General features: G+C 38.6%; 1 protein-coding gene across 3 annotated transcripts; it reads left to right on the top strand.

The window, feature by feature from the left end:
* The first annotated feature begins 42,177 nt into the window (after positions 1–42,177).
* On the top strand, positions 42,178–139,505 carry Pals2 (protein associated with LIN7 2, MAGUK p55 family member). Of its 3 annotated transcripts, none has more exons than XM_085691085.2 (13): positions 42,178–42,327; positions 87,412–87,530; positions 96,654–96,806; positions 100,223–100,375; positions 101,000–101,227; positions 111,547–111,588; positions 113,011–113,142; positions 114,894–114,993; positions 115,299–115,367; positions 117,796–117,957; positions 134,065–134,267; positions 134,631–134,759; positions 135,807–139,505. In XM_085691085.2, the coding sequence occupies exons 2-13, from the start codon at positions 87,414–87,416 to the stop codon at positions 135,981–135,983; spliced, it is 1,665 nt and encodes a 554-aa protein (XP_085547211.1). In that variant the 5' UTR covers positions 42,178–42,327; positions 87,412–87,413; the 3' UTR covers positions 135,984–139,505. The 3 variants fall into 3 exon arrangements, with proteins under 3 accessions (XP_085547211.1, XP_085547207.1, XP_085547208.1); XM_085691081.2 differs by lacking the exon at positions 42,178–42,327 and adding an exon at positions 42,726–42,747; XM_085691082.2 differs by lacking the exons at positions 42,178–42,327; positions 111,547–111,588.
* The last annotated feature ends 4,674 nt before the right edge of the window (positions 139,506–144,179 follow it).

Here is a 144,179-nt window from a genome sequence, read left to right as displayed (position 1 = left end):
AGAGTGCACACTGGGGCTGATTTGCCTTTCACCGCAGGCTGAGGTCTGATGGGAAGAGAGACACTGGTCAACCAGTTGGATATGATTTTCCATGGCTCCACAGAAAAGGATGAATCTATTCACTGAACTAGAAATTCTCAGGTACCAAAAAGGGTAGGACCTTTGATCTTACACCTATATACTTACACAGTAAGCACACTAGAAATGTTTAGGAAATGTTTTAAATATATTTACTGTTTACTATAAATATATAAATATTTATGTAAGTAAACTACACATATCTTTATATAAAGTAACAGTTTTATTGAGATATAATTCACACACTAGCAAATTTATCCATTTAATGCATATAAACCACGAGTTCTTAGTATGTTTTGGAGATCAGTCCTCTGTCTGATGTGGGTTTAGTGAAGATCTTTTACCATTCTGAAAACTGTCATATTGTCTTATTGACTATGTCCTTTGCTTTACAGAAGCTTCTCAGTTTCAGGAGGTCCCATGTGTTAATTATTACTCTCGGTGTCTGTGCTACCGGGCAATACTTAGGAAGTGGTCTCCTCTGCCAACGTGCTCGAGTGTATTTCACACTTACTCTTCTATAAGGTTCAGTTTGGTTGGTTTAATATTGAGGTCTTTGATCCATTTGGACTTGAGTTTTGCGAATGGTGGTAGATATGGACCTATTTTCATCCTTCTACATGTTGATACCCAGTTATGCCAGCACCATTTGTTGAATATGCTTTCTTTTTTCCATTTTATATTCCTTGTTTTTTTTTTTTTTTTTTGGTCAAAAATCAGGTGTTTGTAGCTGTGCGGATTGATATTTGGGTCTTTGATTAGGTTCCATTGGTCCTCCTGTCTGTTTTTATGTCAATACCAGGCAGTTACCAGTACTGTAGCTCTGTAAAAGAGTTCGAAGTCAGGAATCGTGATTCCTATAGAAGTTCCTTTATTGTACGGGATTGTTTTGGCTATCCTGGGTTTTTTGCTTTTCCATATAAAGTTGAGTACCATTCTTCTCAGGTCTGTAAAGAATTTTGCTGTGATTTTGATGGGCATTGCATTGAATCTTTAGATTGCTTTTGGTAAGATTGCCATTTAATATGTTAATTCTACCAAAGAGCATGGGGGATCTTTCCATTTTCTGGTGGTTTCTTCAATTTCTTTCTTCAAAGATTTAAAGTTCTTGTCATACAAGTCTTCCACTTGTTTGGTTAGAGTTATTCCAAGATATTTTATGCTATTTGTGACTATTGTTAAGGGTGATGTTTCTCTGATTTCTTTCTCAGCCTATTTATCATCTGTGTACAGGAGGGCTACTGATTTTTTTGAGTTAATCTCCTATCCTGCTACATTACTGAAGGTGTTTATGAGTTGTAGGAGTTCCTTGGTAGAATTTTGGGGTCAGTTGTGCAAACTATCATATCATCAACAAATAGTGAGAGTTTGGCTTCTTTTCCGATTTGTCTCCCTTTGATCTCCTTTTGTTGTCCTATTGATCTAGCTAGGACCTCAAGAACTATATTGAATAGATATGGAGAGAGTGGACAACCTTGTCTTGTTCCTGATTTCAGTAGGATCGCTTTGAGTTTCTCTCCATTTAGTTTGATGTTGGCTTGCTGTATATTGCCTTAATTATGTTTAGGTGTGTTCCTTGTATCCCTGCTTTCTCCAAAACCTTTATCATGAAGGGAGGTTGTATTTTGTCAAAAATTTTTCAGCATATAATGAGATGATCATGTGGAATCTTTTTTTCAATTTGTTTATATGTTGGATTACATTTACAAATTTTCATATGTTGAACCATCCCTGTATCTGTAAGATGAAGTCTATTTAATTATGGTGGATGATTTTTCTGATGTGTTCTTGGATTCGGTTTGCCAATATTTTATTGAGTATTTTTGCATCAATATTTATGAAAGAGATTTGTCTGTAATTCTCTTTCTTAGTAATGTCTTTGTGTCATTTGGGTATCAGGGTAATTGTAGCCTTATAAAAAGAATTTGGCAATGTTCCTTCTGTTTCTATTGTGTGGAACAATTTGAGGAGTATTGATAGTAGTTCTTCTTTGAAAATCTTGTAGAAGTCTGCGCTGAAACCATCTGGTCCTGGGCTTTTTTGGGGGGGGAGACTTTTGATGACTGTTTCTATTTCTTTAGTAGTCATAGGTCTATTTAATTTGCTTATCTGGTCTTGATTTAATTTTGGTAAGTGATATTTATCCAGAAAGTTGTTCATTTCCTTTAAGTTTTCCAGTTTTGTGGAGTACAGGTTTTCGAACCTGATGATTCTCTGGATTTACTCCATGTCTGTTGTTATATTCCCCTTTTCATTTCTGATTTTGTTTGTTTGGATATTCTCTCTCTGCCTTTTTATTAGCTCGAATAAAGGTTTGTCTATTTTGTTTATTTTCTCCAAGAACCAACTCCTTGCCTCATTGATTTTTTTGTATTGTTTTCTTTGTTTCTATTTTGTTGATTTCAACTCTCAATTTGATTATTTCCTGCCTTCTAGTCCTCCTGGGTGCGTTTGTTTCTTTTTGTTCTAGAGTTTTCAGGTGTTCTGTTAACTCACTACTGTGGGATTTTTCCAGCTTATTTATACAGGCATTTATTGCTATGAACTATTCTCTTAATACAGCTTTCATTATGCTCCATAAATTTGGGTATTTTGAGGTCATTTTCATTGAATTTTAGGAAGTCTTTAATTTCTTCCTTGATCCATTTGTGATTCAGGTGAGCATTGTTTAATTTCCATGTTGTTTGTGGGATTTCTGAAATTAGTGTTGCTGTTGAATTCTAATTTAAAGCCATGGTGATCTGATAAGACACATGGGATTATTCCAATATTTTGTATCTGTTGAGATTTGTTTTGCTACCTAATATGTGGTCAGATTTTGAGAAGGTTCCATGAGGGGCTGAGAAGAAAGTATATTCTTTTATGTTTGGATGGAATGTTCTATAGATGTCTGTTAAGTCCATTTGAGTTATAATATCTGTTAGTTCCCTTATTTCTCTGTTAAGTTTCTGTCTGGCAGACCTGTCCAGTAGTGAGAATGGGGTGTTGAAATCTGCCATGATTAATGTGTGGGGTTTAATACGTGATTCTTGTTTCTTTTCAATATGAGGGTACCCTTGTATTTGGGGCATAGATGTTCAGTATTGAGATTTCCTCTTGATGGATTGTTTGTGACTAATTTAAAATTACTTCTTTGTCTTTTTCAATTGATTTTAGTTCGAGGTCTATTTTGTTATATAGTAGGATAGCTACACCAGCTTGTTTCTTAGGTTTATTTGATTGGAAAATGTTTTTCCAACCCTTTACTCAGAGGTGATGTCTGTCTCTGAGGCTGAGTTGTGTTTCTTATATGCAGCAGAAGGACAGATTCTGTTTCCATATCCAATCTGTTAGCCTGTGTCTTTTTATAGGTGAGTTGAGCCCATTTATATTAAGAGATATTAATGACCAGTGATTGCTAGTTCCTGTTATTTCAGGTTTTGTTGTTGGTAATGTTATTGTGCGTGTTCTTCCCCTCTTTGGAGTTTGCTGCTTTGAGATCAGCTATTGTCTGTGTTTTTTGGATGTAGCTAACTTCCTTGAGTTGGACTTTTCCTTCTATTACTTTGTTTAGAGATGGGTTTGTGGCTAGGCATTGGTTAAATCTAGTTCTGTCATGGAATATCTTGTTTTGTCCATCTATAGTGATTGAGAGTTTTCCTGGGTATGGTAGTCTGGGCTGGCATCCATGGTCTCTTGATGTCTGCATTCTTGACCGGGACCTTCTGGCTTTCACTGTTTCCCTTAAGAAGACAGGTATAATTCTCATAGGTCTGCGTTTATATGTTATTTGACCCTTTTCCTTTGCAATTCTTAATATTCTTTTTTTATTCTGTAAGTTTAATGTTTTGATTATTATGTGATGAGGGGACTTCTTTGGTTTAGTCTATTTGGTGTTCTGTAAGCTTCTTGTATCTTCATGTGCATATCTTTCTTTAGTTTGGGAAAGTTTTCTTATGAGTTTGTTGAATATATTTTCTGTGCTTTTGAGTTGGACTTCTCCTTCTTGTATCCCTATTATTCTTTGGTCTTTTCATGGTGTCCCATATTTCCTGAATGTTTTATGTTTGGCTTTTGTTAGATTTAATGGTTTCTTTGACTGATGGGTCTACTTCCTTTGTTGTATCTTCAGCACTTGAAATTCTCTCTTATGTCTCTTATTTTCTGCTGTTTATGCTTGCATTCGTGGTTCTTGATCATTTTCCCATATTTTTCGTTTCTAGAATTCCCTTGGTTTGTGTTTTCTTTATTGTCTCTGTTTCGGTTTTCAAGTCTTGAATCATTTTTTTTTCACCTGCTTGCTTTTTCTTGGTTTTCTTTAAGGGATTTGTTGATTTCTTCCAATTTTTTGTTTGTCTTTTGCTTCATTTCTTTGAGAGGATTTTTTATTTCCTCCTTAAGGTCTCAAATATTCTCCCAAAGTTATTATTTAGGTCATTTTTTTCTGCTTTATCTATATTGGAGTGTCCAAGCTTTGCTGTTGTAGAGTCACTAGTTTTTGTTGGTGCCGTGTTGCTCTTTGTGGTATTGAGTTTGTTCTTACCTTGTCTACCCATCTTTTCCTCTGATTGATGTAGTTGGGGCTGTGTCTCTGGTGATCACTCTTCCAGGTGCCAATGGATGCAAGTCTCAGATGGTTGTTCCTCACGGTGGAGTTGGGACCATAGTTCCAGTCACCCTGGAGGTTGTTCAGCACTCTCAGAGGTCACTCTACAATCCTAGAGGTGGTTAGGCCCTGCTCCCATGGAGGTCGCTGGCTCAGGCTCGGTCCCAAGGAGGTCGCTGGCTCAGGCTTGCTCCCTCAAGGTTGCTCCCTTGTACCTGCTCCTGTGAATGTTGCTGATTCCTGCCTGGTTCTGTGTATGTCCCTGGCTCGGGCCTGTTCCAGTGAAGGTTGCTGGCCCAGGCCTGGTCCTATAGAGGTCACTGACTTGGGCCTGGTCCTGTGAAGGTAGCTCTCTCTTACCTGCTCCTGCAGTGGTTGCTAATTCGGGTCACTGTTGCCACGGAGTCATTGGCTCAGAAACGAAGGTCGCAGGTTCAGAACTGCTCTCTTGGAGGTTGCTCTCTCATGTCTACTCCTGTGGAAGTCACTGGGTCAGGCCTGCCTTGACGGATGTCGCTGACTCAGGCCTACTCCCACAGGTGTCCCTGGCTTTGGCCTGCTCCAGCGAAGGTTGTTCACTTGGGCCTGATCCAGCAGAGGTCTCTGATTTGGGCCTAGTCCTGTGGAGGGTGCTCACTAGGGGCTGCTCCTGAGGAGGTACTGGTTTCTTTTCTTTTTTTACAGTAACTGGACAGGGGCAAATATCAGCGCTGAGCAATTTAGAACACTTTGTCTTCTTGTTTATGAACGTGATCTAGCTCAATATCTATTAGGTTTTCTTTCATTTTTTTTTCAGCAGCGCTTGCTGGTTTCTATGTATAAGTAGCATACTCCTTTTGTTAAATTACTCCAAGGGCTTTTCTTTATCATTATAGAAAGCAGAGCTTAATTGTAACCTTTCAGCTCCTGTAGCAAATAGGTAGGATGATGTTGGCAATGTCTTATAAAGTATTGTACGGTTGTTTAATATCCAAAAACGTACACCTTCATAATAAAAAATACTTTAAGACAAATCCTCTGAAAGGAAACACATTAGTTAACATGAATCACATGCCCTCCATAAAAAGCCTGGTCTTTATAATTTTTTGTATTAGCCTTTATTTCTTAATAGAATTTTCAAATATATTCTTTGAAAATTTCATACATGTATGAAATATATTTTGATCATTTCCCTCCATTGCCCAGGTCCAGTTCTGAACCTCTCCAAATGCCCCCTTCCAATTTCAGGTCCTCTTCTTTTGTTTTTTAACACCTACCGAGTTCAGCTAATGCAGCTTATATGCACACGAGTGTGAGACCAGCCCCTGGGGCATATGCGACCTACAGGTGACCAAAGCCCCAAAATAAAAATGATTCTATAGTAGCCTTGGACTTCTAATAACTCCTCAGATATGGAAGTTATTGGGCCCTGTGGGTCCCTCTCATCTCCATGATGGAATTTTAGCTGTCTTTATTTTGTATATCTTATGCAGGTAACCATGGCTACTGTGATATCGCAAGTGCAACAGCCATGTCATGTCTAGAAGACAGCATTTCACAGCCTTTCTTCTAATCCTCATTCTCTTACAAATTTTCTGCTGCTTCCCTACAATGCTTCCCAGGACTCGTGTGTATTGGAGGGTGGTATAGATGCTGCTTGTTTTCAACAATTTGATCCCTTACAAGTCTTTGCATTAACCAGTGATCGGTCATTACAAAAAGAAGTTTATCTCACCAAGGTTGCGAGCAGTACTATCTATGGGGTTTTAGAATGCTGTTTGCCAGCATGATCATTTAGCAAAACAGCAGTAAGTTCCTACCTGACCCCCCAATCACCCTACTCTGCCAGGGCCTATGATCTCCTTAGTCATGAGCATAAGACCAAGTTTAAAGTTCCAGGCATAAAACTCTTCTGTGGAACAGGCCTCATATCCAACCAGGAAGTGTTTGGTTGCTGTCCTAACTGTCATGGCACTATTATGCCAGTAGATACATCGTGGTAGGTTGGTACTGTAGCATGGTTTAGCATTGGGTAGGACCGTTGTTGTCTTTTCTCACGCTGCACCTTCTTCTAGCACTATGAAAGCTATGCAGTAGCAGGGAAGTTTTTAGGTCAATTCCAAATTGATTTCTCCATGTCCTACAGCCGAAGTGTATGGTGTCTTCAGTGATGGTGTTTTACTGTGTAAATGTGGTGGGCAATAAAGAGCAGCAGCAATAACCTGTGTTGTTTGCACCGCTTTGGTGCCTCCCTGATGAAAAAGCTTGTAGAGGGTATCCCATACCTGGCACTTTTTAAAATGCTTTTATTTGATGATCTATCTTGTCAATGTTCACCCATGTTGGATACCTCTGTTCAAACTCCCTTTAGTTATAATTATATTGGCTACAGTTTCTGTAAGACCTTTTCATATGATGAAAACTATAATGTTCTCTTGATGGATGGTTCTATGAGGAGATCGTTATCCTTTCTCATTAGTTTTGGTTCGAGTTCTACTTTGTCAGATATTAGTACAGTGACATCAACTTTTCCGCTAGGTCTCTTTGCTTGAAATACTTTTTTTCTGTCCTTTAACCCTAAGTGAGTATCTGTCTTTTGTGGTGAGATGTGCTTCTTGGGGGGCAACAAATACACACTTTTATCCTACTTTTTATCCAATCTGCATCCTAGTCTGTGCCTTTTGATTGGCGAATTGACACCACTGCTATTTAGAGTAATTATTGAAATGTGTGTGTTGATTCCCGCCATTTTGATGGTTTTGTGGTGCTTGAGTTTTTCCCCCTTGTTTTTCTCTTGCTGTGAGGCAGGGTAATAGTGCAAGCACAAGCAAGTGCATGCAGACTCACAGTGAGTGAGCAAAATTGGCCAAGACAACCTGTCAGTGGACCAACTAATTGCACTCCTAGCCAATTACAACACACCAGCAGGGACCGCCAGTTTCTAAAGGACTAACTGGAAATGTTCATGCTGCAGTTTAATTTCCCTGACCCCATAAAAACCCCAGTCCTTTTTACAATCAAGAGCTTCTGTGTTGGAATCTCTCTGAGTCTGCGTCATTGACTTCGCATCTTCTCACCCCCACTCCCTGGGAAACAGGGATCGCACAACAGGCAGCAGCAACAAGCCCACAAAAACTATGTTGCTGAATTTTTATTATAATGTGACTTATTCTTTCTTGTGGTCTTGTAGATGGATATGTTTTTCTTTTCGGTCTGAAGGATTCCTTTAAATATCATCTGTAGAACTGGCTTAATGGTCATAAATTCTTTTAGTCTATTTTTATCATGGAAAGTTTTTATTTTTTCAATTATGATACAATAACTTTGTTGAGTATAAGAATATGGTTTGACAGTTGCTGTTATTTAGACTTGCAAATACATCATTCAAAACTCCCTGGCTTTTTTAAAGTTTTGCTTGAATAATCTTCTGTTATTCTTAGGGATCTGCCTTTATATGTGACTCGGTATGTCCCTCTTGCTGTGTTCAACATACTATCTTTGTTCAACACACTTAATGTTTTAGTTGAAATGTGATGAGGGGAGGTTTATTTCTGGTCATGTCTCTTTGGCATCTTAAATGCTTCTTGTATCTAGATTAGCATCTCTTTCCCTAATTCTGAGAACTGTTCTATTATGATTAAGAAAGTTTTCTATGCCTTTAAAACAAACTTCTCCCCTTTCTATACCTATAACTTATAGATTTGGTCTTTTCATAGGGTTGCATATATCTTGGGATCTTTCACTGGTATTTTCTTATTACTGTGTTGGATTTTCCAATTCCTCCAACCTGTCTTCAAGTCCCTGTGCTCTGTACTGTCCCTGGTCCATTTGGTATCTGAGATATTCGTTCTATGGAGGGATTTCTGACTTGGGTGCTGGTTTTATTTTACTTGCTATGCTTTTTATTCCTAGCATTTCAGATCAGTTTCTCCCCAGTATTTCTATCTCTTTATTGAATCTTTCACACCATCCATAACTTTATTTCTTTCATATTTTGTGTTTTTGGATATACACATATTTTGAGTTCTGCGTCTGGGATTTTATCTCACTGTATTCCTTACAGCTACTATGGATGGCTGTGATAAAACACCATGACCAAAAACAGCTTGAGAGAAAAAGGGTTTATTTCATCTTATAGCTTTGTAGTCCATCATCCAGGGAAATCAGGGCAGAAACTCAAATCGGGAACCTAGAGGCAGGAACTAATGTGGAAGCCATGGAAGGGTTTTGCTTACTGACTTGCTTTATATGGTTTGTTTACTTGCTCTCTTATAGCCCCCAATACCATCTGTCAAGGGGTGACACCACCCACAGTGGGCTGAACCATCCCACATCAACCACTAAGAAAATGTCCAGCAGGCTTGCCTACAGGATGATCTTTGTTTGTTTGTTTTTAAACAGGGTTTCTCTGTAGCTTTGGAGCCTATCCTGGAACTAGCTCTTGTAGACCAACTACCTCAAACTCACAGAGATCTGTCTGCCTCTGCTTCCCTGAACTGTGACTTATACATCCATCAATGAATGTTATGTTGCTTTTTTTTTTTCAGTTATAGTCTTTCAGCTGAACTATTTAAAACTTCGAAGTGAGACTTGGATGTGGTAGAATTGAGTGTATTAATCTAGAAAGTAATTCCTCAGTCCCATATCTTAGATATCTGATGTGACCTTTTAATATTATTAAATATTAACTAGGAGAATAGATACCATAGGTACTTGATCTTACTACTATGAAATTTCATACTAGCCAGTTAATAACAGTGATCCCATTAACTTCAATAACCATTGGAGGATAAACAACCAAGGGTAGTATAGCGCACACTTAGATTTTAGTCAATAAGGTTTCGAGTGGGAGGGAAGTAGGGTGGCAAAAATAAGGAGTAAGTATTAGATCAACTTTAAAGAGAAAAACTCCTGAGATTGGTAAAGTAGATGGAAAGGGGAAATTGGAATAGTTGGGATTCACAGATTTTAGAAAATGTGTGAAGAGACAGATATGGGCCTAATTTCATTCTTCTAGAGGTGGACATCTAGTTCTCACAGAATTGTATGCTGAATATACTTTCTTTTCTCCAGCTTGTGTTTCTGGCTCCTTTGTCAAACATTAAATGGCTGAAGTTACGTGTACTCATGTTTGGGTCTTCATTTTATTCCATTGGCCTGTGTGTCTATCTTTGTGCCAGTACCATGTTATTTTTACTACTATGACTCTGTAATATGTCTTGAGACCCAGAATGGAGACTCTACAAATACCACTCTACTAAGCCAGCATACACCTTAACTACCTCCTAAATATCTATTCTTATATACACAGATAAGCATAGTTCTTTACCCCATCAAAAAAACTCTTTGCAACAGATGGAAACCATTGCAGGAAACAATGACCCATTAGAATGTAGAGTTATGGAGCCCAGTCCCCAACTAACATCTCCCAACTAACACAATTCCTGCATCTAAGGCTTAGGGATGACTGCAATAGAAAGGGTAGAAAGATTGTAAGAGCCGGAGGAATAAGAAGTTAGCTGTGAGACTGTGTCTCCTAGAAACGTCAGAGAAGCTACACCCACGAAGCCTCACCAACTTGACACCCTAAAGACGACCACAACAAGGGCAGCACCAAGCGGTACACTAAGGTAGAAGTAGAAAAGCAGACCGCTCTTCAACCCTGAACAAAGCAGCTACAGGCAGCTAAGGAATGCTGAGAGCTGGAGAAAGAGTCTTCCCCAGGGAGGAGCATACTAATTAGTTATCCGAAGCCAAATGGTCAGCCCTGAATACAATATATGCTCAAGAAACATACAAACTGAGCAGAGGTGTTTAGTATTTATAAATTTAGGAAAATATACATATATATTATACACATATATCTACATATGCGTATATATGTAACAATAATTAAAGAAAAAGTGGTAATAAATTTAAGAGAAAGCAAGCAGGGGTTACAAGAAAAAGGAAGGGAGAACTTATATACTTATATTCCAAAATCAAAATATTATAGTAAAAATTTAAAAACTATATCATATGAAAAAGAAGTTATTATATCTCTGGTAGGTTACAACTAAGAAGAAAATAATGGAAAGGATGAGAGAAAGGAGACATAAGAATAATAGGGAGGGTAGATGTGATGCTCGAGGAAAGTGTGGCAAAGAATGTTTACAGTAAACTTGGTAGAGAAACATAAACAATGGTATTAAAGCCTGTCTGAGCAGCATAGAAACAAAAGAAAAACCACCACGAGACATAAATGTAAGAGTGGAGATTAAATAATAGAAAATAGGAAATAAAAGGATATTCAGCACAGCTATGCTGAGTGGAATTCTCAAAGTCCCCTGCTCCGCAGGCTTCATGTGTATGCGCCACTGGCTTCTGCAACCTCCTCCCTCTGTGTTCTTAGAGAGTTCAGGAGGGGGAGACTGTAAATCCTTCCCTGGTAGTTTCTTTGGGCCCAGATACTCCTCCATGTTCTGCTCTGATCCTGTAGGTCCAGTGTGTGCTTGGAATTGAATCCCCTTGCCTAAGTGGTCTTTCTTATTATCGTTCAAGATCCCATTGTCCTAATAGGATTCCAAAGATGAAGTGTGCCCTGAATCACTGCGTCAAATACGGAATTGCCCTGCTCATTAGTAACAACTCAGCAACAAACTTTGGAGACAGTACACCTTCTTTGATTTCTAGATTCTACCTCACTTGTTAGCCACAAGGCCCAGGCCCAGTTGCTTCATCTGTAAACTATGAAGACTGCATTGGTATGATAGCTTCTAATAAAAATCTCTGTTTATTACTTTATTATGTTTAAGTAACAACAAAATATTAGTGACAAAAGAGAATTTCTTCCCCAAATGGGGAATGTGCTTTCTAAGAAGGATCTGTGCACGAAGGGTCCTGTCTCCTTGGGTTCAAAGCTAATGCTCTCTCATCACATGGGATGCATATCAACAAAGATCTAGGAATACAGTTTTATTATTGTTGGTTTTTTTTCTATGTGTGTGCATTGATTTTTTTTTTACAGTGCTGGTGATGGAACACAGAGGTTGATATAAGCTGGTTAGGAAATCTATCGTTGAGCTATGTCTCTAGACACAAGACCTTCTTTCTTATTTTTTCCCTCTAATTTGTATAAACTCTACATATTTATTTTGAATACAAATAAATGTTAGACTCTTTTTCTGAACATTTTAGATAACATTTAAAACACCTTTGGTTTTTTAACCTTCCCTTGAACTATTTTTCTCTTCGGAATATCCTCTGGGAAAGTCAGGGTAGACCACTGCAAGTAGCTCACTGTCGCTTTTAGTGCCTGAAGTTTCCCTAGACCCTGACATCCCTTACCTGTTTATAAACTGAAAATTCTGTATTTGGTCCTATAAAGAACCAAGGTAATATTGAATATGAACAAGAAATGCTTGACTTTAAACTTCTAATAAGTCAACTGATTTAGGGAACATGTATTTACAAAATTTTTTAACTGTAAAGGACATAATAAATACAGGGAATTATTGTCCATTAAGGATAGAGACCCTGAACATTTGAAGTGAGAAGGACTGAAAACAAATAGCTAAGAGGGAACAGAACAGATGTTTGCATCATGGAGTTGAGAGGAGATGTAGGGAATCAGAAAACAGTTTCATCAGAGGGATGCCAATACAACAAAGGAGAATTCTCTTAAGCAATCACCACTCTGCTTTCCCTAAAGGATATTCTGGATAGAAAAACATTCAGCTGTGTCATTAGATAGTAAAATGATTTGAATGCTAAAAATAAGAGGGAAAAATCACATGAATGTGATATGTAGACTAGAAATATAATGCACACATATGCATGTATATCTGTACAAGGAAACATATCTATGCATGTATGTAGCACCAAAACCAGGCACATTAATTCATTATTTATGAAAATAATATTTGGGAGACATGCCCACTATTTCCAACCAATATAGCTGTAAACAAAACCCAGGTGTTACATTCTGGTGAGTTCTCTGTGAAAATGGTTGCTCCTGGCCTGTACCTAGAACACACAGCCAGGATTTGCATGAATCATCTGATTGCCATGGGGATTATTATCTGTATCAGTCAGGGTCAGGGAAGCACAGTCCCATGAGAATTATGGATGGAGGGACTTTTATAAAAAACCAACAACTACCTCACACTGTCATCAGATGGAAGGAAAGTGTAGAGACGCTGTTGGGATTGCTCAGGGATTAATCTGAGAAACCAAGATGGCCAGCCACAGAAAGAAGAGTCTGGAGAGAAATGAGAAGTTATTGCCTTTGCAGGTATTGTCTGTGCAGTCTTCAGCCAGCTTCTGGGAACGGCCTGGGGCAGCTGTGAATCTGCAGTTGAGGCAAAGAGCAGGCATGGAACAGAGAAGAACGGAACAACTGGAACTAGCCCGGCATATTTCCATCACTGCAGTGATGACTGTAAGTGACTATCAGAGAGAATGCCACTCCATCTGCCTCCCAATCTCTTCTATATGGGTGTAATGCCTTGGATTAACCAGCTGGACCCAGCATGGAACATCCTACCTGCCAGCAAGACAGCCATGTATTGTGCAGACAAGTGTTAGGGAAGTCCTGGTAATTTCTGCTTCCTGGTGTCCACATTTGGGATAAGACCCAAGTGCAGGTGGAACTTGGTGCTGCAATTGTTCAGTGCAGCAAAGGAGACGGATACCATTTTGTGACTACTTATGTTGTACGAGACCCCATCATAGCAGATAGAGCAAGCTAATGATCCTCTTGTGAACTACCTAGTAGGGGTTCATACATGGTTCCTGGAGCACTCTCTAAATGAAAAATATGTCAAGCAAGAAAATTTAACCAAGGGCATCCCACATTCTCATTTCCCATTTCCAATTATGCACTTTGGGGACAGATAATTGTAGGGGAGGCTGCCCTGGCGCTGTAGGAGGGATAGCCGCACCCATGGTCTCTTCCCATAAAGTATTAAACGCTGTGGTCTTCATCACAACTTCCCCCCAAAGCAACCAAACATGCCTCTAGTCATGGCCACTTTAAAAAACTGCTCTAACTGGAAGCCACTATTTTGCTATAAGAGCTACGAGGCACTGTGAAGCCAGAGACATTTGAAAGGAAAAACCTTGGGCACAGCTGATTGCACACTTGGAGGTCTGTCTCCTAACTACACAGGCCCCAGGTTCAAAGCCGACACCATAACCCCAGGTCCAGTGATTTTCCACTATGCACACCAACTGACAGCCATGAACGTGCTCGTGTGGATGTGGTGTGGGGCAATTTGTTGAGAAAGAAAATATATTTTATTTATGTAAGTACATGTCCAAGTGTTTGTTGGAACTGTTTGTGAAAATTACTTATTGCGCATGTGTGTGTGTGAACGGCATCGGGGACATATGTCACAGTGCAGCTGTAGAGGTCAGAGGACAACTTGGTGGAGTTGGTTCTCTCCATCCACTTTTTTCGATTCTGGAGGTCAAACAAACTCATGTTTCCAGCCTCCTTCAGCAACTGCTCTTGCCCACTGAGCCATAACATCATCTCTGATGTTGTCATTAAATAGCATGGAATAGGCTAAGTCATGCTCACGTGACTCTTAGTTTGCCAGAGAATCTATGGAAAAGCAGACCATGGGGTATTTTGGCATATATTGCTTTGCTGTATATTATCTGCAGGCGGTAGTGCGGGTTAATACCAAAAATATAAAACCAATGATGCAAAGAGTTATCTGGAAGAAGATGCCTTAAATAGAGTGCTAATACAAACAATCACCTGGTAACAAATTTCTATATAAATAAAGTTGACCAGAATGGTAATAAGTGAGTGAAAGAAGTCATTCTTGCATTCCACCTTTATTGAGAAACTACTATACATCAAAAACTGCTATTGTGTGCTGGAGACAAAATAAATAAAGGGGGAAGTTTTAATGACTAGGGTTGCAGGTGTGAGAGGCTAACCATCTCATAAAGAGACAAAAAAGAGACCATGAATTAAGTAGGGCGGTGAATGTTGTGCTAAGCGTGGGGCACCAGGAGAGAAGGTACCTAGTGAGCCACACATCAGTGATGTCTCTCACCCATTGGAGGGAAAGTGCATCAGTGGTAACTCTCACCCGTCAGAGCCAAGGGGCATCAGTGGTAACTCTCACCCATCGGAGCGAAAGGGGCATCAGTTAGGTAACTCTCGCCATCAGAGCGAAGAGGTTGTTTGCATCAGTCAGGTGAAGAAGCTGGAGAAGCGTCTCCAACAGAAGAGACAGAACTGTGGTCCTGCTAAGATGGAAGGACAGGAGTCTCCAAGTGGTGACAAATGAGGCTAAGTGGGCAGCAGAGGCCAGGTGGTAGTGATGGAGATGGCATCCTAAATGTGACAGCAACCACTCAGGATTTCAAGCACACTTGTGACATGGTCACATTTAACAGGTCGGGAAGAGTTGGTGTTTGCGTGAAACACGGATCAGATCTGGACAGGTCCTGGTGCAGAAGAATCACTGTTGATTGCGGCACGAGCAGAGGAGGAGGTACTCCTCGGGGCGGGAGTGGAGAGGAGAGGACAGAGGATTGGGAGCAAAAGAGAGAAGTGGTGGATGTATTTTCAGAAAATTCTCTTCTAGGAAAAGGACCAGTTGGGAGTAATTGCTCAGCTGATGGAGATAAGAAGGACTCTGCACCCATATAAAGGAAAAAAACCTCAGCTATGAACCCCGACTTTCAGAGCCTGCTTCTTCCCAAAAGGTAATAACGCAGAAAGAATGCATCTAGATGGGCTTTACAGGGAAGGAATACAGCACCAGAACACACCCCCAGATGTCTGATATAGTTAGCTTTATTATATAGGATACAAAATTGCTGCCCCCACACAGGAAAAAAGACGTTGTTTGGAACACATGTTCATTAAAAAGGAATTGCCGCACTTTGCGAAGTCAGTCCGTCTGCTCTCATAAGTATGACTCCCAGCATCTTAGAAGACCAATGATGGAGACAGTCACACAGCTATGCTTCCTTCAACTCCCCAGTTCTAATCTGTAGACCTCGCTTGATACCACAAACAATACCTGATTGATTTCACACACTGGGCTGAGTCCAAACTGCTGGGTTCAGTTCTATTTCAGACGGCCAAGTAATAAGCCCTAAACCGGAAGTGGGATGTTCGAGCACGGCACTTGAAGGCAGCTCTTCAGTGCCTGTTTATTGTGGCTGTCACGCGGCTCCGCTGCTGCAGTAAAAATGTGGTCCAGGTGTGTGTGGCACGGCTGACGTGGCATTCGTTTGTAATTCTTGAGCACTCGTCCTTCCCCAACTTCAGACCCAGAAAAGGGCTATTTTTTAAATGATTGGAGCCAGAAATAGAGCATAATAGCCTTGCTTATGTAAAAACAGCCCTGAGAAAGTCAAGAATCTGAAACTGCTTATTCAGAGACCCCGAGAACTGTACTTACCGTGGCTCAAGTCATTTAGGATGGAGTGCACTCGAGTTCAAACCTGACCTGGCAGACCTGCCACAGTTGTTTCTATTTTTGAATTATCTAGGCCGATCTAAAGTTTAAATACATTTTTAAAGCTTAATTAAACAAGCCACTTAAATCCTACAAGCATTTAATACTTAGCTAGAAATTGAAAAACAGATACCATGAAATCCCAAGGTAAAATAAAAACCAGGCAACATCTGCTAGTCCCATGTCTCTGTCACATGGGACGGATGTGTTTTTGAAGCCTCAAATCTTTAAATAACCAAATGCCTCTGAAAAGGCTTTTTTAAAGCAAAACTTTTGCACGGTATTGCTGATTGGTCGCCAGGCTTTGAGAAGCTTCTCTATGAAGCTGAGGTCAGGAGACCGTGAAGGGCACGGGGATGGGGTAGCACCCAGGATGTATGTTAGATTCCCATCTCTTGGGCCTCGGGAATCAGGAAGGTAGACGAGATGCTAACCTCTGGTGGGAGCTGTGCCAGGAAGCAGAGTGCTTGCTATTCTGGGATGAGTTTTATGGTGATCTGTTTATGGAGATTTTTGTTGTTCTCCCTGACATTTAGCAGAGCCGTTTTATAGTGATGAGAAAGGAAAGTGATTAATAACTTATGGGAGAATTATAGCACAATGCCTTCCGTGCGCTCTCCAACATTGAGGAGTGAATTAACAAATGAAAGTTCTACCCTCCCCCCGAAAAATAAAAATCAAACGTAAGAAGCAGAATCAGAAAGCTGTAGGGCTGTTTAACTTGAAGTTTTGCATCCACCCAGCTGTAAAGATTGGGAAGCTTTAGCCAGGGAGGTTAAAGAAGTTGTCCAAGGTCCCGAGCCTAGTTCCGTGAGAACGAGAGGTGCCACATGAATGGAAGCACATTGCCTGTGTATTTATTCACACTCTGGAGAGTTTGCTGACCTATTTGGTGGTCTTGGATCATGTAACTACAGAAACACACTCTGTTAGGGGATCTTGTGGTGTGAACATAGTAAGGCAGATGTACACACACCTGGGTGGAACTGGCTGCTCCATGCTTAGCTGCTGTGATACAACCTCCTGCTCCTGGTGCCCCGGCCATCAAAACAGCAGAAGATTAGATGAAGCCCTGAAGAGAATGCTGCCAAGAAGAGAGGCAGGAGGTATGAGGTGGGTGAGGCGGCAGCAGACAAGCAGGTCGCTGTTAGCAGTGAGCGGTTTTCACAAGCGGAAGAACACGCTAGCATGATGGTTTGTAGGGTAGATTATAGTAAAGAAAGCAATAGCATAACCATTCGTGATCCTTACCAAGCGATGTATACTGCATGCAATTGTATGTGCTATACAAGTATGCAACTGACAGTATAGTGGGCTTGCCCCTTGTAGCATCATCCATCACAAGCGTGTGTGAGTCACATGTTGTGCTAGGACATTGTAGCTGCTATGATGTCATTAGAAACAGGAATGTTCAACGCCATTACAATCTTATATAATCACCTTCACATACATGGCAAGTCTTAGATTGAAATGTCATTATGGACTCTCCCTTTAGTCTGCATGTTTTAAGTACTCAATAAATCAGATCAAAATTGATTCATTTGTAATGACATTTATTCACTCAGATTTACTGTATCTAGATACGTACCCATGCCAGGTCTCAAGAATATCATCATTTGGATAATTTGCTCTTTCCAAATAAAATGCATTGCAATCAAATATGTGCATTCATTTCTTTAGCTAGAATTAATAACCTTGTACCAAATCATCTCATATCATTAGCCTGTCTAATATTGCATTCTGCCTCCAGCAGGATGCTGTGGCTTAGACTCTGGGAAAACTGAACCTCCTTATCCCAAAGCCCACTTTGCCAAGCTGCAGATCACCGCCGGCCCTCAACTGACTGACTACCTCAGGCTGTCAGTTAGTGCTCTGATTCGTGAGATTTGAGTATCCTTGTTATGACAGCTTACATAACCTCAAATGTTCCCTGGTAACTGAAAGAGAACCCAGCTCATTCAAAATAGCTCCACCTGTCAACTCCTGAAACAGCTCCCTGCATCCGTGTGAGCATCATGCAAACTGCTCTGTTTATCTCGACGTTACTTAAGGCACGCGCTCTTTGCTGTTTCTACTTTTTCTTTCATCCTCTTCAGCTTTTGACTTAGAAGGTTTTAAAAGAATTCCAGTTTCAAAGATCAGATTAGCCAGTGTCTCAGAGAAGGGCAGTTTATCAGCATTCATAGACTTGCTTAATTGAACACTTTTCTTTCAGACGTGACGAAAGATCTCAGACCTGACACTGTAGGACTCCACTCTGCATCCTTGTGGGATCCCCGGAAGCAGAGGTGTTCTGCCATCCTATGAAACCTGCAGAGTGCCTTAGGTAGGGTCTCTATTGCTGTGACAAAACACCATGACCAGAAAGCAAGTTGAGGAGGAAAGAGTTTATTAGGCTTACACTTCAGTATTGCTGTTTATCACTGAAGGAAGTCAGGACAGGAACTCAAGCAGGGCAGGAACCTGGAGGCAGGAGCTGATGCAGAGGTCATGGAGGGGTGCTGTTTATTGGCTTGCTTCCCTTGGCTTGCTCAGTCTGCATTCTTACACAGCCCAGGATCAACAGTCCAGGGATGGGACCACCCACCATGGGTTGGGCCCTCTCCCACTGATCACTAAATGAAAACAATATCTTAAAGCTGGATCTTATGGAGGCATTTCCTCAGCTGAGGCTCCTTCCTCTGATGACTCCAGCTTGTGTTAAGTTGACACACAAAACCAGCCAGTACACAGAGTAACTTGCTGTGTCAAGCACAGCTCAACACATTCTATAAACAATGCCATATATGCCCAGATGACAATCAGTTACCACACTTTATTCTTCGTACCCCGAAATTTTGAAATTTAAACATTCAAATGAATCACCTGATAGGCGTGAGGAAGTGCAAACTGCCAGGGGAGGCAGTCTAGTGTCCAACATTCCTGGGAAGGCAGAATAAACTAAATATGGTATACGTATACACGGGAATATTTTTCGGTCCTTAAAAGTATGGTGCTACTGATAGATGTTTCAACATGGTTACATTTTGAGGACATGATGCTGAGGGAAACAAGACAATGGAAAAGAGGGGGAGGTTGTGTGATCCCACTTCTGAGAAGCACTCGGAGCAGTCAGTCCACAGAGACAGGAAAGAGAGTGATGACTGCCAGGGCTGAAGGAAGTAGAGAACATGGAGATGTCTATGGGATTTTAGGACTTCCAGAGGCAAAGAATTCTAAAGGAAGGTTTCCCAAGGTGAATTACAGGCTTGAGAGTGGCTGTGATGGTAAATTTTATGCTTTGCATATTTTGCTACCCTGAAACAGACACACACACATATATTGCAAGGTCCCATGTCCAGAGGTCCTGCTGCATTACACCTGAAACTGGACCTGAGAACTTGAGTTCCCAGCCAGCTCCCAGGTCATCCTGGGTGAGAACCACTGTAAGGACACAGCAGGGGCATTTCCAGAAACTATGAATAACACACCCAAGGCTTACGGTCTGGTTGGGGAAAGCACATGGGTATCTGCCTTGCTAGCTAACCTACCTGTGAATTTTGTGTCTACCTGGAGAAGCCATAATAGAATAACTGAAGAAATGACGGTCAGCTTAACATACTTCACGCCATCTCTTGACACCCCACTACCTACTCAGGGTACTCGATAAGACCTAAGTATACGTGAGGAAGCAAAAAGACTTGATGTCTTTGCCCTCAGCATTCTTCTTTAATTTCACAGTTTTTTTTTCCTTTCTAAACCTGAGGGAGAGAGTGTAGACTGTAACATGATGGGGGCTGGCTTGTTTGGATTTCTGTCCCGCCCTGCCCCCCAGCTGTTTAGTCCCAGAGAAAAATCCCACTGAGATCTTTATAAGTTATAATGCTGATAGGCACATTAGGTCAGGCTTCTTACTGGCTAACTCTCACATCTTGATTAACTCATTTTTCTGATCTATGTTAGCTATGTGGCTCAGTACCTTTTTCAGTGGGGCAGATCACATCCTGCAGCTTCGGTGATCTGGGCAGGAGTGGCAGAGGGAACTTCTGCTTCCAGAATACTCCCAGTCTCTTTGCTCCACCTCTACTTCCTGTCTGGCTTTTCCGCCTATACTGCCTGCCTGGCCAATCAGCGTTTTATTAAAATATGATTGACAGAATACAGACAATTCTCCCACACCAGTAGACATTCAGAAAAAGAATATGGGAAAATATGAAATGTTAATCAAGTGCCAAGCTGTATATTGAATGTCTACTATAAAGAGAACAGATATTCTTTGATGTAAAGTAAGCATGAAACAATGTGATAACCCTTACAAAATTAAAATTCATAACATTCCCTGTGGTATGGTAGAACAGCGGTATTGACAAGGGCTACTGAGACTGTATGCCATTCAAAATACACTGGGTAGACTTTTACCCTATCTATAAAATGTTCATATTCATTCACCTAATAATCCTACATGTAGAAACATATAGTAAATACATAAAAGTGTAGAATATAAAAGATGTATAACAGCAAAATAATAATATTAATAATCCTGTTAGTATGCAATAAAACCTGGAAACACTACATGAGGGACTAAACTGATGGCAGTGAACAAACAAGAGAGTTCTTGTAGTATGGAGGAACAGTGGGCTGTGTCCGGCCGCCCAGCTAGCTTACACCCTGAAATAACAACACACAAATTGTATTCATTTAAACACTGCCTGACCCATTAGTTCTAACCTCTTATTGGCTAACTCTTATATATTTGTTTAACCCATTTCCATTAATGTGTATCGCCATTTGACTGTGGCTTACTGGCATGAGTCTAACCAGTGTCCATCTTGGGCAGAAGAAGCATGGCACCTGCCATATTTCCCTTCTTCCTAGCATTCTGTTCTGTCTATTCCGCCCACCTAATGAAAGCAACACATAGAAAGAAGACTCTCCTTCATCAAGTTCTCAGTTAGACAAATATGCATTCGCATTCAGGGGCTGATGCAAAGTTTCCTCTTAGAGCACCCTAGTCAGGGTCAGAGTCATTTGAGGAGATCCCTGTATATTCAGAACAAAGACCAGCCTCCTGCCTGCTGGTGTTGTGGGTTGCAAAGGCAATGAAAACCAGGCACTAAGCCTGCCAGTATAGAAACCATGCTGAGTTCCTGCTATAACCAGTAGGAGAGCATTTGCCTAGCATAGGTGAAGCACTAAGCTCAGTACCCTGGGGAGGGGGGGAGGAAGAGCAGGAGGGAAGGAAAGAAGGAGGGCAGGAAGACCAAACTGGATCCTACTGTACCTGAAAATAACAGGCTGTCTTTGGCCCTGGTTTTCCAGTTATGTGACTCTATGAATTCTTTACTTTTCCCATAACTTCACAACCAAAAGATTTAAAAACCATGAATATTTATTACATTTTAAACTCAAAAATATATACATAAGGAATATTAAAGTAGTATATTAAGTTATATTATAAAAATCAAATATTTAACTTTTGAAGATTCTTCATTTAAAAAAAGTACCACTGTCTTAACTCCCTGGCTATATACTATTCTAAAAAAATTATTGCAAGAGTTATATAAGTGCATGTCTCACAGATCGCTTGTAGGAATACAAAATGAACAATCACAAATGAAAGAAAATAGAAATCTGTCAATGCACAACTAAATTAAAAATGCATCCATCTTGGTCCTGTCAACACCAGTTCTAGGAACACAATGCAAAGACACAGTAGCAAAATTGTGAAAAGTTTTGTGAATAATTTCATTGATTATGGCATATTTATAATAGGAAGTTTTGGGAAATAATCTAAGTGCCCACTGATAAGAGAATGGCAGAAAAATTAAACTATATTCATGTAGTCAGATAATATGTAGCTATAAAAAAAAGACATGTTGAATTACACAGAAGTCACTGGACACATTGCTGAAATTTAAAAACAACAACAACAATGTGCAAGACAGAGAACTAGATAGATAGGATTGCCTCTGGTGTGACAGAAGAGTACACATGTGTATATTTATTTGCACAAATAAATAGTGGGCTATTAAGCCAAAACTGATACGATCAAGGGAAAATCAAGACAAATGTAAAAAGGAGAGGTTTACAAAATGAATAAAGTAACAGGACAGAATTCCAAAGTGTTGGTAAATATGAGGAACTAATGGAAAACTTAGACTGGGAATGCTAATCAGAACAGTCTGGAAACTGTACTGTCTGTTATAGCCTGCAGACACAGCAATTCTCTTCTTCACAAAATAGCCACTAGAAATGCACATGTGTCCAAAGACACACAGAAGCACAATGCAAGTAGATCCAACAACAGAATCCTGTGACCCGTGCTACTGACACAGAGAAGGCCTTTACAAATTTCAATTTCCCTTTCTGGTAAATCTCAGAAGGCAGGGGACAGAAAGAACACACCTCGAGACAATGAAGGCTGCATAAGACAAATCTCTAGTCATTGTATAGTTCATGTAACCATTAAATAAAACCATGGAAAATGAACACATTTTCAAACTAGGAATAAGACTGGGACACCGACTTTCTCCATCCTTAGTCAACAAAACATTCAAATATCAGCAAGACAGAAAAAGAAATAAAAAGGTTACAAATGGGAAGTCAAATTACTCCTCTTTCCAGACGACATGACCATATTCTTAAAAGAGAAGTTAACTGTAAAAAGCCAGACTCATTAAGACAAATACTGCGTGTTTTTTTGTAATGTGTGTGAGCATGTGTGTGTGTGTGTGTGTGTGTGTGTACTCATGTACAGGTGTGTATCCTTGTGCACGTGTGCTAGTGCTTGTATGTGTACTCTTTCACATGTGTGTACTTGTGCATGTGTGTGTACACTCAAGCATGTGTGTGTTTGTGATAAAAGTAGAAAGGAGTCCATGAGAGAGAAAGAGATATTAAAGGAGGGGCACGTGCTGGGAAGAGGGCACAGTGGAATACAGGTGGTATGACAGCAGAAAGCAGCAAGACAGTGGGTCAGTCTAGAGTGTCACAGAGGAGACAGTGGAGTGGGGGTGGGGAAGGGATTAGAACAAAGTGACACATTTGGATGAAGATGTCACAATGAAACCCATCACTTTGTTTGTTAACTTAAAAAACATTTTTTAAATGGAAACAAACTTAACATGTTTAATTAAAAGAACTAGTTTGGATTTAAACTCCAAACTAGCCACCTATATCCACCACCACCAACATGGTTACGTTGTGGTACAGTGTGCATACAGTCTGATCCAATACACCAGCAGATGGAAGAGAGGAGCATCCCAGTGCACACCGCCTGGAGGGAGCTCATCAAAGTATTGTTGAATAGGAAGCACTTCACATGCCGTGCTATCCCACTGCTAGTCCAACATCTGGCAGAGTCAGTCCACAGGAGAGCAGCTGCCCCTGGAATGGCGGAGACCAGCAGGGTACAAGGTCAGAGTCTTGAGTGCTGGTGGGATTCTGTTTGTGCACCTGGTGGTGGGCTCATGGGGGCGTTTAGCCTGTGAGAAACCACCATGCAGCATGCTTACAAGACAAACACTACACTGAATATATATTGTGATTTATCTAAAAAAAAGTTTATAAATTTTCAAATCACTACATCTAAAAGCAGGAGGGAACAGAGAGAATGGTCAGGAAAGCAAGACTTCTCTGAATGTATGTTGCTATATATGTTTAACTTTGGAATCAAGTGTATGCTTTATATATCTTAAGACATTAATTCAATAAAAAGAAGAAAAAAGTGTATGCACACATCAAATGGAAATAATTTTTAACTCTGTTCCCAGGTGTTAAATTACAAGAGAGATATGTGTGTGTGTGTGTGTGAGAGAGAGAGAGAGAGAGACAGAGAGAGAGAGAGAGACAGAGAGAGAGAGAGAGAGAGAAAGAGTACATATGTGTGTGTACATGCATAGGTATTTTTAAGGCTTAACATTAAGACTGAAAACAGACAAGGCCAGATCCCCTGAAATGCTACAATGGTATTTCTGGATTCAGTTTAACAGTTTAGGGGAAAAAAAAATCAGGACTGCTGAATGCTCAGGCCCCCGGGAAAGAGAAGGAAGGTAGAAAAATGCACAGCTGGAAAAGCACTCATTATTATCCAAAACAAACAGCTGTACCATGCTTCGGCATGCACTAACCTAATAGCCTTCGGGAACTCACGAAACTGTCTGAAGGCTGTAATATCCAGGCAGGCAGCTCCGTGAGCCAAGAGTAAGTACATGCTCAGATGGTGTCCCCACCGGCTTGGCCTGCAGCTCTGTCGGCTGGACAGTATGTTTTTCATTGACCGCTGCAAGGCAATGTAACATGTGGCTGGAAAGGACAAGCAAATGGTTCCCGAATGTTTTTATGATAAGACATGGCTTCCTCTCCTATCTATTCCAACTATTTAATGTCCAAGGGTTTCCCAAACGGTCCTAAACTAGTGGAAGAGGAAAAACAATGAAACGTCTCGAGTCTTTGTCATTGGTACTGGCAAAAGCCACACTGTCACAGGTATACACAGGAGGAGTTGGGATCTCCTCTGTGGAAAATTTTAACCCTCAGCCAATACTACACCACACGCAGAATCAGAGCTTTGAACATTCTTCTAACTTGAGGGTTCAAATCTAGCTCTGCAAACTGAATTTTATAAGTTTGGTTTCCTCATTGATAAAATGGAAAGAATCACTTCGAGTTTTTTTTTTTTAATTCACATAGTAAATTACATGAAGTACTTATGATGATGCTGTACTGTATGCTGTGTTTACCGGTGGGATGTCCTTCTGCATGTGTTGCTTTTACTGGTTGATGAATCAAGCTGTACTGGCCAATCGCCTAGCAGAGTAAAGCCAGGCAGGAAATCCAAACAGAGATATTTATAGAGAGAGAGCAGGCAGAATCAAGCAGATGCCAGCCAGTCACCGAGGAAACAAGATATATAGAAAATGAGGTAATGCCACAGCCATGTGGCGATGCATAAACTAATAGAAATGGGTTAATTTAAGATGTAAAAGCTAACTAGAAATACACCCGGGCCACCGGCCAAACAGTGCTGTTTCACTACAGTTTTGTGTGACTATTCGGGTCTGGGGGGCTGGAAAACGAAGCAATGTGCTGTGCTATATCCTATCCTTACATATGACTGAACGGAAAAACATCAAGTGAATGGAAGAGTTAAACAACAGCTCACCACCTATTAGGCAACAGCTGCATCATAAGGCATTTTAAAAACTTGCAATTTTATTTATTCTATTCAGTCTTTACAAAATTCTTATTATGAGGTTACAAAGGAAGAGATTATGTTTAGCATGAGGCAATAGATAAGCAGAAGAAAGATGTTAGTCCACCCCAGGCCTAACCCTGACTAACCAGAACAATATGAATCCAAAACTTATTTTTTTTGTTTACAAAATAATCAGACATAAAATACCATATTAGGTTGGTAACATCCACATATTAACTCACGCACAACATAAGAACTAAGCGGAAGGACTTGCTCCCACAGAATACACAGAGATGGTCCTGTTCAAATGGTGGAGGCAGGCTGGAATGGTCAAAGTGTGGGTGACTTGGAGTTGGTGGCCTAGAGCACAATGCCCAACACACAAATGTCTGTGGGATGAATGAGCATCTTACAGAGAAAAAAAAAAAGTTTTCTCATTCACTCTAAGTCTCTGGATAACTCCGATGTCAGAACTTAGCAGGTGCTTAGAGGATTTCAGCTAAAGAAACATTAAAATGTCCCTTAAAACTCCAGAAAAGATGGATAGCTGAAGACGTAATTCTGGCTGATTACACTTGCACTGATAGTCGTGATTTAAACCACAATGACACAGGCAGAGAACGTGCGTATAAGGCATAGACTAGTGCAAGTCAGATTGGTCAGTGGAGTAAACAGAAAGGAAAGAAACAGAGAGGCTTAGCACGGCAGACCAAGCTGCTTTCATCTGTGGGTACCACATGAGTCAGGCTCGCCTCTTCTGGCCTTAGATAATAAGTGTGGGAAGGGCAAGCATTACTTCTTAGAGTCCTAATGTGTGCTCTGCACCCCGCTGTAGATTCATTCTTACTGTGATGATAACAAAGGACCTAAACGCTTCTGTTTTACAGGCTATGGGAGCCACAAGGAAATTATGTCCTTGTCAATGGTGAATATGAAAATGAACGACTGTTATTTGTTAGAAAGAATCTTGGAGTCGGAGAGATGGCCCAGTGATTAAGGACACTTGCTCTTCTTCCAGAGGACACAAGTTTGGTTTCCACCATCTGTGTCAGGTGACTCATAAACACCTGTAACTCCTGCTCCTGGAAATCTGATGTCTTCTTCTAGCCCCTGCAGGTACACACACACACACACACACACACACACACACACACACACACACACACACACACAAAATCTTAAAAGGACAGAGTGCTGGAGGCATGATGGTTAGTCAGCCTTATAGACCAGGTTAATGGTAACACACACTTTTAATCCCAGTAGCCACAATAACACACACCTTAAATCCCAGCAGCCACAATGACAATCATCTTTAATCCCTGTGGTGCACGCCTTTAATTCCAGCCCTAGAGAGGAAGGTAAGACGGGGGGGGGGGGGGGGGGGGGGGGGGGGGGGGGTAGCTCTCACATGTGCAGTTTCATTCTGAGATTCTCAGAGGTTGGATCGCCATTTCAGACTGAGGTCAAGGTAAGAGCCAGTGGCTGATTGTTTTGCTTTTCGGGTCTTCAGGTTGAACCCCAGTTTCTCCCTCTGAGTTTTTACTAATCGTGCTTCACTTCTGAAACTAGCTCTGTAAACCAGGCTGGCCTTGAACTCACAGAGATCTGCCTGCCTCTTCCTCCCAAGTGCTGAGGTTAAAGGCATGCGCCACCACTACTCAGTAAATGTATTTTTGAAAAGAATCACAGCCCAGGTATTTCTCAGGTGATAAAAATCACCACCATTTCATCACTAAAGAAATTTGATTTTGCAGTTCACAGAGGGATGGTCAGTGTTTTAGATGAATTTATTTATTAATTCCCAAAAAGAAATAAATGTGGCCACAGACAGCTATTGTGATCATTTACTTTTATGAGAAAATTTTCCTTGAGGATTCAAGTCACATATGAATATGGCTTGTTTTACATTGAATCAGAGTAACAGTAATTACTGATAAGGGGCAGCGACATTCGCGTGTGAACCCCATCTATGCTGATGAAAATAACCACGAACATTTATTGAGAGAATACTGCACACCAGGCAATGCTCAACGCATCATACCTAATTTAATCCTTGCCTTTTGAGATGTTTCCGCATTGCAGAGCTATACCTGCCAAGCAGATGGCATGCTACTATCAACCAGCTAGCCCACGCCCCCTCCTGAACTCAGGCTAACAAATTCTCATTTTGACTCTTTTTTCCAGACGGCGCTGCTCCTGCTCACGGGCACTGCAGTTCCATCTGTGACGAAGCATTCTCCTAAAGGTCCTCACAGGGTGACCGCAAGCACACACACATTTTCCAAAGAATCAATGTGATTTAAGAGTTAAAGAACTTCAAGTGATTTTATACGAAGTTAAATCGTCTTATTATGGAACACGAATATAAAATTCAAACAGATGTTAAAGGGTAAACCTGGAAGAAATTTCACGCCTGAAATGACATCGTAAGAGCTCTCTTTCAGGGGGCTGCGTAGAACAGCTTTAAAGACATCACGTTGTCACAGAGGAATGACACACAGCAGCTGTGGAGGTGGAGCCCAAGCTTCTGGAATTATATGTGTATTTGTTTAATTTCCTACAGCGTCACCTCTTCCCCTTTGGTTGAATTGGGTATTTCAGTTTTGTGAGTCCGATACTGACAGTTCACTCTTAGGTTCTGTCCTTAGCAGTTAATTTTGTTCATTAGCGTTTTCTTCAAAACTAAAATTTATTCTCTTGCTCTGACTAAAGAGTAGAATTCAGAACTTTCTTTACAACTAAAGAATCATAAAGAGAAAGAAAAGACAGTTTATTTCCTTAAACTTTTCAATAAAGTAGAAAATTATTATCCTGCCTTTTGTGTGGAAACTTTGGAGCTAACCCATGGACTAGATAACAGATAATCTTTGCCCTCAAAGATGTTCCAGCTTTTCCTTCTTTCAAATATTAACCTAAATATGGATACAGATATACAAATACTTGCAAGTATACAGGCGTCCATCTTTATAAGATTTTCATATCACTGTACCTTATTTTAATTATGTTACTTTTATAGTTATAGTACTTTATAAGCATTTATATTATATTTTTTATCTACATCATAAAAGTTAAAGTCTAAATAATAAGTTATTTGAGAGACATGACCTATATTGTCTAATAAACCTGGAGATTTACGTTATTTTTGGTTTCGTATTCTTACAAGTTTACTAAGATAAATATTTTTACAGGCAAATTTTTATGCCTATCTCTAGTTACTGCCTTCAGAAGAAGTACTTTTAAATCAATATATTTCTCTTTTGGGGTCAAAGGACATGAATGTGTTTAAGCCTTTTGAAGCATTGCTGAATCACACCCCAGGAATATTTATACCCGTTTATATTTTCGAATGTATCATAAGATAATGTCTGTTTTCCCATAACCCAACAGCAATAGGCACCTATTATTAGATATTTTAAGCCAATTTGTAGGTGCAAATTGATTTCTTGTTTTAATATGCCTTTGTGGTCTCCTGTGAGGGGAAACATTGTTGGTGCCTGGAGTACTTCTCTTTTGTTTATTGTTTTTTGTCTGTCTGTTCCTTAGCCGTTTTCTATTGCTGGGCTTATCTATTTGAATGGGTCTTTAAAAAATAAATTGCAGAGTGACTTTTTTTCTGCTGTACATGATTCAGCAATTTTTCACAGCCTGTAACTTGATGTTTTATTTATTTCTTGAGGATTGTGTTTTCTGCGGCCACGTTTACCGATAATTTTATTTTATAATCCCTGTTCCAGTTCGGAGCTTTGGAAGTCTCTACCCTCTATTTTTGACTTTTGATTCTAGCTCCATAGGCACACATCCCCAAACCTGTCAGACACATTCTGAGTGTCTCCAGGTTTGAGAATGGTGACATAGCGTTCAGGGACAGAAAGACAGGGACAGAGATTGAAGAAGGGACGAAAGATAGAAAGCAATTTGGCATGTACATATTACCAGATTTTCTTCCCAGATAGGGGCAGGTTACTAGCCAATTGTCACTGGTAGAACCCAAGAATTTTTTCTTCTAACAAGTTTCAGGGTGAGGCTCAAGGCTACTACAATTCATTTACATAATAGACAACAACGCTGGAGGTCTTTAATGTGACAGGCAATTTAAATTGATCTTTTTCTGATTGAAGGCTCTCTATTCTTATTCAAGTTTTTGTTGTTTTTGTTGCTGTTGTTATTCAAGACACTTTTTTTTTCCCCCTGTGTAGCCCTAGTTGTCCTAAAACTCACTCTGTAGACCAGGCTAGCCTGGAATTCAGCGGTCTGCCTGCCTGCTTCTGCTTCTCACGGACTGGGATTGAAGGCATGCACCACCATGCCCACCTCCTGACTCTCTTTTGAAAGCCTGAACAGCCTGCACAGATTTTCTGGTATACCTGTCCCTTTTTGACAATGAATGGTCAAAACTCACTCAAGTAAAAACATCTTGTTGGTGCCCGAAGGTCTCCACAGCACCTGAGCTGCTCCTGAAGCCAGTGACCAGTGATGAGTCTGGTTGAGTCTGAGAGAGGACCCAGTCTTCCTGGCATTGCTATTCATACTCCAGATAACCTCTAGTTAGACACAGATTCAAACACTGCCCTACACTGGGGAGCAAGGATTTTAAAGTATAAAACCAAATCCCACTTCTGAGGTCTGTATTTGTTTTAAAAAAATAAGGAAAAATAGCAGCCAAGACCTTCTAAGGCCCTCATCTTTGTCTAAGTGCAAGCTGCTCCAATACACTGAGTGCCCAAAGACCACTTTTCTTCCCTGCCATGCTTTGAAAACCTCGTATTCTACTTCACAGAAGTTCCTCTATAATCACCCATGCCTTCGTCTGTCTGCGAGTCATCCAGACCTCTTCTTCATTCTCCACATCAGACATCAAAGAGAAGAGACTTTGTCATTTTTTGTGCTTTTGATCAGCATTGCCTTCGCCTCAATTCCAGCACCCCTGGCGTGTCCCCTGGAAAGGCAGCATGCTGCAGAAAGAAATGCACATTTGATTTGGTATCAGACTGTGCACGGGTTCCATCTGTTGCTTGGCTAACCAGCGTTGGAAACAATAACCTGGTATTTCCAAGCCCAATTTCTCTTTAAAAACAGGGTCCTATCTGCATCACAGGCATGCCATGAAAGGCCTCCACATCCTGTCTCCCCAAGTGGTTACTTTCCCCTACTCTTTCTTGTTCTTTGGTTTTGACCAATGTCACCTAACATTTGTCTAGTCTCTTGACAAGCATCTACATAACCACCAGCATAGTTTTTTCGACATCGGAAATCTGATTTTTGAAAAGCGACTGTACTTTTCCATTGGTCATAGGACGACAAAACCATTTGACAAGGCTCCCTTTAGACAGCACATCATCTTTCAGACGCTTTCTGAACTCTTCACCAGACTTCCTGGTCCCTTCCCGTGCCTCGGATGTCTTCCCTTTCCCAATCTTGTCTAACAAACACCTTATTACTTACTCACTCCTTAAGTCCTGCCTTAAGCATTTGCAACACAAAGTAATTTCCTCCGAATGCTTTACATAATTGAACTGACCTCCTTTTCTGTAGCAAATGCTTGCATCAACTTGCCTGGTTTTATTTCTGTTTTTATAGGTAGAAAAACCTGATCCTTGGGGTTATAAAGGAAACTGTTCACCTAGTAAATTGACAGTGTAGCCAAGATTCACCAGGCTGTCTGACCTTAAGGCCATGACTTAACCATTATGCAACACTTGGTTTGTCATTAAACACTCTAGCAATTTCCTCGCTCATAAATGAGATAATTATTTATTTCTCAAGATCTACAAAGTGTCTAGCTCAGTACTTGGAGCACAGTCAAATACCTAAAAATAATTTGAGTGGTTTCTTAGGGGTTGAAAATACTTGCCTGGGGCTGGGATAGCTAGGGATGAACCTGTTACTTACTTGATCTGCTCTGACAGCTGCTGAACTTTCTTTGAGCAATTCCTGTTTTGAATCTAGCATCGAGACTATAAAGTCCATGAGGTCAAAATCACATCTATCTTGCTTACTACTAGTTCCCAGTATACTCGTACGTGTATTAGGTGCTTAAAAGAGATATTAGTTGAACTGCTAAGTTCAGCCAGCATCCAGCTGGTATAACTGATGATGCCAGGAAAACAAGAGAAGTGACGACTTTTAGGAACAAGTAGCTTACAGTGCAGTTAAAACTAAGGATCATACATTTCCAAAGCAATATGTCATCAAATTAGCAACACAACATCTCACAAGACTTGACTACTTTTTCCATCTGTAGAATCCCATAGGAGATAGAATGTGAGAAAGTTCCCATAATTTTGCTAATATTCTCTTAGCATACTAAGATGTGATTAAGATGTAAGAAGAGACTAGAAAGCATCAAACCCATAATGATATGCAAATGATATTGATCTAATCAGTCATGTTTGCTGTCATGAAGGAGTCCATGATTATAAACTGTTACACACACTGTGTGAGCAGTTCTGTAGGGCACATCGTTAGCACTGAACACCCATCTGCGAGTAGTAGTGCTAGGTGCCCTACGAAGGATTTTAATTAAAACAAGTACAATCCCTATAGTTTGGAAATCAGTTCATCCAAATAAACCTCTCATTTAAAAATAAAAGGATTTCTGACATTTTAAGTCTTAAATGTAAAGAATTCAAGCATCAAACATCCATTCCTGCTTTGTTGACATTAATCAGCATACACCATCAAGTACAAAAGGTAAATCCTAAAGAACGTGAGTTTATTCTGCAAAGCTTTCTTTTGTCCCTTTTAAATTTAACTAGATTCAGTTATTTATACTGATTTCAATATATTCATGACACTCTGTCATAGATTTCAATTTTATTTCTAAGTTTATTGTTTGGTTTTCTGTTTGTCTATGTTATTTTTTTACCAAAGACTTCATGAAGTCACAAGTTTTAAACTGTAAAAAAAAATGTGTTTGTCTTATTTAATACACGAAGTAATAGTTTTTGTTATGGGTTTTATACATACATAATATACTTGGTCTTGGTTTCTCCTGTCCTTCTGCTCCTCTCTCCTACCCCCTGGCATATCTTCTTGGATCCTTCCCTCCCACATAATCCTCCTTCCACTTCCACACATTGTATTGTACCCCCCTCGCCCCTCATCCTTCAAGCCTCTTGCCCCCCTTATGATCCCTTTCCTAGTTCATAGCCTATGCCCACACTCATACCCATAAATACACACATATTAAAAATCAAATGCTCGGTTCCGCATATGAGAGAGAATTGCGGTATCTGTCGTTCTGAGTCTCATTCCCTCACCTACAATCACACCCAGTTCCTGTCTTGGTGTAACACAGTGTTATCTTTTAATTCCTTGTATGAGTTTATTCTGTGTGCAGATTTCATACTCTCCACAATTTATGTTTGGGATTGCAATTTGAAAAGTGTTTGTCGGTCACTGTCATACCATTCACTAAGTGTACCGCATTATCTCTACTCATTAGAAATATCAACTTCGCATTCTCACACCTCCACATGAGCAGAGCCTACTTCATAGCTGTTTTGTATGTTTGTGTATGTACATATTTGTGTGTGTGTGTGTGTGTGTGTGTGTGTGTGTGTGTGTGTGTGTGCACGCCGCGCTTCTGGAGCATGGAGGTGTCTTCCTCAGTCCTTGTTCATCTTACTTTTTGAGACAGTGAACCTGGATCTCAATGATTTGGTGAGACTGTCGGGCCAGCATGTCCCAGATCACCCCTGTCTCCACGTCCCCAGCACTCCTATTACAGGCACATGGTGCAATGCAAGGCTTGCTACATGTGTGCTGGGGGTCTGGACTCAGGTCCGCCTGCTTGTACACAGTGCTTTACTAGCTGAGTACTCTTCCCAGCACCACTACTTATTTATTTTTAATAAGCTGGCCGTCCTTCCACTAATACTGTATTATAAGCTCATGTTGGCTTTATATTTCAGTTCCATATAGGGCACACTTGTCGTTGTGAATGGAATGTGTTTTTATCGCCCACATCTATATGGATTAATTACATATATAAAAAACTAAATGCATTTTATAGACTTTGCTCACATGTAACAATAGCTCTTTTAGTTGATCTTGACTCATCCAGAAAGACAATCTCATTACTAGTAAATACCTTAGTATCAATGCTAATACTATTTCTTTCATGTGTCTCTTTCTTGTCTTATTGCACTGGCTAGCACTTCTAGACCAGTGCTTGAAAATAGCAAATTAAATGGAACTGGATCTTTTTTGGAAGGAAAAATAACCTTACTATGAGCATTCTTGGCATATAATTGACATTAATTAATGAAAGAGTATTTGCTTTTCTACAGCTATTGTGGAAATAATAATAGTACACAGCTAACCTCTTCTTGCAGAAAGCAATGGTATTGGTAACTCATTGGCTTAATTTGTAACCCTGAAAATATCCCGCAAGGTAGGATGGGGAAAGGAAGGAGTTTTCCCTCTGAAAAACATTCTCAGGTCCCAAGTAGTGTTTCCAGAGCAGAACTTTGAACTTTTGAATTCTCCTTTTCTACCAGCTGTTACCTGACTGCTGTGATAGTTTCAGACTGGTAGTTGGAAATGTCTACATCTGATTGGACAGTTGGTGTATGGTTGCAGTTATTTATATACTTTAATGCTCCCTGAGTAACTATTCGAAGTGGTAGTATTGTACATTGACTTAGAACAAGATTAATCATAATCATTTCCTATTTAAAATAATGAAATGAATCAAATCAAAAAATGTTAACCTGTCAGTACCAAAAAGAATGTCAGTGCCTTAGAATTATTTACCTAACTATATCATGCAATCATATATTTTTCTATATTGAAACATTTCATAAATATATAACTTTTTCCAAATTAACTGTTCTGAAGTTAGACTGGTCTGCTGAAAAGTGGCTGGAAATTCAGCTCAGATTAGTTTAGTTTTAAAAGGATTCCATGACTTTGTATAACCAGAAAAATCTAAAATGAAGACACTTTTTAAAATGAGTTTCTCCAAGTGTTCAAAAAGAGAATACAAACATACACATAAGAGAACACACACACTCTTTTCTCTACCAGACCTAAACTGTCCTTAATTTAGGTAACATATCTATTTCTCTGTGGCTGAGGATAATCCAGTGATCCAGCGCTCTGATTGGCCATGCCTATGTCACATGGCCATTCCAATGATTTAAGGAAAAAAAGTATAGTCATTAGCATCCCAGGCAGAATCTTATGTAACTAGTAGTGAGAAATATTTCACCTAAACAATGAGAGGGGTAGCAACTGTCTCAACATAAGGAACTTGATATTGTTACATTAAAAAAAATTACAACTGTTTGCTATGAGTTATAAGCTCTTTATTGTTTAAATGTATGTCCCTGCAAAATTCCTGTGGAAAACTACCCCTAAGGTGATGTGGTTTGGAGGTGTGGCCATAATAGAAAGCATCTGGACCTGAGGATGGAGCCCATGTGACCAGGACTGGCCACCCTGTAAAGAGGCTGAAGGAAGCCTGTGATCTGTGAGGACACCGTGACAAGTAAAGATTCATTTCTAGTCACTAACCCAGTGAGTACACTGATTTATCTTGGACTTTCCAGCTTCCAGAAATGTGAGAAAAAATATTTCTATTTATAAATTATCCAACCAAAAATACCTGAGACAGTGCAGAGCAAATGGACTAACACGTGTTTCCTGTTTTGAGTTAGCAATTTTTTCTCCTAGTTGAATTCCTCAGAGTGACCAGTAAAGTGAACATCTATTCATATAGGACACATTCAAATAATGCATAAACAAAAACATAGAGACTATATTACAAATAATTAAATAAATCTAGTTAGCCTTAAACCTCCCTTAAGATAATTGTTAATTATGTTTCCTCCCTGAGATAAAAAAATAAAGTTGCTGCATGAATCAAAAGGAGGCCCTTTCTCTGTACCTGCCAGATTCTCTGAGCAACTGATTCTGAGACAGTTTGGTGTGTCTATTAGTAAGTGGCCTTAGATCGACAGCAGAGAAGAAGAAGCCAGGAGTGGACATAAAGAGTGGGCAGAAAGAGCCATCAACGACAAAGCAGGCCTGAATGACAGTCTCAGCTGTGACCTGGGTGGTTGCTATGTTAGTGTGATACAAGACTATCTTTAGTACATGTTGACCCTTTAACACTCTACTGAGTAACAGAAACTTTGAAAAGCAATGGTTTGGAAGAGCAGCAACATGGTTCAGCAGATAAAAGCCATTGCTATGCAAGGCTATCTGAGTCCCAAAAAGGTGGAAGGAGAGAACCAACTCCACAAAGTTGTCCTCTGCCTCCACACAACACACACACATGCAGACAGTTTTTTTTTTCAGTTTTAAAGTCCATTTGAGGGTGGAGGTACATTGAACAGAGGGAGAGGTGAAACCCTATATACTCAGGTCCCTGGCTTCAGTTTCCTACATTTCAATGAAACACACACACACACACACACACACACCACACACACACACACACACACACAACACCCTAGAATTATTTTTATTATTATTTAATAATATTTAATACTTTTATTCCTTTTTATTTTTTGAAAACAGTTTAGAAATTTTTGTACTTTGGTATCATGTAGCATGTAGTTCTACTGCAGCAGCAAAACCCAAGGAGCTTTACCCAGAGTTTACGTTGCTGATATACACATACCCCGTAAGCTTGTAGATCATGGTGATGAATCCAAGTTAAATAACATGTTACGAAAAGCCCTTCATTGTGTGACTTGTACTGTAATTCATTCCGGTTGAATTGGCCTGAGACTTACAAAGCACTTTGTACAAGCAACGTGAGGAGCAGGGGCTTCCCCAGGACTGCCTTCCACACTGCCTCCCGCCTAAGCCTGTGCAAGTGAGCTTAGTTCCTCTTTATTCACCTCCTCACTGTAAAACAGAGAGTATAATGATGTCAAGGGGGAAATGGTGCTCCACCTGTTTCTTTATTTTGTTTTGCTAAAATGAGGCCTCATTATGCAGCCCACCTTTGTCTGGGATTTACTGGGTAGTCGAGACTGGATGAGACCTGAAGTCTTCCTGTAGCAGAGTCCCAAGTGCTTGAATTTCAGACGTGTGACACCCCAATCAAAGGAACATTCTGAGAAGCATAAGATTGTGTCTTCGTGTAGGTGTGAACTAACTGGCAGTGTTGTTCGGTATGACTACCAAGGCAGGCCTTTCACATTTGTACATAGCCTTGATATTTTAAAAAGGAGCTAAGCAGCAGCATCTCTTTAAAATAAGCCATTAACTACTAGGATTTTGAACAGCCAAAACAGTTTGCCCTGGCCATACCCTATTACTACTGTTGCATACACACACACACACACACACACACACACACACACACACACTCCACCTTTGTTTCTACCACCTATACCTGACCATCAGTCAGTTCTACTTTGCTTCTTCAAAACCTGGTTTTACCCTCCTATCACCTTCCGGAGTCTCTGGGGTATCAGCTCCCAAGTGTGAGCTTGTGTTCTATTGCTCTCACTACTGGACTCTCTTTCCGACAATACCTCCCCTGTCCTGCGGGACTAAGTCTCCTGGCTTCTCCAATGATGTCAGGATACTATACTGACACCTAATAGATGCTTACAAGTTTTTGTCTTTGATTTCCATCTTCGTATCAGTTAGAAATCTTTTTTACACTAGAGTAAGATAAGGATTTTTCCCTTTATACAGCCCACAGATAAGCAGGAGTGGTGGGGCTCAGAAACCCACTTGAAAGAACTCCAAAGGGTTAATTTGATGTCCATGCTGCTGCAGGACAAACCCAAGAAGCTTTGCTAGACTCCTTAAGTCTTATAGTCTTTGTAAGAGCTCTTCCAACTGTGCCCTGTGTATTCAGGAGTAAGCATTCAAGTCTAGGTGGTGACTTCCTTTTTCACTTAATGCTCTTAACTAGGTAGTCCACCAACCAACAACTTGGTTCCAATAAATGAGTACCTACTATACACGGCACTATGCCAATGCTGCAGGCCTTCTTGTGTACAGCACCCTCGATTCTTACATGCAAGTAAGATAGGGTTAGAGCCTAGATGATGGTGAAAAAAAGCAAAGATAAATAATCGATGCTTTTATAGAGCAGACTAGAAAAGGGCCAGAAAACGCAATCAAAATACTGCAGAAACTCAAGGGAGGACAGTCACCTCTGTCTGGGGTGATGCAGAAAAGATTTCAAAGAGGAGGGGGAGATGGACATAGAGGTCTGGATTTTGGCCAGATGTACAGTGGTGCAAGACTGGAGTGACTAATGTCTTGATGGGGAACCATGACCATTGTGAGTGGCTTTGGGAGTGGAGTCCATAGGCATAGAGAGACAGGGATAAAACGGCTAGCCTCCTTGGTGAAGTGTACAGCTTAAATTAGGGCGAGAAGACCTTAAAGTAAAAGAGAGGAGTCAGAGGACATGGACAAAAAAATCCTTTCCTCTAGCTTGCAGGTGAGCTTCAGGAGGACTGAGGCAGGCTAAATGTGTGCCTGTCAAGGGAGCCAGTGGGAGGCCATGAAGGAAATGCAGGGTTACAAGCAAAGGGGATGAATGAATAGCAAATTTATTTTAGTCATGTTAATTGGAACTGTGATCGGCTTACCCAGATGGAGATACTCAAATCTCAATCTGGAGCTGAAAACAAACCTAAAAGAAGAGCAGATAGAAGCCTGGGAGCCCTGGAGTGGCAGCATCTAGCATGAGTCTTCCTACCTTTTCATTCTACATTTTCCCCTCGGAACTCCTCCCTGTTCTTCGTAGAGCATGCTTATTTAGGACGTGGGAGAAGATAGCACAGCAAGCACGCAGGGACAGAACCATCAGATGCACAGGAGCTGCGGGTTATACAGCACTAGTGAAGGTAAAAGAAGAGAAAGGCTTACAAAGTCGCGATGCGGGCACGGATGGGGGGGGCGACCTCCTTAAACCCTGCAGAGAGGTCAAATGAATGAATGTTATCTAAGCAAAGACCTTCTGGTGCCCATATAATCCTACTGTCTCTTGTTGAGCTGTCTGACGCAGCAGTTATGTGATATTTTAATAGCACAGTATTCTGAACCATCAGGTAGGAGCTGATGGCAATGTTTTATTCCCAGCATTTTCCACTGATAAATGGGCAATAAACAAGTATATGAATGAAATTGTCAGTGCTGATGAGATAAAGAGTAGTTTCAGTAAAGAAGTAGGCGTAGAAACCAAATTCCAATGTCTAAAGTATAAGAAAATGACACACAGATATGTGTGTGTGTGTGTATTCTTTTGTAAAAAAAGAAAAAAAACTAGCATTTAAGTTCTTACAGTGGATGGCTGGAATTGTAGTGACTTTTAAAATGAACGGCTATTGTGTTCTTCAGATAGCTGGTTTAGAGGAGAAAATTCTGCAAAGAAAACGGTTCTGTTGATTTTGGATTGTCTGTTGACCAGTGCGTCTTCAGGGAGATTAAGATTACAGGAAAAGGCCCTGACAGCTACCTATGGAAGCAAGATTAAAACGATATTATCCACAGTCAGCTGCGGTCCCAGGCTTTGTAAACCTGCGCTGTTAGAACGCTCAGAGATCTGGGAACCTGGAGATCCCCAGGCATCCAGATGAGACTAATCTGGGGAAGCTTTGGAAAGGAGATAAATTTAAGCTGCTTTGAAAGAAGACTGTTCTAGTCAATCGGCAAAGAGTCTTAGAGTGCAGGATTAGGTATTTTAATTTGATGGCTTGAGATATTTTGGAGCTATCCCCGTGTTGTGAATGTTCCCTGGGAGGTGACTCATGTCCCTAGTTCCTACCTCTGCTACACACTGGAACCTACCTGTCCTGCAGGCTGTACCCTAGGCCACTGTGGAAGGAGAGACGCAGACACGAACGGTGGTGGTTTTGAACTTCTGGTTGTTAACTTCTTAGAATGATTCTGATAGTCAAAATGGGACGCAGGATACATGTCTCTTCGTGTAGGGTAAACTATAAGCAGGTATGAGACAGGCTAGAATTAGAACGGTTAGCCAGAAGGCTGAACCGGGGAGTCTGACCTAGCTTTGCGTGCAGAGATAAGAGAGTGAGGCTAGAGTATTGTAGGGGGAGCCTTGCTTGGACTGTTGACGCGAGTCGGCTGCAGTATTTCACAAAGCTACCCACTAAGAACACGGCAGTTCTTAGGATGGATCACTTGGAAAATGAGCAAATAGAATGTGAATTTTTTCTTTTTTGGCTAGACTTTGGGGGCTCTCGTTGTTAGCCAATTCTCTATTTCTGTAATAGCATATGCGGTCAAAGGACACAATACTATCATATAAACTTTTACTCATATATCTTAAAACTTTTCCTTTTATGTATATGGGTGTTTTCAAGAATGTATATATAAGCATCACATGCATTTCTGGTGCCTTCAGAGGCCAGGAAAGGGTGTCAGATACCTGGGATTGGGGTTATGGATGATTGTGAACTGCTATGTAGGTGGTGGGAATTGAACCCAGGCCCCAGGAGCAAGTGCTCTTAATCACTGAGCTGTCTTTCCAAATTCAACTTTTATTTATATTTGAGGGAAGAAAATAAAAGCTAACCATGGGTGTTTAGATTTAAAAAATCAAAATTCCAATTTTTTTATTGAGTTACAACTAGGCTGTTGTGAAATTATGGTCCATTTAGACTTTATAAAGTTTAGATTAACCTTAAAGGAAAAGGAAAGTGAAGTTGTTAAGAACACTGAAGAGAAAGACTCAATGTCTCTCTCTCCCTAGAATGAAGCTTTTGTAACAGGTGTGGGAAATGGATGGGTGGTGTTTCAGGAATCAGAGTCCCTCAGGAAGCTGGGCTAGCAAGTGAGGGCAAGGGCTTTCCAGTGTTCAAATCAGATCATTTTCAGTTGACTCTGGCATGCCCCACTTTAGTTTAGAGGAAGGGCAGAATGTCACAAGGTGGGCTATTATTTATGATAAGAAGTGCTGCTTCATAGTCTAGCTGGTACAGGGGTTTTTGCTAAAACACAGACACTGACAGAAAACTTCCATGACAGGAGCTCCCAGGAAAGACGTGATTGAAGACGATTATTGAAGCGAAATCATTTCTGTGATCCTGAGGGTGAGCCTTACAACAGTGATTGGTCTCTAACTGCTGTCAGTGTTTAGAGAATGAAACACTTATTTCTGTCCTTAGATGCTGGCGAGGGCTGGTCCTACCTAGAAAATCGACATGCTGTGATTTGACAGGTAGAAACTCTCCGGCTTGCTCCTCAAAGCTTCGTCAGGTCATTTCATCTGTTTGTAGGGACTGAGGTGTGGCAGGTTAGCACACTGTCTCTAGGAGACCTCTGAGAAAATAAAGGTACATATACAGGGAGCAGCAACATGCCCAGAAATGACATTCACTTCTTGCCCATCTCCAGAGCAGCTCAGGGCAGGAACTGAACTGGGTTGAAAAGGGTGTGGTGAGGTGGGAATCGGAAAGAAGGGAGACTAGATAAAAGCTGACAGGTCTGGGGTAGGGTGCTGCAGGCAGGAGCCACGGAGCATCCAGAAAAGTAGGAAAACCCGAAGAGTCCAGCCATCTTGAGAGGATAACCACGCTGCCCTTTTGCCCACGCCTTACCACACCACTGGGCTTCTGGCTCACTCCAGCAGTTCACCAGGCAGGTTTAGCCTCCAGGGGCCATAATACCTACTCAAAGTCACTTCGTGCTCCTTGGCACACTCCACTTTTCTTAATTGCTTCCAATTTCCCTTTCTCAGGTTTGCTGTTCTGGGAAAGAAGGTTCTAAATTAACGCTCTACAAAGTCCCCCTACATGTTGGTTTGCAAAATTAATGATCCTCATGGCAGAGTAAATTAATCTTTGATGCTTGGTTGACGCTAAAGACAAAACTCACTGGGGCCCTCTTAATACAGCGAGTCAGTGCCCCCGCCCCGCCGCCTCCTTTCCATGCCTCCTACACCCACGGAGGAGACAATGCATCTAGTCTCGGAAGTCCATCTCCGAATCTCGTTGCCAGTTCGTGGAGGGGCTGTGCACGCTGCTCAGAAGCCAGGCGAGGCTACACAGGGGAAGTCACCGGATGTATGGTCACAGGAGTTTTACTTGCACTTTCTGCATCCACTGAGGACACGTGTTGTTCCATTGAGAGAACATGTAATACTTGCTTCAGTTTTAGGGAGAACACGACAGCTTCTTCGGGCTCGCACTCATCTCCGCGGGCTTGAGAAGCTCTCGCACTGCCTGGCTGTTTCTAGCCAGAAGCGTCTGCTGCTACTCTGAACTGCTCAGTTCCTTTCAGCTGAAAAACTAAAGCTACACGCTTGTCAAAAGGACACTTTTGGAGAGGGCACCCATCAACCATCACCCGACTCCAAGCAGGGTCGCGGCTGGAGGCACCGCACACCGACTCCATCCAGGTCTGGGAAGGCCAGATGTTTGGGAGGGTCTGGCTCAGCCCGCTTCAGGATCTCGCCCGAGCCCCCGCGCTCTGAACCGACCTAGTGGCCCCTTCGTTGGTCGGGTGTGAGCCATACTCTCGGGGTGGGCCTCTGGGAGAAAACCCATACCCCCGCCAAGTCCACCTCCGAGCCAGGGGTGTGAGGGGGGAGCGAGCGCAGGCTCCAGGACGCCCGCGTCTCCTTTGTGCCAGAGCGGCTCTCGGCCTGTTCGCGCTCCGCTCACACAGACCGCGGCGGACGCGCGCCAGACCAGGGCGACCCTAGGGGACCCGGCCGCGGGGCCCTCTGGCGGCAGCACCTGGCGGCGGGGCCACGGCCGAGGGGCGGGGCCAGACCGGGTGCGCGGTGGTGGTGGGGGGGAGACTCCGCGCGCACGAGCCCGCGCGCTCCCTGGCGTCCGGCGCACGCGCGAGGCCAGGAGGAGCGCGCCCCGGCGGCGGCGGCGGCGGCGGCGGCGGGAGTGGAGCGGCTGAGAGAAGCTGGCCGCGCGGGCCGGCGGGCAGCGGCGGCGCCCGGAGCCGGGCGGAGGGCGAGGCCGGCGGGGACGGCGGGAGCCGCCCGCCCGACCGCGAGCCCCGAGTCGGTAGATGGGGCTGTGCGGCGCCCGCGGCTGAAGAGAGGAGCGGCGGCGCGGAGGCGGCCGAGGTGCGAGCCGGTGAGTGGCGGCCCCACGCGGTGCGGTAACGGCCGGCTCGAGCGCCCCAGCCCGGAGACGCCACGCGGGCCCCGCCCCTGCCACCTGGGCGCGGGAGCCACGGCGTGTCCCGCCCGCGCCCCTCGCCCCCACGCGCCCCCGCGGGCCGCCCCTTCCGGGCGGGGCCGGCCGCCTCCCTCTGCGGCTTTGGCGCTTCAGCTTGGACCGGGGCGGGCGGGCGGGAGGTTCTGACTGACACCTTTGGGGGCCCGGAGATTCCCGGGGAGGCGGCTCGTTGTAACTCCGGCTGCCACTTCTGAGCCACGAGGTTTCCAGTTGTTTGGCCAAAGTGGCCGTGGGCGAGCACACGCCTCTGCGGGGGCGGTCGCCGCTCAGCGCGTGCTCTCGCAGCCTGGGCACATTTGTCTGGAAGCAGAAAAGGTGCCTGCCTTTTCCTCCCTTGTGTGCCGACCGGGCAGCGGACCTGGGGGGCGTAGATGGCAGATCCGACAGCGCGGTGACAGCTTGTGGATTGGTTGGGGTGGATTTTGTTGTTATTTTTCTTGCGGGGGTACTTTTTTTTTGACACTTCATCGGGACTTTATTTTCAAGCTACCAGTTCCTAGGATCGCAGCCCGAGATAACAGTCATTCAACTCCCCTCTTCTAGGGCGGGCATTTCTGTAGTTGGGGAGGAGGGAGACGGTGAGGAAGAGCCTCGAAGGCTGTCGGTGAGAGGCTTGGAAAATTCTCCGCATTACTCAAAAAGCAGCCGCTTAAGGTCAAACTAGCCATGCTTTTACTCTCTTCCTACGCCCCTGGGAATTCTTGGAATTTTACTTTAGCCTTCTGAATGGGTTCCTTGTAATATAGCTGACAGTATTCGGGATGCGTTAAATTGCTCTTCTCTTGGAGTATGATTTAGCAGCTATTTCTTCCTGTGTAGTCTTTCAGATCATCTTTTTTGGTGGGGGGGGGGGCACGACTTACAAATGTCTCATGTGTTAGGTGAGGTAGTACATCGTTACCGAGGCTGAGATAGTTTTGGTACACTGATCAAACAAGGCACCAGACATAGGCTGTGCAGTTGTGAGAAACTGCTAGGCCTGGTTATAGTGTTGTGTTCAGAGGCCTTACTACTCTGTACCTCAGTAACTTTGGGGGTTATTTGATTTTTGAGGTCGTTTATATCTTAAAGCCTTCATATATTTAAATGTATTGCTTTTTAAGGCTCATGTTTCTTTTATTCTAAATTAGGGTTACATAATGCACAAATGATATCACTTGGAATTGCTCCGTTTGTCCTATGGAGACTACAGGCTAAGTAGGAGGATGTGTGTCTTTTGTAAATTTTGTCAGTGAGTTCCATTTCTACCTTGGAATAGTGAGATCTTCATTTTTTTAAAAAAAATTTCTAGGTAAAAAAATCAAACTGTTGGAGTTAAGTCTGATAGCACTATGTAAGACAGAATCCTGTTTTGTTTCTCTTCTGGAAAAATGTTGGATTTTATAATTTTCTTAAGTATTTGAGGGAGCAGTTCAATTTTTTTCTGATGCTCATTTCATGCTGAAATTGTTTTAGAATATTCAGGCTGCTTCCGCTCTCCTTCACCTGTAAGCTTGAGATTGAAATCAAAAAAGGAGGACAATCATGAGACTCAGGGTAGCTGTTTTATAAAGTTTTAAAATCGTCTTGCCTGTGTGAATATTTGCCATACATATATAGACTTCACTGAATAATGGATGATTAGCAGAAGACAACAGATGTTTTAATTAAATGCTCTGCACATTTTGGACATCTGAGCTTTATCAGAAGTGGGTGGCAGTGGCAAATCATTGCTGAGAGAGTTGCAAACTGTAGAGTACACATGCTAGTCAGAGACTCTCGGTGATTAAAACACCCAGAAAATAGATTCTGAGAGGGGTAGGAAGACCCATTTGTATTTTTATGTCATTTACAGACAGTGCAGATGACTGACGGCTTAAAGGAACTTCTCTAAATTCTAAGTTAGGTTTATAGCATCACTGAAAAATTCCCTAGAAAATTATAGAGAAAAATTATTGTAGTTCTATTTTACTGTTAGGTTTTCATCTTTCTTCCAAAAGTAATTCTCTGTTTATAAACATCGCATCTTAAAGCATGGAAGAAGACCTCTCTACTATTGCGGTACTAGTATTTGATTACATTTCTCTCTAATTGTAGGCATCAGTTTTGTTTAGAGTATTTTGAGTTTTAACTTCAAAAGCAGCGACAGTGATTGCCCCATGTTCGCTGTTATTTGTGTGTGACCGCTTGGGGGAGCCTTTGCAGTTCCTTTCAACTGGATCCCTGCTCTGCTTGCACTGGCTGCTAATCACCCTGGGCATATTGCCAAGCTGCCTGAGAGTATGCTGAGGAGGATGCATTCAGAACCTTGATCTCAGTGTGGAACGACTTTTCCTTTAACTCACACTTTACTCACAAAGTACCTCTCCTTACAGACTGTTATTAACAGTGTACTTTTTGAACTACTGTTAAATGGGCTAACTAAATAACCATGAAAGATTCATGAATGCATTCTAGCTTTCAGAGATCGGATTTTTACCAGCATTAATCTTAGAAAGTAGTGTAGGTTTAATTACTTGTTTAATGTACACAGATATTAGTTGTCTTGAAGGATCTGGAGAGATCATCACTCCTGTTTGAAGTATACTAATTCCAAACCTTTTAAAGCAGATAGATCTCCTTTTGAATGCTTTTAGAGGAGGAGGTATCAAAACATCCCTTGTAGTTAAATTTACATTCATTTCCCTACAGAAGGAAAGACAGTCTTCTGGCAGAGTCCTGGGAAGTTACGATTATTCTTACCCAGTGTAATAAAGCCTGCATTCTCTTTTCGGATAATATTTAACTTTGTTGTGGCCATTTTAGAGAGTGAGCTCAGGAAATAAAATAAAATGCATTTTTAACAGGTTAGAGAAAAGTTAGCTTTTATGACCTTCCTTAATTATAGAACAACTCAGAGACCTTTCTCAAATCTCTTTCATGGTACATTCATTCACATAATGACTAACAATTTAGAGTAGTTCCCATCTTTCTAAATTGCTTCGATTTTCCTTTAAGATCTTGATTTTGCTTTTATCCAGAAATTCCTTTTTTCTTTCCTTTTGGTGGTAGCACACGCCTTTTATCCAGGAGGCAAAGGCAGGTGGATCTCTATGAGTTCAAGGCCAGCCTGGTCTACAAAACAAGTTCTAGGACAGCCAGAGAAACCCTGCCTTAAAAGACAAAAAACAAAAAATTACTTACTTTGTATGTGTATGGGTATGCCTGAATGCCCATGGAGGATAGGAGAGGCTATTGGATCCCCTGAAAGTGGATTTACAGATGGTTGTGAGCCATCCCAGATGGGTGCTGGGAACTGAACTTTAGTCCTGGAGGAGGAGCAAGGGCTCTTAACTGCTAAGATATCTTTTCAGCCCCGCTTTTTCTTTTCTAAGTGTAGCATACCAGAAGAGACATTTTTCTGCTTATAGTAAAATGATCATTTGTTGCTAGATTCCAGTGACACTTAAGTGTTTTAAATACTTGGGGATGGTGATTCCCAAAGGCCTACCCTTTGAGGTTGTCCCAGGTTTGAGGTGGAACTAGAACTGAAGGTGGGACAGTGAGTGGGTTTTTTTTTTGTTTGTTTGTTTAAAGTTTATTTTTAGATCCTTTCCACTCCTTGTTAGCTCCTGCATGTGACCTGACCCTGACTTGCCTCCTCATCTTCAGCTTTTTCTTTTACACTCCTTGTTTCTGGATAGGTTTCTTACCATTCTCCCCTTGTTTCTAGAACAATGTGTGGCTTGCTCTTCGCTGGCTATAGAAGAGCACTTTCTGTTCCTCCGCCAGCAGCTTCTGTATTTCTATAGTACCTGCGCAGGCAACTGGAGACAGCAGCCAGTACTGAGTGATTCCTTGTTTGACAGACTAGTTGTTATCAGAACTTGGTTGTACATTGTAACCATGTGTAATCCCAGTAGACACCCCATGATAAGGTCTGTGCTCAGTCATTCCTGAAGCAGTTTTATCTTTACTTTTTAATTTGATCTTCATTTCTAAAGGTATAAAAAACATTCTTTTAAGGATATACAAGCGAATGAAACAAACAGTTTAAGAAAGATGTATGTGTAGAAGAATCAGTACGACATGAAATAATTAAAAATAGCATGATGACAATGAAGAAACTGGAGAAATAGCTGCATATTCGACTGAAGATGAAAGATTAACTTCCTAAATCTGCAAAGGGTACTTAACTAGCCACTATGCAAGAGATTAACCCCAAGTAGGCAAAGGGCGTGGACAGTCTCAAAACAGAAATTCAAATTATATTGTGCATATATTAAGACTTTCAACTTCATACGGAATACAAATATAAACCAAGACTGAATATTGGGTATGGTAGCGTATGTCTGTAAATTTAGCTATACAGTTGAGACACTGCTTAAAAAACTAAATGAAACCTAAGCAAAACATCTTATTATGTACCATTTTTATCTAGTAGATTCACAGACCAAAGAAGTTCTTTGGAATTTAGTAAGTTTCCTCACATTGTTATAGAAGTATAAATTAATAAAATTAGATCTAGCTGAAATTCTGAAGTTTACAAGATTTGTGAACTTGTAGACATTAAGATGAATGCTGGAGAATAAATTTAAGAAAGCTGGAAGTGTGCATCAGTGGACGCAGAAGCTTATGGAAATTACAGAGCTAACATGCAGCTTCCTTATCTGAGCGTGAACTTGCATTGCTGCTCTCTGGGTCCACTCAGGAAGCTCAGCAAAATGGCCTTCTCTTTCCTTCCACACTCCAAAAAAAGGATGGTCACTAGTAAGTGCTGTCTCACTTGGTCAGCCTGAGACCTGGAAGACTTGAGTGGAGCTAAGTTTATTACTTTTATATAAAAACAGTAAGTAATTTGGTGCCATCGGAAGAAATCTTGTAAACTTAGTGTCACTTGAAAATGTTTTTAAGATGTTTGTTAAGATGTTTGCACACCTTTAATCCCAGCACTAGAGAGGCAGTGGCAGAATGGTGAGGGGGGGGGGGGTCCTCTGAGTTCAAGGCCAGTCAGGGAGGGCTGGCTGAACCCTGTCTCAAAAAACCAAAAAAATAACAAAAGAAAAACAAGTGAGCCCAAAGTAAAAAAAAAAAAAAAAAGTTTATGTTAATTATATTGTGTGAATTGGTTGTTTTTCTGGTTCCTTTGTTCTGTAGACTGTAGATCTTAGTTGGGTAGGAGAGACGGTATTGAAAGGGGGGATCAGAAATACTTAGGAGGTTTGTGAGACTGTGAGGAGCATGGCCATATGCTTGGGGAAAGAAAAGGGACAATGAGAGGTTTTACAGATGTGGTAGATTTCAGAGGGCCTTCATCTTGGGAAATGCTAAGTAGATTTAAGTAAGTGTTTAAGGATATTTGGTGTATGAGGTTTTGTTTAGTAAGTCCTTTTGCTGTAGAGTGACTGGTACACTGTATTCTTTGTGTAAGCACCTGGCCTTTGCAGTTCCCTATAGTAAAGGGTTTTAACTCTAAGCGTGTATGTATTGGCAAAAGCCCCTAAGAGTCACAACTTGAGTATTAACTAATACATCCTGTGGAATATTCTGTTTATTACCAAGTCATTTAACAGAGGTGTGTGTGTGTGTGTGTGTGTGTGTGTGTGTGTGTGTGTGTGTGTGAGTGTTCTGTGTTACGTACATGACTATTGCACTTGGTCTGTCCTCCCACATTAGCCAAGTCTGTACTACAGCACGCGTCTCACTGGTTTCTCTGCTCACAATCATTTCTTCCCTCTTTTGCTTTCTAAATCTCTGATAAGAAGGGCCCAGGCTTTCCTTCCTAAAGAAAGTGTCCTTGACCTCATCCACATTTTTTCTTTTCATTCAAGACAAATTGTAACTTATAACTTTTATTCTTAGAAGCCTTGAATGTCCCCCACCCACTTGCTTACAGAGTTCAAGAACTGTACTAAATGCTTTTTATACATGATCTCATTTACTAATTGCAGGTTTAACATCAGATTTTAAAATCTTTCCAGATTATTTTTTCCTTCTTTTTTTCTTCCTTCCTTCCTTCCTTTCTTTCTTTCTTCTTTCTTTCTTTCTTTCTTTCTTTCTTTCTTTCTTTCTTTCTTTCTTTCTTTCTTTTTTTTTTTTGAGACAGGGTTTCTCTATAGCTTTGGTGGCTGTCCTGGAACTAGCTCTTGTAGACCAGGCTGGCCTTGAACTCAGAGATCTGCCTGCCTCTGCCTCCTGAGTGCTGGGATTAAAGGTGTGCACCACCACTGCCCAGTCCTCCAGATTTTCTTAATTTCTCTTGGCTGCTGCAACACATTGGCACACTGACTTATGAACAAAAATCAGAAATTTATTTTTTTTGCTATTCTGAAGACCAGATGCCTGAAATCGTTACTATTGGGCCCAGGTCAAGGTGTCATAAGGCTGTTCCTGTTGGGGAATCTAGAGAATTCCTTTGTTGTTCCTCTCAGTTTCTCATGGGCACTCTTTAGTTTGTGACTGTGTTATTCTCACCTTTGAAGGCCAGTCTTTCAAATTTCTTAGTTCTGTACTTCCCATTTCTCTCTTTTTTCCTTTTCTGACCTCCACTCTCATCTTCCCTCACAAGATCCTTATTTAATATAATGACAATTTTTAATTTTTTTTCTTGGTCAGGTAATGTTCAGTTTCCAGAGATTAAGACAGATTCCTTTGGGGAGACCTTTGTCCAGCCTCTCGAATTACTATTTAGTTGGTTCAGAAAAGGGAGAAGGGCTAAGTTTTTTTTTTTTTTTTGTTCCATTCTCCTTCTGTAAAGTAGTATTTCTTAACCTGGGATGATTTTGCTGACACTATCCTCAGGAGCATTTCACTGTCACAGATGAGAGGAGTTGCTACTAGTGACTGGAATCTCAGTGAGGGGTGCTTCCAAGAGTACCAGGACAGCCCTGTAAAGGAAGAAACAGTCCCAGAATGCTAGTAGCATGGAGTTGATAAGACACTGGTCTTACAACATCTATTGACCAGGTGTGGCGCACACCTGAATTCCAGTACTGAGGATGCAGAGGCAGGAGAATGACAGCTTGGACCGTTGTTAAGCTATATAACAGTTTCTAGGCCAGCTCGGGCTATGTAGTGATACAGTGTGTGTTCGTTTATTGATTTGAGTTACAAAAAACTGACCAGTATCATAACTAATCTGTTATTACTTAAAATAGAGTCCATGCCAGTGTGTTGGTCTTGGAAATGTGCCTTTTTCCAGGAGCTCTGGCTCCTCACTCTTCTGGTGCACTATCGCTGAGAAGTTAGCTTAGTGGTGGCAGTGATCCTGAGTGTGGTGATGTCTCAGTTTGCATGTCTTTCCCACCCTTGTTTATAGTAGTTAATCTTACATTGTTTTGTCAGTTTCCTTTGGGTCTTTCCAAGTCATTGAACTTGGTTTTCATATAAACATGATATTTATAATACCATAGTTCATATCAAATTTAATATGACATACATAAAGAAAGTAGTGTGCTTTAAGATCTTATTTCTAGATGGAGCTTGTTTTCATAGCTTTTAACTAAGTGATATGAAAATGGCTAATGCTATACTTTTTAGAAATTCTTGAATGTTTTGGGAAATTTTGTTTAGTACTTGTCCTACTTGGCTGCTTTCAATTGTTGTAATAAACAACATGACCAAAAGAAACTTGGGGAGGAAATGCCTCATTTTAGCTTCTAGTTTGCAGTAGCCATGCAGGAACTTGAAGCAGAAAGGAGCTGCTTACAACTTGCTCAATGAGCTTTCTTAGCCTAGACTTACCACCTAGGAATGGCTCCTCCCACAGTGGTCTGTTCCTTCTTGCATCAATTAGTAATTAAGAAAATGCCTCACAGATAGGACCACAGTTCAGTCTAACTTAGGCAATTCTTCAGTTGTGGTACCTTCTACATAGATGACTTTTAAGTTTGTGTGAAGTTGACAATTGAAGCTAATTATGACAATACTACAGATAGAGTTTGTAAGCTATTGAATTTTACTATGCATGATTTATTAACATGGATTTCATGCTTCAGATACTTTTTTTCCTAAGAGAAACATTTGTTTTCATTAACCATAACAAATATTATTTAAAAGTGTATTTACTCACAAAATAGTGTTCTCATAGGTTCTTTCCTTTCTTTTTTCTTTTTTTTCCCTAGGTAGGATTTGGTGCCTGTCCTGGAACTAGTCCTTGTAGACCAGGCTAGCCTTGAACTCAACAGAGATCCACCTGCCTCTGTTTCCTGAGTGCTGGGATTAAAGATGTGAGCCACCACCACCCGGCTCTCTCATAGGTTCTTAGTTTAAATCATATGATTCTTTTATGACCCTTTTCTTTTTCAGAATAGTATGGGATTTAGGACTGGGTCATAGCCTCAGCTTTTCTGTTGCTCTTTTATATTGTTCAGATTATGAAACTGTATCCAGTCAAAAAAGTAAGTTTGCTGAGAGTTTTTTGAAGAAAGGGTCTTTCTCTGTAACCTCAAGTTGGTGTGGACTTAATGATCATCATGCCTCAGTTCTTGGATTATAGATATGCACGGCCATACTGGCTGTGATTTTAATTGATTAGTATAAATAAGCTATAGCTGCACACAACCCAGTACCTCATATTTTTAGGGAAGTTCCCTTTGCTTGTGTTATAGTTTTTGTCTTCCTACAATATAGATCTAAATAATCTTAAATGAATATTTATTTAAATTATGTACTGTTGACTAGTTAATGTCTAATTTTCATCTGACTTTTCAGTGTATTTACAAAGATCAATCAAATATTGACTGACAGAGTGTAATAGGTGAACTCAAGCTCCATCCAACCTGAAGATTTTATAACATTGACAGAATCCCCGTTTTTTTTCTCATTTTTCTGCTAAAAATCTGTATAGTACAAACAGTATTTACTTCTAATAGATCTCTAGTAGTTCATTACCACATAAGGGGAGTTCTTTAGCATCTCAAATGAAGATGACCATCTTCAAATGAATTTATTATGTATGGCCATATGCACATATGTTTTGTGTACATTTTGACTTTGGTTTTATAAGTAAAATTGTATTCTCATCTTTTATTATTCTAACTGGCACTTTGGTCTAAGAATCTTAGAATCGTTAAGTGAGCTTTAAAGCATTGAAGTTGCCTATTTTGGAAATAAATGATCATCTTGATTTTTTATACCATTAGTTTTTAATTTTCTTTTTAAAACCAGCACTCTTTTGGAACAAGAGTAAATGAAAAAGATGAAACCATTTAAGATGGTTTCTTGGACAACCTGCTTGCAGTATGCTTTTACAAATCATCAGCCTTGAGTTCTTGAAAACCTCAAAGCAGAGAATTTTTTTATGACAGAGTTTGACTTTCAAGGTTAAAGAAACTGAAGTTATAAATGAACCCATAAAAGTCCTTAGAATATTTTAATATTCTCCCAGTGAGAGTATTAACAGAGCCTTATTATCAACAGTTTATGCTGCTTAATTTGGAAATTCCAGATAATATACAATTAATTACAACTTAACCACTGCTTTCTTGAGAGAAACTTTGGAGTTTTTTTGGAACTTTTTAAAATATTCTCTTAAAAACTACTGACTCCCCTACTGCCCTACAGCTAGTACAGCTCAGATATTTGAGGGGGGAAAGCTTTTAGCAACCTTTCCCTCTTGTTAGCTTGCTGTAGCCTAGCAGGTATTTATAGTGTGTGGCCACTCATGAGAGTTTCATGCCAGGATTAATAAGAACAGAACAGTGAAACACTCACTTGGCTGTCTTTTTGTTCTTCTCACCTGTCTGCTGTCTTTACTTGTTATCTCTCCTTAGGGTGTGCACTGGCAATATTTCCTATTCCCACTCTGCTATTTTTGTTTCTTATCTTTTATCATCTAAGTCGGCTTCCCTTTCCCATATGTTTCTAAATTACTTTTCAGTAGAAATTTTCACTTGGAAGAATATGTATATTCTAGAAGCTTCAAATACACACACACAATAAAAGATTCCATTGTATCGTTTGGGAAATAAGCTTTGTTTTACCCAGCCAAACATCATTCCTTGAACATAGGCCATGCTTATACTTTTTAAAAACCATATTAGGAAAACTTAGAAAATAAGTAGTAACATTGCTACTGTGAACAACACAGTAAGTTCTAAAATGATTCATGGAGCGGTATGGTTATTTTTTGTCAACTCGACACAAGTTAGAATCATTGAGGAAGAGGGAACCTAAGATAAGGAAATGCCTCCATCAGATTGGCCTGTTGGCAAATCAGTGGGACATTTTCTTTATTAGTGATTGATGTAGGAATGCCCAACCCACTGGGGATGGTGCTGCCGCTTGGGCAAGTGATCCTGGATTGTATAAAGTGACAAACTGAGCAAGCCTTGGAAATTAAGCCAATACTCAACATTCCTCCATGATTTCTGCTTCATTTCCTGCCTCCAGGATCCTGTTTCGCATTCTTTTTGCCTCGACTCTCCTTAGTGATTAATTTTGACTGGGAAGTTGTAAAATGAAATAAATCTTTTCTTCCTCAAGTTAGTTTTGGTCAGGTTTTTTTGTTTGGTTGGTTTTGGTTTTTCAAGACAGGGCTTCTTTGTAGCTTTTGGAGCCTGTCCTGGGACTAGCTCTTGTAGGACTAGTTCTAGGATGGCCTTGAACTCACAGAGATCTGCCTCCTGCCTCCTGAGTGCTGGGATTAAAGGCGTTCGTAGCCCTGGTTGTACTGAAACTCACCCTAGAGGGAAGTCACAGAGATCTGCCTTCCTGTCCGTCTTCCGAGTGCTTGAACTAAAGGCCTATGCCATCACTGCTCAGCTTATATCTTTAATAGAGAATTGTCAGGTATTTACTAGGTGAACATTGAAAAGTACATTGCTCTTAGAGTAAAACCCGGGCGGTGGTGGTGTACACTTTTAATTCCAGCTCTCGGTTTAATCCCAGTACTAAGGAGGCAGAGGCAGATGGATCTCTGAGTTTGAGGCCAACCTGTTCTGCAAAGTGAGCTCTAGGACAGACAGGACTGCTTACAGAGTAAACCCTGTCTTGAAAAACCAAAAAAGAAAAAAAAAAGACAGAAAAGAAAAACACTAAAACCTGTTAGCACGGTGTGCATTATTATTACTTGGACTATATGGATAACTTCTTCACAGGTACAGTTTCTCCCAGTGAAACATTCTGTGGTATTCGAAGACATTTTTGGTTTTTACTTCAAGTGGAGAGTAGTATTTTTGTCTAGTGAGTAGAGGCCAGTACTGTTACTGAATTGATTCACAAGGTAGCATTCCACACACATACATACATAACATCTACCCAGCCCCAAAGGCAGTGCTGCTAAAATTGAAAAACTGAATTCATATGCAATCCAGGAAAGGGGGGCAAAAGGATTACAAGATTGAAGCCAGCCGATGCTGAACACTGTGACTGTGTCTCATTCACAGGCAGGTTCTTTTCTGGGCATTTTTGGAGATCTCAATTACTCCCTTAACTTTTCTCCAAACTTGGCCAGGTGTTGACCTTTCCTAGGGCTTACAGAACCAGAGATTTTCTTTATTGTGCTTCTACCCTGTGCTTCATCTTTGTGATGATGTGCAGGGGTGTGTGTATGCACGCGTGCATGCACATGCTTGTGCACATGTTCATGGAGGCTGCGGGTCAACATCAGGAGTCTTTATTTAGGGCTTACCACCTGTCTTCTGAGACAGGAAGCCTCTTGCTGAACCTAGAACTTACCGACCTTGCTGAACAGGCTGGCAGGCAGGACTGAGAGGTCCTTTTGCCTATGCATTACTCATGCTAGGGTTTCAGTCCCACCATGCCCTGCCCAGCTTTATTTTTTCCTTTAAGTGGGTGCTGGGTGTCTGAACTCAGGTTATCATAATTGTGTGGCAAAGGCATTGCCAACTGGGTGATCTCCCCAGCTTTATCTAGGTTTATCTTATAAGGTTTATAAGGGTTTATCTTAAGATATTTGTGATATGTAATTATTTCTGATGTTTTATAGTCCTCTTTGACAGTGGATTCTTCTGCTAATCTCACTTATCTTGTATACACGTTTCCAAGTTTAAGTCTGGAGAGATCACTTTTCAAATCCTGAGTGTGATTTTTTTTTTCACTCTTGCAGAAGTACACTTTGTGTTTTTAATTTATTATTTTATGCTTATGAGTGTTTGCCATATGATGATGCCTGTGCACCATGTGTGTCCTGGTGTCTCTAGAGACCAAAAAAATGATGTTGGATTCAATAGAACTGGAGTGACAGACATTATGTGTCTTCGTGTGGGTGTTGAGTGAAACCCAGGTTCTCTTCTTGGAAGAAGCCCTTAACCACTGAGCCATCTCTCCAGCACTGTGCTAGCTCTTTTAATGCACGTCCAAGTTTGCTTCTCTAATCTAAAACACTGAGCAGAGGCAACTTGGGGAGAAGCAGTTTAATTTAGCGTAACAGGTTAAAGTCCATCGTCAAGGAACGTGAAGGTAGGAACATGGAGTCAGGAACTAAAGCAGGAGTCTCAATATGTGGGCCTAGCTGTCCTCGAACTCGGAGATCTATCGACGTGTCTACCTACTGAGTGCTAGAATTAAAGGCATACACCATCAAGCATGGCCAGCTTGCTTTCTTATACACCCTAGGACCATTTACCCAAGGGTGGCACCACCCAACGTGGGCTGTGCCCTCCCACATCATTAATCAAGAAAATGCTCCATAGATGTGCTCACAAGCCAGTCTGATGGAGAGAGTTCCCTCTTCACAGTGACTCTAGTCTGTGTCAGATTGACAAAATGGACAGCACAGCACTTGAAGGTATTTGTATTCCTGGTCAAGGATGAACTGTCTGGAGTCTAGGTATTAGTCTTTGTTGTTGATTTATAATGTTTCAACTTGTTCTGCTTTTTAAATGTAAGTAAAAATGTTTTAATATAAGGAAACTTAACAGGAAAGTTACCCAGGAGCTATTAATAATAAGAATAATTTTATTCTTGCTTATGTTTACAGATTGTGTGTGTATGTGTATGTATAATTGTAATATAAATATAAAAGTTGAAGGAATATATCCATAGTGGAGACAAGGGGATATTTTAAAAGAGCTGTATATTTTCCTTATCTCACTTACATGTTGTGGTTTTAAACATACTGGCTTTTAGGAACATGCAAGTGTACCCTGACTATGTGTTCTTGCTGCTGTGCACAATAATAAATAGAGAGGGAAAACAGGCATATCTCTATAGGGCAGTATTCAATGGGGTGAATCCAGATTTGTGTCATAATTTTTTGTTGCTGACTAAATGCCCAACAAGAAGCAACTAAGGAAGAAAAGATTTATTCTGTCTTATAATTTTTTTAAAAGATTTCTTTCTTTCTTATGTATACAACATTCTGCCTCCATATATGCCCGTGTGCCAGAAGAGGGCGCCAGTTCTCACTACAGATGGGTGTGAGCCACCATGTGCTTATTGGGAATTGAACTCAGAACCTCTGGAAGAGCAGCCAGTGCTCTTAACCACTGAGCCATCTCTCCAGCCCCTGTCTTATAATTTTAAGGGATTTAGTTCATCATGGTGGAAAAGGTATGGTGACTGAGGCTGGCTCTGTTCAGGTGAGTGGGAGTTTACGGTACAGCTTTTTCCTTCCTAATGATAAAGAAACTGCTGCACTTCCCACTCCTTTCCAGTCAGCCCTCTTGCTCCAGTAGAGTTCTACTGCCAGAAGGTTCTGCAACCTCCCAAAACAGTGCTACCATCTGAGGATGTTGAGCCTATGGAAGACATTTTACATTTAAATCACAGTGGTGTGTGTGTGTGTGTGTGTGTGTGTGTGTGTGTGTGTATGTGTGTACATGTGACACATTCAGACACATGAGATTGTGGAAGACATCTCACATTCAAATACAATAGTATATGTGTGTGTATGCACTTGTGTGCACTTAGACACCCATGAATCAGCATCTGGTGTCACCTCTCAATCCCTTTTCCAATTCACTTATTGAGACAGGTCTCTCAAGCTCTCTCTCTTTCTGAACCTGGAGCTTGCTGATTCGACTAAGCTGACTTGCCAGCAAGCCCCAGTGACTATCCTCCTCTGTCTCCTCAGTACCACAGATTACGGGGATTACAGGATATATTGCTGTACCTTGTATCAGACTTTCCTTTTAGGTCACCAACCAGCTCCCAAATCATGTCATGGAGACTTCTTAGTAGTTATGAATGCTTGACCTTAGCTCTTATTTTAATATATTTCTCTTTATCTACATTTTGCCTTAAGGCTTTTTACCTTTCTTTCTGTATGTTCTGTTCCGTGGCTTGTTGGCTGGCTGGCTGACTGAGTGGCTACTGCCTGATTTTTGGTCCTGGGCATGACCCTCTTTTTCTCCCTGGTTCTTTGCTCCTTCTCTCTTGTTCTCTTCTCTTGTCCTATTTATTCTCTCTGCCTACTGGCCCTGTCTATTCCTCTCTTGCCTAGCTATTGGCTTTTCAACTTTTTATTAGACCAGCCAGGTACCTTAGGCAGGCAAGATGAAACAAATGTAACAGATCTTTACATCATTAACAAATGCAGCAGAAACAAATGTAACATACCCTTATAAAATTAAAGTAATATTTTGCACCATAAACAAATGTAACACTTCTTTACATAGTTAAAGTGATATTCCACAACAGTACCTGACATTTTACAAGGGTACTGGGGATCCAAACTTGGTCCTTGTGCTTACATGGCAATAACTTTACTAATTGAACATCTACCTAGCCCCCTAATGATAAGTGTGTATACAGAATTTGTTATCTTTAGGAAGCAAAGTACTAAAGTTAAGTACATGTTTTCATTCAGTAGTCATTTCCTGTCTTTTTCATATGCATTGGTTATATCTTTTCTTTATCTTCCATTTCATCCAGGCAAGTATTGTCTTCTTTCAAATCCAAACCATGTGATTCCTAGCTAAATCTGTTAGTAACATAGACTTTTGTTAGTTTATTCAATGTTATTTCATAGACCATCCCAATATGCACTGCAAACTCAAATGGTTATTATTTTACTCTTTACTCCTTTCTAGAGATTTTTGTAAGCTCTGGGGAACATTGACATGGCAGCTGCTATTTCAGAAAGGCAGTATCTCATACCTTACTCCAGTTGTGTAGTGAGTACACAACTAGCATTGGTAAACCCATTTTAATGCTTGAGATATTTTAGCTAAGAACTATTTGAAGGCACTGCTCTTTGGAACCTAAAAATTCAAGAGTAGCCAATTGTGTTGCTCTGACCCAACATCTCTTGGGGGAGGGATTTAACTAGTCCATAATCTATTTTTTTATTTTTATTTTATTTTTTTAAATATTTATTTATTATGTATACAATATTCTGTCTGTGTATGCTGCAGGCCAGAAGAGGGCACCAGATCTCATTACAAATGGTTGTGAGCCACCATGTGGTTGCTGGGAATTGAACTCAGGACCTTTGGAAGAGAAGGCAATACTTTTAACCTCTGAGCCATCTCTCCAGCCCCTTATTTTTATTTTTTGAGACAGAGTCTCACTTTTAGTTCTGATTGGCAGGGAACTCACTGTGAAGACAGGAGTGGTATTTGCCTGCTTCTACCTCCTGAGTGCAGAGATTGTTATGTGCCACCACACCCATTATTTATTATTTATGATACATTTACTTTAAAATGTAAAAGATATTGTTACATGATGTGGTAGTTTGAATGAGAATGCTCCCCATAGGCTCATATATTTGAATGGTTTAGTCATCAAGGAGTGGAACTATACGAGAAGGATTAGGAGGTGTGGCCTCATTGGAGTAGGTGTGACCTTGTTGAAAGACGTGTGTCTCTGGAGGTGGGTTTTGAAGTTTCAAAAGCCCACACCAGGCCCAGTGTCTGTCTTTATCTCCCTGCTGCCAGCAGATCAGGATAAAAAGCTTAGCTCAGCTATTTCTCTAGCAGTATATCTGCCTGCCACCAAATTCCCTACCATGATGGTAATGGATTCATCCTCTGAAACTGTAAACATGCCCCCAGTTAAATATTCCCTTCTGTAACTTGCCTTGCTCTTGGTGTCTCTTCACAACAATAGAACAGTTAATTAAGACACATGATAAACAAAATGGCCTGTGCTTTTAATCCCAGTATTCCAGAGGCAGAGTCAGGTAGATAATTGAGTTCAAGCCAGACTGGTCCATATAGTGAGTTCCAGGCCAGTAAGAACTATATAAAAATAAAATAAAGTAATCTTTTTTGTTTTTTTATGAGGTTAATCATTGCGACAGCTAGTGATATTTTCCAGCAGTTGGTGACTAGCATTTTTTGGCCAGATTCTTGCTGCAGAATCACCCTTAATGCTCTTAGTGCTTATTGCCCTTTTTACTGCAGTAGTCCTTGAACAAGCATAATACTCCGGCACATTTCCAAGTGCCCCCCTCAGTAGAGTATGGCACTGTTAAATTTCAGAATGAAACATGTGTCTTAGAAACCATCCATGTTTTCAACTTTACACAGGAGCCATTGATTGTCCTGTAAAGGAAGACTATTTGTGCTCACACATTCTCAAGGAAGGCCCAAATAAAATCTCCTTGGGACAAGCTTGTGTGCACCTCTGAAGTCTACACTACAAGATTACTTGTTTCCAGTGTTACTTGCTGTTCTCTGTAGCAGCCTCCCTTTTTATTGTTTTTCAGTTCTTTTTTTTCCTTCAGTGTTTTAAGATTTTTGAATTATGTGCTCTTGCTTGACTGCGTTTTTTATTCAAGATAATTTCATGTGGCCTGATTAGAGTTCACATTCCTCAAGACATTTACTAAGGCTTTTCTCTGTACCTGGGGAAGCTGTTGACTCTGGATAACTGTTAACTTTCCTGCTTAGAGTTTTCTGAATGAGGTAGGTGTATTTGAGCCTTAAGTCCTTGAGTGAAGACTGAGTAATTTCTTTGACCTCTTTGTCCAGTCTGCTCTTATACAGGGTAGGAGTCACTTCCACCTTGTTGTGGAGCACCCTGAATTATGACTTTTTGCGCTATTCAGACCAAGGCCTGAACCTTTGCTTCACTAGCCCTCATGGCCACTGTCGTGTTTGCCCATGGAGATTTTCTAGGAGATTTGTTTTCTTTTCATTTTAATTTCAGAGGATGTCTGTGGTATTTTAGGGTCTCAACCCATAGCACTGACCCTAAAGCTATTATCCAAGTGTTAGTCAAAGTGGGATACTGAACACAGTGTCTCCAGCCTCTCCCTCTAGAAGTCCCAAATCAAAGGACATCTGTAAAGCAAAGCGACAAGAGTAATCAGTGCTGAAGGTGGAATGGTAGAGAATTCGAATGGAAAGATCATCAGGCTGGTGTTGGAAAGGCATAGAAGTTGGAAGGTGAGGCCTGGTAAACTGAGAGTGTCTCACAATGCTTCTACAAATGCTAACTAAAATACCACAGACATCCTCTGAAATTTAGAGTGAATGTTTTTCCATTTAACTGTGGTTTGAACATAAAAAAAAAACCACCATCTTTAATCATAAAGGAGATGAAGAGATGGCAGTGGAGGCTGATCCTGAGATCATTAACTTTGCTGCTGAGCATGGCCTCATTCAGATGGAAGACCTGGAGAGCTGTGACCTATGTGGGGGTTTTACTGTAAAGTCCAAATATGTAGGACAAATCATATTGCAGGTATTTGAAGCCAGAATTTTAAATTTTCTTTGAATAAACACTAACTGCATTGTGTCTTGCATAATACTAACAGAGTACAAAGGATAAACGATACTATGTCTGTGAGGGACCTGTTGTTTAAACTAGTTAATTCTTCAATTTGTTGTAGTTGTAATTTGTAAACTCTACAAATACAGGATGACCAAACACTGAACTGTTTCTTCTAAGGAAAATACAGGGCAAGGTTTCTATAATAGTCCTAGTGTTTAATACAATGCATAGCTTTATTTATATTGGGGTGTGTGTGTGTGTGTGTGTGTGTGTAGCTTTATTTTATGTGTTTACATGCAGAGGCATTGTACTTAATATTTTTGTTGGTATTCATTGATATCCTAGCCAGCCTTATTTTATTTTAATTCATAACCAATCTTATATGACAAATGAAGCTTGCCTTATTAAATTAACATATTATATATATTATGTTAACATTTTTTTTACATAAGGTATAATCATAGCTGCCTTGTATTCAAAAGACCAGAGAATACTATGATTGGAACCATTTTAGACAGGTTTTGTAAAGCATAGAAAGGAAAGAAAAAGATGGCACTAAATAAACTGAAAGGGAGACTTGTTTCTGCCATGAGAACTGAAGCAAGAAGAGCTTGCCCACTCTTAGCTGGATCTGTGAAATTTTGGTCAACTCAAAAATTTCAAGCTTTATACATATCTATACATGACCACAGTTGATTGTGTACCTACAAATAAATTTCAATAAGAAGGTTAGTTAAAAAGAAACAGAATCCATGAATAAATATTGACATACAATAGTGTATTCTAAATTGGGAGAGTGGGTCACCAATGTCTTCACTTAAGTCACTTAGATAAAGTCTTATCAGAATGAAGTATTGGACTTAAGGGGATAGTAATTGGCCAAGTGAGGTTAGAATTCCCTGTAAGGAAGGATAAGAGGAAGTTGAATTGGGCTGTTTAATGGAATGTTAAGGCAGAACCATAAAAAGAAATTGGATTTTATAGGTGAAAAAGAGCTAGTAAATGATCTTTCCAGGGGAGAAATGTGTTTATGTTTAGGAAAGCTCATTCTAAGGATGATATTAGAGATTGTTTTACTTATTTTAATGTTACTAGTAACAGTATTATACACTGGGTAAATTAAAGAAAAGAGGTTTATTTGACTCGTAGTTCTGGAGGTACAGGTTTAAGGGCTACATCTGCCCATGGCTCTTTTGTTGATAAGGTGTCCTGTGCATGTGTCAGGAAGCATGTTTCCTTTCTTTCTCCCTCTTCTAAGATTATATTAATTCTAATACAGTCCAAAGGTCCAGCTTATCAGTACTATAATCAGATCACATTTTCTTCTCTTAATTTATCACTCAGTAGAGATTAAACACCAATATGAGTTTCAGAAGAGAGAAACCATAGTGAAATCATAGCAGGGTGTGATGGTTACTGTTAATTATCCACTTGACAGAACAGAGTCACGTGAGAGACAGACCTCTGGGGATGTCCGTTGGGAGGCGTTGTGATTACATTAACTGAAGTGAGAGTGGCTCCCTTCCCTGACTGGAATCTCGGACTACATAAGTGGGAAAGGGAGCTGAGTAACAGTGCATTCATTGCTCTCTCCCTCCTCAGCCTCCCACCATGGCAACTGTGAGCCAGAAGAACCTTCCTATAAGCGACTTTTGTCAGGATGGTCCATCACAGCAACACCAAAGAAACTAAGATTCAGGGCCAGGGAAGTGAATCCGTTTTAGATTTTGAAGTGAGAGGTAATAATTGAGAAGTATTAAGTTATGAAGTAGTGATGGTGGAATTGTGAAAGAGGTGTTATTTGAGGAATATGCAAAATTCTGAATTTGAAAAGTTTTTGTGAATGGGAAACAGAGAAGAATAGGTATACATGCTAGCATTAATTAAGATGGAATGTGGGGGGCAGGTCAGACGGTAAGCTTGGAAATTTGGAGTTTCAGGGACCCTTGGAAATTTTATGAGAAATACTGAGCCTGAAACTTGGAAGACACAGCTTTGAAAGACATTTGACGCTGAAAAGTACCTGATTGCTCACTGTATCAAACCTTTGTCTGAGTGCCAGAGGAAACGGAACTGTGAGTGAATGACTCTGAGCCACACAGGCATGTGAACAAAGGTACCTTGTGTGAGTGTGATTATGATGGAGAGTTACAGACAGGTTAGGTGCTGCTAAAGATGGGTGTTTGAGTGATTTGGAATTCCCCTCTGTATACTGTGAATATGATTGGCTAATAAAGAAAACTGGCTTGACCTGATAGGGTAGAGTAGAGGTAGGCAGGGAAAACTTAACTGAATGCTGGGTGAAAGGAGGCGGGGTCAAAAAGAAACCATGGAACCGCTGCCAGAGGCGTACATACTAGAACCTTGCCAGTAGGCCACAAACCTCATGATACAATATAAAATAATGGAGATGGGTTAATTCTAGATGTAAGAGCTGGCTAGCAATACACTTAAGTGATTGGCCAAGCGGTAATTTAAATAGTATAGTTTCTGTGTAATTATTTTGGGAGCCTAGGTGGCTGGGAAAACAAACAGGCAGCCCCCTTACTACATTTGGGTTTGTCTTCTGAGGAGGTGACAGCTACACTAAGTAAATGAAGAAAATATCGGATCTCTGGGAGGGCTATTTCAAATGAGATGGTAGGAAGTGGTAAAGATGCTAAGTAAGTGAAAAACACCAAATGGACTGGGCACATTTAAAGGAGAGGAGGCCAACATGACTGGAGGTTGGTGGACAGGGCCAGGAGCTACAGGAAATGAAAGAGCTTAGAGAGGTTCAACAACACTATGACAGGCTGTAAGTGAACCGGGACTTTTGGACAGCATTAGGAAAGAGTAGCAGGATCTGCCTTATGTTATAAGTGACAATTGTAGCTGCTCTGTAGAGAGAGTTGTTGAGAACTAAATTGAAAGTGGAGAATTTGTCAGGCAATGACTGTTTCACAGGTGATAATGGCTCAAAATAGTGTGATAGAGGTGGGCGAGTGAGGAGGCAGGTTTCTTTTCTTCAGTCTCCTCTATCCTGACAGAGTTGAACTGGAGGGTGTAGGTCAGTGGCGAAGCACTGGGGTAGTATGTACCAGGCAGTGAGTTTGGTCTTCACCACTGCAGACGAATGTTATCATCAGCTCTCTATGGCGCCTACCTATTTTTCTAAGTACATCTGTAAACTATGTGCTACTTGGAAACAGTCTCCCAGTAAAATACATCAGTCTGAAGTTACATAGTTTTGAGGTATTCATTTTTAATGACTTGAATGTTTAGATTTAACAAAATGTAACATTGATCCTATAGTCATGGTTCATTAAAATGCTCATTAAATGAGCATTTTAGTGCTCATTAGATTATGAAAATACTTTGTGTTGATTTAATAATAATAATAATAATAATAATAATAATAATAATAATAATAAGTTTTGACCTGTTTTGTGAGATCTCAGTCCTAAAGTTTTTTCAAAGGAAAACAACTGCGAGGTGAAAGAACATCAGGAATAGTGACGTTTAGCTGAGCTCTGTTTTGGGTGTTCCCTTGTTTTGATTTAATACGTAGGTGTAACTTAAGGTGTCCTGTGCATGTGTCAAGAAGATGGACATGGGCAACATTAAAGAAGGAGCGTGGACCAGTCAAGAGGGGAACTCTAAAGCAAAGGACATGGTGGGAATTGCAACTCAGTTGGTTGAACTTAGTTTTGTTTGTTTGTTTGTTTGTTTTAAAGTAAAAGCAGAAAATTAAGGATTTAGAGAACTAAGAAGTTTTGAAGAGAATGGACAGATAGTGACATCATAATATACATGAAAGGTTGAATCTGTAGTAGGAGGACTCAGCTTGGTAAGGTAGGTGAATAGTTTTACACATGGTAAATTAAAAGAACAGTCTTCGACACCCAAGTACGTTAAAAGTCAGTTGGTGAGATTGCTGTTGTAACTGAGATTTAGAAGTAATCAGAGAAATCCTTTTTGAAGTCCCAGAAGTAAATGAGGTCTCTTGAGAGAATGAAATTGTCAAGGATACTGGCAGAAGTGTCTGAGTTAGGTTTCTATTGTGATAAAATACCATGACCAGAAAGTAACTTGGGGAGGAAAAGGTTTGTTTGGTGTATAGATTACAGTCCATGCTCTGGGAAGCCCAGGTCTCCAAGACTGATTACTGCTTTGTTCTTCCTGCCTTGTTCACTCTGCTTTCTTATATACTCAGGATCACCTACCCAGGACTGGAAGTGCCCACAAAGGGCTCAGGGCACTACCTACCATATTAACCATCAATCCAGAAAATACCCCTCAGACTTGTCTACAGATTGATCTTACGAAGCCTTTTTCTCAATTGAGGTTCCCTCTTCCCAAATACATCTAAGGTTGTCAAGTTGGGGAGAAGAATCAGCACAGCAGTGATAGTCTGTCCTTCTGTAGACTATTTCATTAGTTTGTCAGTTAGGCTGTTCCTAATTTCACTGAAGAAATTTGAAGAGAGCAGTAGCAGCATGGAGAACTGAAGAGACAGTGCCCAGTGCAGGCTGATCTGTAGAGGCTGCTGCGATACAGATAGAGGTATCTATCTGGTAGATAGATATCTGGTAGATAGATATCTTCCTATCTGGTAGAGGAAGGTGATGAAGAATGCTAAAGTGGAAATGAGGTTCAAATTAGAGCTTCTTAAAAGTAATTATTTATGACTGGGGAAGATGTTATCATTTATGCATGTAGAAGCATAACGTGCAGAGGAGGTCCTGGAATTATAATTGAGAAGTAACCCCAGGGTCATGGTCCCATAGCAGGCAGGCAGGCAGGTATAACCATTGTATAGATTCCAGCCTTGTGAAGTAAGAGGGATGTGTTTCCCTGATCTGTGGAAAAGAGATGATAAATCATGAAATATTTTATTCCACGGGTAGAGGTAGAAGTTGGGGAAACTGGCAATTAGCCTCTCTCTTTCACCTTTCTCTTTTCACAAAATCTGTTGACAGTATAGTGGTAAATATTTTACAACAGGAATGTGAAATTGTGACGGAACAGTCACAACCCTGTAGACCTTTTACAGGTCCAGAGTAGTTTGAGAATATTGAAAAACTTGGGTATAGGAATAGAAAGGGAGAAAGTGAGGAAGAAGCTGCTGAAATCAGAGGGAAGCAAGACGATTTCCTCTTGGATTGGTCAGGACTGCCTGTATTGGATGTGTGTGTGTGAGCTCTGGGCATGTCACCTAGTAAATGTAAACAGCTGTCTTAGCAGAACTAGGTATGGAAGGGAAGCTTTGTTAAAGCAGAAAAGTGTTGCTTTAGAAGCAAACTTGTGAAACATCTTTTTTTCAAAACAGTATTTGAGAAACTATGGAAGCTTTTAAAATTTATGAAAGTCACAAATTATATTTTTAATTTATGTTGTTCCAAGCATTTTTGAAAAGATGACACCTAGTACAGTTTGTAACTGCTAGAAATGAGGGCTGGCAAGGACATGCAGTTGTCTGCCATAGGGAACCGTGCAACAAGGAAAGATAAAGTACAACTAGACTTGTCGGAGGGCTGCTTCACTGCTTGAGCAGACTGCACATTGTTTAAGTTCTTACAGCCAGGAACTCTTTCAGACAAACGTGGTCCTAAAACCTAAAAGAATCTGTTTGTTTTGAATCTGATATAATCTAAGTTTTCAGAAACATAAGAGCTTATTGACTCCTTAAATTTCCAAAACCTTGTTAAATAATTATTAAAGCTATCATGTGTAAGATTTCACCTGGACACATAGAATAAAAGTTATGTGTATATATTTGACTGCAGTAATGTTCATCTGAGGATTCTCTGCATGCTGGCCTGAGTTCTTACTGAGCCCAGAAGGGGTGAACTTTGGGGAAAAGAATTTGCTTCCCGGTTTCTAGTGGAGTGGGATACTCTTGCAGTGCTGATTTTGAGGGAGTGGGATAAGCAAAAGTAAGCAACAGTTTGAACATTGAGGCCAGAGTAAAATGTCCTTAAGTTTATGGACTTACTCTACTCTACTAACTTATATAAAACCAATCATCTTAGTTCAGCGTGATATCTACTCGACCCTGAATTGTATTTCATTGTAGGTCAATAATGTCTGAGCCCCAGTACCTTGTTAGGATGGTATTGCTAGTGTGTCAGTTAAGGGGGGTGATTTTCATTGGTACTAGATAAGTGTGGCTGTAAATACAAATAGTTTTATGAGGACATAAGTAAGTGGACTGAAAACTTTCTATTTGTGTTAAATTTTCATATTTACAAATGTTGAGAATGATCGCATCTTTTAAAAGTTGGAAATATTATTCATGGTATGAGTTTTAAGAATATTTTATGTTACATATTAGTTGAATGTTTTACTAAGACATACTTCATGCTATAGACCTAAAGAATAATGAAATAGTTAATGTATAAAGACAACTTTGTCTTTAGGTTTTTCTTTTTTTAAAAAAAAATCTTATCAGGCTGTGGTGGTGCATGCCTTTAATTCCAGCACTCGGGAAGCAGAGGCAGGAGGATCTCTTGTGAGTTCGAGGCCAACCTGGTCTATAGAGCGAGTGCCAGGACAGGCTCCAAAGCTACATAGAGAAACCCTGTCTCAAAACAAACAAACAAACAAAAATCTGTCTGCTTTTTGTCATTATTGTTGTTTTGGGCAGTATTGGGAGTGGAACCAAGGCCCTCATAGTATGCCCTCTGCCACTGAGCTACATCATCACACCAACAGTTAACAGTTAATCCAGAAATTGATTGTTGCTTTATAATTTTTCTACATTTAAACTGGTTACTATTTACACCTGATAGTTGCACTTGTTTTTTTTCTTTTAGCTTTTAACTTAAAGCTATTAATGCATATATAGAGAAAAAATTATTGTGCTCCTCAACTCCTATTTGAGTTTGAACTTTCTGTTTTGTTTCTAAAGTATTTTTGTTTTTATTTCCATATCAAGTAAATGAAGTAGTTTACATTACTGATGCCTGATTTTTTTTTAAAAAAAGTTCTAACCATTTTGCAAGATGACAGTTTAGCTTTTTTCCGTTCTACCTTTAACCATGTGTATACATAATAGATAGTTCCAGTCCCGACATCACTACATTAGGGGTCCTGCTCAGATTGGTATTTATTTGTATATATATTGATAAACTCTATTCATAAACTATAGTTACTATTTTCCTTTCTTATATTTTAATTTTCTTGGCATTAATAATTATTTGCTTAGCTTTTCAAACCACTACCTAACTAATGTTCAACACTGAAATCCTTGCTAATTTTCTTCATGAAAATACCTTAAGGGTATTATTAAAATATGTCAACTTTATTTTCTATTTTATTTTCTGAACATGTCACTCATAAACCTCTCACTTGGCCAGAACACAGTACAAATTCTCTGTGTCTGGTTGTCCTTTCTTGGGCATTACCTTTATTTTCTGGGTTGAGCTTTTAGGGCCTGGATCATATATCTTTCTCTTTTGATCTTTGTTTCATGCTCAGAGTGGTAGTGTGACTTTTTATAATCTTAAGAAACACTTGAGGTAGATTAAATTTGTGAAACTTTATATCACCAAGTCATAAAATTATATTTAACTGCCTTACACTTGATAAGGCAAAGAATTTTCAGCTGTAAAAATTTAAAGGCCTTCTCCCATCTTCTGTCTTTAGATGTGGTCAGTGAGCAGTTCTGATTCCTGAGTCTTGGCATGTACTTCTCCCTCTCCTTTTTGTCCCCAGTGCCCAGAAATTTCACACTCAAATATATTAGTTTGAGTCTGTTCCTATTGGTTTTGCTAGGTGTTCAGTGTTGCATTTAGTTCAGCAACTTCATAGTTCTTGGATCTGGAAAATGCCCAGGCTATCATTAATTATTTCCTCTCCCCCATTTTGTGTGTTCTTTCTTTCTCTTCAGAACTCCCATCTCCCTCAGTTGCCCACTAGTCGGATGATCCCCATGCTGTCACTGTGTTCTTCTTCTCACTGTGTATATTTTATTGCATTTTTTTGACTAGATTAAAATTAGGTAAATTCAATTTGTCAAATTCAAGCAGAACAAAATTAAGGAGGAGCTTCTACTAGAAAACTCTTAATTTTAAATTTAGTTATACTTTGGGTAAAGGCACCTTTGATGAAAAGATCCTTCTTGCTTCTTACAGATACTTACTGATATTATAAACTCAAACTAATACCAAAGAGACATTTTATTCTAGTTTTAATGTGTCAGTTGTTTGTTTCCAAGAGAATAAAGCTAGTAATAAAAAGAAAAGCATAGCACTAGTAATCTTTCATGGCATTATCCATCTATTTACTAATAATTTGTTATCTGTGGTATGTAAGACACTATTGGGACCTCTTAGTAGAGTGTAAATGCTTGTTCTTTGAGAGATGTAATTTAAAAGAGGGAAATGGAATCTTCTGGAAACTGATACAATGATTTCACTCTAAGCCCCTGGTAGATGCCCAAACCTCAAGTTCTAGAACCATGTATATAATGTTTTTTAAAAACAGCATGCGCAAATTTAGTGCCTTTCCATCCTAAGCATTTGTCATGCATCATGGTTATTACTATAGTTACTTTCACAAAATTATTACAGATTTCTTTTTCCATCCTTTTTCTTCATGATTCTTTTTTTCTTACCATAGATAGATCTTAGCAACCTTATCACAGAATGATTTGCTTTCCTTAGAAAACTAAAATGTTCACTTTTTCACCTAAAATATTTGTACTTTCATCATTTGACTTGCAATTTGGGACTATTTTAAAAGGATTACTTGAACACCCAGACTTTTGGCCTGACGGGGGGGGGGGGGGAAGAAGGGAGGGAGGAAGACAGGGAGGGAGGGAGAGAGAGAGCGAGGAGTGTTTATAGTAGACAAACAGTTCATGACCCTGATAGAACTGAGCAGGATTGTGCAAGAATTCAACACACAGTGCAAATAGTGTCAGTTTTATTTTGAGGGCCATTTTTTCCCAGGATTTTCCAGTTGATATATTCAAACCACTCCCAGTTGATTATAGGGAACTAAAACCATGGATAAAGAAGAATGCTACTGTAAGTGATGGGAAACTATTCTTTCTCTTTGTCTGGTCAGGTATTTTTATTTAAAACAGTTGATGAAATAGGAAATATAGATAGGGTTTATTTTTGGATCTTGACTTGTAATCATTGTTACAAAATAAACACAATTCTCTACAACTCAAATTTTGAAGTCCTACCTCCAAGTTATTTCTAGGAAGTAAGGCCTAATGCCTTTATTTATGAAGGTGACCTAACATAACTCTCTCAGCTTCACTGTCTACTTTGAGAATAGCAATGAAAAATCAGCATTCCACAACTTCAAAAAATGCCTCCATGAAACCACACTGGTACCCTTATCATAATTCCACCCTCTATAACTGTAGGAAACAAACAAAAGGCTATGGTATGATACTTCCCTTTTAACAACAGTTATATATTCTGTGATTTTAGTTATTTGTGAGCAACTGCCATCTGAAAATAGTAGCATAGTCATTTGACAGTTACGATATTTTTTAAGTTGTTACAATTGTGTTATTAATCACTCTCAATCTGTTATCCTGTGTCTAATTCATAAACTTCATCATAGTTGTGTATTTGTATAATCTACAGAGCTCAATACTGTTTGGTTTTGAGCATATGCTAGGCATCTTGTACACCCCATGGAGAGGAAGCTACTCTGTTGGCTGAGGTTTCTGTCCTGCCTGGTTTCTGTCCTCCCATCAGGTCCCACAGTCGTTTAGCCCCAAGAAATTAAACAGAGGTCTATATTAATGATAAACTGATTAGCCCTTTAGCTCAGGCTTCTTATTAACTCTTATAACTTATATTAACCCATTATTCTTACCTATGTTAACCACATAGCTCAGTACCTTTTTCAGAAGGGCAATCACATCTTTCTTCCTTCTGTGGTTGGGACAGGACTGGGGAGGAATGGGTTTCCTCCTTCCCAGAATTCTCCAGTTCTCATTGACCCGCCTCTACTTCCTGTCTGGTTTGGCCCACCTATACTTTCTGCCTGGCTACTGGCCAATCAATGTTTATTTAAAACATAATTGACAGAATATAGACAATAGTCCTGCACCACTTCCCCATAGTCCATTTTTTTGGGGAATGTGGATGTAGTTTTTCAGGGTACTTCCTCAGCATTCAAACAATTCAAAGAGAGCATAATAACATACAGTATCAAGATTCTCTGTGTATTTTCCATCTTTACATGGCTATATTTTTAACCTCTATTTCTTTTATTTTTACTTTTACTTTTTTTTTTGTTTTGTTTTGTTTTTTGATACAGGGTTTCTCTGTGGCTTTTGGAGCCTGTCCTGGAACTAGCTCTTGTAGACTTGGCTGGCCTCGAACTCACAGATATCTGCCTGCCTATGCCTCCCAAGTGCTGGGATTAAAGGCATGTGCCACCACAGCCCGGCCTTACTTTTACTTTTTGAGACAGGTTCTCTGTATATCTTTGGCTTTCCTGAAACTTCCTCTGTAGACCAGGCTGTCTTTGAACTCACAGAGATCTACCTGCCTCTGCCTCTGTCAGGAAGCCTCTCTTAAATAAGAGTGCTTGCCTCTAGCAAGCAGAGCAGACCTGAGAAATTGCTGCTATCAAGAAGCCATGCTTTACTCTATTCTTTTCTGTCTAGAATTCCTTCCCAAGCTGTGTCAGGATTTATGTGGATACAGCTATCCTCACATTGGCCCCATTCTGTTGTCTGAGGGTTTGCTGCAGGAACCGAGCAGGACAGAAACCCCGACAACACTACTCTACTTTGTTACAGCAGTTTAAGCTGGACAAACAATCATTACAGTTGATTTTTGTTAGCTATATATTATAGAGTGATATAACTAAAATGCAAATCTATTATTCTTTAGCATTGCTTTCCATTTTTCTTTTTTCCTTACTTTCCTAGAGGTTAGACCCAGGGCTTTGTGCGTACCAGGCAAGTGCTCTACCACCTAACTGCACCCCCAACCATAACTGTAAAAGACTAATTTAAGCAAGAATGTAAGCCAAGCAGTTTGAAAGAAAGGAAACAATTTGTATTTAATAGTTTTTTTCTTTCATATTCCGCTTCACAGTTTATTGGAAGGAAAATACCCATTGACAGTGATTGTGTAGTTAACTTTCACAGTTCTGGGAGACAATGAGAGGGAATGCTAAATCATACTCACTGTTGATCTGTCAGCCAGCATCTCTTCAACCCTACTGAGTACAAGTAGTTTCTAAATGGTCTCTTTTTTCATCAACCCACAAGTACTCTCTTGTGTCATAAATGTTATTCTGTGTGAGTTTTATACCTTAGTAAACCTTGCAACCATTTCCAAGTTCCCCAGGATTTCTGATCCCTTCATTTCCTTGTCTGAGTCAGCATAACAATGGAAACGAGAGATAGTTGGTGCCTTGGCTCCCTCAGTACTAATAGTAAACCACATGGCTTAGTGCAGGTGTTGGACTGAAGCTGTGTTTTCTCATACTAGTTCTATGTTGAGTAGCCAAATACATTGCCTCAAGATTGATTTATTCATTTATTTATTTATTTATTTATTTATGAGTCCTCAGGTGTTTATCCCCTTGACCTGTCTGTTGCAAAATGTCTTTACTGTCCTTCTAGCCTTCTGGACATTTTCCTTCTTCCTATTAAGGGAAAAAAGCTGAGATTACTTCATGGAAGAATCACACAGGGGGTTGCTGCTTATAAGCATGACTCAATCATGGAACAGTTAAAAGAATAGGAGACAGTAAAGGCTTCTACTGCTGATGTCACCTGATGCCTTTGATTAATAACTTACCACCTGTAGGTGTGTGTTTATATTAGCAATAGTAGTAAATCTTCCTTAATTACTATGAAAAGAAAATATTATCTATTTGATTATTTTTCAATTGTGAGAGAGTTGTAGAGCATTTAAGAAGAATCAGAACAAGTCCTCTGACCTGATAGTATTTATTTTTATTTTATTTCCATAGTGTCCTGAAGTCTATTTTATTTTGGGTATCTGAAAAGATTGTGGTTAAGGTAAAATATTATTTGTCAGAAATTTTCTTGTTTGCAAGATAAAAGGAGTGATTGTTAATGATTTAAAATTAAACAGTAAGCCTTAAAGAAGTTTTATAACTTAAGGACATCTATTAGAGTTATTTAAAGACATTATTTAATGTGACAGACTAAAATGGCTTAGTAAGAAAGTAACTGATGTATAAATAAATAAATAAGTAAATAATAAAAAAAAAGGAAAGTAACTGATGATTAAAAGTGCAAATTAATTCTTATAGAATATCTTAAGGGATGAATAAGGAGATTAATTCCAGAGAGAAAAATCTGGCCTTAGAAATGTTGCCAAATAGTTTTAGGTTGTTTAGCAGTTTTAGATTATTTTGAGGTGGGAGATGTTTGTTTGTTTGATTAGTTTGGTTTGGTGTATTTTTTGTTTTTGAGACAAAAGTCTTCCTCTTTAGGCCAGGCCAGCCTGGAATCCAAAACAATCCTCCTTCTTCAGCCTTCTAGAACTGAGATAGCAGGTATGAGCTACCATGCCTAGCTAGGTTTGTCATATTCTCATATATTCTCTCTCTCTTTCTCTGTCTGTCTGTCTGTCTGTCTGTCTGTCTGTCTCTCTTCCTCTCCCCAATAAGGTGTTCTTTTTAATTTTTTTGAATCTGTACACAGCTCCTGATATTATTGACTCTTCATGAAGCGGTGCATAGGTTAGACAGACCCTTTGTTAAGTTACTGTTTTGTTGCACAGGTATGCATAAATACAGTAATTGTGTAAGCACTTTAAGGTATTACAAGGTAAAACCAAGAGCTTTTTAACTGTGACTGTCTCTGCTCCTTTCTCAGAAGTAGATCTTATTATATTTTATCTCATATCTTTCTAGATGTATACCTGTGCATTTATGTGTGTATCTCTAAAAAACCTAAACTTTGATTCATTTCTCTCTTTCTTTTTTATGCATGCATGTGTGTGTGTGTGCACAGTGCTAGAGAGGGAAGCATGGCACCTGGGGCTTCATACATAGCAAGCAAGTGCTTGCTTATATCCTTAACCATTTTTTCGTTTTTTATGCTGGAACAAAGTATCATTAAGTTGTGCACACTGTCCTTGAACTTGTGATTCCCCTGTTTCAGACTCCTGAATAGCTAGAACTGCAGGTCTTTATCATAGGCCTGGCTCTATGCTTAATCTTTCACGAATGTAAACATACAAAATGTAATGTTATATTAGTAATATCTAGCTTTACAGAAAATATATCTTGGAGAAATTTTCATAAGCCTATCCAATTCTTCATACACTTTAGTAACATTTATTTTACCCTTCCCAATGTTGAGATCATTGACATTGATTTTAGGTTCTTCCGTGTTTTTAAGTGATGCCATAATGAACTCCTGATGTGTTACTTCTTGAGAAGAAATATTAGCTATAACATGGTGGTATCTTTTACTTGCAAATAAAATTGTTTCTATGAAGGATCAGGAAAATTAAAACTTTGAAACTCTGTCATGAGAAGAAACAGCACTCAGATTCTGGTAATCCTGGCATGAAAAGGTTGGAGTTTCCCTTTGCAAACATATATATTTAAAAATGTCAAAAATGGTCATTTAAAGATACTGGAAATTGACCAAAAGCAGTTAAAAAATCGAGGAACATTTATTCTTTAAAACAGATGGATTTTTATCTAAAAAAAAAAAAAACAGGTGAATTTGTGACTTTTTTTTTTAACCTCGGGCTCTTCCCCACCTAGGTGAGCTGCTGAGGACTGCTCATTCTTCCTTGGGTAGAACGTTTGTGTCCTCAAATTCTTAGGTTGAAATCCTAGTCCTCTGTGGGATGGCATTGGTAAGTGGGTCCAATTGAAAGTTGATTGGGTTTAGATTAGTCCACAAGAGTAGAACCCTTCGCATGGCCCTTATGAGGAGGTGAATGAATTGGCAGGACAGGGTATTTTGGTAAAGGAACGAGAACTAAGATAATCAGCTCTGTTATTTGTAAGTTGGGGTGGCTTGTTGCAGGCTGGGATGGAGCTATAAGGAACAACAACAACAACAACAAAAAATATCACCCTATTACTTCACTGTTGAAAGTGGTGAATTTACTGGGAGATAACAGAAAAAACATGCTGCTTTGTTAGCTTAAGGTTATACATTTGGTTTTTGTGAGCTCAAAACCAGAAACTTAATGATAAATTCTAGAGAGGAGAGCTGAAGTATGCTTTCTGTGCTTGGAGACCCAAGAGAGTCTGACAAAAAAAGAACAGCTAAGGGACTTGGATTTCCAAGCCCTTATACACACAGACCGACAGGTACAAGGTGTGTGAGCACAACCTTTGCCCAAGTCACTGGCTGCTCATTAAGCTGCAAAGACCTCTGCACAACCGCAAGGGAGCCAGGCTAAACTGGACTGAGATGTCCTGCCTGTGTGCCATTGAAGGGGACAGATTTTGGCAGGTTAAGACAGATTACTGGAAAAACAAACTAAACCCCAGTTACTGAGATATATTAAGAGTGGTGCTCCAACAAAACAGCCATGATGAGTGCAAAACAAACAATGAAAAAGCTTAAAATAATGTAAGTTATAATCAGTAAAGCAGTCAATAGGGATTAACTGGGCATGATGTTAGGTCTGATACATGTATTAAGTTGGCTGTTTTAATATATTGAAAGAATGTAAAGAAAGCCAACAGAGAGACTGATACATGTATTAAGTTGGCTGTTTTAATATATTGAAAGAATGTAAAGAAAGCCAACAGAGAGACTAGAAGAACCAAATGCAAAGTTTAGATTGGAAAAAGGTTCAGTAGCAGATGTGGGGAAACAATGAATCTGAAGATCAATAAAATGCCTTTATTCCCATAGAGAGGGGATGAGTTTAAGGATAATGGAAAGAACTTCAGAAGCTGGCAGGGCAGTGTGTAACATTCCAGTATGTCTTGGGATGAAAATTCCAGTGAGAGGGGAGAAAAGAGGCTAGAGAAAGTATTTGAAGAATTGTCACACTAAACCCTTACAGGTTTCCACAGTGTTTTGGTTAAGGAACTCACAAGGGGTTCTTTTAAGATAAAAAGAAGCACAGCAGACCCTGTCTTTTACACAGTGAGTGCCTATAAACCAGGACAGAATCCATGGCACAACTGTTTGCAGACTCTGTATAGGAAGTTTGCAGATGGAGAAGGTAACTGGAAGGTGGCACTCAGTCAGTGCTGCCTTGACCTGTTTACCTTTGTGGGGAAGTGGGATTGGCATTCCTTCCCCGAGCTCAGAGCAGCTCAAAATCATGCCTGAAGAAAATGCTTAAGCTCTGATTTGAAAAGCAAGGAAGATTCTCCTCCCTCCCCTTCTCTTCTCTCCATCCACCCCCACCTCTCCTCCCCCCTTGTTACTTAGCTTCTCTGGGATTGTTTACTTAGCATCTAATATCCACTTATGAGTGAGTGTATACCTTGTTTGTCTCTCTGGGTCTGGGTTACCTCACTCAGGGTGGTTTTTCCTAGTTCTATCTGATTGTACTCAAATTTCAAGATTTTTTGTTGTTGTTTTTATTTGTTTTTTACCACTGAGTAGTATTCCATTGTGTAAATATACCACATTTTCTTTATCCATTCTTCGTTTGAGGGACATCTAAGTTGTTTCCAGGTTCTGCCTGTTACAAATAATGCTACTATGAACACAATTGAGCTAATGTCCTTGTGGTATGAGTGTGCATCCTTTGGGTATATGCCCAAGAGTAGTATTGCTGGGTCTTGAGGTAGATTGATTCCCAATTTTTTGAGAAACCACCACACTGATTTCCAAAGTGGCTGTAGCAGTTTGCACTCCCACCAGCAATGCAGGAGGGTTCACTTCAACTCACATCCTCTCCAGCATAAACTTTCGTTCGTGTTTTTGATCTTAGTAGCCATTCTCACTAGTGTAAGATGGTATCTCAGAGTTGCTTTGATTTGCATTTCCCTAATGGTTAAGGATGTTGAGCAAAATTCCTTAAGTGTCTTTTGGCTATTTGCAATTTTTCTGTTGAGAATTTTCTGTTTAGATCTGTACTCCATTTTTTGATAGGCCCACTTAATGTGGGGAACAGTTGTGAGACTTGGGCAGTCTGTGGGGCCACTGGCAGTGGGGACCAGGATTTATTCCTAGTGCTTGAACTGGTGTATAGGAGCACATTCTTTTTGGAAGAATACCTTGCTCAGCCTAGATAAAGGGGAGAGAGCCTTGATCTTGCCTCAAAATGAAGTGTCAGGCTTTTTTGACTTCCCATGAGAAACCTTACTCTTTCTGAGGAATGGATGGATGGGGGTGGGGTGAGGGGAAGGGTGGGGCAATAGGAGGGGAGGGAATGGGAACAGGGATAGCTATGTAAAATGAGAAAAGATTGTATTAAAAAATGAAAAAGAAAAGCAGGGAAGGATTTTAATATAGACTATTTCTTTCAGGCTCCTGTGTTGAAGCTATGATCCCTATTTGGAGGCACTATTTTGGGAGGTGCTGGATTCTTTAGAAGGGTAGGGTATGGTTGGAAGAAATAGGTAACTGGAGAGCGTGTCTTTGAAGGATATGCCTCATCTTTAATCCTTTGAGTGTCTCTGCATTCTTTCCGCTATGAGATGAACAGACACCTCCATGTGTTCCTGCTGCCTTAATGGTGAGCCTTACTTCAAGGCAAAGGAGTGAGGTCCACAGACTAACTGGACACTCTGAAACTGCAAGACCAAATCAGTGATCCCTTCCAGAAACCATTCCCTCCTTTAGTCGCAGCTAAGTTTCTGAAGGTACACACAGGAAATTAGTACTGGAGAATTTCGGTTGTTAGTGTCAATAAAGTTCTTATTCCTTTAGAATTGTTTTATGGGAGGAATGCAGAGTTTAGAGATAGTCTAGAATGCTGTATAATCTGGATATAGCAGGCAATTCTGGGTGAAACTCAGAAGCCAGAGTGCAGATAACAACACAGATCAGAAAGGCTGACCTATAAGATTGTGGTAAGGAGGACACTACCAAGACCTGGACTAGAACCCATTCATGTTACTTGCTGAAACAAATAATTTGTTTGTATTTATCCATGCTCTAGGATTTTGATTGAGGATGGATTTAAAAGTGACTAATAGACTAATTAAAACTTGAGAAATTTTCAGGACAATGTAGCAGTCTGTGATGCTGCCTGTGATTTCTGGTTTCTCTCGCCAAGCTTATGGTGAGAATTAAAGCAGGCTCAAAGACCTGAATGCCTTTCAGGTTTGACAGAAAAGCCAGTGTAAAGTTGGGGCTAAGTAGTCATCATTTCTGAAGCGATTAAAAGAAGTTAAGAAATTGAACAATGTTTGAAACAAGCCTAGATGTTTCTCAGCAGTTGACCAGATTCTATCCCTTAAGTGAGTAAGGTGTAAAGGTTCCAAAAGCTGAGAAGAAAGCTCTAACTACTCTGGCTTGGACAGAGTCACCTGGGAAAGGAAGTGCTTTCGTGGACTTAGCTGCCCAGCTACTGCATAGGCTGACAGTAGACCTTGACACTGTCTGCCACATGATTCTAGGTTTGTACTTTGTGCAGACTGCAGGAGTTCCAGGAGGATTTCATCCAGATTTCAAAGGAAGATCTGGGAGGCCAGGCAGTGTGTAGGAGAGTTGGAATTCTGCAGGCAGCCCGAGAGGGCAGTATGTGAAGTTGTGGAGATGAGGTCTTAAACTGCAGTGGAATTCTCAAGACATTCGAGATGCTGAAATATGGACCTTCTGATACATGCCTCATGTCACAAGTGGTACCAGCCCAGAAGAGAGGCAGTGTGGACTGCAAGCATAGAGGCAGGGCTTCTCACATCCCTTAGAGCTCGTGTATGATGCTGGACATAGGTTATAGGAAGAGTTTTTCTGCTGGGCTTTAGTCTTGCTTTGGTCTGATTATTCCTAGCTCTACTCCCATTCTCCATTTTTTGAATGGGAATTTTTTTTTATAGAGGCTCACAATTGCTTGTCTTGAGTCCCAAAAGAGATTTTTGAGTCTTGGCAAAGTAAAACACTGAGTTCCTGAGCACTAGGAATGAAAAAGGAGGAGCTGGGCACGGTGGCATACACCTGTGCTCTCAGCATGCAGACAGAGACTTAGGAGTCAGCTGTGGAGGAAGACCGTCCTTGGGTAGATTTTCAGGTTACAAGAAAGGTTAAAAGAGACTGTTTAAGACAAAAATCAGCTCTACTCTCCCCCCCCCCCCACACACACACAAGAAAAAAAAGGAAGGAGAGAAGGAAGAAAAAAATGAAAAGAGACATTATACAGGATGACATTCATAACTAACTGTGTACTATGTGACGTATTAACCACCTTTATGAAACAGAACCACTGGAGAGGCACAGGAATGTCATCAGATGCACATTAGTAGCCAGGGACTTTAAGAAAGCATGTGGAATACTGAGTAGATGAGCTGAGCAATAATAAGTGAGGGGCTAGAAGATCAAAATCATTTGATAGGTCTTCTTAGATAAAAACAACGTAGTCATTAGGTAAATCTTATTAGAGATATGGTAGGCTTTGAATCCTTACAGTTGGTGGGGAACATTCATTGTTGAGTGCTGGAATTTATCAGAATTCTAAAGTCAGCAAACTTGTTTATAGTATAGAGCAGTGGATGCTTTATACAGTGGGGAAAGAGATGTAAAAGGGTCATGGGCAAGAAGGATCACAAAGGGGTACTTCTGGTTCTTCTGAAAGAGATGAATTTTTTTATTATCTTAATGCTTATAGTATTGCAGATATACATATATATCAGAGTATATACTTTTTATATGTAGTTACACTTAAATTTCAAAGAACTTTAAAAAATAAATGACTACAAAAGTTTATTGTAAATTAGTATTACTTCTTGAAATGCCAATTTATAACTATATTGATAAAAATAGTCACTGATAGAGAAATTCCATGTCCAGAAATTTAAGCTATAGACATACCCATAAAACTATACAATAATCATAATAGCAAAAATAGTTGGAAATAACCTAAATGTTTCATATAAATAAATTAGTGTGTTAGATAATCTATACATAAAGGTATTATTTCTTTATATATACCAATTAAACTCTTAAACAGCTCTATAAAAGTGACATATAGGAGGTTGAAGAGATGGCTGGCCCAGTGGTTAAGAGCACTCATTGCCCTTACACAGGAATGAGTTCCCAGCACTTCTAAGTAAACAATAAATAAATAAGTGGTGGCTCATAACCGTCCATAGCTCTCAAATCCAAGGATCTGAGGCTGTCTTCTGACCTCGCAGACAGCAGGCATTCACGTGGTACATATACATAGGCTCAGGAAACACACTCATACGTATACAGTAAATCTTACTGAAGATGAAGTGTATGTGTTGCTACTTCAGACCTGGAGGACATAGGCAAGTATGCAGTGATGCTGTACCTCAGGTATGGAAGATACACATATAGAAACAGATGTGGTGGTGGATAGATTTAGAGAAGTACCTGAAAGAGCAGCAGTCCACAGTTTCAAAAAGCCACTTAAAACAGCTTTTCATAACTTATCGCTGGCAAAATTGACTTGAACTCACATGAGGTTTTTTATAATCTTTATCCACTTAATTGTGAATATTCTTCATTTTTGCTACAGTTAATGACCTATCATGTTCTTATATAAAGAATAGTGATTGACCATATCTGTCTATGACGAAAAATGATTGCTAAGATAAACAATATTGGTAAATCTGACCAGAATAGTTAAGTGATGAAAATTATAAATGGTGATATATAGATATTTCCACACTCGGTTGATCTACAAGATTTTATTTATAGATAATGAAAAAAGTTTTATGCCAATAAAATTTAATGAATTCCCTAAATGAATACAAATTTGTTAAACTATTATAAGGAAGAAAATTATTCTAGTGTCTTGAAGAGAAAGTAAATCCCCAATTCAGATTTTTCCACAAAGTTACTTAGTTGTTTTTGCTTGTAGATGTTAACTATTACATCCTAGTATGTGCAGAAAATCCAACTCAATCTCGACAAACTGTTAATGCCAGTAAAAGAATTAAGATTGCTGCATACAAGGTTAATCCAAACTAAAATTTTAAGAATTCCTTTTCACAGTAGAGCAAGGCACGTACATTCAGGAAGAAGTCTGTGAAAATATGTCAGGATCTTCACACACAAAACCAAGTTAGTAAGAAATTAAACGGAACAGCTTGATGATTCTGTCGAACCAGGAAGCTTGTTGACAGCCGTGAGATTTATACTGTGGAGACTTTGTGTGATTACCTCATCTTTGTCTCTCTTTAGGGAAAAGTGAATTTTTCTTTAAGAACAAAATATTTATAGTAGATAGCAGAAAACTTGAAGGTATTCAAAGTGAATTTAAATTCTATCTTTACATTTTAGGCTCCTAATTTCACACTTTAATGCTTTTAGTCATTCAGAATGGAACATTTCATTGTTTGTGTGCTGTTTGTCATAGGCAGGGTGATGGTGGGTGGTGGTGATGTTTCTGCTGCAGCATTGTACTAAGTAACAGAGGCTGGCGTAGAGATCACCATATCGCCTATGCTGACCTCAGGATTTTCTTAACTTAGCCTTCCAAGTGCTAGAATTACTGACATGTGTCATTGTGTCTGGCTAGGACTTACTGATTTAATAATTCTTCTTATAAAATCTACTTCTTTTTGTTTGAGAGGACAAACAAGTCCTGGAAATTGTGTCTAAGAACTGAGATTGAAGCTAGGGTTGGTGGCATTTGTATGCAGTCTCAGAATTTCAGGTGGAGGCAGGAAGCTCAGAAATTCAAGGTCAACCTAGACTTCATGAAACTATGTGTTTAAAAAGAAGTGCCAGAAAGTTACACTAGTCTCTGTTACAAGGTAATTGGTTTATGATGGGAGCATTGATAGGTCCATTAAAAACATGGCAGTGTGCTCTTTCTGAATTAGTCAGCAGCAAAGGGATGCTTAAAATAAAAAAAAAAAGATGATTTTCTTTATAAAGTTGCAGAAACCTTGTAAGTAAATTACTATGCTTCAGATTAGTTTTTTCTTTTTTCTTTTTTTTTTCCCCCGGTGGATGTGAGAACAATACATATCTAGAGGGCAAAGTTCACTCAGGAGTCATTCCTGAGGAACCATCCACCTGTTTGTGTGATGGAATCTTTCAGTGAACTGTGAATTACACAATTTGTAAAATAGGCTGGGCTAACTGGCCGGCAAGCCCCAGAAATGCTCCTGTCTCTGCCTCCCTGACACTGGTTTTACAAGTACCATAAGGTACCCTTGGAGCGTTTTCATGTTTCATTTAGCTTGGCAACCTTCCGGCACTGCCTACTTAACAGATAAAAGAAACTGGCTTGGGAAGGCTAAGTTGCCTACCCAAGTTTTCAGGGCTAGTCAAGTGGCAGAGTAGAGGCTCTTAGCCATTCTGAAGTACTGTTCGCTTAAATTCCTGCCTGTCACACACATATTTCTCTAAGTTGAATTTTTAGAGGAGAAATGGTGTCTCTTTTTCTTCATCCAGCTGTGTAGAAAGTGCTGAGTAAAGGGTGAACTATACTGTGCACGTTTAAATTTGTTGTTTTCTTCTTTGCCTCAATATAACTAAATGAGAATCCCAATCTTGACAGTATATTGTCATTTTATGAAATGTTTTTCTTTTAGGGAATGAGCTGAGGTCAGGGGGGCTACAAGGGCTGCTGCCCCCAGCCAGCCAGTTTATTAGTATGATAGCTTCTTATATACCTTTCAACTGGGAAAGCAGAAGACAAATCAGCAAAGAACATCAGACGGCAGAATTTCGGGAGCCTGAGTCCCTCTAGTAGGCAAAACATTTCATAGCTCAGTGTCTGGAACATTTGACCACATCTTTACAGGAAAAATATCAAGTTCAAGGCCTTGGCCTCAGGCCCCCTGGAGCTCTGATGGCAGACCATTGCTGGCCTTGCCATTAATGACCCTGCAGAGAACCAAAGCATAGCATACCTTGTTACACACACACAGGACCTTTGGCCCTACCTCGCCCCCAACAATGATCAGTACTTTTTCAAAATCTGATCTTAAGGAAACATCCCTATTTCACTGGATTCTTTTGTTATGCCTTTTCTTGAAATTGTATTTCATAAAAATTTTGCTGCTCTGTTACAAGCACAGGATAATTATCTAAATGACTTTTGGTACTTTCTTAACATTTTTCCAAATATATAGTGATTGTAAATTAAGCAGCAGGTATCAGGTATGTGATTGTTTTATGTTTAAAATATAAATAATTTTAACATCTTGATTTAATACCTAAGTTATCATATTTTCATTTGGGAAATTCAGTTTCTTAAATTAGATGAGTGTGAACATTGTGTCAAATGTGGTAACAAAAGTATTTTAAATATTAAATAGTAATCTAGTCCTAACTGAATACTTAGAGTAGTTCACTTGATTACTTACAGTTCTAAACTGAGTAGAAACACTTTTGTAAAGTGCTGTTGTGAAACTTGTAGCAAAGAATATAGGTAGTTAAGTATTATTCACTTTATTAAAATTGCTTTACATGGTGTTCTAGAATGCTTGGAAGTATAACAGTAGAAAATATTACTGTTCACTATTCCACTTCAGTAATACAAACAGTTAAACACACCACTTGTGTCATACCTTATGAAATAATTCATGGGATTAAATACATAGTTTGGAAAATGGTTGTTAAGATGCATTGAAATGCTCCATTTTTATGACTGAAAATGCATCATTGAGAACTTTTAATGTACTAAACTGCATCTTAGTTCTTTGGGATTCAGATAGGAACAAGACAGGTAGGGTTTCTGCATTTCTCAGAATTTTACAAGAAACTGTGCTTTGAACAAAATCACATATAATTATATGGGTTTGTCAGAATTGCAGAGTACTATGAATATATGTATATTAAGGAAAATTCTAATTGGAGCAACCAGTGAGGTTGAAATTTTGCTTCTGAAAGGTGTGTGAATTAGCTGTGCAAAGGCGGTTGTCTATAAACGGTGGCAAACAGAAGATTTTGTGTCACGGCTACAAAGGTTGGTGTAGCTTGAATCCAGCAATGTATTAAAAGGCTTAAAAGCCTTAAAATTTACATTTTAATTACTTCCTTTTGGGCCATTGCCATGGTTTGGATCTGGAATACCCCCCAAAAGTTCCCACCCCATGGTGCTATTGGGTGGTGGCAAAACCTTTAAGAAGTAGGGCCTCATGGGAGATTTTTATTGAGGGCATGCCCTCAAAAGGAGTTCTGATACCTTGGTCCCTTTCTCTCTTGTCCTGGCTTTGAGGTAAACAGCTCTGCACTGCAGTAGGCTTCTGCTCTGGTATGCCATTACAGTCCCAAAGCAGTGGGGCAATGGTCCGGTATGAAAACTGTGAGCCGAATAGCTGTTTTCTCTGTGAAGTCGCTTGTCTCAAGTGTTTGTAACAGTGAGGGGAAGCTAACAGTTATAGGCGGAATGCAGGGACAGTCTGGGCAGGATGCTATTACAGCTAAGACTCATTGCCAGGCAGAGGAGAAAGAGTGTGTAGATTCTAGAAATAATGCCAGAGGAGGCATCATTGGCTTGTTCCTTTGTCTGAGTTTTCTGCTTCTACCAGTTTCAAGCTTATATTTATGTGGGCCTGATGTTTTCTCCTCAGCCATTCTTCTTCATCTTTTTTTTGGACTCTTATTAATAATTTGCTGGTATTCTAGAGGGAATTTTGAAGGGAATAGACACAGTGATAAAGCTAAGTAATCAATCTACTATGTTCTGTCTTTTTGTGTGTGTGCTGAATTTCATTTGGGTACTTAATTTAAATATTGCTGTGACAGGGCTGTACACTTCCTAGTGTTTTGTGGTTGACAGCTCAGGGAACCCCATATATTTATGCTTCTAAAGATGTATTAGCTTCTTTTCCGTGCTTTCTATTTCAGGTAAATTTTTTAAGTTAAAAATCCTATTGGATTTTTATTATGTTTCATTCTTTTCTAAAGAATTGGCACCTTTTTATGTTAGTGATTCTTACTATAGAAATTGCCTTCAATATATTTGAAATGACATATATAATATACTTTTATGATTTAATCATTTCTGAACATCTTATTTTACCTTTAAATGGCTGCTACTACTATTTAGGGAAAGTACTGATTTTCTCTGTTGATTTGATTTATAGTCACTCAGAAAATCTATAATGAAATAGCTATTTATTAGTATTTTTTTAATTGTGATGTAACTGACTGATTTCCTGATTTCTATTTCTCCTTTTATTCACTCACCCTTTGCACTTCTGATTTTCCATTTTTGTGACATTCAAAGTGTTTCCGTGTTTTTTTCTCCTCCCTTCCTTCCTCCTTTCCTTCCTTCCTTTCTTTCTTTGACAGGGATTCTCTCTGTGCAACAACCCTAGTTGTCCCTCTGCCTCCCAAGTGCTGGGATTAAAGGCTTGCATGCACCACTACTGCCCAGCTGTTTTTCTTTTAAAGAATTTTTTGTTGTTGTTTTTCTTTTTAACATCTATTGATTATTTTTTGCCCTCCCAGTCCTTCACCCGTTGGCCCTCCCTTCAGACCCCTTTGTCCCATTGAAAGCTTTTACTTGATTCACAGTGGTTTTCTGTTTTCTTATATTTTCTGTCTCCTTCCCTCTACCCTTCCCTTCTGTTTTCTCCTCCTTCTTTTGGTAGGAATCAAACCCATGCCATAAATGCCTCTTGACAAGCACTCTACTCCTGAGCTACATTTGCAACCCCTTTGCTCTTTTTAAGACTTTCCCTCAGCTTTATTTTGTTGCATTTTTGATTAGGGCCCCAGCTCCCTGTCTTTTTCCATTTCCTCCCCCACTGCTACCCATCCCCCACCCCATCTCAGTGGCTCTTTGGAGTTTAGAGCTTATGTTTGTTGAATTTGGTGCCTCTTGTTCATCGATGTGGATTTCCTCAATGCTAGTTCTTGATTTGTTCTTATTTGAGACTGGAGGACTAGATTAAGTACTAACTTTTCTCTCATTCAGATAAAAGTTTTATTTTCTACACCTGAATAAGAGATACCTCCTTCAGGGATTATGAAGGATTAGAATGTTCAGATAGCTTCTTCTGAACTCTGAGACTTTCCTTTCTGCCTGAAATCTGAATAAACTGGGGACACCTCCTTGCTTTGCTGGTGTCTGGCCCAACTTCTCAAGGCTCCCCCATAGCAGAGCTTATTTCATACAGGAAGCACTTGCATACACTAGCGTTCTCCTGTTGTTAACTATGTCTGGTTTAATTCATACTTTACTTTGGAGTGTTCTCTCTCTTCTGTTAGAGTTTGTTTTGTTTTAAAACATGAAAGTACTTTATTGGAAGTTTGGGCATGAGAGGACTAAAACGATGATAAAACAAAACCCACCCCTGTTTCTGTTCAGAACCGTAAAATAGCACAGGACACATCTGTAAGAAACAGTTCAGATTCTGTTGTCTGTAATACTGGAGAGAAAGGACAGAATCCCTGTCAGTTGGGGTCAGTTCGTTGTTACCCTTTGTTAATTGTTCTCACACTTCCTCTTTATCTGTTTGTGTGTCTTTAGAATGTAGCTGAAAAGAGGTATGTATTACACTTTTATTAGAAATTCATCAAGTAGCTGGCCATGGTCACACACATACTTGATCCCAGTACTTGGGAAGCAGAAGCAGGTGGATCTCTTTGAGTTTTGAGGCCAGTCTGGTCTACAGAGTGAGTTCCAGGACAGCCAGCGCTACACAGAGAAACCATGTCTCATATTTTTTTTTAAAAAAAATTAAATTATATTTATATCTTTTGTTTAAAAATTTCATCAAGTTAAAAGCTAAGCTGGTGTCACAGGTCTGTATTTCTGTACTCAGGGAGCAGAAACAAAAGTCAAGACCATTCAGATCTGCATAGTGAGTTTAAGGCCAGTCAGGACTTCGTAGTAAGACCTTGACTCAGAAAGAAAAGAAATGAGGAAAAGGGAGAGAAAAAAGAAAGCACAGGGTAAGTAAAAGTTAAGGATGATTGATAGCTTTTATACTATCAAGATGTAATTATGATCTCAAAAATAAAAGGAATAATAAATAAAAATAAATAAATAAAATTTGAGCTTCCAAATGGGGAGACGGGGATTCCCCCTTTAAAATCTGGGAGATTGGTACTTTTATTAGTGTTTTAATATTCCATATGATCAAAAGCAGTAGCAATGTATGCAGACCTTAAAAATGGTCGAAGGTGTGTAGTCTCCTTTATTTTTCTACCTAGACCTAGGTGGATCTCTGTGAGTTTGAGGCCAGCCTGGTCTACATAGTGAGTTCCAGGTCGAAAAAAAGTTAGAAAATAGCAAGGAAAAAAGGCTTGAGTAACAAGTCTCCCCAAACAAAACAAAAACCTGTTTACAGATCTGATTAGGAGAGATGATTAACAAATCTGAAATAGGTCCTGCTAGGGAGTGGGAAAGTGTAGATATTTTTATTACTTATTGCTCTTTGGGGCCTGCCACCCAGCTCCCAAATAAATACATAGAAACTTATTATTCTTTATTAATGTCCAGCCTTAGCTGGGTGAGGAATTTATTTTATAAGCTTTGTTAATGCTTTTAGGAGGAAGAGAGGGATTTGGAAGTATTTTGTTTTCACATGCGATGTTTTAGATTTTGTCAAACACTTTCTTGTGTATCTGTTTGAAATGTCCTTGGGTTCTGTTCTAGAATATTGATTGGCTTTCATGTTTCATTCCTGGGATAATTTATATTTGGCATTTATGTATAATCCTTTCTATATGTTTCTAGTTTACATAGCTAGTGTTTTATTTGTAGATGTCTATTTCTAAGGGATATTAGCTGTAATTTTCTTAAGAGTTACATTTGTCTAGGCTTGGAACCAAAGTATCTGATTTCACAGAATAAATTGGCAAAAGTGTTTTTGCCTAGCATAGTGATGCAGAGGGAGGTGGATTTCTTGAGTTCCAGGCCATCTAGAGCTATATAATGAACACCTCTCTCAATTCCCTCATCTCCCACTTCCATACAAAGAAGAAAGTGCTTATATTATTTGAAAAATTTGTCAAGTTTTAGTTTTAATTATGTTTTTAGATGTTTGGTGGAATTTACCAGTGATCTGATTTGGACTTATGGGAATTTGTGTGTGTGTGTGTTATTTTATCTCTATACTTTGTATAAGTCTTCAAATTTTTATTTTCTCTTTTTAGTATCTTCAAATTTGAGAAAAAAAGCAAATGAGTTTTGTGTGTATTAAGTGTAGTCTTATAAAATCAAAACTGTATATAAACATTCATCCAGTTCATGAGACAGTAATTAATGTGAAACAATTTATTTTCTTAAATGGATTTTTCAGAAGAGTTTTGTTAATTTTTTTATTTACACTCTTATTCTCTTATTCATAATGGTCTGGAGTTTGAGTATTCTTTTATTTATGTGTTCACTAATTCTTATCTGGCTTTTATCTCATCAGAAATGCAGCAAGTTTTAGAAAACCTTACGGAGCTGCCCTCATCTACAGGAGCAGAAGAAATAGACCTGATTTTTCTCAAGGGAATTATGGAGAATCCTATTGTGAAATCACTTGCTAAGGTATGCTAGTTTATTCATAAGATTACTGACGGACTTTGAAAATTGTTTTTATGGAAGTCTTTTCAGTGATCACTGATGTGGAATTTAGGTGGTACACCTTTCTGAATAGTTAGCAAATAACACTTGTCACATAATGAAATATTAATGTATGCAAAGATAAGGTTTTCTTACTTTTTTTATTCTGCCCATAGAAAATAGGATGACTTTTAGCTTTTGATCCAGTACCTTAAAGCTAGGTAGTCCATAAGAGAACAGAGTTGAGCTGGAGCTTGTGAAAGGGATTTTGGTTCTGTCTTCACTTTCTACCAGCAAGGTGTTGATTTTTTTTCTTTTACATTGTAACTCATACCTGTTTATCATTTAAATTTTTAATCACTTTTATTTAGTTCTTTTTTATTTTATTTTTGAAATTTTAGAATTTTTTCCCCCATAACCTTAATATTTTAGATGTGTTTCCTTAATCAACTCTGGAGCAAACTTTATTAACTCATTTAATACACACCTTCTACAGCCATATTTGTAGTTCTGTTTTATTTTAATGCAGTTTCTTAATAATGCTGATTTTGAAGATCAAGGAAGCTCAGTATATTTATTGCCTGTTTCACTCCCTGCTGGCTCTTACCTTAGAAGTTGTTCCAGGTTGTTTTGCTTTTGGAAAGCCATTCTGATGGTCATCCTCCAGCCTCTCTTTCATAGATCCACCCCCTCCTTTATGTTTTGCATTGACTGCTAGAATGCTTATCTTACCTGTGTGGGGTTTTTTTTGTTTGTTTATTGTTTTTCGTTGTGTTTTAAGGCTTCTGAAAACCCTTTTACCTTTTCCATTAGTAAATATGAATTAATGTGGCTCATTCATCACAGTTATTTCTGATGAGGTCATGTGTAAAAATAATTTTCATAACTTACATATTTATTATTGCTGTGTTTTCATAATATACAGGGAATAATTTACCTTCCCATTCTGACTTCTTGTTCTGTACCTTAACAACTTACTGTGTGAGCCACAGCTTCAGGACCTGCTGAAGTCACTAAAAGAGATTTGCCGTGACCTCTTATTGGTAGTTGCTTTACTCTTCCCTTATCTTAAACTGTTGATTGTCACTTTTTATTGTTTGTGAATCACTTTTGTCCCTGTTCTCATGTTTAATTTAAGGCTTTTATTGTAGATTTAGACATCTTAGCAACATGTAAGGCCTTTACAGTATGCTTGTAGTTTCCTAAGGCCTTTAAAATACACTAGAGTAAATAATAGGACTAAGGGTTAGGAAAGGTATTCTAACGTTGCCTTTTAAGTTATGTGCTCTATTTATTTTAATGCAGAGTGATGCTATTTATGTGTATTTATTCCCAACAAGTTCTGTGAGTGGAAAATGGATTGGTTTGTACCACCTATGATGGACCTTCAGAAAGTAACCAGATTACCATTCTTAGCGTTTGAAATGGTTGATATACTTTGGAAAACATAAGGAGCAACTGTACTCTTTTTGATTAAAAATAAAGACTGGGCAGATAATTCAGAGGGTAAAGTGCTGTGTACGTATGTATACCTGAATTTAAGTCTTCCAGACCCACCTAAAGCCTGGCGGTGGCGGCGTAGCAGTGGTGGTGGTGGTGTGCATGTTTGAGAAGCAGCAAAAAAGAAACAAAGAGACTTTGTTTTAAATAAGGTGAAAGGCAGGACTGATACCCAAGTTGGTCTCTTTACTTTCTCTGTGGAACAGTGGGTGTCATACCTAGACTCACACACTCCTTGTGTGCTTGTTCTCTCTTGTCCGTCCCCCTCTAGCCTCTCTCTCTCTGACACACACACATCATAGGTACACAAAAGATGAAAAAAAAAAAAACACCAGAATGGATCAATGATAACCAACATTCAAGCAGATTTTTAGTAAATAAAAGCAGTGGTAGTTAAATCCTCATGCAGCATAAAGAGTTTGCGGTGAGGGAGGAACATCTGTTTCTCAGTCACAGCAATCCACTTCTCTCATGCAACAAGAAATTGAAGAGAAGCTAGGCATGCTGAGAGGCAGGATTATGTGACTAATCAGCAGAAAAATAGTGTGTTACCATGAATTATTCTTTTAGTAGAGTTTATAAGTAATGACTTGAACATGGCATTAGCCCATCTTAATAAACGAGAAGAGAAGACATGTAAAGTACTGACATTAGAGAATGTGAATCAAATCTAATTGACATTTTAACACTGAGATACAATATCTGAAATTATCTCACTTGATGGGTTTAAGTATTGAAAACTAGAAAATAGAGCAACTGAAAAAACCCCAGTTGAAACTCATGGAAAGTCCAATCAAAATATAGAACAGTGAACGTTCTTGTATGTGAGATGCACACCCAAGCTCTAACATGTGTATTTCCCATCCCAAAAAAGAATAAGGAGAGAAAGTAGAAATGGTGTAAAATCAGAAAATAGATGAGTGTTTGGGCTCAGAGAACCCCTTGTTCCCCCTGGCTTTCTTAGCCCAGGATGACTGCCCAGGCAGCGCCACTGCAAGTCGTCTGACTCTTCCATGTCAGCCCATCAATCAAGGAAACACCCCACATGGCCAAACTTAGGGAGGCGTTTTCTCAATTGAGGTTCTTTGCTCCCAGAGGATTCTAGTTTGTGTCAAGTTGACAATAAACTAGTAAGAATGACTTAAAGAACCATGAGTGAAGAGAGAAATCACAAACAAAATACCTTGGACTGAGTAAGGAATTGCAAATGCATGACAGAACCTATAATGTGCTACAAACCCAAAAGAGAAAATTTCTGTGTTAGAAAATAGCAATGCCCAAATGGGAAAATGCAGTGTAAATAAACAAAAAGAAGTGAGCAATAAAAATGTGACACAAAAATTATTACAACTTACGATAATATATTAGTAAAGTCAATATACCTTCAACTAAACAAAAATTACTGCCCTGGGTTAAAAAAAAAGAAAAAAAGACACCACAACAGATCCACAGACATTGTTGCAAGGATAATAATAAATTTATGACCTGGAGCTGGAGAGATCTGGGTTTGATTCTCAGCACGTAGATGGTTGTTCACAACCTTCTGTAAACGCTAGTTCCAGAGGATCCGATGCCCTCTTCTGGCTTCCTGGGCATGAGACACGGATGTGGTCCATAGACATTCATGCAGCCAAAATACCCACACATATAAAGTAAACATTTATCTTTTTTCTGAGACAGGGTTTCTCCCAGAACACACTCTGTAGACCATGTTGGAATATCCACCCTACCACTGCCTCCCAAGTGCTGGGTTTAAAGGCATGTGACACCACCACTACCAGGCTTAACATTTCTTTTTAAATGTAAACATTGTGACCATGACTGTGACAACAACAGTGTAACTTAATTTCTTAAAAGAGAAGTCTCACATAAGAGATAACTTCAGTAGCTCTGTATCTAGTTCTCAAACTTGAATGTTTGAAGCTTAAAGCATCGTATAAAAGAAGCTCCACGTCTCTTTACCGTAAATTCTACCAAACATTTAATGAAGAAATAATACTAATTTTACATAATTTTTCCAAAAAAGGGAAAAAGAAGAAAACACTAATGCTACCTTGAATATAAAAATATTTTGATAAAAGAATTACAGAATTGCATTCCTGACAAGCATAGATTTAAGTCTTCTGTTTGTTTTAAAATTAATTTTACTTTATGTGTATGAGTGTTTTGCCTACCTGTATGTCTGTACATCACATGCATGTTTCCTGCCCAAGGAAACCAGAAGACGGTGTTGGACTCCTGGAACTGGAGTTACAGATGTTTCTGAACCACCATGTGGATCCTGGTTATTGAATCCAGGTTCTCTGCAAAAGTAGACATTGCTCTTAACAGCTGAGCCATCTCTCTTGCCCCAGTTTTAAAATTCTTAAGATTAGCAATTACAACAGACAAAACCAGTAATAACTTATAATAATATCATTCATATGCAAATAGGAATAATTTGACTTCTTATTTTTATATTTGTAGCCATTTAATTTCCTTCTCTTGTCTCATCCTGGCTGTTGCTTGCAGCACTGTATTGAAAAGGAGTGGGGATAATTCAACTTTTATTATGTTGAGGTATGTTCCCTCCAGTCCTACTCTGTCTAGGACTTCTTATCATTAAGGCATGTTGGATTTTGTCACAGACTTTTTCTGGCTCTATTGAGATGATCATGTGATTTTTGTATAAGTCCATTTGTATGAATTATTATATATTTTGACTTCATATGTTGAACCAACACTGCATTGATCTTTTTGATATGTGCTTGTAATTCAGTGTGCTAATATTTACTGAGGAGTTTATATCTTCAGAGTTATTGCTGTGTAGTTTTGTTTTGTTATTTATCTGGTTTGAGTATTACAGTAATACTATCCTCATAGTACAAGTTTGGGAGTGTTCCTTCTGTTTTCTTTCTTTTTCTTTTTTCTTTCTCTTTTTTAAGAGTTTAAGAAGGATTAGCTACTGTTCTTTCAAATTCTGGTAAATTCTCTGAATTCATCAGGACTTGTATTTTTTTAAACAGAAAGCTATTTATTGCTGTTTCAATATCCTCTTTGTTATAGGTCTGTTTAGGTTGTTAGGGTTTCTATTGCTGTGAACTCAGAGATCCGCCTGCTTCTGCCTCCTGAGTGCTGGAATTAAAGGTGTGAGCCACCATCCCTGGCTCAGATATAGGTAATTTATCTGATAAATAATTTACAAGTATTTTCTCCTAAGCAGTAGGTCATCTTTTCAGTTTCCTTATTTTACATTGTGTGTGTATGCATGGACTTCTGGACACGTGTGCACATTCATGTGTGTGAGCACAAGCATCAGCGTGCCAAGTGCGAAGAACAACCTTGGCTGACAACCTTCACCTTCCACCGTGTTTGAGGGAGAACCTGTAAACAGAAACTGTACTTTGATTTCCCTGATGCCCAGACCTGAATAATCACAGACACTGGCCAATGATTCAGGCATATTTCTAGCTAACTCTTATATCTTAAATTAACCAATTTCTATTAATCTGTGTACTGGCTGTGGCTTACTGATAAGGTTCTGGCTTCTTTCTCCTTCAGCATCTACATGACTTCTGCAAAACTTCACCTTCTTTCTCCCTGCTTTCAGTTTAGTTTTCTGGCCTAACTATATTCTGCCCTGCCATAGGCCAAAGAACATTCTTTATTAACCAATAGTAATAAAACATATTCATATCATATGATATATATGGGAATCCCATATCATCAGAAGAGAGAGGGAGGAAGGGAAGGAGGGAGGGAGGGAGGGAGGGAGGGAGGGAGGGAGGGAGGGAGGGAGAGAGAGAGAGAGAGAGAGAGAGAGAAGCCTAGCTGGCTTCTTTTGCAGCCCCGGCCTGTGCTGGTGACTAAAATGCTTCAGAAAAACGGCTTTTTTCATGAATTTGTAGCCCAAATAATGAAAGCGCAGAGACAGGATTGTTGTTTGTTTGTTTTGGCATGCTTGGGTTCCTTGCAGTTGTGTATGAATTTTAGAATTAGCCTGTCAGTTGCTACAAAGAAGTGACCTGTGTTTCCAAGAACTATTACAATGAATCTTTTGACCATTTAGAAACTTACATGTTTCAAGCTGAGACTTAATGCCATCTGTCCTGAACAGTTTTGTTTCAACTTGACACAAGCTAGAGTCATCCTGAGAGGAGGTAACCTCAATTGAGACAATGCCTCCATAAGTTCAGGCGGTAGGCAAGCCTATATAGGGCATTTTCTTAATTAGTGGTTAATGGGAGAGGACCCAGCCCTTGGTGGGTGGAGACACCTTTGGGCTGGTGGTACTGGGTTCTATAAGAACGCAGACTGAGCAAGCCGTATGGAGCAAGCCAATAAACAGCATCCCTCCACGGCCTCTGCATCAGCTCCTGCCTCCAGGTTCCTGCCCTGTTTGAGTTTCTGCCTTGGCTTCTCTCAAAGGACCCTGACTCTTAGGGTATATAAGCAGAACATCTGCCCTTTCCTCCCCAAGTTGCTTTCAGTCATGGTGTTTCATCATTCCAATAGTAACCTTAATTAATTCGCCATTTCTTAAAAGAAAAGACTCATTTAATCAAACATGTGGTTCATTTGCCCCTTTAATTTTTTTTTTTTAATAGAAGGTCTTACCTTATAGCTTTGTTGCCTACCTGGAATTTGCTGTGTAGACCAGGCTAGCCTCCCGTGGGGGTGTGCTCTACTGTGACCAGCTCTTAACTGGTTTTTAGGGTTTCCTGTGACCCTATTAGTTTGATGAATTAAGTTCAAGTTGGCACTTAACCCTTGAAATTATTACATAAGTTTTGATGTTGAAGTAAATTAATGGTCTCAAATTTTTTTTTTCCTACAGTGCCTCAGAGCTTTAATAACTACATATTAAACTGTGGTCCTGGAGAGGGGGGAGGAGAGGGAGCGGGGGGGAGGGGAGGGTATGGGGAGGAGGGGAGGAAGTGGAAATTTGTATAAACAAACTAATTAATTAATTAATTATTTTTAAAAAAACTGTGGTCCTGTATATCTGTTCTAGGAAAAAATGAAATTGATTTTTTTTGTTAATGTTTCTATAAATTCTCATGTTCCCAGTTGCCCTCAGGCTCACTATATAGCTAAAAATGGCCTTGATCTTCCTGATCTTCTTGCTTCCACGCTCAAGAGTTTTAATTACAGGCATGTGTCACCATGCCTGGCTATTAAATTGATCTTGAATATTTTCATTTTAGAAATTGGTTCTCCATATTAATCTTACTATAGCCATAATTTCACTAAAACACTTCCTTAAAACTTTCTGTATTTTATATTAAGAGGCTTTATTTCCATAAAGTCAATCTGTGAAGTGAAGGAATGTTGGGTATGTTTGAGTTACTTTCAAGTTCCACCTCATAGGAGACACTGCCTTGTCTACCTGTGGTTTTTATCATGTTACCACTTAGCATTGCCTAATATGTAATAAAGGCATACGGAGAGGAGAGGAAGGGAGCTGTATTATGAATAGTCAGGTCAGCAGTCTTTTCTGTACTGAAGGCCTGAACTGAAGCAATCTATACATAGCTTTATATATATTAATTATGTGAGTAACACAGGAGAACACTTAAAACCTGTTGACTTTAGTGCTTGTATGTAGTAAACTGGTCATTGTCTGTGTCCTAGAGAACACATAATTTTTACAGCTCTTCCTAAGAGCAAAAACATGCAAGTCAGAGGGGCAGGTGATCTTTCAAAGCCGTGGAGTACCAAATACCTACGGTAAGGGATGGGACAGAAGAAATGGCACCCCTGTCTTGAGAGAGCATACTTAAAGCAGCAGCTGGAAGAGGTCTGCAGAAAACTGAAAACTTCCCCATTCTTCTTACTCTTGCATTTTCTCGTTTTTGTATTTTTTTTCTTATCCAAATAAAATAGAATTGTTTATTTATATCATCTTAGGTCTTTTGACATGTCATCTTATGTTTAATCAGAGCTGCTGTTTCTTTATCAATCTATTTCATAACTCTAAAAATGTTTTCTTCTGAGGTCTTTCTTAAAGTCTCTTCCAAGAGTTTACTTTGCTGGATGTGATGGCACATCCTGCAGTCCCAGCTACTCAAGATAGATACTGAGACAGAAAGATTTCTTGAGTTCACAGTTCAAGGTCACCCTAGCACCATAGAAACTGTCTCTTAGGGGGAAAGTGAAATTTGTCTCATGAAAAAAAATGCATTTTTGCAAATCACGTTGAAAAAAAACTTATGTAAACAAAATGATCATCATTTACAAGTGTTATCAAATTACAAATGTTGTGTTTGGATTCTCAAGCAACTATTCTGCGTGGTGATACATACAACATGGAGACCATCACAGTAATATGATACAGGAAATAGGATTTCTATTTCGCATTTAAAGAAGTGAATTATAAGATATCAGTGTAAAATCTGTCATCGTACATGGTCTTCTGAATTGACTCTCAGTAGTTACCCTTTTCCTGTCTTTAGAATTAATGAGCAACTATTTGTCAAAAGAAAACCTAAAAGATGGAGCCTATGTAGTGTTCTTTCTCAATATGAATTTAGAATCCTGGTTTACTCCTATTATTAAAAAATATTTGCACCTGAGATAGTGTAGGACCATGGAAAAAAGACTTAATTTTTTAAAGGTAGATATATGAAAGAGGTTGCCTCCCAGTTAGAGTATGAGACCTCTCAGAGCTGCTCAAGCACAGTTTCCTCTTTGTTGATGATTTACTTAGTGTTTTCATTACTTGGTAGTGAACCCAGTATGCATTAAGAAAGGACAATGCCGTTGAGCTATATCCCTAGGCTAAATTTTCAAACATGAAAAATACTAGCTTCAGGGTTCTGAAGTTTCCAGGTGAGTTTTGGTTTTGGTTTTGTTTGTTGGGTTTGTGCATCCGTCGTTGTTCTGTCTGTCTGGGCTTCATTTTCAAGATCAGCCCAGACAGTGGTCTCAAACTGCCAACCTGCCATCCCAGATTCCCCAGGACCAGAATTGAAAACATATGCCAGTATACCTGACTCACTTCTTTTTTAAATCATTTCAAAAATAGTAACTTTCATAATGAATGTTTTTATTCTTTTTATACTTAATTACTTGCTTTAATGAAATGAAACAGTGTCCAGAGTTCAGGAATAGATATCTAGTTAGTGAGTAGAGAGTAGCATGTGCTCTTTTCGTACCATCTGGCCTGTTCGGGTTTTTTTTTAGCAGTAACTGTAAAAATGTATATATTTCATGGTGTAGGGTAGAAATAAAGACCAAAGTCATTACATTTTTGTGGTGTGTTTATAAAATCCATCTATTGCTTCTAATTAAAATATTAAATATGGCTTCAGTAAATTAGACCTCTAATGTCTTTTTCTTATATTTGTACATGCGTATGTACATGCCACAGTGCTTATGGAGGTCAAGAGGACACCTTTCAGGGAGTCAGTTCTTTCCTGCCATGTAGGTCCCAGTGATAGAACTCAGGTCATCAGTCTTGGCAGCCAATGCCTTCACCTCACTAACCACCTTGCCCACTCTCTAAGTAATATCTTGTAAAGCTATATATATATATATATGCACACACACACACACACACAAGTGAAATCTTGGTTGAAATAAAAAAATTTCAGTAATATTACTTTAATCCATTGTTGTCCTTTCAAGGCTCATGAGAGACTTGAAGATTCAAAATTAGAAGCTGTCAGTGATAATAACTTGGAATTAGTAAATGAAATTCTTGAAGATATCAGTCCTCTAATAAGTGTGGATGAAAACGTGGCAGAGCTGGTTGGAATACTCAAGGAACCTCATTTCCAGGTAACTTACCCTCTTTCACAGCTTTTTCCTTCCATGCTAAAGTAATTCATGTTGTGTAGAGCCTGTCTTAAAATTCTATAAGTCCCAGACTATGTATTTTAGTATCCTAATGTTAAAGGAACATAAACACACATATGTACACCACAGAATGTTCAGTGTCTGCCACAAAAACAACCTTGACTTTCCTTTGTGCATCAGTTAACCCTGCCCATCAGACCCCATCCTGGGAAGACTTCTCCTCACTTGGACATGTCACTGCTGCCACCTTTTGTTCATTCGTTTGTTTAGCATTTTTTTGTTCCTTTGTTATTGGATGAGGGGCGTGTGCCATAGCAGATATATAGAGGTCATAGAACACCCTGTTGGAATCTTTTCACTCCTTTTAACATGGGAATCCCTGAGATTGAACTCAAGTAATCTAGGTTGGTGCTGGAGCCTTTACCCTCTGAACCATCTTGATGGCCATTTACTTTTTTCTTTTTTTTTTTTTTTCTTTGTTAATATCACTGTTTTTCTCATTCCTTCTTTGGCCTAGTTTGGACCACTTTTTAGTATGCTCCAGTATCGGGGTTAATTCAATTAAACCCATGATGAAAAGATGACAGGAAGTTTGTTTAAGGGTAGAAACTGTCACATAGCATACTTTGTTCTATAGATTTAGAAAAAAAAAGTATAGATTTTTTTTTAAAGTTAAGTTGCTTTAAGTTAAGCAGTTTCACAAAGAAAAATTCTCTTCAGAGCAGAAAGAATGGGATATTTAAAGTGTATGCTAGTGGAGACTATTAGGAAAGTAGCAAGCAAATAGGAAGCCCAGAAATCATCCAGCTGTGCATGGCTGCTCGTTCTGTGATAGAGACTTTACATTTTAGTAGGAGAAAGAAATGCTGTGGTAGAAGAAGAAAGTGTCACTTTTTTTTCCTGCAGCCTTTGCCCTCAAAACTAGGTGGTAACACTCCTTTGCGTTTGTAAGACACCATTTGTGATTGAGTTCATGTAAGGCAGTATAAAGAATTTGAACTTTATCTTGAGGGCAATGGGCCAGGGCATTATATATATGAATTTATGACCCATGTCTGTGGGATTCCCATTGCCATCTTTACTGGGGTGTTTAGTTGAAGAGACAAAGCTATTGTCATCATTGTCGCACTTCCTGAGTTTATCTGGTTGATTTTCTGTTGTGTTATTTACTTATAGAAGTTTTAATTAAAGAACGGATGATTCGCTTCTCAGGTGAACTACTTTAAACTCAAATACATCTTTAATGATGTTGCTGTATCAGAAGATGTAGAGTACCTGGTTCACTACCAGTGTTGGTACTGAAATCAGTTCCTTGTTTAAGGGCTGTGACCATCTAATCCTTTCTTTGAAATTGTCTCAACTGGGTAATATTCAGATACTTTCTTATTTGGAGGTGTGTTATTGTTTCTTTTGGGGGATGGGGTCCGGTTACATAGTACAAGCTGGCCTCTAATTCACCATTTCTCTCCTGCCTTAGTCTTCAGAGTGCAAGCATTATAAGAATGCATCACCACAGTGGGCTAATATTGTGCAGCTGTTATTTCCTAACAACCATTTACCTCTAGATAAACACAAATTAATAATCCTTGCCTAAATCATTATTTTCACTTGGGATTATAAATAGCATTTTCCAAATTGTCTCATTCTGTCTGTGTCAGGTGGCATTGTTCTGTAAACACAGAACTTATCTTCAGTGCCCTACTGACCTGTGACATTTCCTCCATGAAAGGCAGCAAAATGATGGGTCCTTTTCTTTACCAATTTTCAAAGTAAGAGTTGTTGAAAACATCAGCTTCAAATGATAGCAAATAATGCTTTTAGTCCTTTTATTTGCTAAATAGCTTTGTGAACCTGTAAGGTTTTCCCCCTAAATGTGGAGTTTCAATTCCTTATGATAGTTATCCCTTTTGCATTCAAATTACCCTGACTTTAACCAGGGACCAGCAGCCTTTTAGTACATGAATCTGGAGCACATGAAAATTCTTGACCAGAGAGATAAAATTGTATTAATAGTGTGTCATGTAGTCACAGGAGCAGAAAGCCCTGCCTTAAAATAGAGGTTCCAGTTACAGCTTTGAAAAACTTCCAGTGTTATTAGAAAAACCTCTCACATAGAGATTTCTGAGTTCTTTTCCTTTTTCAAATTTTTATGTGTGTATGTGTATTTGCATGTGTGTTTTATGTGTATGCATGTATACAAAGTCTAGTGATCAAATCTGCTGTTTTCCTCAGTTATTTTTCATCTTTTCCTCCCTCCCTTTCTCCCTCCCTCTCATCCTCCCTTTTTGAGACAGTTTGTCACTGGACTTGGAGTTTACCAATTGGCCAGCAAGACCCAGAGATACTCTTGTGTCTACTTCACAGAGCTGGGATTGCAGATAATCAACACTGTACCCAACTTTTTATATACGTACTGGGAATCTGTACACAGAACTTATGTTTGGGGACAAGCACCTTACTGACTGAGCCATCTTCCTAACCCTGCTTTAAATTTCTCACAGTATCTTTATGAAATTGTCAGGAATTACCAGTTAAGCCAATACCCAGATTGTTTCTGTCTTGAATGTGTTGGTACTTTCTAGCCCTACTTCTATTTGTCGTGTTTGAACTTGTATTCTGTGTACTCCGAAATTCTTTAGTTTAGTGTTATGGCAAGTATTGAATTAAAACTTAACTCCTTTAGAATAAGGAATTTTTTTAGTACTTAATATACAAAAAAGGCAACTACACAGTTTCTAGACGACCACCTCAAGAATCATCTGTCTAGCATACACATAATAAACATAGAAAGGAAATTGAACTTTATATCTATAACCATTTCTGATTTTTTAATCCAAAACATATAGACTAAAACCTTAATTGCTAATATGCAATTTCATATTAATGATAGAAGTTGTTGATAATTTTTTCTCTTAGGCATCTTTTAAGCATACCTTTTATACATATAAACATTCACATTACTAGTATCAACATAGTAGAACTGAGAGTCTCTATCATTTGACAGTTTTTGTACCTTATGAGTAGATGAATAGAGATTAGTGGTAAAGTCCAAAGAAGATGCTGACAGTGTTGATAGGAAATCTGTCACCTCCCTCTACCAGCCTTAGAAACCCAGGCTTGGTTTCTAGTGAACATGACACTTTAAAAATAGGAGACTAAATTCTACCAGACTCTTCAAACCTGAAAACCTGAATATGATACTGTTTGATGTTAATAAAATGATCTAGTTTTAGTTTTCTTAAAAATATTATATATGTATTGTGTGTAATTCATACTGGGAATTTAATGTGTCCTGAGAAACTTTTAGTACTCCACAGTGATAATGAACTAATAAATTATTTTTAGCAACTTGTTCCATCAGTAGCTAATAACCACAGGCTGTTTTGACTCCTTAACAGTCGCTCCTGGAGGCCCATGATATTGTGGCATCAAAATGTTATGATTCGCCTCCCTCAAGCCCAGAAATGAATAATTCTTCTCTCAATAATCAGTTATTGCCAGTAGATGCCATCCGTATTCTTGGTATTCACAAAAGAGCTGGAGAGCCACTGGTGAGTAGATGAGTCACTGCTGTCTTAGATGTGAAATGTCGTGCGCCCAGTCTCAGCTCCCGACACGCTGTTGACACTGTGCTCGTGCTTATTTTGTCAGTCATGTAGCCTGTGAAACACAACCAGATGAGACTTTAAGCTTACTTAGAAGCTATACATATGCCAGTGGGAATAGGAAAACTGTTCCATTTCTTCCTAGCCTTTTAGAAATGATGTGTTTGCTTAGTAATGATAACACCAAAACCAGGAAGAATGTTGTTACTCAAAGTTGAAGTAAAAGGGGCTCTATTGGGTAGTGAAGTTAACTACTGTGTCTTACAATTTTTTTTTATTTGTGGTTCCTGAAAACAGTGATGTGGCAAACAGGACAAGTCAGGAATCACTGTTGCTTCCTGAAGCTTCGTTTGTCTGTGGAATACAGCTGGATTTTAAGGGTTAGCCCATTTGTATTGGTGTTCTGATGTCACAGTTGCACTGACTTTATTGACACTGGATAGGAAATAGCATGGGAAAGGAATTCACTTACCTGGTTTCAGAATTATTTTATTTGTATTCAAAATGTTTACATATTTATTCTTAGTGAGATAAATCTTTGCTTTTTTTTTTTAATAAAATTTCCTCCAGGGTGTAACATTTAGGGTTGAAAATAATGACCTGGTAATCGCCCGAATCCTTCATGGAGGAATGATAGATCGACAAGGTCTGCTTCATGTGGGAGATATCATTAAGGAAGTCAATGGACATGAGGTTGGAAACAATCCAAAGGAATTACAAGAGTTGCTGAAAAATATTAGTGGAAGTGTCACCCTAAAAATTTTGCCAAGTTATAGAGATACTATTACTCCTCAACAGGTTAGTAATATTTCCTGAGTCATTTTAAAAACACTTCATTTTTTTCATTATTCTATTTGCTAAATGCTTAATTATTACTATTTTGTTTAAGAGAGTTTGTCTTGGTAAAGTTTTACATTTTTATATAATACTATCTTAGTATTATAAAGGAAATGATGAAACATTTGTTTGAACATTATGAACCCTGTTATTTGGATAGTCTACAGGTAGGTGTCAGAATTTTAAGTACTATTGTTGAAAGCATTTTTGACTAAAGCATTTTTGACATCTCTTATTTTTCAAACATTGTTTTAGGGCCTCTGAGACAGCGTAGTCTAGCTTACCTCCAGGTTAGTGTTCTTGTGATATGTTAAATGACAGACAGTGCCAGATAGATTAGATTAAAGATGATCTTGGACACTTGCTTTTTCCCACATTTCACATATATTTTAGGAGAAATGAATGAATGAAGAATAGAATATGCTAATGGTAGAGATTATTTCAATCTCTTGTAATGGCTGCTCTTGTCATGACAATAATCCTAGTACTTGGGAGATTGTAAGCAGAAAGACCCCAAGTTTGGAACTTAACCTGGGATACATAGTGAGATTCCCCCCGCCCCCAAAAAAGAAAAGGTAGAGATGGCTAGCATTCTGTTTTTGAACAGTTCTTTAGGAGACAGGATATACTACTTAATCATGATTTTCTTTTATGTATAAATTAGACCTCTGAAAATAGTGAGTTTGGCTGAAATAAAGGTAGATGTCTGGTTTGTAAGAAATAAACATAGATGTCCATTTTGTATGAAATAAAGGTAGATGTCCGTTTTGTAAGAAATAAGGGTAGATGTCCGTATTAGTTCTTTTCTGTTGCTGTGATAAAATAGCCAACAAAAAGCAAATTAGTGGAAAAGAGGAGTTATTTCAACATACAGTTCCATCATTGTAGGGAAGTCGAGGCAGGAATTTTCAAACAGCCAGTGCCATCGTATCTACAGTCAGGAGCAGAGATAAATTAATACACACGTGCTGACCTGTATCTGTGCTTGTGCTGAGCTCTTTCTCTCCATTGCTACACAGCCCAGGACCTCCTCCTAGGGAATGTTGCCACCACAGCCCTTAAGTTAAGACAGCCCCCCAAAAGCATGTGGATAAGCCAATCAAGTATAGATAGTTTCTCATTGAGACTCATTTTTCCAGTTGATTGTAGGTCATCAGTTAAAACTAACCATATTACTTTACTTCATAGAGGAAAAAAAAAAAAACACTAGAACTTAGACTATCCCTGTTCTCAGACTGCTATTTTCCCCCATTTGTGACAAAATGAGACCTATTTGAACTTGAGTGTGTTGGAAGAATAAGACATAATTAAAAAATAGCAAAATAATGATACATATCACAATAATAAAATAATTTAGATTGTTTAACAAAATAATTATTAAAATGATAATTTATTATTTTATTACATGTTAATTATAATGGGATGGTAATATTTTCCTCTGTGGTCCCAACCAGAAGTCTTATAATGAAATCATCACCATGTATTAGTTACTCTCTTGTTCTGTAACAAATACTGAACAAAAGCAGCTGAAGGAGGAAAGGGTTCATTTTGGTTCACAGTTTGACAGAACAGTTCATAATGCTGGGAAGATCATGGCAACAGGAGCTTAAGGTAGCTGGTCACGTGTCCACAGTCAGGAGCAGAGAGGTGAATGCTGGTACTCAATGTTCCTTTTTTATTCAGTCCAGGTTCTAAGCCCCTGGAATAATATCATTCACATTTACTGTAGATCTTCTCTACTCAGTTAAAGCTCTCTAGGAGCACCTCCATAGATACTCCCAGAGGTGTGACGTTTCCATGCTGTCTCTCAATCCTATCTAGTTGTTGATGATCACACTGTGCAAATAATGGACTTTATAGGCAAAACAGCTCTTTGTTTCCTGTGTAAATTTTGTATTTGCTGAACTAAATAACTGACTTCAGTGAAGGACTTTTAGCTTTGGTTTAAGCATAATTTTCCCCATCCTATAATTTCTCGATTTTACCTAATTTTTAGAACTAGGGAAGAATATTCAAGTGTGGCGATTGGGTCCTATGAGCCCATACAATAGCTTCTGACATATCCTACTATGAAAAAGAGCCTCCAGCTGTACTCAAATTGGAATTTTTTCTTTCTTTCTCTCTTTTTAATAAACAGAAAATCATTATGTTTAAACAGTAATCATAAACCAAGACTGTCCTGAACAAACCTAGGGTATCTAGGAGATGCTGTGTAAAAGGAAGGGTATTTGCCCTTATAACTGACTTCTTCACTATTGCACAAGCTCCCACCCTTACCCCACTCCCAGCTACTGTGTTCCTATCTGCAGCCTGTTAATCCACAGTCAACTAAAATCTAAAAATACTAAGTGGAATATCCCTGAAATGATGCAAACTTTAAAATGTGCGTCATTCTGAGCAGTATGAGGAACTTGTTCTTCATGCTCAGTTCCACCCAGAACCTGAATCATCCCTTTGTTCAGAGTATTGTATATAGTATTTCTCCACTAGTAGCTTTCTCAGCAGAACACATGTGCTGGTATCAGTGTTTGTATTCAAGTGACTCCAACTGCATGTCACAACCTTAAAGCATAAGGACCGCCAATTCAGATATGCCAACCCAAAAGCGTTGGAGTACTTCCTATAAGTGTAATGGTAACAACTTTTAATCTAGCAAGCAAACAGAAAGATTACTATGCTGAAGTTGCCAAGATCTATGGTAACAACAGATTATCTTCTATCCATGATATTGTGAAGAAAAAGAAATAGGCTATTTGACTGTCTCATCTAAAGCTGTAAGCTATGGCCACAGAGCGTGTTAAGTGCATAGCTAACAGTAAGTTATAGAGTTTAGTACTTCTTAAGTTTAGGCAGTCATTGCAGATGTTGGACGTGTCTTCTGTGAAGTGTGGAATCCTGTGCCTTGGATCCTACTGTAGTTCTTCTGAAGAATATTGTGATAGTAGAGGCTCTCCAGCCATGGTGGTACTTTTTCTCAAAGCATGACAGTAGATCCTCTTTGTCCGAAACACTTGAGGTACTGACTTGCAGCCCAAACTCTTCTATAAGACATGTGTTGTGTATCTTACAGTATAAGAACCAGAGTAAGCTACAAGTTGTAGCTAGTTTGGAAGTTCTTCAGTTTGTATACTGCTTAGGTTTCTGGAAAGTATAAATAATTCTGCTTATAAATCCTGTGTTAACTTTTGCCTCTATGATACATGGTTTAGGGAGCTATGTATTTTGGCTCATGATTTTAGAACATTCAGTCCAGGGATATGTGGCTACATTTCTAGACTTGAAGTAGAGCATGATTGTGGAGAGGTATGACAGGACAACATTGCTCACCACAGTAGGGCTAAAAACAGAAATAGGAAGGGTCAAGGGCAAAGTATGTCCTTCAAAGATATGCTTCCCAGTGACCTATTTTCTCCACACAGGTCCCACTTCCTAATTGCCCATTCAATGTGAATTCCTCAGTGGATTTGACCCATTGAGGAAGTTAGTACCTTATAGTCCACCCACTTCTCAGTGGTTGTATACACCATCTAGGGTCCAAGAATTCAACACATGAGATTTTAGGAGACTTCTCTAAATAAGTCATAATGAGGACAAATTGATAGCAATCCTCTTTTACTTAACTTTTATGACCAGCATGGCCTAGACACCAAGATATTATAGGAAAATAAATCACAACGTATTTCATTTAACAAAATGATAGCCAGTTAAAGTTAATTTTCTGTAAAAAATTGATAGCCAAGTTGAACTTATTGAAAATATGCTGATATAGTTTCTTATAAGAAAATCCACATATTAACAAATTAAGAAAAATAACTTCAATAGAGATACAATTAAATTTAAATCAGATTCATGTTTCTTTTGTAAGGACTAATGAAGTAGGAAGAGGAAGGTCCTAACATTTGGAAGTGTAATGTCTGTATAAAGTGAGGGCATGACCGCTCTGAGATTTGGTTGAAAGGAAGGTTTTTATTGAACATATGAGGGAGAGCACAGCCAGAGGCACCTTGGCTGTGCAGGAAGAGGAAGTAGTAGACAAAACATGGCCGTGAGAGGACAGGGGAAGGTGGGGAGTGAGAGGAAAATAAAAGAAAGGGGATCAGGAAGGTACATGGCTGACATGGGAGTGTTATATAGGAATGAGAAGCTTGGGGAAGGAATCCCAAGAGCTGAAGAGGTGTAGGATAAGGGGCAGGGTGAGAGGAGCCACAGATGCCGAGTGAGCCTGGACATCAACATGACTTTGGTATGCTGAAGGGCACCAGTCATAGCCATTTGTCCTGAGTTTCTTTTGGATCTTACGGCTTCAACATCAGAAGCAAGACTCTTACTTATCTAGTCTGCCTGACACCTTGAGATAATCAACTCTAGTCCCCCATGAGGTCTCATTTCCACCCAAGTAAAAGAGCACATCATAACCAAAGGAACTCTCAATATTGTGCACAATTGTGCATTAGTGAAAGAAGTGTCCTCAAATGGTTCTGCTATAGCAAATACTAAAGTTCTAGTTTTCCTTACAGACATTAGGAATAAGTTGTATCTGATGTTAAAGTTTAGTGTGTTTGCAAACCAAGGAATTGCAATGCACTAACATACAGACATCTGGCAACACACACACACTTCACCATTCTCAGCCTCGCTGGGACAGAGCAGCTGACAGAAATACCACCCAGGATCTTAACCCAGCTTGGCACTGACAAACTACAGGCCCTGGCAGATGATGATGGAAAAGCACAACTTGCTGCTGGAGGAGGAGGGTGATCTTGTTTAGAATTTTGATGAGGCTTCAAACAATGAAGCCCACTGAACTGACTTAACTTCAAGAATAAAATAGCAATGATTTGACTGCTTTAAAAACTTTCATTTGGGATAGCATGAAACATAAATCCTTAATATCTTAAATTTCAAGATTCTTGGACACTGAAATTTTCAGTCAATTGTTGCTTATATTCAATTATTTGTCTGATATTGACTAATCCAGAAAATCCAGAGAGTAAAGTCTAAAATAAAGATAAATAAAACTTTTGCCTCAGTGGAGTTGGGGGTGGGGGAGAGAAAGAGAAAGAAAGGTGTCACTGGCATTACTTCTTGTCAATGTTTCCTTGAGGATTTGGTAAGCGTGATGTGACCAAAATATAGAGACAAAGGGACCACAAAGGAAGAAATAAAACTATAAATTTACAATTAATATAATTTATGCTTAGAACCCACTCCCAAAACTACAAATCTAGGAATAGTAGAGTTTAGCAAAGTTTTTAAAAATCAGATTAGTGTACAATAGTTTTTTAATTTGTTTTATCATTTCAAGCAACTAAAAACATAGCTAAGACTTGATTTACAGTAGAGTTACCTTAATGCCTAGCAATATATCTAACAAAATAGTTCAAGTCCTCCACACAAAAGAATTGTGAAGATATTTTAAATAAATAGAATATTATGAAAATGTCCATTTTCTTCACAGATTCAAAGATCTGTGAATCAAAAGTTCAACAAGGTTTTTCTGGTCTTGATGAGATTACTAGCCAGAACTCTCTTAGGGCAGAAAAAGAGGAATAGGACCGTTTTAATTCTTTCCCTGGCGCTGTGATAAACACCCTGGCAAAGCAGCTTTAAGGAAGAAAGGGTTTGTTCTGTCTCCCAGTTAGAAGGGAGTCACCATAATGTAGAAATCAAGTAAAAGCAGATCTTGGTCAGTAAACATTTGAACATTGAACATTGACACTAAAAATCACGGCGTAAGATCCTGTCTTAATACAATTCAGAAGAATTTGTATGTGAATCTACAATATGTTGCCTTCATTACTGGTACAGTACAGTTGGCATAGCACATTAATGGGAAGGAAGTTTAGTAATGTCTCTTAAAGTAAATGTTCATGTGTTCTAAAACTTGGTCACTTCCTAGAATAATTCTTACATATGTATAGTCACAAATTCATTAATGAGCATGTAAATCCTAAAACATTATGTGCATATATTATGGTACTTTTTTATTTTAAAATGACTATATATTTCTTTAATTTACGTAGGTGGAATTAAAGCTGTATCCAGAAGGAAAAACAGAGAGTTGAATACAAGATCTAAAGTAAAGGTTGTCTTGCTTGGGGAAGCCAGGATAATGGGTTGAAATGAAATGAGGGCAGGAGAACTGGGTTTCTTTCTAATTTATGTTTTGGTTGGCAAGCCCATGGTTCTTTATTATGTAATTGACTAAATAAATAGATGCAGCTTATGTAATTCAAGTGTAATTTTTAAAGGGATACAGTTTTGTAAACGCGACTATTCCTATGCACCTGTAACACCATTAACACAATGAGACAGTAAGCTTGCCTGTCACCTGAGTTCCGTGTACCCCTCCTGCTTCCTGCCTCACTCCAGGCAACTGCTGTCTGCACTCTGTCATCGTAACTTAGTTTGCGAATCATCTCATACTACTTTGGATTTCACCTTTTTAAAGTATTTTTGTATTCATTGATGATTTCATGTGTGCATATAATATGTTTTGATTATATTCACTCTTCCCAGAGCCACCTCCACTCTCTCCTGATATTGTGTCCTCCATTAATTCATGTGTGGGGCCTGGACTCTGCCTCGCTCAGAACCCTTCAGCTGTTGAAGGCTCCTTAGACAGAGCAGAGGCTCATGAGGCCCTCCTCCTTCATGCTGTACTGTTGGCTGTGTTGATCTTGGGCAGGCCTTGTCTGGGAAGGCACAGCTGCTGAGAGCTCCTGAGTCCAGCACCAGTCTGGTCCTGTTAGGAAGAGCTGGTTCATGCTGGTCCTCCCCGACCTCTGGCTCTCACAGTCTTTCCACCTCCCTCATCCTTGGTGGTCCCTGAGCCTTGCAGGAAAAGAATATAATAAAAATGTCCCATTTGTTGCTGGACACTTCATAGACACTTAATCTTTGCTCTTTGACCAGTTGTGAGCTTTTTCTTTCACCACTGTGCACCACACAAACTTCTCTGAGAGCTGCACTAACCTGGCTTTATTAGGCAATTTGATACTATGTCCATTTAGCATATGAGCTCCCTAACCTTATACTGAGTGAGTTTACTCAGACCCAAAATGACCGTTTTTTTTTTGTTTGCACTCATATATAAATCATAGAGTCAGATTTTTTAGTTGTGTGTCTAATTTGAAGGTTCTGTAGAATCTAGCAAACTAAAATGAATTTCAGTTTTTACCTGGGTTCTTTCAGAATAAATTTGCATGATTTATGCACTTTGCTTACTTGTATTGATAGTTTATACCTTTTTATTGATCTAGTATTTCATTGTATGAATATACCAGTTTGTTTATATATAAATTGCCTGGAGAACTTTTTGTTACTACCAGTTTTGGGCTATTACAAAACAACTAGGGAGTATAAATACCTAGGGACTGAAAGAGTTGATAATTTGGTAGTCATATGTAGAAATTTTAGAGAAAAAACTTCCCAGGAATGACTGTAACAGGTTACAGTCCCATCAGCATTGTACGAGTTTCTTTTACTCAGTGCCTTTGTTATATTTAATATGACCACTCTTTAGTTTTAGTCGGTATAATAGGCATATAGCAGTAGCTAATTGCAATTTTAATTTGTGTATCAGTACAGGTGAATAAGATTGACCGTCTTATCATGTGCTTTTCTCCCATGCTTATATCCACTTTGGTGAAGTCTTCTTGTCCTTGTCTATATTATATTGTTCTCTTATTTGACTTTGGAATTCTTTTGTATTCTGGTGCTGCTAGTTTTATGTTAACTTGGCACAGCTAAAGTCATCTAAAAGGAAGGAACCTCAATTGAGAAAAATGCCTCCAAATATCAGTCTATAGGCAAACTTGTATAGAACGTTTTCTTAATTAATGATTGATTTGGGGTAGGAGGTAGACCATTGTAAGAGGGGTTACCCCTGGATTCTATAAGAAAGCAGGTAGAGCAAGCCAGTAAGCAGCACCCTTTGTGGCCTCTGCATCAGCTCCTGCCTCCAGGCTCCCGCCTGGTATGAATTTCTGCCTTGGCTCCCTCAATAGACTGTGATTCAGGGTATTTAAGCCATTTAATAAACCCTTTCTTCCCCAAGATGCTTGGTTATAATGTTTATTAACAGCAATATTAACCCTAAAACACCTGCATACAAATGTTGTATCAAAATTGTAATTTGCAGAGATTTTCATCCAGTTTTCAAACTTGAAATTATCCTTCCTTGCCTCATGAGTGCTGAGATTACAGTCACGTACCGTCATGCCCAGCTCTGGGTTCAAGTCCTTTTTATGTGCTCTGTGGTCTACTAAACAATTTGAATTCCTCCTATAATCTCTTGAAAATAGGAATATACTATGTACAATTTATGTGTTTATTTTATTGGTCTTGTTGGAACAGGTTCTCACTCTCTAGCCCACGTTGGCCTTGAAGTCTTGGGAAATCTCTTACTTTAACCTCCCAAATGTTAGGCTTATAGGCACAAATCAACACAATTGGTTGTACTAAGTACTGTGTGCTAATTGTTTCATATTTGCCATTTCTGGTTTTTTGTTTGTTTTCGGGTTTTTTGTTTTGTTTGCGGTTTTTTGGGGGGCAGTTGACTCGGTTAGTTGATTTGTTCCATTTTTGCAGCACATTGTCATGTTGTCCAGGCTGGCCTCCTATTCACTGTGTAGTTAAGGATGACTTTAAACTAATCCTTTTGCTATTTCCCAAGTGTTAGGATTACAGTGCATACCACTACACCTGGGTGTTCTGGACTATTCTTTGACTTTTCTTCCTGTTCTGAGTTTTCTGCTCCTATTTCTTTGCATGCCTGCTCATGTTTGCTTTGTTGTTGTTGTTAAATTTAAACTTTTGGAGGGTTTGAGAATTAGTATGTGAAAACTTTATTTTACATTATGTTTACCCTTCTTTGTTCACAGCAACCTTCTCTTAAATATGTGACCTCCTCTTCCAAAACTATTATTGTTAAACAACACACACAACTTACTGAACCCATCTGATGTAACTTTTGTGCACAAGTGTTTAGAGCTGACCGTTTGGGACTCCATAACACACCAGGGGCTCTTGTCCTTGGAGATGACTGCCTGGAGCTCTTTGTGTAGATGTGGAAACTTGAAATTTCCCCCTCATCATTGGCATGTGGGCTGGTATATTATCATCATGTAGGTCTTTTTTGGCCACTTACCGTTGCCACAGAGTGCTCCTAATCTTTTGATATAATAAATAGTTTAATATGTACTAGTATTGTATATAAATTACTTCACATGTGTCTGATTAATATAACTGCTGAATCCATTCCCAGAAGTAGATTACAAGGTCAGAGGGTTTATGTCTTTGTGATCTTGGTTCTTACTGCCAAATTGTTCTTCCAAGATTGGTTAGAACATTCTTTCACCAGCCTGTTAGGAAAATCCCTATTAGCCCATAGTTTTATCTGCAGAATGTCAAATATCTGAATTTTTTTATAGTTGATAGGAAGAAAGTGTTGTCCCAATAGAATTTTAATTTTTATTTCTACTCTTAATAGTTTAAGGATCTGTGCTCCAAAGCTATTGGACTTCCTTTTCTCTACTGTCTATTTTAAATTGTTGGTTATTCAGGTTTTCCTTTGATGGTAAGAGTACAGAACTGAAATATTTTATTCAGTGTTTAGTAACTTAAGAATGTTCAGTTGGCATTCAGAAACTATTATTGCAGTTCATAGAATACAGTAAGTCATTATATTCTATTTAATGATTTTAAGGATTTTATGAAACTCCTAGTTCAAAGGCTAGGACAATTGATTTTTTTCAGACAAATTTTACCAAAGTAAAACCAGATTAATCTGAGTTTTAGAGCTTGAGGGTAATCTTCTAAAAGCAGTTTAAATAAGCCAAAGAATTAATGCCTTTTGGTAATCCTTTTACATCTGAGTTGGATATTGGCCTTTCTGAACAGGGAAATAAATGTTTGAAATTTAGAAAACGCTTGTAACCTTGCAAAGTATTATCCCACAACCAAGAATGATAAACACCCTCACTTAGGTGACTTGAGGTTTTCCATTCGGTGGGCTTTCTCCAAAAGTAAGAAATATACTGCTATTTTTATAACTTCACATACAGTCCCTTCTCTGCCTCATGTCAAATGCCTATGACTTTTTGCTTGTGTCATTAATCCTTCTTTATCGGTATTATAACCTGTGGACAATTAATTAGGGAGGCAGTGGCTTTACCAAATGAGTGATGTAATGAAATGAACTAGTAGCTTACTTATATTTTAAGTTGTAAGTTAAAAGTTTGTTTTCTTTATGCAATTGAAAAATATACTTTTATTAGAGTTACGCCAGTATGGAGAGGCATCCAGCCCACGTTCGTCAGGTATGATATGTGAGAACATTTTCTGGTATTCCTGTTGTTCTGTCTTAGCCATCAACTAAATTTACCTCGATTAAACTTTGTCATCTTGAATTGTTCATCGCCAGAGCCTTGAGCTGCATGCCAAACTTGTTAGCCACGTGTCACAGTTTAGCAGTCTTAGTATTGTTTGCGTGCTTGCTTCTTAGATACTTCTAAAATTTATCTTAGGAAAATATAGCTTCCTGGTGTGTTTAAGCATTGATTTTATTTTTAAGGCTTTGTCAAGTTATTGCAGATGGTCTAGAGCTTTCTATCAAGATCGCATATACCCAAAAGTTTAAAAATATCTTCCTATGCATCTTTCACATTTGATAGTTTTTTGAGCATACTAATAATACAATATATGTACTTGCACTGTTTGAATATTTTGTTTGTTTTTAGTTGTAGATGTATGATACACATGAAAAATAACATTGTTAGTTTGGCTAATTGTATGCATTTCTGCTTACTAGAATTTTTCTGCTGATTAATGCTGAAAATTTTCTGTACAAAATTTGAATTTCTATAAATATGTATGAAGCATGTCTATTTTAAGAAGACAGTTGATTTAAACTTTTCATCAGATATTAAAAATGGTTAATTAGAATTCAAATTAAATAAGCAGTATGTTGCAAGCTCTGGAGATCTTAAGTAGCAATGTAACTGGCATACTTTTATTAATAAAACAAATTTTAGAGAAATGTGTATGTTTTAATTTAAATTGGAAAATAGTTAAGACCTTTCTAGTATTTTTGTCTGTTAAGTAACTTAATGCTGATCTAAATTTAAGCATAAAAATCATGGTAAGGTAATTTTAAGAAATTATTTTTCTCATTAGTTTTGGCAAGTGTAACTGATTAAAATACACTATTAGAAGTAAAACTGAGTCATTAATTTTTACGGTTACTGAATATATTTCAGGTCTCACTTAAAGATGACCTTTGTTTTTTTATTTAGACTTCAAGGTGTCTGTGCACTCTCTGATAGGTCAGAAATCCATGCTTTAACTGCACCCACTGTTTCAGGATTTTAATTGCAATGGCATTTACTTAAATTAAAAACTATGCAGTGTTTGTTGGGAAATCAAGTGAAAAGATTGGAGAAAGTGGAATAGAGTGGTTGTCACACTTGTTGGTGTCAGTGTAGGTCTTAAGAGTGGTAGAGCAGTCACAGAAAAGAAAAAGGAGCTTTTAAAATGCACAAAATTGTAATGTACCATACATGTATAATTTTCAATAATACCAAATCATTATATTAATATTCTAATACATTGGTTTTTATTTAGGAGAATAAGTTTTTTGTCTGAAATACTTACTGTCTGTTACAATTAAACCACAGTGGTTTGGTTTCAACATCCAGTGCTTAATGTTACACATAAGGCTTTTTCACTGTGCTGTGTTTTAGGTATTTGTCAAGTGTCATTTTGATTATAATCCATTCAATGATAACCTGATACCCTGCAAAGAAGCGGGACTGAAGTTTTCAAAAGGAGAAATTCTTCAGATTGTAAACAGAGAAGACCCAAATTGGTGGCAGGTTAGTATTATTCTCAAAAATCCCTCAACTGTTTTTTGTGTTTTTAATCTTTGATCTGGCTGGTATCTAAAAGTTTAGGAAGCATTTGTTCTCATGATTTTTCCTGCACGAACAGCTCCTTCTTTATGTCTGTTAACTTTGTGGACAGAAGACCAAATTGAGAGAGAATTTGTGAGTAGCTGTTAATGAAAGCAGACATAACCTGCCTGCGGCACTGCCTCTGGTCTAAGGTGAAGCAGTTCTCTCACATGGGCAGTCGCCTTCAAATATGTTGTACACCAAGAAGAACCCACTTGGAATCATTGTTTGTCAATGTTTCCTAATCTGTTTTTGCAGTTGTTTATATCACTTGATAAACACAGTGTTCAAAATTGAAGAAAATGACAAATAGAAACCTAAAATCTTTTCCATTCTCAGAGCTGATTATGGTCTCAGGGTGAAAGAAGAAAGGCTCCTGGACCTGGTACCAAATATAAAAGTAACAGTTGCTGGTAACGGGTGTTAACAGTTGTGAATTTAATGACTTATACAGAGGGATGGTCTGCAGGATAAGAACAGCCTCAGTGCAGTGTGCCCTGCCTGTAAATAAAGACACTTTTAGTATTAAGTGCACCATGGTAAGATGACTAAGAAATGGGTTCAGTAAACAGAGTTTATGATTTCAAGAGGTCTTTACTGAAATACTTAGAAGCTTTCTCACTGTACTGCCTATGGCTGATGGTTTCATGTCCCCACCCCCGGCCAGGTATCCCTGCTTTATTTTCTGTGCATGCCACCTCTTAGATCTCTAACCTTTCACCGTCATTTGAGTCTCTTTCTTCATTTTGACAGATTTACTCTAATTCCACTTTTCAAGGTTACTAAAAACTGAGAAATAGATTTTTCTGTCCCTTATAAGGAGAAACACACTAACACTGTGATGTGGGTAATTGCCATTTAAAAATATTACTTGTTTTGGGGCTAAAGAGACGGCTTAGCTTGTTAAGAGTCCTTGCTGCTCTCATGGAGTTCCCAGCACCCATGTTGGGGTTGCTCACAGCCTCCCGGAACTCCAGCTTCAGGAGCTCTGTGCACCTCTTCTAGCCTCTGGGTGCCTACACTCATGTAATCATGCACACAGACACAAACACATAAATAAAATATTTTTACTTTATTTTATTCACTTTGATGGTAAGATACTACTAAATGGTTTACCTGTTTTAAATTCATTACTTTGGTATATGCAGATTCTTATTAGGATGAATTAAAATTTACGTTCTGTATTCCCAGTATCCTTTCTATTGATTTAGCATTGGGAAATAACAACATTCTAGGATTGAGGTTAGTAGTCAATGGCTTGTAAAGGATACTGGATGAGACTCTCCCTTAACACTTCTTTGTATAAAATAGCATTCTTGTTTCCTTTCTTTGACTTTGTCTCTGTCTTTCTCTTTCTCTCCCACCCACCCTCTCCTCCTCCTCCTCCTCCTCCTCCTCCTCCTTCTTCTTTCTCTCTCTCTCTCTCTCTGAAACATTTACATTCGAGGAGCCTGTGCATTATTGTTAATGAGAGTTTCAAAACATCACTACCAGTTACCATGCATGTGGTTCCTAGTATGGTGGTGTTGAAATGCTTTAACATAGTTCCATGGATTGAAAGGTTATTTTTCTTTTCAAACTAAATTTAAGTGATCAGCAGTTGTCCTACAGTTGTCCTACTTAGTAAACTATTGTCTAAAATTTTGGTCACTGAGATATTAATTTGTTTCTAGGCTAGTCATGTGAAAGAGGGCGGAAGTGCTGGTCTGATCCCAAGCCAGTTCCTGGAAGAGAAGAGAAAAGCATTTGTTCGCAGAGACTGGGACAATTCAGGTGAAGAACTGAACTCAAGAAACAGGCGGGCTGGGCACACCTTTCTTTGCTTCTTTTTTCTGAATACACAAATCAGTTTATTTGAACTACATGGAGAATTAATCTTGCCTGTGCATCTGCTTTTTCCTCCCTATAGTAAGTTTTGATCTTTTTCTGCCACCTACTGGTAGAGTACCAAAATTCAGTGACAAATTCACCCTTCCCTTAGGAGGTGATTCTTCTACCTCCTCATAAAACATGATTGGGCAATTTAAACTCATATCTTGATGTATCTTCTAAATTATACTGGTCTTGTCTTCCTTCAGGACCCTTTTGTGGAACTATAAGCAACAAAAAAAAGAAGAAGATGATGTACCTCACAACTAGGAATGCAGGTGTGTTTAAAATCCCTTTGAAAGATCAAAATAAGTAGCTTTATCATTAGTTAACTTGTTTTAGTCTCTGAATATGTAATTTGAAGTGAATGCAGTTTATATTAGTGCCATTTACTGAGTCTGGCATGTGAACACATGATAAATGTAATACAAAGAAATTGTTATTTAAGTCCCAACTTGAATATCATTTACAGCAGAATGAAGTTACTAGGATTTATGCTTGTATTAATGCAGGGGGAATGTTATTGTCAATACTTATATAGGGCATTTCGGTATAGTTATGTGTGTGACATTCCTAATGAACAGGGTGACTTTATGAAGGTGTTAGAGTTAGGACTAAGGAGAACTATATGCCACCATAACATTGTCACGTGCATTTTTGCAAAAGTGGCACTGGACCAAATAACTCATCTAATCTAGTGAGAGTGTTATAATAGTCTTTCTCAAATCTTTTAGGTTTTGAATTTTTTGAGAGAAAGTATTTCTATATGTTTAGGCTGGCTTAGAATTCACTAGTAGTGCAGGCTAGCATGAAAACAGTTATCTTCTACTTTCATTAGGTATCTCAGGCCGCCCTCAAACTCTAAATCCTTTTGCCTTTCTCTAAATCTTTCATCTTAAAGAAAGGATCTTGTTTTTTTTTAAAGGAAACGTAATGGCAATCATGATAAGATTGTTTTAAAGTTAAACATATCAAATCATCAAGGTGTATATTTTAAGAATAAACAATTCCTATTTATCATTTATGCCTCAAAAACTGAAATGTTTTTTTAAAAAATCCTCAAATCAAAGGCCTAGGGTGTAGTCATTCCTTAGCATGTACAGAGTACTGAATTCAATCCCCAGAGCTAGAAAGGCAAATAAAAGAAAACTTTTTTTTATTTGATGAAACCATCAGACCAATTGGGTGCATTACAGATTTAAACAAAAAAAATTTTTGCATGTTTCAAGAGACAAATGCAAATTAAAGCTACATTGAGATTATCATCCTATACAGAATGGTATGCATTGAGAAAATTATATTCTGGCAGGGATATGGACAAAAAGGAGTGGTTCTGCACTAACAGTAGGAATTAAACTAGTTCAGCCATTGTAGAAATCAGCATAGAATAGAATAGCATTGCCCACATTACACTGTCTCCCCACTCCTGGATATTTACCAGAGGGACTCAGAATAACACCACAGAAATATTCTACATCATTGTTAATTGCACAACGGTTCACAAGAACTAAGTTACGGAACAAGCCTAAGTGGCCGTTAACAGAAGAAATTAAATGTGGTACGTATATATTACAGAATGAAGTTTCTTTTGCAGGAAAATAGGTGACAGCTAAAGATAATCTTGTTTAACAATTTAAGTTGGTTTTAGAAACACAAACAATATGTTTTTCTCCTACTTGTGGACTCTAGATTTTATATAGATACATAAAGTCATATATGTACAGTTGACATTAAAGGAAAAGGGAAACTGTCTATGGAAGTAAAAAGAGTGAGAGAAAGGATGAGAAAAGGAAAGGTATCAGGCTGCAAGGAAATGTGCTCAAAGTGCATTGTATGTCTTTCTGAAATTGGCAAAAAATGGAAGCTATCATATTTATTTTTCTTGACTTCAAAGCTACCCCTACACTAGTAATAATAAACACAGCATAAACAATCATACTGAAGGAGAAATTAATTGGTTTAATTTACTATGAAGAAATTGTACAAAGAAGGAATTGTTAAGATAATAAAGTAAGGATGAAGTGTTATTACTGCAGGTAGAGTCAAACAGTGTTGATGGGTGACCTGATAGTTCAGAATCACTTTGGTTTTATTATTCATTAACTATATATCGTTAATTTTTTTTTAGCAAAGTTTGTAATGTTTTCATTGACTTAGTTTATAGGTTGGGGCAATAGTCTACTGAAAATGCTCTTTTCTCCAGCATTTTATGTTATGTATAAATTCTAGGATCTCGGTGTTTAAATATGAGGGTGCTGTCACTGGAGCTGGCCTGCTCAGCCTGTACAAGGGAAACAGCCAAGCAGGTGTCCTCTGTTCTCTCTACTTCACACACACTTTTTAATGTAAATTGCATAAACGGTAATTTGATTGATGTTAAGGTAGTCATTTCTACTGACAAATTGCTGATAAGAAGCCTTTAATGTGTAGAGTATTGATAAATACACATGAAACTCAAGAATTTTCTTGCATAGTAAATTAATGTCTAAGGGCAAATGAGTGGATACAAACATTTAAATCAAGATATAAAATAATTTTCTGTGCCCTACTAAATTTGTAAGAACAAGCCTATGTCAGACATGCACAAATCAAGTGATAGTTAACTATCAAGACAAGAAGACCATTAGCATGCAGAATACTGAGATATCTTTCTGTGTATATAAAGTATAACTGACTATAATGTTGTCCCATTACTTTCACATTTAGAGTTTGATCGCCATGAAATTCAGATCTATGAGGAAGTAGCAAAAATGCCACCCTTCCAGCGAAAAACATTAGTGTTGATAGGAGCTCAAGGTGTGGGCAGAAGAAGCTTGAAAAATAGATTCATAGTGTTGAATCCTGCTAGATTTGGAACAACCGTGCCATGTAAGTCTTGTCTTTCCATTTGTTGGCCAGAAAATGAGTTGGGTATATGGAGAAAAGGATTTTTATTAACTAACATTAATTGTAGGTAAAATGTGGTTCTGCCAATGAGCATGGAGAGTAGACAGTACTGAGAATCCACATGGCCCTGTCACTGTCTTCGGTAGTGTGATGGCTGCTGTTCAGCAGTAGGCACATCTGTACACTCTTCATTCCAGAAGCTAAAGGCAAATGCATGCATTTAAAAATTGTGGCAAATTACATGTATTTGGATTTTCTTGTGTAACTGTTACCCATCTATTTGTATTTTTTACCCAGTATAGTATATTTAAAAGGAGAAAGCCTACTAGGTACTCAAATATTCAGTAAGGCAGTAGCTTTGTGAATTTAGGTAGTCTGGTACAAATTGCATCTCTTGGCCCTGCAGGTTCATAATAAACCTGATCCTTTGAAATCAAGTCCTCTACAGGAGACAATATTTGTTAAACTTACTGAGACTATATGTAATAATGCTGATGAGAAATAGAACCATCTAGGATCAGACAAAATTTGTAATCTTCATTTTCACCTATCTTTTGCATATTTACATAGAAAATTTAGTGATGTCAGAGATGGCATAGGTGGAGAGTTCAGATAATCACTGATGTTATAATGCTTGCTGCACATTTGACAAGAAGCATGAGCAAGTGGCCTGGTAGGAACAACTTAATGGAAGAGAAGAATTTATTTTCTGAAATTTTCCTCGACTCTTTTGCTGTTAGACTGGCTCATGGTAGGGTGGAACACCATGGTAGCAGGAGTATGTGGAAAACGAGATGGCTCAAATCATGTTAAATAGGAAGCAGAGAATAAGGAAGTTAACCAGAACCAGGAATAACCTTCCAAGCCATGCTCCCAATCATCAGCTTTCTTCTCTGACCCAGTTCCGCCAATGGGGGATAGTTCATATTCCAACCGTAGAGCACTGTGGCCTCTTCACTCCCACAAAATCCTATCGCCTAAAGCTGATTTTAGTGTGCTAGGACTTAGGGTTTATTTGTATTAGTTTCATTTTCGCTTATTTGAGATTTATTTTTCTATTATTGTTTATTAGGTGTGACTCTGTGTATACATTGGGTACAATGTGAGTGTAGGTGCCACAGAGACGAGGCACAGAACACCCCACTCCTCCCAAGTTGGAGTTACAGACAGTTGTGAGCTTCCTGGCAGAGTGCTAGGAACTGAACTCAGATCCTGTGGAAAAGTCTCAAGTGCTCTTAACTTCTGAGCCATCTCTATGGTCCCTAGTTTTCGTTTTAGTTTTTAAAATATTTTATTTTTTACTCAGTAGCATCTTCCCTTTCAGTGTTTTCACATATGTTTCGTTTGGGTTGCCTTCCTCTTGAGCTGTCCCATCTCCCTGCTCGTCCTCTCCACTCACACCCTCTGCCCTCAGTGTTCGGTTCCATTCTCACCATATGTGTGCTGTTACCCTCCCCGTGTCCTTCCTTACACACTTTTCTCCCCTTGTGTCCCTTTTCTAGTTTCATGACTTCTGCCCTCACACATTACCACAGAAAATACACATATGCACACATACAACCACACAACTAGGGTTGCAAACCCTAGTTTGCATGAGGAACATGACGTGTTTATCTTTCTTAGCCTGAACTACCTCATTTTAATATCATTTTCAATTCTATAAATTTTCTTGCATATGTCACTTTTCTTTATAACCAAATAAAATAAAATTCTAGTGGTATGTGTGTGTACATTATTCATTTATTAGTTGAAGGGCATGTAGGTTGATTCCATTTCTTTGTAATTTTTTAATAGAGCAATAAACATTGATAACAGAGTCCTTTGGATACATGCCTAGAAATGGTCTGCCTGTGCCATATGCTAGTTGTGTTTATGGTGGTGGTGGTGGTGTGTGCGTGGATATATTAGGCTTCATGTAGTTGTATGCACATGCAGATGTTGCACAAAAGTTGATGTTGCTTATCTTCTTCTTTTGCCCCCTTCCCTCACTTTTGAGATACAATCTGTCACTGTACCTGGATCTTACTGTTTTGAATAGGCTGAAGAGCAGTGAACTTCATGAATCCGTCTGGTTCTGCATCCCACTGCACCCCTGTCACCTCATCTCTCAGACAAGCCCCAGTATTTTTTTTTTCAAATGTGTATGGCTTTTTTTTCTCATGCATGTGTGTTCATCACATGCTTGCCTGGTACCCACAGAGGCCAGAAGAGAAGAGGATATTGGATCCCTGGAACTGGAATTAAACCTAAGTGGTTATGAACCATGATGTGGTGCTGAGGATTGAACCCAGGTCCTTTTAAAGAGAGTGGTTAAGAGTGCCCTTAACCACTGAGTCATTCTCTATCCTGGTGCCCAGCTTTTATGTGGGTGCTAAGGAACCAAACTTGTCTGACAAGCACCTTACGGGCTGAACCATCTCCTTATCCCATTGTAAGTTTTTTGCAGCCCTCAACGCTGATTTCATAATGATTGCACCAGTTTGCACTCCCACCAACAGTGAGAAAGGATTCCTCCTCCGGACCCTTACCAGCATTGGCTACCATTGCTATTGATGGTAACCATTCAGACCAGGGTGAAACAGATCTCAGAATAGTTCTAATTTGCATTATTCTGATGATTGAGAATATTGAACACTTGTTAAAAATATTGGTCATTTGTATTTCTTCTTTGGAGATTGTCTTGTATCTCATTAGTACATTTATTGTTAGTGGGGTTGTTGGTGGTTCATTTTCACAGTTCTTCATATGTATAATCTGAAGTGTATCTGGCAAAGATTTTATCCTGTTCTTCTCATAGTTTCCTTTATTATGCAAAAAATTAAAATTATTTTAAATTCTTGGATCTATTTACTATGCTGTAGGGTTTTTCTCTTCTGAACATTCTAGATCATTCCTGTATCTCAAAGTATATTCACTGTGTTTTCCCCTAGCAGTTCCACCATTTCAAATTTTAAGTTAAGGTCTTTGGTCCACTTTGGATTTCTTTTTTAGGATAAGAAATACTGATCTAATTTCATTCCTCTGCAGGTCGATACTCAGTTTTACAAGCATCCTTTACTATCTTTTTTCCACTTTATGTTTTGATACCTTTGTCAAAAATTAGGTGTCCATAGCTTTGTGGGTTATTTCCGGTACACTGATATATTCCGTTGGTCTGTTTTTATGCCAGTACCATGCTATCTTTGTAACAGTGGCTCAGTAGTATAGTTGGAAGTCAAGTAATTAGATTCCTCCAGCTATGTTCATTCTGTTTGGAGTTGTTTTGGTTATCCAGAGTCTTTTCTGTCTCTCTATTTGAGGATTTTGTTTCTAGTTCTGTGAGGCATATTACTGGAGTTTTTATGGGGATGCATTGAATATGTGGATTATGTTTGTAGAATTTCTACAGTACTGCTTCTGCTTGTCCAGAAGCAGGTCTTCCCATTGTCTAGCACTTTCTTCGATTAGTTTTTCATTTTGGTTTAATAGAATTCTTTTCCTTTGAATTATTCATCTTTTCTAAATTAATATATATATCATATTAACAAAGCTGGTTCAGTAATAATAATGTTCTCAGAAACCAGAATTGTGTTTATGTAATCTCCAGCCTTCTGCCCCACATCTTTATCTCCTTCTACCATATTTAACTATTGCTATCCAGAGTTCTCAGTTTACTTCCTCCTCAGTACCTCCACTCACACAAAATTCACATGCCGTTCTCTTCATACATCCCGTCATTGTGAGTGGTTTAATATGTTCACAGAGTTGTGCAGTTGTTTCTGTTGTCACATGATTTCTGCAGAGTCCTAGTAACATTCCCCTCTATCATCCTGAATTTAGTAAATTCTTCCTTAAATATTTGTCAATTTTGTTATTTTTAGAAAAATTTTTAAATGTTCTTAATTTTCTGTATTTTTCTTTCATGCATTTTATTAGTTTAGTCTTATTTCCTCTTTTCTATTTGCTCTCTGGGTTAGGTTCTCTTTTCCCAGTTATCTGAGGTAGGAAGTCAGCTTACTCTCTAGAGGCTTCCCTTTAACAGACAGATTTATGTTAGAAATTTCTCAGTAGACACTGCTTTATTTCATCTTGTAATTTTGTTGTACTTTTAAGTTTTTATTTGCATTCATCTAATTCACTTATAGTTTTAGAAATAGATAAATGTAATGAAAAAATTTTTCTCTTCACAATGATCCTAGAGACTTAAAACATCGTCTGACAGTTATGCAGTACAAATCAATTATGCAACCTTCTTTCTTCCTGATCTTACATGAAAACAGTCACTGATACTGATACCTTTTTGATCAAATGAAAAAGTAGCAGTTGCCTAGTTTGGGGTGCCTTCTCTCTGACACTCCTGTTCATTGTTAATAAGTCTGTCCGTGTAAGCTATCAGTAGGCTTCAATCAGTCTACTGATTGAAAGTTTCTTTACTCCTTGAAGCTAACCATAGAGCTGACAAAGGTCTCCACAGCTATGGTAGCTGAACCTTATATACTTTTTCAGAGCAAAGACAAAGAATGTGCTCACCGGCAGCAAGCACCCAGGAGGACTCTGCCTTTAAAGCAGCGCCATTTTCATCTCAAAGTATTTGCTAATCTTACTTGTGATTTCTCATTTTACCTATTTTGAAGTATATCATTTAATTTCATACATTTTTTTATTTTCCAGATTTTCCTGTTAGTAATGATAATTCCATTCACTGTGTCCAGAGAGCATTGTGATTTTACTCCCCTTAAACTCATTGGAAATTGTTTTATGGTCTCAGATTTGTCTTGGAGAATGTTCCTTATTCTTGTACACTTGGGAAAATGCATTTTTCCTATTGTAGACTGGAATGCTATATAGATATTCTGTCTAGCTGATCTGTAACGTGGTTCAAGTTTTCATTTCCTTATGACATTCTGTTTGTTTTCTCCATCACCGGAAGCCTTGAGGTCTCCTGCTCTTTTATTGACTTGTCTGTTTCTTCAGTTCTGTTTTGCTTCATGTTTTTGGAGATTCTACTGTAATTAGGTACTTCTATGTTTGCAGACATCTTGCTGCTGGATGAATTGACCCTTTTGTCTTTGTAAAGTATTTTTCTTTGTCTCTAGCAATAAATTTTTGTCTCAGGGTTTGGATTGTTTGATGTGAGTGTGTAACTATCTCTGGGTACTGCTTGCATGTATGTCTTTAATTTCAACTTACTTGTGTCTTTAAGTATAAAATGTCTTTTGTGGACATCATATTTATTTATTTTGCCAATCTTCCTTTTTAGAGTTTCATCCATTTAATATAATTGCTAATACCATAAATGTCCCTTATTGTGAATTTGTCCAATTGTTTTCTCCTAACTTCAGATATACATGAGGAGATTTGCATCTTGTCTTTTTGCCCCATTCTTGATGCTAATGTTGGTCATTGATTTAATTACTATGACATTTGGTAGATATTTCCACTGCAAATCTGTAGTTTACAGTTTAAGCGACCTGTTCAAAGAGATATTTTCAAGTAGTGAAGCTATTTTCCACAAACTTTCATTGAGCAATTTAAGCTTCTGTCAGTAATAGAACAATATAAAAGCTTTGCCTAAGTTTGGAGGGGGAACATCTGTCTGCTCTCACCTTAAGTATGCTGATACACTTCATTTCCTAGTGTCCTGATCCATGTTATTTGTGTCAGCTAGTAAAAACTGCTTTGCTAGTTGAGCTCTGTTGAGCTCAGAAAGGAAAGAACTAGGCTTTTATCTAACATCTGAGGGTCCGTGATCCTTCTCCCTTCTTTACCTTCAGGCCTCCAGAAGAGTCGATAACTTTCCGGTTACTTTCATTTTCATAATTGTGACATCTTGTTAAACAAATTTCACTATTAGGTATTAAAAACAAAAACGTCTAGTCCCCATCAAAACTGAAGCCATGATTCCAGTTCACAATTCCTGCCTTCCTTACAACTCTTCTTGATCTATAGCACAGTAGCTATGTTGGGAAGGACGAGGTATGGCTTATTTTATTACTTGGTTTATGTTCTCCTCTGCTACTTCAGTTTCCTGTGAGCTGTGTTGTAAGAAGTGAGTGCTAAAACGAAAGAGAAAGTAGAGTTGCATAAGAGCTTGCTTGCTGGAGTTCTTTGTCTTCAATGTCTTTTTAGAGCCCTTTGGAGATTTCCATACTACAAATTTTCCTGACCAAGAATATTAGATTTTTTAATTATTCCCTTGGAACTTTGCTCCGAGCTCTCATACCATAGCTTCTGCAATCATGTCTCTACCAGTTCCAGGATAACCATACTTACACATCACTTCATTCCCCAAAATACTAAAATTCGGAGTACTTCAAATTCCAAAAAATTTTGCATATATTCCATGCAAAACTTTTTGTGGATGCTTAAATCATTTGAGTTATTTGTAATACCTATACATAATGTTAAGTGATTAATAAATAGCTTAAGGAACAATGACAAGGGACAGAAATCTGTCCATGGTCAGTACAGGTTTGTTTGTTTCTGAATTTTTCCATCCTTGGTACAGAGCTAAGAGATTAGCTACTCTGTGTTTCCTCTTACTGTCTTTCTGTGGAGAGAGCCTTCAAGATAGTTCAGGAAAGTGGACTGTCTTTTGGACATGTACATACATGCATGCATTAGCCTAGGAAAATCAGTTTTGTTTTACCATCAGTGAGATTACAAACCACCTCACTCCTATGGCATGCCAGCATAGGTCTTGAGCATTCTTCTGTGAAAATAATTTCACTGTGTAGGGAAAGAAAAAAAAAATGCATTTCTCCCTGAAACTGTGATTCACAATTCACTGACTCCTTTTCGGATCTATATAAGATAGAAGTATTTAAATAGATGACCCCAGGACCAAGATAACTGTTTGTTTTGTTAAACTGCAAAAGATAGAGTACATCCTTAAAATATTAGCATCTATTTAGTACTCAAATGAAGTCTGAGACTGAAGTTAAAATTCCATTCAATGTTCTATTTACACCCTTTGTTTCTTTGGTTGATTGGTTTTTGTTTTGTTTTGTTTTTCGAGACAGAATTTCTCTGTAGCTTTGGTTCTATTTACACTCTTAAGGAAAGCATTCAGAAGTTTCTAATAAGGATTTTGTGCATACCCAGTCATCTTGTTCAGGTCAACTCTGTATTCCCCACTTTGTGTACAAGTCTTTTCTTCAAGCTCCTCCAGCTCATTATTCATACCTTTGGCTCATAACTTGAGTAGCTTCCTAGAGTACCCACTCTTTTGTAGTTTTACATGCTTAAAATGTACTTTTATTCAAGGAAAACTGGCCATTCAACTTACTGTAGTTTTTCCAGTTACCTAGTGGTTGTGGTACAGCACCTCAGTTCTTATTATTTGGTAAGTCACCTCTCTCCTTGTGTTTGTGTGTATGTGTATGTGTCAAAAGAAAACATCTTGTGTCTTTTGTTCTTCTTTGGCCTACTACCTAGAACTTGTTTCTATAGTAACAGGATGCCCAATAAGTATTTGATGATGAATGAATCACCAACAAGTGCCTTTTCTGGCAGGTCATCAAAGTTTCTGAATAAACATAGTCCTTTTAAAACAAAACCAAAAACTATCCTTTCTCATCCTCAGAAAAGGTAAGACTTTTCGTGAGAAGTCACCAAAGTCTAGCACATTGCTTTGAGGTAGAACCAAGGTTCTTGCCACTGTTTCTAGGCTAGCAAGGTATTCCTCCAAAGAGAATGAGCTCCAAAAAGCCAGCACAAGCAGTAGACATAAATCCTGGTCTCACTGCCTGTGGCCCACAGTCTGCCTTAGCCATATACCCACGTTCAGAGGGCCTCGTTGGGTCCTATTCCAGTTCCCCCACTGCCAGGAGGGAGTTGGTGAGCTCCCATTAGGTCAGGTAAGCTGTCTCAGTAGGTGTCCCCATCATGGTCTTGACCCCTTTGCTCATTATCACTCCTCTCTCTCTTCGACTGGATTTTGGGGGGGGGGCTCAGTCCAATGCTCGGCTGTGGATCTCTGCATGTTTCCATCAGTTGCTGGATGAAGGTTCTGTAGTGAAATTTAAGATAGTCATCCATCTGACTACAGGGCAAAGCCAGTTCAGGCACCCTTCCCAAAATTGCTTAGGGTCTTAGCTGGTATCATCCTTGTGGATTCCTGGGGATTTTTCTAGTGCCAGGTTTCTTGCTAGCCCCAGAGTGGCTCCCTTAATCAAGATACCTCTTTCCTTGCTCTCCCTGTCCTTCCCTTATCTTGACCATCCTGTTTCCTCAAGTTCTCCTCCCCCTACCCTTTTCCTCTCTTCTTTCCCTTCCACCCTTCCTTCTCACCCAACCGCCAAACTCCCACTTTTCAGGTGATCTTGTCTATTTCCCCTTTCCCGGGAAATTCATGTATGTATCTCTTAGGTTTCTCCACAGTTAACCTAGCTTCTTTAGGATTGTGGATTATAGGCTGGTTATCCTTTGCTTTAAGTCTAATATCCACTTACGAATGAGTACATACTGTGCTTGTCTTTCTGGGTCTGGATTTACTTCACTCAGGATGGTTTTTTCTAGTTCCATCCATTTGCATGCAAATTTCAAGATGTCATTGTTTTACTGCTGAATAGTACTCCATTGTATAAACGTACCACATTTTCTTTATCCATTCTACCGTTGAGGGGCATCTAGGTTGTTTTCAGGTTCTGGCTGTTTTAATAATGCTGCTTTGAACATAGTTGAACACTTGTCATTGAGCATCCTTTAGGTATATGCTCAAGAGTGGTATTGCTGGGTTTTCAGGTAGGTTGATTTCCCAGTTTTCTGAGAAACTGCCATACTGATTTCCAGAGTGATTGTACAAGTTTGCATTCCCACCAGCAATGGAGGAGTGTTCCCTTTTTTCTGCATCCTTCCCAGCATACGCTATCTTTGGTGTTTTTGAGCTTAGCCATTCTGACTGGTGTAAGATGGAATCTCAGAGTTGTTTTGATTTGCACTTCCCTGATGGCTGAGAATGTTGACATTTCCTTAAGCGTCTTTTGGTCACTTGAGATTCTTTTGTTGAGAATTCTCTGTTTAGATCTGTACCCCATTTTTTTATTTGGATTGTTTGGTATTTTGATATCTAGTTTCTTGAGTTCTTTATACATTTTGGAGTTCTGTCTTCAGTCTGATGTGGGAGTTGATGAAGATCTTTTCCAAATCAGTAGGCTGCCTTTTTGTCTTACTGACGATATCCTTTGCTTAACAGAGTGTCTCAGTTTCAGGAGGTCCCATTTATTTATTGTTGCTCTCAGTGTCTGTGCTACTGATATAATATTTAGGAAGTGATCTCCTGTGTCCATGCATTGAAGGCTACTTTCCCCTTTCTCTTCTATCAAGTTCATTGTGATTGGATTTATATTGAGATCTTTGATCCATTTGGACTTAAGTTTTGTGCATGGAGATAGATATGAATCTATTTGCATTATTTTACATGATGACATCCAGTTATGCCAGCACCATTTGTTGAAGATGCTTTCTTTTTTCTATTTTAACTCCTTTGTCAAAAAATCAGGTGTTCATAGGTGTGTGGATTAATATTCACGTCTTTAATTCAATTCCATTGTTCAACCTATCTTTTAATGCCAGTACCAAGCTGTTTTCATTACAGTAGCTCTATAATAGAGCTTGATGTCAGGGATGGTGATGCCTCTGCAAGTTCCTTTATTATACAGGATTGTTTTGGCTATCCTGGGTTCTTTTGTTTTTCATATGAATTTGAGTATTGTTCTTTAAAGGTCTGTGAAGAATTCTTTTGGGATTTTGATGGGGATTACATTGAATCTATAAATTGCTTTTGGTAGGATTGCCATTTTTATTATGTTGATCTTACCTATCCAAGAGCATGGGAGATCTTGTCATAATGGTCTTTCACTTCTTTGATTAGTGTTACCCCAAGATATTGTATGTTATTTGTGGCTATTCTGAATGGTGATGTTTCTCTGATTTCTTTCTTGGCCCTTTTATTATTTGTATATAGGAAGGCCACTTTTTTTTTAAGTTGATCTTGTATCCTGCCACATTACTGAAGGTGTTATCAGCTATAGGAGTTCCCTGATAGAATTTTTGGGGTCACTTATATATATTGTCATATCTGCAAATAGCAAAAGTTTGACTTCTTTTTTTCCAATTTGTATCCCCTTGATCTCCTTTTGTTGTTTTATTTCTCTAGCTAGAACTTCAAGTACTTGTTGAGTAGATTAGGAGAGAGTGGACAGCCTTGTTTTGTTCTTGATTTTAGTGGAATAGCTTTGGTTTCTCTCCATTTAATTTGATGTTGACTGTCATCAACATCAAATTGTATATTGTATATTGTTTTTATTATGTTTGGATGCATTTGTTGTATCCCTGCTCTCGTCAAGACCTTTATTAGGAAGGAGTGTGGGATTTTGTCAAATGCTTTTTCAGCATCTAATGAGATAATCATATTTTTTCATTTCAGTTTATTTATATGGTGGATATCACTGATAGATTTTCTTATGTTGAACCATCCCTGCATCTCTGGAATGGAAGCCAGCTTGATCATGGTAGATGATTATTTTGTTATGTTCTTGGATTCAGTTTGCCAGTATTTTATTGAGTATTTTTACATAAATGATCCTGAGGGAGATCGGTCTGTAATGCTCTTTCTTGGTTGAGTCTCTGTGGGTTTAGTTATTAGGGTAACTTTAGCCTCATAAAAAGAGTGTGCCAATGCCCCTTCTGTTTCTATTGTGTGGAACACTTTGAGGAGTATAGGTATTAACTCTTCTTTGAAGTTCTGATAGAATTCTGCACTGAAACCATCGGGCCCTAGGCTTATTTTTGGTTGGGAGGCTTTTGATGACTGCTTCTATTTCCTTAGGGGTTATAGGGCTATTTAAGTTGTTCATCTGGTCTTGATTTAATTTTGGTATGTGGTACCTATCCAGAAAATTATCCATTTCTTTTAGATTTTCTAATTTTATGGAGTACAGGTTTTCGAAGTATGACCTAATGATTCTCTGGATTACTTCAGTGTCTGTTGTTATGTCCCCCTTTTCATTTCTGATTTTGTTAATTTGGATGTTCCCTCTCTGCCATTTGATTAGTTTGGATAAGGGTTTGTCTATCTTGTAGATTTCCTCAAAGAACCAGCTCTTTGTTTCATTACTTTTTTTGTATTGTTTTGTTTTTATTTTATTGATTTCAGCCTTCAATTTGACTGTCTCCTGTGATCTACTCCTGAATGAATCTGCTTCTTCTTGTTAGAGAGCTTTCCGGTGAGCTGTTAAGTTGTTAGTGTGAGATTTATCTTCTTTCTTCGTGTAGGCATTTGGTGCTATGAACTTACCTTTTAGCACTGCTTTCATAGTGGCCCATAGGTTTGTGTATGTTGTTTATTCATTTTTGTTGAGTTCTACGAAGTCTTCAGTTTCTTTATTTCTTGCTTGACCTAGGGGTGATTCAGTTGAGCACTGTTCAATTTCTATGAGTTTGTAGGCTTTTTGCAATTAGTGTTGTTGTTGAATTCTAGCTTGAAGCCATGGAGATCCAATAAGTTACAGGGTGTTATTCCAATTTTTTTTATATCTGTTGAAGTTTGTATGTGGTCAGTTTTAGAGAAGGTTTCATGAGGTGCTAAGAAGCTATATTCTTTTGTGTTTGGGTGAAATGTTCTATAGATGTCTGTTAAGTCCATTTGAGTCATGACATCTGTTAGTTCTCTTATTTCTCTGTTAAGTTTCTGTCTGGTTGACCTGCTCATTAGCAAGAGTGGGGTGTTGAGTTCTCCTATTATTAGTGTGTGGGGTTTGAGGTGCGATTTAAGCTTTAGTGATGTTTCTTTTACATTTGTGGGTGTTCTTACATTTGGAGCATAGTTGTTTAGGATTGAAACTTCAGTTTGATGAGTTTTTCCTGTGATGAATATGAAGCATCTTTCTCCATCCCTTCTGATTGATTTTAGTTTTAAGTCTATTTTGTTAGATATTATGATAGCTACACCTGCTTGTTTCTTAGGTCCTTTTGATGGTAAAATATTTCCCCAAACACTTACTCTGAGGTGTTGTCTGTCTTTGAGGTTGAGGTGTGTTTCTTGTATGTAGTATAAGGATGGCTCCTGTTTTCATATCCATTCTTTTAGCCTGTGTCATTTTATAGTTGAATTGAGTTCGTTGATGTTAAAGGATATTAATGACCAGTGATTGTTAATTCCTGTTCTTTTTCGGTGGTAGTGTTTGTGTGTTTCCCTTCTTTGGGATTTGCTGGTGTGAGGTTATTTGTTGCTTGTGTTTTTGTGGGTGCAGCTAGCTTTCTTCTGTTGAAGTTTTCTTTCAAGTACTTTCTGTAAGGCTGGGTTTGTGGATAGGTATTGTTTAAACCTTTTGTTTTTGCATGGACTATCTTGTTCTCTCCATCTGTGGTGATTGAAAGCTTTGCTGGGGATAATAGTTTGCACTTGAATCCATGATCTCTTGGAGTTCGCATCACATCTGTCCAGGACCTTCTGGCTTTCAGAGTTTCCATAGAGAATTTGGGTATAATTCTGTTAAGTCTGCCGTTATATATTACTTGACCTTTTTCCTTTGTAGCTCTTAATATTCTTTCTTTATTCTATATGTTCAGTGTATTTGATTATTATATTGTGAGGGGACTTTTCTTTCTTTCTTTCTCTCTCTCTCTTTCTTTCTCTCTCTCTCTTTCTTTGTCTCTCTTTCTTTCTTTCTTTCTTTCTTTCTTTCTTTCTTTCTTTCTTTCTTTCTTTCTTTCTTTCTTTCTTTTTTTGCCAGTCTATTTCGTGTTCTGTAAGCTTCTTGTATTCATATGTATATTGTTCTTTAGTTTGGGAAAGTTTTCTTCTATGATTTTGTTGAATATATTTTCTGTGCCTTTGAGCTAGAATTCTTCTCCTTCTTCTATCCCTATTATTCTTAGGTTTGGTCTTTTCATGGTGTTCCAGATTTTCTGGATGTTTTGTGTCAAGGATTTGTTGGATTTTCAAAATTTTTTGAGTTTGTGTTTCCTTTATTGACTCCATTTCAATCTTCCAAGTCTTGAACTGTTTGAACTTTTTGCTTCACCTGTTTGTTTTTTCTTGGCTTTCTTTAAGAGATTTGTTGATTTCTTTTAATTTTTTGTTTGTCTTTTCCTCCATTTCTTTAAGAGAAGTTTTCATTTCCTCGTTAAGGCTCTCTATCTTCTTCAGAAAGTTATATTTAAGGATATTTTCTTTTGCTTCTTCTGGGTTAGGATGTTCAGGTTTTCTTTTTGTAGGACCACTAGATTCAGGTGTGGCCATATTGCTCTTTAGACTCTTGACTGTATTCTTGCATTGGCACCTACCCATCTCTTTCTCCAAGGGGTGTAGGTGGGGCCTGTTCTTCAGGGAGTCTTTCTTTCTCCAGGTGGTACAGGTGGGTCCTGTGGCTTAGGTGGTCACTCTTCTTCCTGGTGCAGGCGGGGCTGTGCCACTGGTAGTCACCGATGTGGCTCCAGGAGTTTCTCTGCAGGTGCAGTCAGGACCAAAGCCCCAGTGGCCATAGGTGCAGTGGGGGATGGTTGTGGGTATGGGGAGACTGCTCCCAGGTCTCCAGAGCTTTACTGGATGAGGGTGAGGCACAGGATGGCCCTTCCGGGGCTAGGGTTCAGAGAGGTGGACCCTCAAGCCACAAACCCAGACACTTACCTCTCCATGGGCAGTCAGGGCGAAGACTCCAGTGGTCAGAGATTTGGTAGGGACAGCTGCGGGTCAAACATATTCTTATAATTAAACAAAAATTCCAATTCAAAAATGAACAAAGGACTTCAGTAGACTTTCAGAATTACAAATAAGCACATGAACAAACACATGCTCATTATCATTAACTCATTAGGTAAACTTAAAGACTATGATGTACCACTTCATAACCATTCGGATGCTGGGGCGGGAGATGAATTACCATAATGGGGAGGGATTGGTTATTTGGAATACAGAGTTTGGAATGCTGAGAAGAATCTGAAAGTAGATAGTATATTGATTTATTAGTTGCACAGCCGTTTAAATGTACTTCATACTGAGTTAGGAATACTTCAAAGTGTCTCAATGATAACTTTTATGAATATCTTACCACCACTAAATTTTTATTCACTCAATAGCTTCTATTTATATAAGAATATAAATATATTAAAGTATGTACAGTATTTTAAAAATCTTTTATTCATTGATGGGCACTTCAGTTATATCCCTACCTTGGGTACTACAGGTAAGGCTGCAGTGACCATAGCTTGGCCATAAAGTAGGACTGCCTGAGTGTTTCCATATAATATTGTAGTACTCATTGTCAGGTGAGATTGGTGGCATTGAGATGATTTATTATGATTTTTAAATATATTGCAAAAATGTGATAGACAATGTTGTCTTCGGAAGATAAGCTATAAGTCCTGTTTTGTTTTGCTTTTAGTATTATGCCCTTGGGCTTTGTTAACACATGGAGTGTTTCTTTGTTGACTCTTTACTGCTAAAATTTAGAATTTTACCAGAGCCTTAAATTTTCACTTCTAAGAAGTCCCACTATTTAATTGTTCTGTGTAGAAGCCTAAGGAATAAGTAGAGTCATTCTGCTCTATCTGTTCTGAAAATGAAAAGGAATTTAAATATTTGACAGTAACTTTGGGTTTTCCCCCCATCCCCTCCTTTTGGCATGTGCAGTAGAGAGTGGAGTTACAGTTAAAGAACATATCTTGCTATGAACTGGGATTCTCCTGACATGTTGGGAAGTACTGTGTGCATGTTTGCATTTACATATTTATTTCAAGCAACACATCGATGGCTTTAAAGCAGGGCTTCACCAGAAGATGCAACTTTTAAATTAAAGTTACAGATACTGAACCAAGTCCTTGTTTGTCCTTCTTTGGGAGATTTAAAATTATCTTGGACAATTTATTGTATGGTCTTTGGTGAAATTTTAGAAACAGGTTTTATGGGTTTGGGATGGGGAAGGTTGTTTTTGGTTTTGAGTGTGGAAAACCACACTCATATTGAAGATTCTTAAAGTTAGTTAAAACAGCAGAAGACAGCTATGCATTTAGTCTCATGATAAATTAGACCTTTAACTTTACCTCTTGAGTTTAAAGTTCTTTTTGTTTTCTCTCAAAGGTTTTCTTGGTGTCTTTTTTTTTTTTAGGTATAAGTTAAAAATCTGTCAACATTTTGTTTATATCGTTTACTTTAATTTTACATACTTAATGATTTTTCTCAGATATTCTCTATTTACTTAACAAAAGTAGAGTCTAGTCAAGCTTAGATTCAGACTAATGCTGAAATAGTACAAAAATTATTTCTCTTCTTCAAAGCTACTGTTAATCTTGGCAGAGTTCACTTTTGCAGAGATGTGCAAGGTGGTAATAACTCATTTCTAGCTTACACCAAATTGCTATAACATTACTTGCCCAAAAGTGTGCATGAATCCAAATACCACATGAAAGGGTCCCCTGCACCTGGAATTTGGAATTGATATATTCACTCTGGTTTGGAAATCATAGGTCAGAATAAAGGGGCGAATAGATATAACGATAATGGTGTATACAGTTAAGTACTTAATATTTGGGAATATCAGAAAGCAGGAGAATAAAAGTAAAGAATAGATTCCTAATTTGTGGATAGAATTGCAATTTAGAAAACAGTTATTAGTAGGTAAGAGTGGGAGAACTTTGCTCATCTTTGGGCTGTCAATTAAGAAATGTTTAACTGGAATGGGATCTATAATAGAATCTTCAAGAAAAAACAGAGCACCGTTCATCAGGAGCGAGTATTTACTCACTGGCACCAGGCCTACGACTCCTAAATAAGTAAGTTTTAAGTTTCAAGCTGAATTCAAAATCATATTTTTGATTCAGATTTTATATTGAGAACCATTCTTTTACCATTCTTTTAAATTAGAGATCGGCAAGCATTCCTGTTCAAAGGCCATACGATCTGTATCATAGCTACTGTTTTAATGGAAAAGAAAATGTGAACAATGGATAAACAAATATGCATGGCTGTGACCTGAAACTTTATTTCCAAAACCAGGAGATAGATCAGTTTAGCCAAATCCACATACTAAGTGAAGCCTCCAAAGATACTAGTGTGTATTTTAGTCTGTATTTCACAATCTACAAGTTCTCAACATTATTTTATTCCAGTTACTTCACGGAAGCCAAGAGAAGATGAAAAGGATGGACAGGCATATAAATTTGTGTCCCGATCGGAAATGGAAGCAGATATTAAAGCTGGAAAGTATTTGGAGCATGGGGAATATGAAGGAAACCTCTATGGAACTAAGATTGACTCTATCCTTGAAGTTGTACAAACTGGACGTACTTGTATTTTAGATGTCAACCCACAAGTGAGTTGCATTGAATTCCAAAGCTGCTGGGGGAAATTTTGTCTGAGTATATTGGGTATGGGGAGTGTGTTTTATCAAGGTGGTGTTGTTGTTCTTTCGACTTTATTATGAGTCTATAACTAGATACATAAATAAAGGTTAGACAGCCAAGAGGAACAAAGATTAATAACACTTGGTTTTTCAACAAAGTAAATGGCTTTGTATTTCAGGAAAGTACTATGTAGAGTTAAGACAGGGGGCACAGGCAGTAAATTATGTCCTTAACCTTAGGAAAGAGACCAATAAACTTCTATTTATACTAACGGCCGGCACACTTCAAGTTCTAACATTATATATATTGACTTGTAATTACTTTTTGCACAGGCATTGAAAGTGTTGAGGACATCTGAGTTCATGCCTTATGTGGTATTTATTGCTGCTCCAGAGCTAGAGACCCTGCGTGCCATGCACAAGGCTGTGGTGGATGCAGGAATCACTACCAAGCTATTGACGGTAGGGGCTCTTTTCAAGTTAACACTTTTATTTTCCCTTTTCTTCTGAGTATGTTTAATCCTGTCTGATCATACTTAGGAAGTTACTGCACTGTGTAAAATGCTACAGAGTGAAAATTGATTTACTGGATGTAATTAGGATTTGAAACAATATTACTTTTACATGACAGTCCTTCACTTTAAAACAGAACTTGAGTTTTATAAAATGAAAAAGATTATTATTGGAATGTATACATTGTAGTCTTTCAATCTACAGCCCTATGTAATCCTGGAATCTTCCTGCTTCCTTCGGTATTAGCCTGCCATCACTTGGTCTAAAAGTCTTTGTGTACATGTATTTTCTTCTAAAGTACATAAAAGTTGCAAGTTTTCTATTTGTCCTTCATTTGCCTTTTTTATGAAAAAGCAGGATCCCTTTCTATTTCACTTTTATCTATGATTCTGAGACTCAGCAAACATTAATAGGATCCCAGTTCATCCTTGTAGAATTACATGTACAGTGGAGGTTTATGGAAAGCTCTGCTTTCTCATGCACAACCCATCACTTAGGTGTGCAGTCTACTTCCTGTGTTGTTCCAAACCATCTAGGGATACTTGAAGAAATAAACCTAAAGTCTATGGGTATATGTTGTGGCACAGCTTAGAGTCTCCGCCGTTCTAAGTGACAGAACACAAATGAACTCTGAGTTAAACAGCCACTGCAAGCTGGCTTTACATAGGCCATGAGAGAATACCCTTTTCGAAGTCAGCTGGAAGTCAGCCACTGGTAGTAATTCTTGAATTATCTTGGACAAACCCTAATAGTTTTAGGGATTTCATTCTAATTCAACAGAGCAGAAGCTATAGAATACTATAAATCATGGAGGTAGATGGAAAGATTGTAACATGAACAGATATCTAGTAATAGCTTCTTCAGCACTGTAAAGGGTAGATTTTGAGAACTGGCATCCAAGTTCCAACAAATATCTAACCCCCTCATTTCTTACTCATGTTAGTTCTGAACAAGTCAGTACATAATACAATACTAACTTTTTTTTACCATTCACAGGACTCTGATTTGAAGAAAACAGTGGATGAAAGCGCACGAATTCAGAGAGCATACAACCACTACTTTGATTTGATCATCGTCAATGACAATCTAGACAAAGCCTTTGAGAAACTACAAACTGCCATTGAGAAACTAAGAATGGAGCCGCAGTGGGTCCCTATTAGCTGGGTGTACTGATAATTCAATAAGGCTGTCAGTTAAATAAAACATATAAAAAGTGACTCAACAAATAAGCCTTCTACTGGGAGAACACATGCAGAGGTAGAAGGCATCTGCCACATCTAGGCATCTTTCTTGTGTAAATTGAAATAACAGTGCACTAGGTGGAATTTTTATATAATTGTGGTTGGGAAGGTGTACTAATATATAATTTCTCTTAATTTTTATAACTTTTTATGGATGACCTTTCTATTCATATCACATAAAGAAATGCGTTCAAGCATTTTGTAGGTTTTGATTTAGTACCCTTACCTTTTTCATCAAAGGAACTTTCAGATCATTCTCTCCAACATTGGTCTCACATTTTCACTGTGATAATGAATACTTGAAATAGTTTTGTAAAGCTACCATTCTCTTAAGTGTTTAGTGAAGGATCAGTTATTCTCATTAGAAAAAAATTAGTAGTTACCGACCTCCTTAATCAGACTTGTTACAGAAGCAGAATTTGAGTATCAGTGCTATAGGTAGTCCACTTCTATCTTAATCTGACATCGAGTCTTTTCAGTGCCGCCTCATACTCTAGAGCATGGCTGTCCTTTCTTATTTGTAGAGAGATCAGCTCCCCGCCCTCTCTAGTGAGTACAGTGAAGAGCAATAGCTTGCACTCTCTATGAGCTTATCTTTTCATTTGTTGCAGTGATTTGTGATGACTAATATTGCTTACTAGTACCTTGTGAGCTCGGGCTGGAAGCAAGGTCCTGCAGACAGAGAGTGCCTTATCCTGCAAAACTTCATTCACCGTTTACTTATTTTCAAATATAAAGTTTCAAACCTATTTCTTCAGTCAGTTTTTTTAAGGATATAGTAAGCAAAAATATGCCTCTGCAAATATTTGTGATATTTAAAGATGTCTCTAAGCTGCAAGCTGTTTGTTAATCACCAAATGTCATTTCTGAAATGGGAAGTAATTTGCTAGGGTATTTGTTCTGTTTTGTCTAAAACCAAATCCTTTGAACAGTTTACAAAATTTGGAAATAATTGCCAGCTATTTATATATACACACATAACACATACATTATATAAACTAAATAATGCCCTATACTCTTATGATTTCTGTTCAGAAATACACTTTTTTGTTATTTAATGATTAAGAACCAAATCCTTTAGCTACATTACCACTGTGTACAGATTTCCACATTCACCTTGGTTAATATTCCCCTCTAGGATTCTTAAATGGTACATATTCTTCCTTAAACATGCTTTTAGTGATGCAGCTAACTACTGAACTAAGCTAACCTTACTTTATATTGCTGCTAGCTTTTCAATTCGGAATAGTCACATTTAAAGGATTTGGTGCTTAAATATTGATGTATCTTTGGTGACAGGCTCCAGACACATAAATTCTGACTTTGCTTTTCCCCTCATCAAAGTTATATATTCATCTATATAAAGATACTGATATCAATACACACATACATGCATATGTATGTATATATGGTAGTAAGCAATGTTCATGCAATATTTTTTATTATTTTCATAGTAAAACCCCTAAGTTACCATATTGTTAATAAAAGGAATCTACAGGCTTTTAAATCTTAATTTTAGAAATTCATAGCCAAAATATTATTTTTCATTTTTCTTGGACAGGAAATTGTTAACACAGTGGATCATACACTCTTAAAAGTGGATCACTTTTTAAACCACATGTATTTGCTGAGATTCTTAGATTCTCAAAGCAACATAAGTCAAAGCACAGTGTTTACTTGGCACCTTGTGACTTAATGTTTCAACACACTGTAATGTAAGCTTGGAGAGAAGCTTTCAGTTCTGCGCTCTCAGGAAATGTACTGTATTCCCCAGTGTACCATCATGCTATCTCATGAGGCCTTTCTAGGCGGCTTTGGGAAAATGATATCAGCACAGCAGTCTGTCCACAAATATCTGTACCAATAGTTACATATGTATTTATATCCTTTTATGTGATACAAAATACATATTGTCTAGCATATCATCTCTATTTAACATTGTTTCTGTTACAAATGGAACTCATGATTGATGGCAAAATTAATCACAGATTTCTCCTACTGAAATGATACAGTTTAGTTCACTATCCTATACATGCCAGTATCAAGAAAATACAACTGTTTCTTAGTGAAGAATCACTGAACTTGTAACGCAAGTCCCCACCTGAGTCTGTCGCAACCATCAGGCCTTACACCATAATTCTTCCTAAGTACTGCCATCAAGGAAACTCATACTTCTCTCCTGGGAAGAGTCTAACATAACAAACTTGTTTATAATAAACTGACGAAGAAGGGGCTTACAATGGCGTTCAATAATTGGCAATAGGTAAAATATACACACACATGCATGTTCTTTGGGAAAATGTTTTATATTTGTCTTCCTAAATGCACTGTAGGATGAGTTCCACATTCAGCGTTCAGGTCATTGTCATTTCTTTATATCTAATGGTTATATGTATTTTTTCATTTCTAAATGTACAAATACCTGTACAAATGATGTCTTTGAACAAGTCATTTAACCTTTGCTAATGGAATATATTCAGTGCCCTACAGTAGAATTTACGCCTTTGTTACTGCTGTGCTTTTGTTGTGCACTTTTCATAACTTTTGTGTTTTTAGACAATATCAGGTGTCAGATACATCAGGAGTGTCTGTCTTGGCTGACTTGACATAATTGCTTACCATAGCTTTCTAAAATAGAAATTACTACAAACCAAATAGAACAAAATCCTAGATTCTAGAGTCTAATAATGTTATTTATAAGAAACTGTAAAAAAAAAATCCTTTAAAATGCCAAATTTGGTATTAAAACGTATTTAGAAAATAGCTCAAGTTAGCAGTATAATTCAATATAATTCAATATTGATTATGGCAATAATGGCCAAAAATGATCATTTTGCCAGGCTTAGTAATACAAGCACTCAGGAGGCTGAAGCAGGGGGATTATACATTGGAGGCTAGCCTGCATGGTGTAACAGGCTCAAAAACAAAACAAAAAACCAGGGCCCAGAGCTATAACTTTGATAAAGTATGTGCCTAACTAAGATGTGTGAGATGAGATCCTGGGCTTAATCCCTAGCAAGTCATGATCCTACTTAAAAATTAGTTAAATGATACTTATTTTTATGTATAGCAAGTGTCATGACTCAGTGATTGAAGCTGATTGCCAAGGCTACCAAATTAGTTATAATTATTTTAAATGGGTAAGTTCAAAATGTAAAACGTTTGAAAATTGTTTAAAACAAAACAATCTACTTTTATGTCTACTGAAACAGTCCTTCATTATACAGAATTAGACTGGAGGATCCTACCTCCACATTAACTAATCTTCACACTAAATAAGGAAAAGGCAGTCCTTAAGTTTTGTGTGCATAAACAGTTCATTTTTTAAGAACATATACATATACATATATATATATGTATGTATGTATATACACACACACAGCTATGTGTATAGTATGTAATTATCTCCCAAACTTTATGAATAATAAAGCTAAACATATTTGCCCACATGTTACAGCTAGTGTTCTAACGTTTTTAATTAATTTCAAATTCCTAGACATTCTGATCTATTTTAGATTCTTTTAAGAGGCTTTGGCTCCACTTTGAAGCCGACACTGATCTCCTTTCTGAAGATTTTATTAGAGAAACTAAGCTCAGAAAACTTTTTTATTATTAAAGTTTAATTTACTTAAGAAAAAATATCTCTGGGTAGAAACCTCTTGGGGAATATTTACTTAAACTTTGAAGTGAAATTGAACTATAACTTAGACTTAAAGATTACAGTGCCTGCCCTCCTCCTGTTCAAGGGATTTGCTGTGGGAATGATTATAGCATCTGTAATGTAGTTAAAGTTCTTGGGAGATACTCAGTATTTTAAATAATGAGATTATTGTATATAACTGAATATTATTTACAGATTTTTAAGAGTACATTTGATGAATAATTCAACATCATATTGGTCTTTTTGTAAGTGTATGTGATACACTTGAAGAAGATGACAATTCTATAGTTTTTTAAGGTAAGGTTATTTTTAAATTGTATTTTGTTTTAGCTTTTAAAGTTAAATTCTTTTAAAAATATTTCTCTTATTTCATCTTGTTACTTTGTATCCTGGAGTGACTTTTGAAAAATGCACAGAGTCACACGTCCTTAGTGAACTAAAAACCAAGAGAATGATGCTCTCTTTTCTAAGGTAAGCACGATTTGCACCACTTGGACAAAACACTACAAGGTTGTCTTAAAAACATAATCTCTTGTGATAAAAGCAAAAATAGTTGTACTACTTCTACTGACTAAAATCCTGCTTTTGCCCATGTGGTTTTTATAGCATTTAATCTCCCCTTTCTTTTATGTGTTACATAGGACTAAGTTAATACTTGTCTTCATCTTAAACTTTAAGGAGTAACTTGTGATTGTGATGTGGTAAGCCTTTGAAACTACTTATTAAATGTATTCTCTTACCCAAGGTTGCTTCTCTATTAGTCACCTCATCCTGAGGTGAAATAGCAGATGGTGAGCTGCTCAGGAACCCGTCCCTGGAATTAAGAGAGCTCCTTGATAGAGCTGCAGTCTGGAAGCCAGTATGGCCTACCTTTGGTGGTCCTAATCTAGCAGTCCCCTTAGAGTCCCATTCCAAGTCCCTAACTGCTAAGCAGGCCATTCATTAATCAAAAACTGAAATCCTCTGAATGTTTACATCAGAGCAGACTGATCTTAGTACTCTGAAGCTGCCCTTCCTTTTCCTTGTGCCTAAAATTTATATTACAGCCTGGTTTTTATCCATATTGTGAAGCTTTATGGGCACCTTTGTGTTTATTAGAAAACAGTACTCAAAGTTAAGTCCAATTAGTGAACTCCCAAATCCAGAAAATACCTTTCTTTTTCTAATTGCTCACTGTCTTGTGACTGGTAACACAGTAGTGTGATAACTGACAACCTCAGGACACAGGTCAAAATGGCTATTTTTATTTTTTTATTCTTACTTTGTTGCTTTTTAATTACTCCCACAAACTGAATTAACACATCAATAGTTAAGGTAAATGCCACTTACAACTTGGAAGTTGATCATTTCTTAAATGTAAAAGTACTGCTCTTTTAGTCTACTGGAATAAATAATTGTTGCTACCACAGAGCAGAGGTGTCCTGGGATATAAGCTCAGCTTTGCGTATGCTGAGTGTACTCCATTACTGAGCAGTAGTCCCAGCCTTCATTTCAGAAGCCAGAAATAGTTGTCTTTATTGCATTTGACCCAAAAGCAAACCATGAATTGGCAATAGATACGTAAAGGTGTTAGACCATTCCTCAAATCTGACTTCCCTCATCTAGTCAAGGTTTGCAAATGGATCCTTTTTTCTATCTTGTCCGATCCCACTGAATCCGTTTCTCGCCTTGCCTGTCTGTCCCCATAGCTGCTTATAAGATAACTACTCAGAGGCTTAATAATAATTATAATTGTTTGGCCAATGGTTTTAGTGTTTAGGCACATTACTCACTATCTTTCACAACCTGTTTCTACTAATTTGTGTATACCCTGGCATATTACTTCTTTGGCGGCTACATAGCATCTCCCTGACTCTGCCTTCTTTCTCTCCATATCTTTGTTTGGATTTCCCACCTGACCCTATTCTGTCTGGCCACTAGCCAAAAGAGAAACACGTATTCACAGTATATAGGACATCCTACATCATCTCCCCATTTCTGTGTAATTAAAAAGGAAGGTTTTAGCTTTAACATTGTAAAATTATATACAATAAAAACAGTGATCAAGTAAGAATCAGTTACAGTATTTTTGACTAAAGAAAACATCTATCTTTTTGAGTCTAAAATTTTATTTCCAATTATCTTTTATAATAACTAAGGAAAACTATAATTATAACTATCTAGTCTTCATCTGCATCAAAGACCCCAAAAAGATATACTATTACCTCTGTAACTGGGGAGTGCATTGTAAACAACTTTTAAAACTCTAGAAATGACAGAGAAATTTGACAGCCTAGACAGTCACCCAAAGTTCTGTAACGTTGGGGCATCCATCTTCAGCCTATAAGCCTAGAGTGTCTGACAAACCTCTCAGTGAAGCAGGAAATTTGAAAACTGTTTCACCTATATTGGCAGTTTGTCAGTCATTTTTCTCTGTGTCCTACAGAATGTCTGTCAGACTCTCCCATGAAACAGGAATCCTGAAGGACTTTCCCATCTTTGAGTTCAGTAGTCATTTGCCTGTGGGTTCTGCATATCCACTTTATATAGCATACAGTCAAGCAGTCCAGGCAGGAACAGTTTCTTGCTCAAATGACCTTGCCACACTGAAGGAACTCCATCATGAGTTTCTTAGATGGCCATCATCCTCTTTGAGGTAATAGCTGTTGCCAGGAACAGATGTCTTATGTCCAAAGAATTTTAAGTTATTAAAATATTCTAAATGACATATTCTGTAAGTTTTTGAAGATTATCTATCCATCCGAAATACATCTCTGCATATCTAGAAAACCTAACTAACATGTCTATAGCTATTTTTTTGAGGTTTCTATCCATGGCTTTGTGTGGCTACACACAAAAATCATATCATTTTATTCATATTCTGTATGAAATATAATTGATGATCATTATGAAAAAGTATGTCTGACCTCCCTTTCCTTCCTGATAGTTATAATTTATTTTCCTAACTCTGGGCATTTGTTTTCCCCTCTTTTTTTTCATTTTTTTTATTAATTTATAAAAATTTCCACTTCCTCCCTTCCTCCCAATACCCTCCCACTCCCCCCACTCCCTCTCCTCCTCCCTCTCCAGTCCTAAGAGCAGTCAGGGTTTCCTGCCCTGTGGGAAGTTCAAGTTCCTCCCCCCTCCCTCCAGGTCTAGGAAGGTGAGCATCCAAACAGACTAGGATCCCAAAAAGCCAGTACATGCAGACGAAACAAGACCCAGTGTCATTATCAAATGGCTTCTCAGACAGTCCCCATGTCAGCCACATTCAGAGAATCCGGTTTGATCTCATGCTCGTTCAGTCCCAGTCCAGCTGGCCTTGGTGAGCTCTCATTAGATCAGTCCCCTTGTATTAGTGGGTGAACACACCCCTCGCGGTCCTGACTTCCTTTTTCATGTTCTCCCTCCTTCTGCTCCTCATTTGGACCTTGGGGGCTCAGTCCAGTGCTCCAATGTGGGTCTCTGTCTCAATCTCCATCCATCGTCGGATGAAGGTTCCCTCTGATCCTGACTTCCTTGCTCACGTTCTCCCTCCTTCTGCTTCTCATTTGGACCTAGGGAGTTAAGTTATAGACATGTTCCGATGGATGGAGATAGAGACAGAGACCCACATTGGAACATGTCTATAGCTACTATAGATGACTATTACATTTTTAAATGAGCAGAATAGTGATATGCAAGATATTCATCAGTGTGGGTATGGGACAAGGCCAGTTCAGGCACCCTCTTCTCTGCTGCCCAAGGAACAATCTGGGGACCTCTCCTTGGACCTGGGAACCCCTCTAGAGTCAAGTCTCTTGCAAACCCTAAAATGACTCCCTTAATTAAGATATTTACTTTCCTGCTCCCATATCCACCCTTCCTCCATCCTACCCATCCCATTCCCCCAAGCTTTCCCCCAATCCTCCCCTTCTCCCCTCTCTCTACCCATCTCCCCTTACATCCACCCCCCCACCCTACCCCACCCCCGTGTACCCAAGTTTTGCCTGGAAATCTTGTCTACTTCCAATATCCAGGAGGATAACTATATGATTTTCTTTAGGTTCACCTTCTTATTTAGCTTCTCTAGGATCATGAATTATAGGCTCAATGTCCTTTAATTATGGCTAGAATCCACTTGTGAGTGAGTACATACCAAATTCTTCTTTTTGGGTCTGGGTTACCTCACTCAGTAAAGTGTTTTCTATTTCCATCCATTTGCATGCAAAATTCAGGATGTCACTGTTTTTTACCGTTGAGTAAAGCTCTAATGTGTATATGTTCCACACCTTCTTTAACCATTCTTCTATTGAGGGACACCTAGGTTGTTTCCAGGTTCTGGCTATTACAAATAGTGCCGCTATGAACATAGTTGAACAAATGCTTTTGTAGTATGATAGAGCATCTCTTGGGTATATTCCCAAGAGTGGAATTGCTGGGTCCTGAGAAAGGTTGACTCCCAGTTTCCTGAGAAACCGCCACACTGATTTCCAAAGTGGCTGCACA

The sequence above is a fragment of the Myodes glareolus genome, chromosome 6, assembly GCF_982192425.1.
Source record: "Myodes glareolus chromosome 6, mMyoGla1.1, whole genome shotgun sequence".
Classification (NCBI taxonomy): Eukaryota; Metazoa; Chordata; class Mammalia; order Rodentia; family Cricetidae; genus Myodes; species Myodes glareolus.
Note: the sequence above shows the minus strand (reverse complement) of the source record. Positions and strands in the feature narration are given on the sequence as shown.

Coding starts and splice junctions, on each gene's coding strand:
- Pals2 (XM_085691085.2), top strand. CDS start 87,414: ATGCAGCAAGTTTTAGAAAACCTTACGGAGCTGCCCTCATCTACAGGA. Junction 111,589..113,010: donor ATCCAGCCCACGTTCGTCAG/GTATGATATGTG, acceptor GCTGTGTTTTAG/GTATTTGTCAAGTGTCATTT. Junction 134,268..134,630: donor TTTTAGATGTCAACCCACAA/GTGAGTTGCATT, acceptor CTTTTTGCACAG/GCATTGAAAGTGTTGAGGAC.